At 41.9% G+C, this 144179-nt stretch overlaps 1 protein-coding gene and 1 pseudogene across 1 annotated transcript; one reads left to right on the forward strand and one right to left on the reverse strand.

Moving 5' to 3' along the window:
• Window positions 1-14770: 14770 nt before the first annotated feature.
• LOC124798905 lies at window positions 14771-85987 on the reverse strand. The gene is made up of 3 exons (XM_047262435.1): window positions 85898-85987; window positions 30296-30496; window positions 14771-15024 (listed from the first exon to the last, which is right to left on the reverse strand). The coding sequence occupies exons 1-3, from the start codon at window positions 85985-85987 to the stop codon at window positions 14830-14832; spliced, it is 486 nt and encodes a 161-aa protein (XP_047118391.1). The 3' UTR covers window positions 14771-14829.
• Window positions 74627-74744, forward strand: LOC124799626 (annotated as a pseudogene).
• Window positions 85988-144179: the final 58192 nt, after the last annotated feature.

Here is a 144179-nt window from a genome sequence, read left to right on the forward strand (position 1 = left end):
ATAAATCTATTCGATACTCCCACACAGGGGTGGCTATCAAAATATCAGCAACATATAAAAGGATTTTGTCTAGTAATTGAGGCCTTATAACAATATCAAACACTTTAATGAATATACCTGAAATCACATTTAACCCAAATAATAAAACACAAATTTGATAACTCCTTGCTCCAAAAATCAGTGCATCCAGTTCTTTGCATAGCCTTACCTGCCAGTATGAATATCTCAAATCGCAGCTGCTAAGGTACTTAACTCCATGGAAACTTCTCCAGCTGTTCATCTATCAGGTCTTACAGGAATAATGGTTCTGTTGATGGCTCTTGCATCTAAACCTATGCAAATGTTTCTATCAAGCTTTGCCACAGGTAGCAAAGGGCTACAATATGGTGACACTGAGCGCTGTATAACTCTGCACTGGGAGATTTGCCTTATTTCATTAGTGACCACTCCTCTCTTGGTCTATGTGACAGAGTATGTATTCTGACAGAACATGTCAGGGGACAAAACTTGCACTTGGTAATGGTGCATGTTAATTATACCACATTTGTTTCCAAATAAATGAACATACTTTAAAGACAGTCTTTTAATTCTGCCGGATGCAAGATTCCAATAGCGTAGATTATACACTCTTGCCTTTTGCTTAATTTTCAGTAATCTCAACCTCACTACCGTGTGAAAGTATGCTAACAGCGAATGTTGTCTTTGCTTTAAGAAACTTTACTTTACAGCCCAGGAGGTATTTATCATGTTCTATCTTCATTTTTACTACACCAGCCACAATACTGTTACCATAAATATTTAAATAGCATTTTCCTGATGAGAAGTCGAGCACTGCGTCCCTCTCTCTCAGGAAATCGATGCCAAAACTGCATTTTACAGTCAATGCACGTACTATTAGGAAAAGGCATTTTATAGCTCCCTCTCCTATTTCAGCTTCCACCTGCATTTTTAGATTTCGCATTTTAACGCCAATTGCTCCAATGAGCCTAGAATTTTGCAGAGGTACATATGGCTTGCGCTATCTCTTTACCCTAACCACAGAATCTGGAATAGTTGGCTGTTAATTATTCGCTAATGTCCGTGTCATTGTTGTAACGTAATAAGTTTACTGGATTACACACTTTGCCCCCAATCCACCTCAGGACCAACGTTTGAGGTGCCCATCAATCATTTTTGGAAGTACCATATTTATCGAAATTTCATGCAGGTTGTGATTGCTATACATGGTTGGTTGATTGCGATTCCCCATTTGGGGCTTTCACTGACATGTTGCTGTTGTTATAGTTCTGTCAGTGCACATTTACGTTCCCATAGTAAGGTGGATGATATGAGTTAATATTTTTGCACTTTTTAAGAAATTTTGGTGAACCGAGATCAACCTGCTGCCCATTACGCATTGGAGGCGACCTCGATTGACAATGTAATTTACCCGATTGTCATGTGTCCCGCCATGGTTTGTAAGCGTGTTGTCATATCGCTGGTTTAGTTGTGGAGTATCTTTACAGGCGGCCGCGTCTGTAGAGTCGAGCGCGGGACACGGTACTGTTATGTTGTGTAGTGTGTAGCTGTGCATGTGAGAGGCTTTTTTAGTATTCAGGTTGAAGTGTTGCTACAAGTGATGTTACAGTAAAGTGATGAAATATGGAAGTGATTCAGAGGAAAGTGCGTCAAGAAGTAATGAAAAAAATGAGCAGTGCCGTCGATAGCGTATTTATGTGTCCTCTCGTTGCGTGTCGCACAGCATCGATCATCCGCGCCGCGTTCGGTCTCCCAAAATGAACCAATGTGAATCAGTAAAAATTAGTTACCATAATAGAGTGCAGTCAAGTGCCAGTGTCTTGTAGCGAGCGTGAAGACATGCGTTAGATCATCGCGTTTCCGCATTATCAACAATCACCCGCGCCGCGACGGTTACGCGCACGCTCGTACAAGTGGGAACTGAAAACTGAAAAATTAACTTTACGAACAATGTTATATAATCAATAGTGACAAGGAGGACTATTACCAGATATCTGAATGTGTGACGAGCGTAAGAACTTTCGTTCGATTATTCGGCTTCCGCATCATCAACAATCACCCGCGTCGTGTCGGTTACGCATACGTTCGTCTGAATTATATTTTTGGACTGTTAATCATCAAGATTGTCGATTGGGATAAACATTTACGATTTGGAGTGTCAACAGTGAAACCTGTGATTTCCATATCGTCTCAGAATATAGATGTTCATGCCAGACATAGGCCAGTGTTGTGTTTTAACGTTGAGTGGCTCCCCTAAACCCGCTTTCATATTTCGATAGATAATTTCAGTCAAGCCAAAAAATGGCTCTGAGTACTATGCGACTTAATTGCTGAGGTCATCAGTCGCCGAAAACTTAGAACTAATTAAACCTAACTAACCTAAGGACATCACACACATCCATGCCCGAGGCAGGATTCGAACCTGCGACCGTAGCGGTCACGCGGTTCCAAACTGAAGCGCTAGAACCGCAAGGCCACACCGGCCGGCACAGTCAAGCCAACAGCAGTGTGGAGCAGAACAGTACGAGCGCCGCGGGATTACCAGGTACGTGGTGTGGACAGGGCGCACGGTCACGACCCAAAAAACAGTTTAAAAGGTAGTACCACCCCCATTCGTACTCCCGGGCGTGTTACAGGTTGTACGATTATGAGCGCGGTGAAGAGGACACTGCTCCACCGTTATTGTCGCTGTTATTCAAGTAATTTTAAAATTACTTGTGGAGGCTTCCTTGATTACTGTTAAAGGGCTCTTGATTAAAGTCTTCCTTACAGAGTCTTTCTTGGACGCAACTGGCCAGTGGTTTGAAAGGACTGCCCTTTCGGAATATTCGTAATTTTGACCAGACTTCTCCTTGATGTGATGATCTGGCCTTCTGTTCATGTCCTTGGCAAAGAAGTCCTTAAATGAAGATAACGGGATGAATACTTGTTTCGTGTGCGGTGAACATATGAAACTACTGGTGCTTCAACACGCTTTCATGGGTATTGCTCCCGTCCCACATGATACCTGCTTTATTTGTGACAGTGCTATATCTTCCTTCAGATGATATAGGACTAATATATTCAAGGACTGTCCTGTCAAGGGAAGGCGGTGACTTGTTTATTCTTTGTTCAACCATCGACAGCTCCTGTTAAACATTACTGATTTGTGTCACGGCACTATCTCGCCACTGCAGTAATTCTTTGTTTAGCACCGTTTTAATTTGGTACAAATCCATGTTAATTACTCCTGAAATACCCATGGTCCAACTCCATGTTAACTAGTCCTGAAATGCCCACCTGTGATAACACTTCAGTAACTGTCTGCTGAACAGCACACAGTGATTCTGCATTTAATCTTCCGGGTACGTTGGTTTCCTAACTGGAAGTCCAGTGGAAAAAAATCTTATGCCAAGACTTTCTCTTTGTGTATCAAATTGGAGTTCAATCTCGGCCTGGTGCTCTCAGTGAGTTTCTCTCTCTACGTTTAGCTCTACCTTTCTAACAGATAGTTTTGTTTATGTTTGTTCATCAGGCAACTTTTTATCGCTTTAGATATGTCCTGGTACGCATTTTTCAATGTGGTGGTTTCTGTAGTTGTAATGACAGGTTTGTCATGTCTGTCGCCGTACTAGTCAGTGCAGACGACACTCCATTTAAGGTTTCGACAGTCTTAATGGCGGTGTCAGCAACAGTGGATCCTATTTTGTCACTGGTTTCAGTTTACATTTTTGAGACTCATTCTTTTACCATTATATCATTTAAGATAACTGAAATCACGTGCATAAAATCACATATTTCATTTTAATATCAGGACGAAAACAGCAATATTGCTCAGCAAGACGTTTCTGGAAGGACGACATTATAGGGTCAAAACAATAAAGAACCCTTGCGCTGTTACGCACATTCGTGACACGAATTTAGCCATCTTGTACAAATTACAGTTTCACTATTGTTAAAGCTAATTACCATAAATTCTTTTAAGATTCTAAATATCCATCAAAATTTAGCCTTGAATGAGTGCAGAAATTCCGCAAATCTGCTCTACACAGGCAAAGGAAATTAACATTTTTGCCCTTATTTTTTGTGTTACGGTATCACATAGAGAGCCGTCCAATTGAATTTAATAAAATAAGTCTTTTTATAAACTTTTCTGTAAATATTACTGTTATCCAATTTCTTTTGGTTATTCTTATTACTGATGTGCTGATCATCTGTTGTTCAACACACAACAATTTTGTGGTTCATAAAACAATACAAGGAAAGTGACAACAGTGTGATGACATAAAATTTACATGCAATGTATATAACAAGTCAAAAGAGTCATGTCACAGTGTCGCCACTGTAATGTATCCGTCAAATAAAATAAAATGAATAAAGTCTAATTTTTTAGTATTAATTGTTCGGGTTGTGGGACACATCATACTGATGGAGGCAGGAATTTAATAATAGATTTCTTGTCTTAAAATTTAGATTAAAGTTTAGATTTCGTGTCTTAAAGTTTAACTGAAATTCTGCTGTGTAAAAAATGGTTTTCTGAAAGCTCAGTTACTTACAAAAATCATGTGCAGGAGTCATCATTGAAGAGTGGACGGCTTGGTGGTACAGGACTGTGATTATATTAAATTGCAGCGTAATTAATGATTCGGATGATACGAGCAATGGTAATTGGACTTCATAAAAAGAAAATATACAGCAGGTTCGACTTATTAAAACGTAAACGTATTACAGCCCGCTGGTGGAGCGTAGTTGTCGTGTGATCAAACCGTCCATTTCCAATGGTTTAACTAGCTGGAAATCTGAAAATATTTCTCAGTTAATAGAACAGGATCGTAATAAATACGAAGCGAATGAAAATAAATATTTCTAATTATTACGTATATTACAGAAAACTAAACACCTGACCTATTTCTCTGCAGGTTCATTCGAGAGAGTGAACAAGGAGCAAACGACATATGAAGATTGCACAGTAAAACGTAGATCAATTTTTGAAAACAATCGATACTTGAATCTTTTTACAAAGCTTATCATATACGGAACTGATTAATTCTCAGGAAAATTATTACATCCATGTCTTTAAATAACAAAGCGTTGCAACACCTACTTAAATAGCTGCTTGACTGCTGCTTCCCTTCACAATTTCAGAAATTCTGAAGGAGTGTTACATATGAGGGTTGTCCAGAAAGTAAGATCTGATCGGTCACGAAATGGAAACCACTGGGAAAATTCGGTACAGCTTTGCGCAGATGTGTTGGGCAGTGTCTGTTGTATGCCCGTCGATCGTGTCGCGTCGCTCTTTTCAGTTTTGAGTGAACAGTGAGCACGTAAAGATGCGTAGGGAATAACGTCTCCCTCCAAGTATGAGGACCTTTGTCATGCATCCCATATAACACAACTGTACGCCAATTCTCGGCCGCACACTGCAGGGGCAATGAAGACGCTCCTGGAGCGTTTCCGATGAGAAGCGTTTGATCACCCGCAATACAGACCGTAATTGGCTCCACTAGAGTCTCATCTCTGCTCACAAGAACCGCTGGCAATGAACACAAAATTTCCCCACAGACGACGAGCTGCAGGCCAGTGCAGATAACTGACCGAAAGCACAGACGGCTGCTTCCTATGACGAGGATACTGGAAAGTTGATATAACACTAAGACAAAACTCGAAGTTGGAGCGGCGACTATGTAGAGAAGTAGGTGGAAGGTGTACCTGTTGTTGTTGTTGTGGTCTTCAGTCCTGAGACTCGTTTGATGCAGCTATCCATGCTACTCTATCCTGTGCAAGCTTCTCCATTTCCGAGTACTTACTGCAACCTACATACTTCTGAATCTGTTTAGTGTATTCATCTCTTGGTCGCCCTCTACGATTTTTACCCTCCACGCTGCCCTCCAACGCTAAATTTGTGATCCGTTGATGCCTCAGAACATGTCCTACCAACCGGTCCCTTCTTCTTGTCAAGTTGTGCCACAAACTCCTCTTCTTCCCAATCCTATTCAATACCTCCTCATTAGTTATGTGATCTACCCATCTAATCTTCAGCATTCTTCTGTAGCACCACATTTCGAAACCTTCTATTCTCTTCTTGTCCAAACTATTTATCGTCCATGTTTCACTTCCATACTTGGCCACACTCCATACAAATACTCTCAGAAACGACTTACTGACATTTAAATCTATACTCGATGTTAACAAATTTCTCTTCTACAGAAACGCTTTCCTTGCCATTGCCAGTCTACATTTTATATCCTCTCTTCTTCGACCATCATCAGTTATTTTACTCCCCAAATAGCGAAACTCCTTTACTACTTTAAGTGTCTCATTTCCTAATCTAATTCCCTCATCATCACTCGACTTAATTTGACCACATTCCATTATCCTCGTTTTGCTTTTGTTGATGTTCATCTTACATCCTCCTTTCAAGACACTGTCCATTCCGTTCAACTGCTCTTCCAAGTCCTTTGCTGTCTCTGACAGAATTACAATGTCATCGGTGAACCTCAAAGTTTTTATTTCTTCTCCATGGATTTTAATACCTACTCCGAATTTTTATTTTGTTTCCTTTACTGCTAGCTCAATATACATATTGAATAACATCGGGGACAGGCTACAACCCTGTCTCACTCCCTTCCCAACCGCTGCTTCCCTTTCATGCCTCTCGACTCTTATAACTGCCATCTGGTTTCTGTACAAATTGTAAATAGCCTTTCGCTCCCTGTATTTTACCCCTGCCACCTTCAGAATTTGAAAGAGAGTATTCTAGTCAACATTGTCAAAAGCTGTCTCTAAGTCTACAAATGCTAGAAACGTATGTTTGCCTTTTCTTAATCTTGTAAGGTTAGTATTGCCTCACGTGTTCCAACATTTCTACGGAATCCAAACTGATCTTCCCCGAGATCCACTTATACCAGTTTTTCCATTCGTCTGTAAAGAATTCGCGTTAGTATTTTGCAGCTGTGACTTATTAAACTGATAGTTCGGTAATTTTCACATCTGTCAACACCTGCTTTCTTTGGGATTGGAATTATTATATTCTTCTTGAAATCTGAGGGTATTTCACCTGTGTCATTCATCTTGCTCACCAGATGATAGAGTTTTGTCAGGACTGTCTCTCCCAAGGCCGTCAGTAGTTCCAATGGAATGTTGTCTACTCCTGGGGCCTTGTTTCGACTCAGGTCTTTCAGTGCTCTGTCAAACTCTTCACGCAATATCGTATCTCACATTTCATCTTCATCTACATCCTCTTCCATTTTCATAATATTGTCCTCAAGTACATCGCCCTTGTATAGACCCTCTATATAATCCTTCCATCTTTCCGCTTTCCCTTCTTTGCTAAGAACTGGGTTTCCATCTGAACTCTTGATATTCATACAAGTGGCTCTCTTTTCTCCAAAGGTCTCTTTAATTTTCCTATAGGCAGTATCTATCTTGCCCCTAGTGAGATAAGCCTCTACATCCTTACAGTTGTCCTCTAGCCATCCCTGCTTAGCCATTTTGCACTTCCTATCGATCTCATTTTTTAAGACGTTTGTATTCCTTTTTGCCTGCTTCATTTACTGCATGTTTATATTTTCTCCTTTCATCAATTTAATTCAATATTTCTTCTGTTATCCAAGGATTTCTACTAGCCCTCGTCTTTTTACCTACTTGATCTTCTGCTGCCTTCACTACTTCATCCCTCAAAGCTACCCATTCGTCATCTACTGTATTTCTTTCCCCCATTCCTGTCAATTGTTCCCTTATGCTCTCCCTGAAACTCTGTACAACCTCTGGTTTAGTCAGTTTCTCCAGGTCCCATCTCCTTAAATTCCCACCTTTTTGCAGTTTCTTCAGTTTTAATAGATTGTGGTCAGAGCCCACATCTGCCCCTGGAAATGTCTTACAACTTAAAACCTGGTTCGTAAATCTCTGTCTTACCATTATATAATCTATCTGATATCTTCTAGTATCTCCAGGATTCTTCCATGTATACAACCTTCTTTTATGATTCTTGAACAAAGTGTTAGTTATGATTAAGTTATGCTCTGTGCAAAATTCTACCAGACGGCTTCCTCTTTCATTTCTCTCCCCCAGTCCATATTCACCCATTATGTTTCCCCGTCTCCCTTTTCATACGCTCGAATTCCAGTCACCCATGACTATTAAATTTTCGTCTCCCTTCACTACCTGAATAATTTCTTTTATCTCATCATACATTTCATCAATTTCTTCATCATCTGCAGAGCTAGTTGGCATATAAACTTGTACTACTGTGGTAGGCATGGGCTTCGTATCTACCTTGGCCACAATAATGCGTTCACTATGCTGTTTGTAGTAGCTTACCCGCACCCCTATTTTTTTATTCATTATTAAACCTACTCCTGCATTACCCCTATTTGATTTTGTATTTATAACCCTGTATTCACCTGATCAAAAGTCTTGTTCCTCCTGCCACCGAACGTCACAAATTCCCACTATATCTAGCTTTAACCTATCCATTTCCCTTTTTAATTTTTCTAACCTACCTGCCCGATTAAGGGATCTGACGTTCCACGCTCCGGTCCGTACAAGGCCAGTTTTCTTTTCTCCTGATAACGACGCCCTCTTGAGTAGTCCCCGCCAGGAGATCCGAATGGGGGACTATTTTACCTCCGGAATATTTTACCCAAGAGGACGCCATCATCATTTAACCATACAGTAAAGCTGCATGCCCTCGGCAAAAATTACGGTTGTAGTTTCCCCTTGCCTTCAGCCGTTCGCAGTACCAGCACAGCAAGGCCGTTGTGGTTAATGTTACAAGGCCAGATCAGTCAATCATCCAGACTGTTGCCCCTGCAACTACTGAAAAGGCTGCTGCCCCTCTTCAGGAACGACACGTTTGTCTGGCCTCTCAACAGATAGCCCTCCGTCGTGGTTGCACCTATGGTACGGCCATCTGTACATCTGTATCGCTGAGGCACGCAAGCCTCCCCACAAACGACAAGGTCCATGGTTCATGGGGGGGAGGGGGGGGGGGGGGAAGGTGTACCTAACTGTTGCAAATAAAATGTTTCTGGTTTTCACTGTGGTTTCGATTTAGCGACCGATCGGAACTTACTTTCTGGACAACCCTCGTATCTGTTATGATCTCAAGTCTTCCAAAGCTCTATTCAGCTCCATATCTAAATCTGGATCTCCTCAGTCTTACGTATCGACTCCCATTTCTTCCTCAATCATGTCATCAGACAAATTGCCCTCGTAGTGGTCTTCAGCGTACTCTTTTCCTCTGTCCGCTCTCTCCTAGCGCTTCAGAGTGAAATTCTCCCCACTTCACTCTCAATGTTGACGTCTCTGCTATTAAATTCAGGAAGGTTCTTTTAACTTTTCTGTATGCTGAATCAATTCTTTCAACACTCATTTGTTTATTGGATTTGGTTAGCTGTTTCCTGCAGCCTTCTCAAATGGTTCAAATGGCTCTGAGCACTATGGGACTTAACAGCTGTGGTCATCAGTCCCCTAGAACTTAGAACTACTTAAACCTAACTAACCTAAGGACATCACACACATCCATGCCCGAGGCAGGATTAGAACCTGCGACCGTAGCGGTCACGCGGTTCCAGACTATAGCGCCTTTAACCGCACGGCCACACCGGCCGGCTGCAGCCTTCTCGCTTTGGCTTCCCTGCATTTCCATTTCTCTGCACTTCCATTTCGTTCCCAAGTGACTTATTTTTTTTATTGTGTTCCAGAACATTCTTTACTTCATTCTTTCACCGATTTGTTGTCCGCGCCCGCTATCTGAGTGATCAGCGCGACAGAATGTCAATCGTAAAGACAGGGTTTCGATTCCCAGCTGGGTCGAGATTTTCTCCGCTCAGGTCCTGGGTGTTGTGTTGTCCTAATCATCATCATTTCATCCCCTTCGACGCACAAGTCGCCTAAGTGGCGTCAAATCGAAATACTTGCACCCGGCGAACGGTCTACCAGATGGGAGGCTCTAGTCACACGACGTTTACATTTTATCGATTTGTTGAAATATTTCGTCTCATACCAGAGTTTTTCGCAGTTAACTTCCTTACTATCGTAATTTCCATAGACTTAAAGAACTTGAAACGCACCTCATTACTTCACTATCCCACTTCATTTCCCAGTGATCCTTTGACGCAATCATCTTAAACTTCAGTTTGCTCTTCATGATAGTTAAATTGTGGTATGGATTTATTTTTGTGCCTTAGCACATCTTAAAATCCACTATCTGATTTCAGAATCTCTGTCTCACCAGGTTGTAATCCAGCTTCAATCATGTCGTATCTCCAGGCCTTCTCGAAGTATACCACTTTGTCTTGGAGTTCTGAACAGTTCATTCGCTGTTAGTAGCTGAAATTTGCCGAAGAACCCAGTTGGTCTTCCTCCTTTCTCATTTCTACTAACGTGTCCTTATTCTCCCGTGACTCTACCTTCGGATCAACCGTAATTTGCGATAGTAGACGTCTGTTTTAACAAGTGCCGTGTCTTCACTTCTTCGTGCACATGTTAATTTACATTTCTGTATAGTGCTATTTTCTATCGTATTTTCGTTGGTTACGGGAGAAATTATGCATTTTTAATCTTTGCTCAGCGTGAGAAACAAAATGCTGTCTGTATGGTTCGGAGAGACTAATACTATGTAGTCGATTTGTCAATCTTTTTTCCGGATTTTTTTTTTTTAATTCGAACTGTCTACTGCAGTCCCAACTTCATCTGAAGTGTTTTCTTACAGTACTCCGTCCGTTTACGCTACGCTAAATAGTTAAAGATCTTGTGTGATGAGCGTTTCGGTTTACTACCTATATTTACTAGTGATACGTGCATATACTACAGTCTCCACTAGCTACATAGGTGAAATATATTTTCAATACTAGCGACGATTTATTTACTTTAAAGATTTTTTTAAATTCGTTCTTTGTACTGCGCTTTCCAGTGCAGCTATAGAGCTATTTTACCACACACATTTCTTTTCCTTTCAAGTGATAGTTTACGTTCTTCCTCTGATGATGATTCGGCTTAATCACTGAAAGTACATATATTCGTAACTGCGTATCCCTGTCTCCTCGAGTTAGGGAACAAAACCGTATTATCCGATACTACTTTCCACTTCTTTATGACAAATATTTCTTTTCAGTTCGTACTGCGTTTGTTGATCCCTGTTACAGCTCTAGGGCTGTTTTTACGATACTAGAATCAGTTTTTTTTCGACATATAGTTAAAGTGAGACTATTCACCTAATGTTTCTATTTACTTCTGCAGAAGTACAAACAATCGTAAATGTGTATCGCTTTCTCCTCTTGATCTACTTAGCTGAAATGTATTTTTCGGCCGGCCGAGGTGGCCGAGCGGTTCTAGGCACTACAGTCGCAGGTTCGAATCCTGCCTCGGGCATGGATGTGTGTGATGTCCTTAGGTTAGTTAGCTTTAAGTAGTTCTAAGTTCTAGGGGACTGATGACCTCAGCAGTTAAGTCCCATAGTGCTCAGAGCCATTTGAACCATTTTTTTGTATTTTCCGATACTGGTTTTGATTTCTTTACAATACGTATAATTTTGAAGGTTGTATTGTAGGCCCTTTGTAGCTACGTCCATTACAGCTGTAGGGCTTGTTTCTACGATACCTATACTCGATTCATTTTATTTCTGATAGATAGTTAACGTCTTCTTGTCAAATTCTTTTCCATTTACTTCTGAAAAGCACACTTATTCCAAACTGTGTATCGCCATCTCCTCTTGAGATATATAGGTAAAGTGTATTTTCCCATATACCAATCGTTTTGATAAGTATATATATATATATAATATATATATATATATATATATATTATATATATATATAGATAACAGCATATAACTTCTATTTTAGTTCGCACTGCCTATTCTGACAACTACTGCAGATGTTTTTGTCCCCTCACCGGAATTTACGGGAAGCAGGTGACTTGCGTGTGCAAATGTGGTGCCTTCTCTCTCTCTTGCGACCTACCAAGACTCATTGCTTCCATGCCACTATGCGTCATCGCTGTTATCCGCGCAAAAGATGGACATACCGGCTATTAGGTAGGTGGTCATAATGTTGTGGCTGATCAGTGAACAGTCGCCATGTTGTTTACAACGTTTGTGGCATATTTACGGTGTGAATGGTCAAACCCGACGACTAGTATAGCAAAATTCCTTTGTATCCCTGTCTTCCATTCTCTCCGTACTACAGAGGTCCAACCACTCATCATTATTAGATTTCTGTCTCCACTTTCATACTGAGTTAGACGTTCAATATCTTCTTCTTATGCTTTCTCCAGCCTCTCATCTTCTGCTCTTGATATCGGTATGTATAACTGAAGCATTGTTATTGGCGTTTCTTTGCTGTCGATTCTGATGAGAATAATCATGTCACTGAACAGTTCGCGGTAGGTCAGTATCTGACTTACTTTCGTCTTGTAGTGACCTCTACTGTTGTCACCATGATGAAGTGTGGAGAGCAGCGGAGTCGGTCAGTCGGCGCGCTGGGCGCAACGCTTCACAGGCTTGGTCATGTAGCTCGTGTACTGCGATGTAAAGATTAATCACAAAGACTTGGAAGTCTGAGTATTCATTTCTACTGCTTTGAGGCAATGGCCGGCCGGGGTGTCCGAGCGGTTATAGGCGCTACAGTCTGGAACCGCGAGACCGCTACTGTCGCAGGTTCGAATCCTGCATTGGGCATGGATGTGTGTGATGTCCTTAGGTTAGTTAGGATTAGGTAGTTGTAAGTTCTAGGGGACTGATGACCTCAGAAGTTAAGTCCCGTAGTGCTCAGAGTCATTTGAACCATTTTTTTGAGGCAATGACGTGATGTCGGGCAGGGGTTTAGCGAATGTTCTCTACTTCTCCAAGCTCATCGGTAGTCTTCACCGCTCTCTGTTTCGCAAGAATAGCCTTCATGGCTCCAGCTTGTTGCTTTACGCCATATCAGCAGCCTGATAGTTTCCTTGTGAAATTTTTACTCTCAAACTAAATCAAGCTGAGTTGATGGCTATCACCTGAGTCATTTTGCTGTGTTTACATTTCAAGTTCCCCGCTCGCGCAAGGAGAGACAAGTTCTTCCGGGTTTGCTCCGTTTGCCACTATATTTAATAATTACTTTGTGCTTGTTTGTCTATTTGAATGCAGCACGAGGCGTTAGCCTGGCTTCGAGATGTCTGGAGAGCACATTGAGAAAATCTTACATTTGTCTATAACACATTTGTGTTGTGTAATACTGTTATGTAGACTTTCACAACGTCTTCATTTTTCATAATAAAACCGTTTAATAATACTGATAAATCTTCTATACAGTGATATAGAGGGACGAAATCAGAATGTTTTCCTAGTGTGTACTTTCTATCTGATTTAGTCTGTGTTCCAGACATAGTCTTAATCAGAACAGTATGCCTTTCGTGGGTAACAGTTTTAGTGATTAAATTATCCAAACGTGATTTATGACCTGTCCTAAGAGCTTTTTTTTGTCAGTACATCTCATCTTCCTCATTTGCTTGCCAAATTTCACGAATCTGCGAAATACCTTTCTGGAAGAAAACTCCTGGAAGAACAGATGACACAAAGAAATCGTTTGGCCGTAGCCTCGTGGTTGTTTACTGAATGAATCTGTCACTCTGTGACAGAGGGTGTACGGGTTTGAGCTTTGAGCTTCGTGGCAGATAGAAACTGTGCATTTTTTGAAGTGGAAGAGAGATTGGTAGGAGTTAAGCTTTGGCCGGGGTAGGGGGGGAGGGGGGGGGGGTAGGTGCGGAAAGAGTCTTTCCTGGATTGCTCAGGCAGTAAACGCACTACTCACAGTACATATGGCTCCGAGTTAAAGTTCCATTTATAAACACAGATCTAATCTGCCTGGATGTTATATTCGTCTTGTCCCAATCAATTTACCGAATTCGGGAGAACGATAGTTCAAATCCGCTTCCGGCCATCCTGATTTAGGTTTTCCGTAACGTCCCAAAATCGCTTCAGGTGAATACCAGGAAGGTTCCGTTGAAAGGTCATGAGCGATAGCCTTCATCATCATTCCCTAATCCAAGCTTGTGCTCCGTCTCTAATGACCTCGTTGTCGACGGGACGTTAAATAACAATTTTGTACTCCTCGTTCTCATTTCAGTCAATTAATACGCATCTTACTTTGCCTGAATTAGAATGTCCTGAAGCAAAACTGTAATGGTCAGTCATAAAACACAGTTTTCCACATCAAATCGTTGCAATGGATAGAAGATAACAATTTTTTTCTGTTTTCTCTTTTACTGTAGATCACGTCTTACAGTCGTAATCACTCATTTATGTCACAGACGTTAAGAATTTTCATCTTAGTGGGAACATCTTTGTCATCACAGAAATCATTCAGTGTACCTGTAAGAAGTGAGATTAACGGCTAGCATCCGATGATTTTGCATTAAATTTCTTATACATGAAGAATTTAATGTTCCATACAGATACGTACTTCAGTGGATTTAAGTTCGCATTTCAAGAAAACCCCCCTGAACGGATTACAGTGTAGTCACCTTATAGGGTGGCATTTCATTTATTTCAATGTCAACAATACCGTTTACTTCATTTTAGTGAAATAATTGCAATTGATCTTATATCTAATGTTTCTGAGAGGAATAATAATCTGGACTCCTATCATAACTGAAATGAACTGCATAAATTAATTAAATTTATTTAGATCCATATTCCAGAAATTTCTTTCGCAGAACATAAAAATTTTAATCGAATATCAAACGGATTAGTAATATGTTGGTAAGTATTGGCAAATTTTTTGGATTTTTTTTAAGGGAAGGCCGATAGAAGTGTCGACACTGTCCCTGAGGGTATCTGACGATGAGGTGCGGTCAGAGTTCTGCGCTGGGCGGCTTGGTTGCCTCGCAAGGCCGTCCTGGATCCGGCTCCAGGTTGATGCCGCGCCGTGACCTAAAGGTCTTGCACTCCTCGACGCGACCATACCTGCTGCAGCGTTCGTCCAGCAGAGGTCGGCATGGTCGGCCGTACTCTAGAGACGATATCGTCGGAACTGGCTTGTGCTCCTCCTGCAACAAAACAGACTTTGCTATTTGTGCTTGCCTTCCTCATTCCTCATTCTACACACATCAAAAAAGTTTTGCATCACCCCAATTCCCAGAACTCCTGATGATAGACGTTGACTGTGGATATTGTATCACAGACACAATTCCATTGACTGTTCAGAGATGTCACTAAACCCGCCTATTAGACGGAGGGGATCCGACAGCCGATCAGTTACAGACATTCCGCCAGGAAGGAGGTTCACGGTTCGTGTTGTCTGTAGTTCAACCATGACTAGACGGTCAATACCGCTGTTGATCTCGTCCGCATTGTTACTTTGTGCCAGGAAGGGCTCTCAACAAGGAAAATGTCCAGGCGTCACGTAGTGAACCAAAGCGATGTTGGTCGGACATGGAGGAGACACAGAGAGACAGGAACTGTCGATGATATGCCTCGCTCAGGCCGCCCAAGGGCTACTACTGCACTGGATGACCGCTACCTACGGATTATGGCACGGAGGAACCCTGAAAGCAACGCCACGATGTTGAATAATGCTTTTCATGCAGCCACAGGACGTCGAGTTACGACTCAAACTGTGCGCAATAGACTGCATGCTGTGCAACTTCACTCCCGACGCCAATGGTGAGGTACATCTTTGCAACCACACCATGCAGCGCGGTACATATAGGCCCAACAACATGCCGAATGGACTGCTATAGGACTGGCATCACGTTCTCTTCACTGAGGAGTATCGCATACACCTTCAACCAGACAATCGTCGGGAGACGTGTCTAGAGGCAACCCGGTCAGGCTGGACGCCTTAGACACATTGTCCAGCGAGTGCAGCAAGGTGGAGGTTCCCTGCTGTTTTGGGGCGGCATTAATGTGGGGCCAACGTAAGCCGCTTGTGGTCATGGGCGCTGTAACGGCTGTACGATACGTGAATGCCATCCTCCGACCGATAGTGCAACCATATAGGCAGTATACTGGTGAGGCATTCGTCTTCATGGACGACAATTCGCGCTGCCATCGTGCACGTCTTCTGAATGACTTCCTTCAAGATAACGACGGGTGGCCAGCATGTTCTTCAGACTTGAGCACTATCGAACATGTCTGGGATAGATTGAAAAGGGTTGTTTATGGACGACGTGACCGACCAAACACTCTGAGGGATCTACGCCGAATCGAGGGAGTGGGACAATCTGGACCAAAAGTGCCTTGATGAACTGGTGGATAGTATGCCACGACGAATATAGGCATGTATAGAGGACGTGCTACTGGGTATTAGAGGTGCCGGTGTGTACAGCAATCTGGACCACCACCTCTGAAGGTCTCGCTGTATGGTGGTGCAACATGCAATATGTGGTTTTCATGAGCAATAAAAAGGCGGAAATGATGTTTATATTGATCTCTATTCCAATTTTCTGTACAGGTTCCGGAGCTCTTGGAACCGTAGTGACGCAAAACTTTTTTTTTTGATGCGTGAATATAATCGATGCAAAGTTCCCCCCACCCCCCTCAGCATCACCAGCCAGCCTGCTGCGAAGGCGAACACATGGTATTGCACTTGAATCACATTCCTGCAGCTGACACACAAAATTATTTAATTTAATTAACTATATTTCAAGGAAATTCATTTTTAAATACGAAAATTTAACCACGTAAGCGCTCTATTTGTAATTAAGAAATGTAACTGATGTAAATTACGTTAGTCAATCAAGATGGCACTGTAAATGCTTTGTAGGATAAACGGCGTATCCGAAGTTGTTTGATAATGTAGTTAGCAAAATTACAACCAATTTTGTACTAATTTCTACGCAGCCGTCGGACGAACAGGGAAGAGTGTTGTAAATTGGAAATTTGTGGAAAGTTCTGTGGGAGCAAATTGCTGAGTTCATCGGTCCCTAGTCTTACACACTACTTAATCTAACTTAAACCAACTTACACTAAGGAGAACACACACACCCATGCCCAAGGGAGGAATCAAACCTCCGACGGGGGGAGCCGCGCGAACCGTGGCGAGGCGCCTGAGACCGCACGGCTACCACGTGCGGTAAGAGTGTTGTAGCTAGACGGTAGTTTTATGCTCGGTGCTTCAGTATAGCGACTGATTTTAAAATCACATGAAGTAACGCGCACTAGACACGACCACAAGCAGTTTCTGCCGTTTTGTACAGTTTTTGTTGTTTACAGACATGAACTTGTGTTTTGCGTAGCATTTTTAATATTTCTTGTTCTACACATTTAAGAGATGTATAATATATTAAAGCTAATTGGAATATGTTGTTGGTGATTCAGTTACAGAATTTTATAGCAAATAAAATTATACACATTTTTAAACCATTTGTGTAGTGCGTGTACGGTAAGGCCATGCGCCATCCGTCGTGTACCATCTTGTTCCTTGAAACATTTACTTTTTTACTACCAGAAACATGATAAATTTGCAAATTAAATGAGTTTCAATAGTACATTAACAATCGTATTTGTCTTGAACAGGAAATATTTTACTTAGTTTGCAATAACTTCAATTTCAAAATGTATTTAACTTGTAACTGGTTTACGATTATACTTCTGCTGAATTTCATTTCACTTTATGACAACTGGAGGGTAGTAGAGTAATGCATCCGTGGTCTAGGGTTGCCGGGACAGTAGCTCAGTGTGTTCGGTCAGAGGGTTCCTTCCCTTCTTATATAAAATACACTGAATGAAAGGATCAACTTCAACTTCAATGGGTGTCAAGCGACGTACGCCCCGAACAAAAGGAATGGACAATAACGAGCAAAAAGAGATAAAAAAAGGGGGTAGCGACTTTCATTAATAAGCAAAACGTCCTAGGTCCCGGGTTCGAATGAATCCTACAACCGTTTAAATTTTGAATCAAAATTATCAGCAATGGCGGTCGAAGATTTCCGCCATAAGAAGGCACCCTCAGTCATACGACCGTCTTGCCAAAGAGGGAGGACGAGCGGATAGAGGTTCAGGGTATTTCTCTTGCCCTTGTGGAGGGAAATTGTCCCTAAAGGCGGTAGAATCAGTAATGATCAATGACGTGAGGATGCAGAAGGCAGTGGAAACCACTGCATTAAAGACACAAGTTTATCCACAGGTCATATGGCCTGTAATTGAAAAAGTATCATGATGATCTCTCCATTGGATCTCCGGGAAGGGATTGCAAAGGGGGAGGTGACCGTGAGAAAATACTTATAACCAACAAAAGTGTAGCGCTCTAGGAGTCTCGGCTTGGAAAGTCAGAAGTTTGGATATGGTAGGGAAGCTAGAAAATCTGGAAAGGGAAATTCAAAGGCTCAACCTAGAAAAGGATTTCTGGTCAGATGATAACAGGGTAATATCAACTGCTGCAAAAAATGGTATAATGGGAGTAAATTTCGTTACGAATAGGAAGGTAGGGCAGAGAGTGAGTTAATGTGAACATTCAGTGATAGGGCTGTTCTCATCACAATCGGCAGGAAACCAACACCTACAACAGTACTTCAGGGGATGCATGCCGACGTTGCAAGCAGAGGATGAAGAGATAAAGTATGTAACTCAGTACGTAAAGGGAGAGGAAAATGTAATAGACATAATGGAATGGAATGCAGTTGTAGGGGAGGGAGTACGAGAAAGAGTTATAGGAGAATATGGGCTTTGTAGTAGGAACGATAGAGAAGAAAGATTAATTCAGTTCTGAAACAATGAAGAGATATGCTTGAAGTTCTTTGAGGCTATAGATACCGTGATAATGAATAACTCAGCAGGCGGTATAGTTGAAGAGGAATGGACATCTCTAAAGAGGACAATCACAGAAGTTGGACAGAAAACCGTCGGTACAAGGAATGCAACTGGGAAGAAACTATGGATAACAGATGAAATACTTCAGCGGCTTCAGAAAAATAAGGAATACAGAAATACAAGTCACTTATGAACGAAATAAATAGGGAGCTATGGCAGTGGCTGCATAAAAAATGCGCAGAATTAGAAAGAGAAACGATTTTTGGAAGGACGGGCTCAGCACACAGAAAAGTGAAATCAGCATTCGGTGAAATTAAAAGGAAAGACGGTGACATTAAGAGTCATAGAAGAGCGGATAGGTGGAAAGGAAAAATTGAGAGTCTCTGCGAGAGGGAGGACAGGTATATGATAGAAGAAGAGACAGGAGTCGATACGGAAGATAAAGGGGATTCAGTATTGCAATCAGAATTTAAAACAAAGTTCAAATAAGGCAGAGGGGATAGATATTATTCCATCTGAATCTCTAAAATGATTGGGGAACTGGCAACAAAACGACTATTCACGTTGGTTAGTAGAATATATGAGACTGGTGGTATACCATCGGACTTTCGGGAAAACATCATCCCACAATTCCTCAGACAGCAAGAGCCGATAAGTGCGACAATTATTGGACTTTCAGTTCAAGAACTCATTCATCCAAGTTATTGACAAGAACAATACACAAAAGAATTGATAAGAAAACTGAGGATCTGTTAGATGATCAGTTTGGCTTTAGGAAAGGTAAAGACACCAGAGAGGCAGTTCTGAAGTTGCTGTTGATAACGGAAGCGAAACTGAAGAAAAATCAAGACATGTTCATTCGATTTGTCGACCTGGAAAAAGCGTTCGACAATATCAAACAGTGCAAGATATTGGACATTCTGAGAAAGACAGTAAGCTATAGGGAAAGACGGCTAACATACATTATGTTCTAGAACCGAGAGGGAACGATAAGAGTGGAGACCAAGAAAGAAGTACCCGGATTAAAAAGGTTGTAAGACAAAGAAGAAGTCTTTCACCCGTATTGTTCTATTTATACATCGAAGAAATAATGAGGGAAACAAAAGAAAGGTTCCAGAGTGGGAGTGAAATTCAGGGTGAAAGGACTTCAATGATAAGATTCGCTAATGACTTTGCTATTCTCAATGAAAGTGAAGAAGGATTGCAGGATACGTTGAATATAATACAGAATATGGATTAAGAGTAAATAGAAGAAAGACGAAAGCAATGAGAAGTGCCAGAAATGAGAATAGTGAGAAACTTAACATTACGATTGGGGATCACTAAGTAGACGAAGTTAAGGAATTCTCCTACCTAGGCAGCAAAATGACGTATGACAGATGGAGCAAGGAGGATGTAAAAAGTATGCCAGCACTGTTGGAAAAGACTCTCGTGGCCCAGAGATGTCAGCTAGTACCAAACTTAGGTCTCCCCTTGAGGAAGAAACTTAGAATGCACGTTCGCAGCCCAGTATCGTATGGTAGTGGGAATCAGACTGTGGGAGAAACAGAACAGAACAGAATGGAAGGCTTTGAGATGGGGTGCTACAACAGAAAATTAGGTGGATTAATAATGTAAGAAATGTGGAGGTTCTCCGCAGAATCGACGAGGAAAGGAACATATGGAAAACACTGACAAGAAGAAGAGACAAAATGATAGTACACCCGTTAAGGCATCGGGTACTCCCATGGTACTAGAGGGATCTGTAGCAGGTAAAAGTTGTAGAGGAAGAAAAAGGTTGGAATACATCCGGCAAATAATTGATGATGTGGGATGCAATTGCTGCTCTGAGATGAAACGGTTGACACAAGAGAGGAAGACTGATTACACAAAAAGAAAAAAAGGGTGGACTAACAATGTAATAGAATCGTTTTCAAATATCAACAGAACATCAATTGTCCCTTGATATATGAGCATGTTGCACTTTTGAATACCTTAATTTTCTGGAGTAATTTTTGCAATTTCAGAGAAAGGCTGGAGCACATAAAAAGTGAATGCCATCATTTAAAAAAGGAATAGGAAAATATGTTACACCACTATTATGGACCTGGCTAGAGGTGAAAGACCTGAGAGTGTCCCAAGGTGCAACCGTCTGCCCTACAGTAGTCAGCTGAGAGGAACGACTGCAATGAGAGAGGCAGCGAGACAGTATTTTCCCTCACTCCTCCCCTTTGGGGCTTCCCATGATGTTTGTCGTAGCGTTGTCACTCTCAGTCTTGAGTTTTATTCTTCAAAGTTTAAAGTCTGCTAGTTCTTTTCAATTTTTATTCACGGTACAGAAAAAGAGGAAAATTCTAGTGAAACGCGCATACAGACATCATATATACATTACAAACAGGAAATACTAGAAATTGGAAAGGGACGAGGTAACCATAGTATTGAAGAAACGCTTATCTTGACACAAAAGCGCATGTAATTAGGTACAAGCATTAATAAATTATTATGACAGCATCTAACATTACCATGTACACAAACATGTAAAAATTTGACCGATATAATTTCGAAGGTATCAGTACACTGAGGAGTTGAGAAGATTGAACGTATGCTGATGGGATGGAAAATGTTACACCATGGATATCTTGACTAAAAAATGGTAATTCTATGCTACTTAAACATGTGGAATAAAATTTCATAGATTGAAGAGCCTATATTCAGTACAAGAAGAAAAGCCATTACGAAAATTAACAGTCGCATGCGTACATACTAGCTATCGGGTTTATCTGATGTTCTGATAGTTTCGTCAGGGGTGTGATAGGACCGCTGTTATTTTCCATATACACAAATGATCTGGCGGACAGGGTAAGCCGCAGCAGTCTGCTACTGGTTGCTGATGATACTGTAGTGGGTGGGAAAGTGTCGCCGCTGAGTGAGTGTAGAGGGATACGACATGACTTAGACAGAATTTTTGGTTTGTGTGGTGAATGTCAGCTAACTATAATTGTAGAAAAATATAAGTTAATTCTGATGAGTAGGAAAAACAAGCCCATAATGTTCCAACACAGAATTAGTAGTGTGTTGCTTGACACAGTCACGTCGACGAAATATCCAGGCGTAACCTTGCAGAGCAGTATGAAAGGTAGTGAGCATGTAAGGATTGTAGAAGAGAAGGCGAATGGTAGACTTCTCTTTATTGGGAGATTTTTTTGGAAAGTGTAGTTCATTGAACAAGAAAAGTGATATACAAAAAAGATGGAAAACATTCTTTTCACAACTTCTCAACTGCAATGACCCTCACTCTTACTCTAAATTGGAAAAACCTGACACAGTTGATACAGCTGATACAGTTACTACCCCATCAGTAATTGAAATACAGCAAGCAATAAAGAAATTAAAGAATAACAAGGATTGTTGCGAAGACCAGATATACGCTGAGTTATTAAAGAATGGAGACCCACAACTGGAATTAGAAATACAGGCGTTAATAGAAACAATTTGGAAGACAGAAACCATTCCTGCAGGTTGGAAAACTGCAATTGTGTGCTCCACATTTAAGAAGAATGATACGCTTGTCTGTGATAACTACAGAAAAATTGCCTTACTGGATGTCACCTACAAAATCTTATCGAGCTGCCTATTAAACAGGCTGATTCCAATAACAGAAGAACTGATTGGGGACTACCAATGCAGTTTCCGCAGAAACCGATTCATATTAGATCACCCTAAGACATGTAACTGAGAAGGCGTGGGAATTCAGTGTAGATGTCCATATATTATTCGTATATTTTAAAAGGCTTATGATAGCATACACCGACAGGCACTCCTAAATATAATGAAGGAATTTAAAATACCACCAAAATAAATCAAATTAATTAAAATGTGTGTAGACGAAACTTTGTGTCGCATAAAGACAACGGTAGGAGGAACTAAAGATTTTAAGGTGTACACTGGACTAAGACAAGGGGATACCATTTTACATATTTTATTTAACCTTGTCCTAGAGAAGATCGATAGAGAATTTTCTAAAATCAGTCCACAAGGGATCCAGCTACAGGATGTGAACATTCCAAGAATTGCCTATGCAGATTATGTAGCACTAATAAGTAGTTCCAAAAGAGAATTAATCAGAATGATGCAAAATTACTACAAAATTGCTGAGAAAACAGGATTACATGTTAATGAAGAAAAGACAGAACATCTGCCCATAAGTAAAAAAACCAGAAGAGATGCACCTCTGACCGTAGATGGATTCAATTTCAAGACTGTTGACCACTTCAAATACCTAGGAAGTCTTTTTAGTAATAACAACAGAACAGATATACAATTAGATGCACGTTTATCAACATCAAATAAGACACATTTTAGTTTCATCAAAATTCTAAGAAAAAGATCACTTAGCAGTAACTTCGCTTATATCAATCGACCATTATACCTGTTTTGTTATATGGATGTGAAACATTAATATTTACAAAGAAAGATGAAGAAAAACAGTTAATGTTCGAAAGAAAAATACCAAGGAAAAGTCTTGGACCTGTACACTACGAAAATAACATGGATTGGAGAATAAGAAGAAATGAAGAATTAAGAGGGCTGTACAAACACCGTAACATCGTCAAAGTGCTCAAGAGAAGAAGGTTGAATTGGGCAAGCCCTATAGCAGGAATGGCAGAGAACAGACTACCTACACTACTGGCCATTAAAATTGCTACACCAAGAAGAAATGCAGATGATAAACGGGTATTCATTGGACAAATATATTATACTGGAACTGACATATGATTATATTTTCACGCAATTTGGATGCATAGATCCTGAGAAATCAGTAACCAGAACAACCACCTCTGGCCGGAATAACGGCCTTGATACGCCTGAGCGTTGAGTGAAACAGAGCTTGGATGGAGTGTACAGGAACAGCTTCCCATGCAGCTTCAACACGATACCACAGTTCATCAAGAATATTGACTGGTGTATTGTGACGAGCCAGTTGCTCGGCCACCATTGACCAGACGTTTTCAATTGGTGAGAGATCTGGAGAATGTGCTGGCCAGGGCAGCAGTCGAACATTTTCGATATCCAGAAAGATCCCTACAGGACCTACAACATGCGGTCGTGCATTATCCTGCTGAAATGTAGGGTTTCGCAGGGATCGAATGAAGGGTAGAGCCACGGGTCGTAACACATCTGAAATGTAACGTCCACTGTTCAAAGTGCCGTCAATGCGAACAAGAGGTGACCGAGACGTGTAACCAATGGTCCCCATACCATGACGCCGGGTGACACGCCAGTGTGGCGATGACGAATACAGGCTTCAATGTGCGTTCACAGTGATGTCGCCAAACACGGGTGCGACCATCATGATTCTGTAAACAGAACCTGGATTCGTCCGAAAAAATGACGTTTTGCCATTCGTGCACCCAGGTTCGTCGATGAGTACACCATCGCAGGCGCTCCTGTCTGTGATGCAGCGTCAAGGGTAACCGCAGCCGTGATCTCCGAGCTGATAGTCCCTGCTGCTGCAAATGTCGTCGAACTGTTCGTGCAGACGGTTGTTGTCTTGCAGACGCCCCCATCTGTTGACTCAGGGATCGAGACGTGGCTGCACGATCCGTTACAGCGATGCGGATAAGATGCCTGTCATCTCGACTGCTAGCGATACGAGGCCGTTGGGATCCAGCATGGCGTTCCGTATTACCCTTCTGAACCCACCGATTCCATATTCTGCTAACAGTCATTGGATCTCGACCAACGCGAGTAGTAATGACGCGATACGATAAACCGCAATCGCGATAGGCTACAATCTGACCTTTATCAAAGTCGGAAACATGATGGTACGCATTTCTCCTCCTTACACGAGGCATCACAACAACGTTTCACCAGGCAACGCTGGTCAACTGCTGTTTGTGTATGAGAAATCGGTTGGAAACTTTCCTCACGTCAGCACGTTGTAGGTGTCGCCACTGGCGCCAGCCTTGTGTGAATGGTCTGAAAAGCTAATCATTTGCATATCACAGGATCTTCTTCCTGTCGGTTAAATTTCGCGTCTGTAGCACGTCATCTTCGTGGTATAGCAATTTTAATGGCCAGTAGGGTGGAATGGCATTCAGAAGAACAATACATAGAACGAGAGGAAGTGGGAGACCAAGAATCAGATGGCGGGGTAATATTCGGAAGGACACAACTAGGATGAACAGCAACAGCAACTGGACAAACATCGTATTGGACAGACAGAAGTGGAAGAGCCTCTCAGAGCAGGCATCTGGTAGATAAGGCCCTGGCCACATGTAAAGTAATGTAAAAGTAAGTAGTTCATCTGCAAAGGAGACTGCCTATAGGGCACTAATGCGACTCATTCTTGAGAACTGTTCGAGTGTTTGGGATCAAAATGGTTCAAATGGCTCTGAGCACTATGGGACTTAACATCTTAGGTCATCAGTCCCCTAGAACTTAGAACTACTTAAACCTAACTAACCTAAGGATATCACACACATCCATGCCCGAGGCAGGATTCGAACCTGTTTGGGATCCGCACGAGGTCTAATTAAAGGAGGACATCGAAGCAGTTCAGAGCCGGGCTGCTAGATTTGTTAGCAGTGGGTTCGAACAACACAAAAGTGTTATGGAAATGCTTCGGGAACCCAAACGGGGTCCCTGGAGGGAATCTTTTCGAGAAGCACTATCTATAAAATTTAGAGAACCAGCATTTGATACTGAGTGCAGAACGATTCTATTGCTCCCAAGGTACATTTCGGATAAGGACCATGCAGATAATATTAGAGATTGGGGTTCGTACGGAGGCATATAGATAGTCGTTTTTCCCTCGTTCTGTTTCCGAGTGGAACAGGAAAGGAAATGACTAGTGGTAACACAGGGAGCCCTCCACCAAGTACCATACGGTGGCTTGCGGTCTTTGAATGTAGATGTAAATGTCGGTGTTTTTAGAACTTTTCAGATTGGGATCACAACACTTCATCCGCAGAGGACGTGCACGTTCAACTTACTGCCATCTTTCGGACTTCGAAAGACATTGAATCATTGGCATTACATGGTAATACGATATCTACATACATCACAGGTAGTTTGCTGTGGTGCAATGATTGCAGAATGACTGGCCACGAGATGCTCTCCTAACGGCAGTGTGACCACGAGAGTCGGCACTTGCCCTTTCAGAAGAACGCAACCGGAAGAAGATCGTGGGATTTCTCTACTGGCCCTCACTACCGGATGGATGACAATAGTTGAAATACAGGCAGTGATTAGTGGCAGCATGTCACCACGAACCGGTGGAAACAGATTACTGGCAACACGGATTTACATGCTGTAGCGCCAGCGTCAACTGGAGCAATGAGTCGTATCTGTGGCATTCAGCGACAAGTCCTGTATCTGTTTGTTGCGCTAAAATTGATGCCATCTTGTCCGTATACGACCTGGTGGGAGGCCGCAGGAAGCAGTGATTCTTAAGATCTGTACCTCTCTTAATCGTAGAATCTTGGAACAGGGAGATATTGAACATGAAAATAAAAGTGATCCGGCAGTTGTTGAACGGTGGTCGAATGCTCACCAGTGTGTGAGAAGAAAAGTAAACCCTGTTGGCATACCCTTCATGATGGTAACAAATTGCGTTTGTTAGCAGCGTAGCGTAAAACCACACACAGCAGTCCACATCACAAATCCCTTGAACAACCTCTGGGTCTTTGGTTGGCCTGCCCAGTCACCTTATTCGTCACCCACTGGCTACGTCTACAGTGCGCTCGAAATATTTTTAATTTTATACCGGCCTCCAGTCAGCAACCTTCATTAAAAACACACCATGCGTTTTAGACATGGCAAGAAGTTCTTCAAGATGACTTTCGATGGCCGTACGCTTCATGCGTAATGGAACTAATCATCTCTCCTGTCTCTCTCTTCTTCTATCATAGTATATGATACTTACATTAAACTTATGACGCGATCCAGTGGAAATAATTTTTATTAAAATAGAAATTAATCTCATATTTTTCATAAATGTCGCTAATACGTGAAAATAACACATGATTTATTACGAGATTAATTTGAAATTGTAATTATAATTTAAATTTACTGTCATTATTTCTATTTGCATGAATTACTCTGAAAACATTTGGCCAGAAGTAATAAATGTTATTAAACTCTTTGGTTGTTAAAGACCGGTGTATTTAATAATCTCTGAACTGCGGCTTTATGCATCACTGTACTTGTTCATTTGCGTATAAAAGGCAATAGCAACTGAGTTACCGCGCAAGCAATTGGAAGACGTCTGTCATAGGTTAGAAGACTGAAATGCATGAAGTATCTGTCATGAAATTGTGATGTTACAGATTGGAAACCAAACTTTGGAACTATGTTGAAAAATTACTTGAAAAAATAAGAAGGGTGGATAAAAATTTATTACGCAGCAGATGCCTCATTTGTCAACAACAGAAACCATAATACCTACTAGACGAGAATGAATTATACATCGATTCATAATTTCGACTAACATCTATGAACGATAATGATCTAAGCAGAAGAAATGAATTAAAATTTCTGCTGTGAACGGGACTCGAACCCGGCTCTTCTTGCTTATTAGGCAGAAATGCTAACCATTACACCACCACAAGACATTTCTGCCTACTAAGCAAGAAGACACGGGTTCGAGTCCCGGCCGCAGCACAAATTTTAATTAATTTCTTCTGCTTCGATCATTATCGTAGATAAGGAAGAGACTTAAATGTCTCAGGGAAACATTTAATTATAAGATCTAGAACATCTATGAGAATCAAATAAATATATTTTTTAGTTTTTTTGAGTATCATTACGAACTTTCTTCTCGCTTAAAATGGATGCACACACTTACTAATACCATTTCTAAAAATAAACGTGCAACAGTACAGTTTGTCATTTTTAATAATAACAGAAAATAGGTTAGTGATACATGTCACAACAAATACCTGCCAAAACAAATGTGGAAGTTTATTCGTGCTGATATGGGTCGCACATACTAATGATGATAATGGACATGTTTCGAGTAAAATGACAGTTTAATCAACTAATTCCAGTTACATGATGGAAATATTAACAAATTTTGATATACATTGGAGAGGTGCTCTACGAAGTAACACTTTCCCTTTCCGTCAATGTATTTATGTCATTCAAATCACTTAAATTCAGTCACAGTCACATTGTTGTAAGGACATTCTGTGATGTATGTGAAATTTTGTTAATGTAAGAGGTATCGTGGATGATATGAGAAGAAAGGAACTTTTTTAAGTAGTAAATTTAAGACAGTGTATTGTGGTGTGGAACAGGAAGCGGCTTTCTGGACCAGAGCTACGTATGAGGTAAGATATTAACGTCCAGCTGAGAAAATGGTGTTGCTGTAACTGCTGGCGAGAACAAAAGCATCCCAGCGCAGATGGGCGGCACCAAGGTGAAAGTACCGAGCAGAGGCAACACCAGCCAGAACGTTCTACGACATTGTAGAAAACCCTCAGTCATTACGGACATCTTCGGAAGAGTGAAGAGAAAGCGACACTATGGGAGAAAATCGTCCAAGAGCCTTGAAAACTCAGTATACAGGATGGTCAGAAACAGTCTGAAAAGCTTGTGCGGCTGTTGCAGGATAACTTTTGCTGGGAAATAACTGTTTGAAAAAAAATCGATACGTGGTGCCGTTTCAGAGTTAACTAGCGCTAAAGTTAGCCAATCAGCCGGTTGCGGTCGAAAATTTAAGCTTCTCACCAGAGATAAAGTCAAATATTGAATTCTCTGCCTGTTAAGGGTGAGTAAGCACTACAGTGTTTGTCTCTGGTAACAGCGATTAGTATCTGATGTTTTCTTTATTTCGGTCTGGTTTTCTAAAACAGAAGAAGAGAGCGATACAAAATCTGGACAAGGGACGGTAGTATGGATCGAACCCGAGTCAAAAGGCTGAGCAGCCTCGTCCGCACTCGTAACACCTGGCACTAACTGTATCTAGCGGGCCACCTCAATTTTCACGCGCAACGGCCTGATTTTATAAATTCAATGATAATTAACTCGGAAACGCAACCACTTCATCGAATTTTTTTCTCAGCACAGCCCTGCAACACTATCACAAGCCTTTCAGACTGTTTCCGACCACCGTGTATGATCGGCTAGCACTCAGGGCCAAGTCAGTCAGTATCCTGAATTAGAAGCAGTCGTTACCAGGAAGCAGTCACAGTTAGTAGTCGTCAGGAGCAGCTATACTGCCCTGAAGTCGCTATAGAGTGACACTTGGATGTTGGGTCTGAGAAGACTTAAACATTCGAGAGAGGACAACTGCGTTTCCGGTAAGTGGCCAGCAACAGTTGTTATCTTGAGTTCTCTGTGTTAGAGAAGAGTAAGCACTACAATGTTTGTCTTGGTAACAACGATTAGTAATTGATATTTTCTGTTTATTAGGATATAAAGAGGAACAAGTGCAGTCTTGCACTTATCTTCTACTGTGAATAAAATATCTGATTGCGTATACTGTAACGAGTAATAGTTAACATGTTTTGTCTGTCAGAATATAAAGAAGAAGGAGTGCTGTTTCGCACTAGTCTTCAATTATGATTAAAATATTTGACTGGGTATTGTTGGAACGAACTGCAAAGAAAGCGCTTGTCTCTGATAGCAAAAGGTAGAATTCAAGACCAGGAGTTGCTGGAAACGGCCAACATACGGAACGTTACGCTGTACCCTGTACTCATTGAATTGTAAATGTGGGCAGCCACTGTAAGACATCTCCCCGAATAAGGTTAAGCTATTGGGGAAATATATGGTTTTTATATTGAATGCTCAACTGTTTGCTCCCTTATTCACTTCTTACGAATCACAACTTATCTGCCGGCCGTTGTGCCCGAGCGCTCCTAGGCGCTTCAGTCCGGACCGCGCTGCTGTTACAGCAGCAGGTTTGAGCCCTGCCTCGGGCATGGGTGCTTGTGATGTCCTTAGGTTAGTTAGGTTTAAGTAGTTCTAAGTTCCAGGGGACTGATGACGTCAGAAATTAAGTCCCATAGTGCTCAGAGCCATTTGAACCATTTTGCACAACTTCTCGTCCCCGTTCCAAATGGTTCAAATGGCTCTGAGCATTATGGGACTTAACTTTTGAGGTCATCAGTCCCCTAGAACTTAGAACTACTTACACCTAACTAACCTAAGGACATCACACACAGCCATGCCCGAGTCAGGATTCGAACCTGCGACCGTAGCGGTCGCGCGGTTCCAGACTGTAGCGCCTAGAACCGCTCGGCCACCCCGGCCGGCCGTCCCTGTTCCAGAATCACCGGTAACAAGTATCCTAGGATACTTCCTCACTCACATTCCGTCTAAGGTGAGTTAGTAGCCTTGAAACTACATTGTCATCATCAAAGTCTTGATTGCACTACACAAGCCACATCTTCGTCCAAACTTGTGATAGAACATGCACCGCAATGCGACGATTGATTAAAATATTTTTTAGAACAGCGTGTACTATTCTCCTTTAGAGCAAGTCACAACGCACACCCGATTCGTTACCGCATTCCTGAAGCGCACTTTCTTCCCAACTACAGACAGTGGATAGACTCGTGTGCGTAAGTGGTCGGTACGTACCTCTCTCCATATTTCGTCGCGAGCGAGTTGCTGGTTGCTGCGGTCGCAGCGCGGGGTCTTGGGGTCCCAGCCGGGCTTGGGTTTGCGCACCGAATCGTAGAAGGTAGAGGAGCCGCCCCTTCTGAGGATGGCCTCGTCGGGTGGTTTGTAGTTGTTGAAGTAGGATATGCGCTCTGGCAGGTCGGGCGGCAGCGGCGCGGCCTGTGGGCGCATAGCATACCGCGGCACTCATGTGTTACTTCAGATACAGTTTCCATATACGTCTGTGCCTCAAAAGGACTGGAAAACGTTTAACGGACAGGAAAATTGTGCTACTGTAAGATTTAAGTCAAAACAACGCACTTGGAGTAGACGGCATTCACTGAAAGTTAATGAGGTCCTTTGGAAAATGTAAAGTGAGGAAACTATTCTACCTAGTATACAAGATATATTAGGAGCAGTCAGATGAAAAGACAGACGGAAAAAATTACGCAAACTGGTTATTATTTCAAAATAACCCCCCAAACTGTTAATACATGTATCCCACTGTGAGACAAGGCGGTCGTTGCCTTCCTAGAGAAACGTTTCCGGTTGCCTGTGGAACAGTGATTGCACGCAGGTGTGCATCTCTTCCTCCAAAGCAAATCGAAGGCCACGAATGCCTTCCTTCAGGACTTCAGGACAGGAGGTCGGAACTGCATGGAGGATTTCTAATGGCTTAAAAGCGAAACAGCTACAGCGTATTCGAAAGAACCTTGACAACATGTGGGCAATTTCGATTTAGCAGTTATTTCCATCCCACTTCAGGTGAGAACCACGACGACGCCTTTAACAAGGACACGGTTCAAAATGCCTCTGAGCACTATGGGACTTAACTTCTGAGGTCATCAGTCCCCTAGAACTTAGAACTACTTAAACCTAACTAACCTAAGGACATCACACACAGCCATGCCCGAGGCAGGATTCGAACCTGCGACCGTAGCGGTCCCGCGGTTCCAGACTGTAGCACCTAGAACAGCTCGGCCACCCCGGCCGGCCAAGGACACGGTAGGCGATTCTTCTACTCTTGTGTATAGCCACATAATTCTAAGTGCCTTGATGTCGACAGCATTCTCCCTTTGTTTAAGAAGTTTGTAGTAGAACTCTACAACGATTTTGTTGATCGTAACATCGATGTGATTATCTTTTATCCAAAACACAAGATCATATATGTAATTAAAAAGTCCCAATTAAGATCTTTCCATTTGTTTGTTTTGTTTTACAGTCACTTACCCTGGGCTCGTACGATCATCACTACTTTGTGCGCTAAATGAAGATCTTAAAATAATTCGGTATTGGAATGTTGTCGACAGAAGCTGTATATCTCAATCTGTCGAAAGAGAAAACATTCTTAACGTGTGGCAAGGGCTCCCATACAATCGGGATATGAAGTATTTTTAACAATTTGGAAGATTTGAAAGCAACTCTACAAAAAGTTCTACCAGTTCAGGCCCAGCTAAAAACGTACTAGCACCGACTTCTAAAAAATTTCCATTAACGGAAAACAATCGACTTCGCTTTATTTTTTCCTTTCTGTAAGACCTGTGGGGGCGTCGGGGGGGAGGGGAATGGTCCTCTTTTGTCTTCGGTATCCCCGGGTATGTAGGTATTGGCGCCTTTGACGTGTTGGGGCACAGGACCTAATTCAACGACACAGAAAACGTGTTTAGCTTCTCAGTACCATGCTTTAAGAAGAAACGAACTTCATACCATAATTGTAAAAATTTGGCCTAGGTTCCCTATAGAATACGTGAGGAAAAAGAAATGTAAGCATTACGCCATAGCTAAGATTACTATAACGATATTTAAAGTGTGCAATTATGATCATACTAGCTGTCTGTTAACGTTTCGGTTGCTAAGCTCTCCCACCTTCAAGACGCTCCGTTCGATAGTAAGGGAGACATATAGTTCATCGAAAATCATTGTAGCAGAATATTACAGAGAAATTTGTTCTGAGTGGAGTTAAAACACCTAGGCTGTCATGCAGTATAGTAGCAGAGGAGGGCGTACTCAGAAAAAGTTCACAGACGTTCCTGAAACACGTACGTTTATTTGTGAAATTTTTCCTTTTATCTATCTACATTAAAGCTAACAACCTGTTTTCGATTACATTAATGGTGGTGAAGGATAAGAAAGCGAAAATGCTATAACCGACTTTCAATAATCTAAGGGTACGGCACTCTGTCGAAATTTGTTCGTGATGTAACACAAATGTATTTTTGAAAACAGATAACCTTAAATTACACATAACTATCGATCCACCACGGCTAGCACCACTTGTCTGGCGTAGAAGTAATAAATTCTATACTCCAACTTTTCCCGTGAATCAGTCTGTCTCTTAATGAAACACGTATCAAAACCCTACGGATGTTCCTGAGGCTAGCCTTCATACACTGACAGCAAAGCGCTGCTAATGACTTTATTTCATGGTAACCTAGTTAAACCAATTTGAAAGGAATTTTGGTAATTTCCAAGAATTATTGCCTATCGAAGTTGGAGGGCTCCAAACGATACATATCGAAGTTGCGATACTAAATCGATTATGCAAGTCTCGTGGCGCGCGTTACGAGTATGTTTCAAGTTGTCACTACAGCAACGCCAAAAGAGAAGCGTTAGAGAAGCACTTGTAAATTGAAAGGTGACGACTTGCCTTACTCGTCGTCGGTGTTATCGTCTTGTGACAGTCCGCGTTATGTATTAGCTGCAGGGACAATTCCTTTTTTCCCGTACCCAGGGTAAACTCTGCCAATATCGCGCAGGAATATCGGCAGAGTGTCGCATGCGTCGACTTTCCCCTGCAAACGCAAGTTGTGAGAGTTTAGGTACTGGAACAAATACAGTTCGTCCCTGTCCTTGACGCCTTTCTCTTTTTATGGTAGATTTGACAGACAATGGCGTCATCTGAAGAGACAAACTCCACAGAGTGGTTCAAGAATTCGTGCTCTAACCCTTCAGCTTTGAGAGTCTGGTACGACTGAAACCCATCAGTGATGACTTTTGTTCCAGGCAGTATGAAATTTTTTATGAGACCCACTAAAGTCACCTTGTCTAGGGACAATACCCTCACAATGAAACACTTGCGTGACTCCCTTTCTATCCCACCAAAAACCCAAATATGATCTACTTCACTTTTACAAGGTCGTCCTCTCTGATTCCTTCGTCTAGCAACATGAGACTCGTCTACTTCTACTACCTTTTCGGACTTCCAATTGGCACACAGTCATTTGCCACTATCACGTAGCACACTTGTCGGCAAAACCCGAAGTAGTCACACACGGTATTTGCCGATAACTCAGTTTCTGATGCTGTGGCTTCCAACGTGTAATCTCGAATCCAGCACGACACAAGAATTACGCTCGTCTGAATCGATAGTTTGGAGGACTCGAACCACCTAGTTTTCCTGACGCTGGTTCGCTTTCCGCAAAGGCCGCAATGAAATTGCAACGGAATCTCATTGTCCACACTCCTCTTACAGAGTTTCACAGACTTCGCAGCACCACAGTCAACACAGTCCCTCCTTTCCTCGTCCGGTAGAAGTCCATATTTCCGGCAAAAAGTCCAACATTTGTCTATGCCGGATATGCATGGAATTAGAGTTTTCCATGTGAGGCAATCCGCAGAAGAAACTTGAGAAGCAGCACACATTACACTCGCTATGAAGAGAAACCGTGTCGATGGAATCACTATTACGGCGGGGATGTAATGTACTCGAACTGAAGAAACAACGCAAAACTGGTAAAAATGACGATCACAAATAATTTATCATTACGCGCGCCACGAGACTTCCATGATCGATTTACTATCGCAACTTCGATATCTATCATTTGGAGCCCTCCAACTTCGATAGGCAATAATTCTTGGAAACTACCGGAATTTTCATATATAATTTATGCAAACCTTTCTCCTAAATCTGTCTGCTAGTTGAAATTAATCTTCACATACAGGCAGAAAAAACACGACAGTGACTTTAATTCATAACATGTATAGACACAACGTCTACAAATGCCACCTAGGAGAGATGAATGATAGAACCTGATATTAAATTAGCTACTTTAAAAGAAAATTGAATAATAATATTTGTTACTTCTATTTACTTACAATCTGGGCTCTCTCTAACTTCTCCCAAATTTGTTGGTAGTAGCGATAAACTAGATTTGGATGGTACCAGTATGCCATCTTGCCTTAAAAATATTTTCTGAAACTGTTGAAATCGTTTCTATAGAAACGCGTATCTCTGGTAAACAGTGACATTGCCTCCCTACACCGTAGGTCCACATGATGTTATATCTTATGTCGGTCTCTTTTGATGTGCAAGACCATTCACTGTTCACGATCAAATGAAAGCGTTATTTCTTACCGTTGTCGCAATTTCCTCCTTAAGTTATTTAAAGCATCTCCATCCGGTCCAATCGACACTTTTATCACATATTTTCATGCACATCTTGTATACAAATTTCCTCTTTTTTCCACACAGAGCTCGACAGCGCAGTACTAAAACACTGACTCCTATTGGGGAAACGACAGCTCAAATCCCCACCCCGTCAAACAGATTTAGATTCTTCTGTAGTTTCTCTAAACTGTTAAGTGCTGGGATTATTCCTTTGAAAGGGCACATCCGATTTCCTTCCCCATCCTTCCCAAATACGAGATTCTGTCCCACCCCTAATGACCATGTCGTCGACTGGAGGTTAAACAATAATATTTCTCTCTTTTCTTTGCATTACTCTTTTTTCTTCTTCTTATAACTTTCTTATCTGTTCATCTTGTGACTTATTGGCGTTTTTGTGCCCTTTGTATCTCCGACAACATCGTAAGGTAATTCGTGAGAAATGACAAATTGAAGGCTTCTATTACCTTATTAACTAAAATAATGCTTACTTAACAATACTTCCTTGTATGTACAACAATCACCGTTCCTATTCGGTTGCAAGTCTTCTTACATGTTGTTTCTTCATAGCCATTCATTATCTTCGCAACAACCCCATCGGGAAACATGACGTATGAGCGTTGTTGCATTATATAGTTTTTCCGAACTGTTTAGTATCAAAATTATGTAGATAGTAGGGCCTCAAAACTGAGTACTCTGAGATAGTAAGTTTTAGTCAGAAAAAATTTTAGGATCTTTATTGAGACTGAAAAGGGACTTTTGAATACAATTTCATAAGAGTTATCAATTCAGAATTTGAGGGCGTGTTCATATCACGCAAGTCACACCGTACGTGACCAGAACGACAACTGTATATCTGAGTTTCTGCCAACGTAACAGAATTTTTGCAGTCGAGTACGGCAGGAACCAGGTCAGAAACAGCAAATAGGTTTCTGCGAAAACGCCTGTAGGCAAAAATTGACAGTAACTAATGGATCAGTTCTCGTCTGCACATCCCTTTAGGAAGCGACCTGCGAAAATCGCTAACGGACTCACACTTGTTCCGGATGCGTGAGATTATGATTGGATCTTGAAGTCAGATATCGGCCTGAGTTAATCCAACGTACAGTTTGGGCTTGATCTGTTTCTTTCCCCAGTGTAATGTAATAGGTTTGCTATTTGAAACTTCCTGGCAGATTAAAACTGTGTGCCGGACCGAGACTCGAACTCGGGACCTTTGCCATCGCGGGCAAGTGCTCTACCAACTGAGCTACCCAAGCACGACTCACGCCCCGTCCTCACAGCCTTACTTCTGCAAGGTCCCGAGTTCGAGTCTCGGTCCGGCACACAGTTTTAATCTGCCAGGAAGTTTCATATCAACGCACACTCCGCTGTAGGGTGAAAATTTCATTCTGGGTTTGCTATTTCTTTAAATTAATATTATGTAAAGAGTGCTGCTTAGTATGAAGGGCTTTGTTCAGTCCAAAGTGCAACCACATGCATCCATAGTTTGTTGTTCTTAGTCTTCCACGAGCCGCTTAGTTGCTAATATATTCGCATATCAGCCCGCGATTTTAACTCAAATTATCGGTATTTTTAAGCTAGTAGCCGATGTCTTGGAACTTGGATCATTTGTTTGTTATAAGCGTGGGTACAGATAGCGCGCGAAAATATGTACTGTTTGTCCAACTGCGTGAGAGCAGGTTCAGCATTACCTCAGCAAACAGGTTGACAGCGCGCAAGTGTTTCGTTTACTGTTTTGAGCTGTTGGTAGCACTGTTATCATTAATCCCTTGCTCCGAGTGCCGTGCTGTGTATGCCAGTTCCTACTCCTCGTACATGACTAGTGCGTGAGAAATGGATTGTAACGTTCCTGTGGAGCACATGACAAGTGAAATAGGCCACAAGTTGATCCTTGTTGCAAGAAATTAATTTCTGAGAGATGGAGAAACACAAGGTGTAGTAGCATGGAGATGTACAGTAAAAACAGGTAAGTCCCTTATTTAGTTAAGGATACTCCAACCCAAATTCTGGTTAGTAATTAAGGCCAGGCTTTCATTCAAATGAGCAAAAAAATGTGACAGAGTTGAAATTTCTCTGAGACAAAGAAAAGACATACAACGGATCTGTTTGGAGATTATGACTGATAATACTTTGAGCTTTATTTTTAGATTTTCAATACAAAAAAATGGTGCCCATAATTATTATTATGATCCAGGACCTGCGAGTCTGAAGTACGCAGACTACATGCAGTGTAGTCGCTGAGGAGTTATCTGAAATGAAAAATGGATAAAGTCAGTCGACATTACAATAAATTTGTGGGAGCTTACTCCTAATTACAATCAAATAACCATAAATATAAGTATATGGTGCTAACTCGAACTGAGTTCAATTTTTGGAGGTTTGTTTCACTTTTATGAGTATACGCTTCCAAGATAAGTGTTATCTTTTCCGAGGTCAAAGGTAGAAATTAATAGATATAACTTTTTATTTCATGCTGCAAGGAGTTTTGAAAAAATCATTTCTCGATAAAAACCTGTTTAAAGTGTAGGGAAAACTTTTATGTGTATTATTACTTCTATTTGCATAAATAACTATACGTTATGTATATTTGACGTCGTTGAACACGAATCTGACGTTAGATTTTCAAAATTCAAAATGGCTAAGCCAATATGGCAGACCAAAAATTATGTTTTGACTAATTTTGACCAAAATCTGACCAAAAAAAGTGTTTTCGTTAATTACCTTTAGTCTGCAATTCCAGGACTCATCTAGGCGCTCAGTCCGGAACCGCGCGACTGCTACGGTCGCAGGTTCGAATCCTGCCTGGGGCATGGATGTTTGTGATGTCCTTAGGTTAGTTAGGTTTAAGTAGTTCTAAGTTCTAGGGGACTGATGACCACAGATGTTAAGTCCCATAGTGTTCAGAGCCATTTGAACCATCTTTTAACTCAAATTGTTCCTGGAGAGCAATTCCCTTGTCCTTCTGGGCGAGAAAAGCCGATTGGGCTGAGCTGAATATGCTGCGTCCGGCAGTTTTTTTCGGCGAATATGTTTTCAAGCATACTGCAATATAAATCACTGTATGTACGTTCGTCACGGCAGAACAAGTTTTGTACCTGAGCCGGGCGTCTCCAGCTGAGAGCCTCCCACAGTGGCCGAGACCCTGCTTCAAACAATGGGGTGTAGAAACTTTTATACCTCAACGAGTAAAAAACTTTTTGGTTCCAACATACTAGACGCATATACCTATAAAAAATGCAATGAAAATCAAATTTTCAACCGTTTTGAATGAGAACCTTTCCTGAAGTCGAGCACAACCACGAAGCTATTGATAACGTACACAAATAATTTCGAACATTGTAAAAGAAATGGCTATTACTGAATTATGTAAGAGACCTATAAAATTGCCGGCCAGGGTGGCCGAGCGGTTCTAGGCGCTACAGTCTGAAACCCCGCGACCGCCACGGTCGCAGGTTCTTATCCTGCCACGGGCATGGCTGTGTGTGATGTCCTTAGGTTAGTTGGGTTTAAGTAGTTCTAAGTTCTAGTGGACTGATGACCTTAGCAGTTAAGTCCCATAGTGCTCAGAGCCATTTGAACCATTTTGAACCTATAAAATTAATATGTAAAGAAATTGTTTCCAATAGACATGATTTTTCCAGCCAAGATGTCATTAACACTAAGAAACGTATTTATCAGGACAGTATGTCGATTTTTCCACCATTACCGAAAACGTTAAATGAAGTTCATAGTTTTTTGCAAGAAATGTCTTTTTGAAGAATAAAAAAAAAGAAAGTAAGCGTCTCATCGATGACTAACTTTAATGCCGTGTACTTTGATACTGGAACTATTTCACGACTGCCTTTTGATAGTTTACATGTGTTACTGATTATATGACATACCTTCGTGGACACAGAATGTGGATTTCCGCCCGAAATTTGGGCTTCCAGTACCGTGAGTTCTGAAAGAATAACCAGTGCTTGTGGGGCATTTCACACTCCATTCAGTCTTAATTTCGAGAGGGCACGTTCACATGTACGTCAATTTGTTGATATTGTCCAGACTCAGGCAGCCAGAAACACTAAAATGAATGATAGAGATAGAACACACCGATCTAACAATAAACTTGAAAACATGCAGGATGTACAGGAATTGAATTGAAAGTACTGATATGAAACTACGACACGACTGAATTTTTTAGAAAGTGTTTCTTATTATCATGGGAATGAAAATAGTTTTCTGTCCCTTTAAATAACTTGAGAAGTACCCATTATGGGCATGAGTATTTTATTACGCATTTTTAATCAAACTTACGACTAGTCTAGCTTAGCAGTTACAGTGAGTCCTTAGTCTATCAAAATGAGAAGTAAAATACAACAGTGTTAACTTACCTTGTGTTTTCCTCCATGCGCAGTTATTTGACTCAAAAACTGAGCAATCGCAGTTGACCTATTCCAAAAAGTGACCGCACGTGCAGTTGGGTCAGCGCGCTGTCTGCTTCACCCGCGTTAGATTACCACATGTTGATGTGGCCACGTTAAATTTATTCTGAACTGATGAAGTAAAGAGACTCGTGGAACGTGCTATTTGCGTCCAATAATACGATAGGAGGACACAGGGCTATAATTATCAAACCGTCACCGCTTGTGTTAAGCAATATTTATTAGCTTGCGCAATTTAAATACAATAGAACATGAATTTCACAACCTCACAGTGTAAGTAGGCTGTTTAGGTTCTTATATTGGTAACGCCGCCGCCACATAGCGCTCTGTATGAAAATCACTGGCTGTGCTGTGGCTGGTTGGCATTGTTGTAATACTCGCCATTGTAGCGTTGGGCAGTTGGCTGTTAACAGCGCGTAGCGTTGTGCAGTCGGAGGTGAGCCGCCAGCAGTGGTGGATGTGGGGGCGAGAGATGGCTGATTTTTGAGAGCGGATGATCTGGACGTGTGTCCATCAGAGACAGTAAATTTGTAAGACTGGATGCCATGAACTGCTATATATATTATGACTTTTGAACACTATTAAGGTAAATACATTGTTTGTTCTCTATCAAAATCTTTCATTTGCTGGCTATGCCTATCAGTAGTTAGTGTCTTCAGTAGTTAGAATCTTTTATTTAGCTGGCAGTAGTGGCGCTCGCTGTATTGCAGTAGTTCGAGTAACGAAGATTTTTGTGAGGTAAGTGATTTGTGAAAGGTATAGGTTAATGTTAGTCAGGGCCATTCTTTTGTAAGGATTATTGAAAGTCAGATTGCGTTGCGCTAAAAATATTGTGTGTCAGTTTAGTGTTGATCAGAATAAGTAAAGAGAGTAACGTCTGAGAACGTTCAGTTTTGCTCAGCTGTTTGAAAAGTAAATAACGTGAGAGGTTTATAAGCACAGTCATTTATAATTGTTCTAAGGGGACGTTTCATATGTCGACCCTTAGCCGAGGATACCTCACTGGAATCTTCTTATTTTTTCTTGTAATTTGTGTAATCAGTGCAGCTTTTGTTTATTGCTAGCGCATAATTGTAGAGAGAATCTCCTTTGTAGTTGCAGTCTTTCATTGTTGTACAGTAAAACAGTTGTGGCATGCATGTAGAATTGCACCAAGTATTTCACAGCTGCGCTTGCGATTAACTAGATATTATTTTCAGTGCTATGTTAATGTGTTTTCTTATTTTGCTCTTCAAATTGTGCTTTTCTGTGTTATCGTGTGAAATACGTGATAATTATGGCGTGTGAAAAACGTAACACTAGGCTACAAAGTAAACTGAGAAATAATAGTGACAATGAGCGTAGCTTATGAGCAACACTGTGTAATGAATTATAGACATTCAAAGTAGTAATTTGGTAATTGTGCATAGGGAAATGGAGCGGGCGGCAAATAATGGCGTAGACAGTGAAACAATTAGTGAACAGGGAAGTATTATCGTTCGATCGGTCGGCAACAGCTCGCCTCAGGAATCCGAAATGACAGGACTCAATTTTGCAAATACTGTAGATTCAGGTTTTCCATCCTCACCGTTTTCTCAAATAAGCCGAGACACATTTTCTGCTTTTCAAAATGCGAATATTGCCGGTTGAAATGCACTGCCGAATAGCACTGAGGAACATGTTTCAGACACCAGTGCATTGTTATTACAGTTGATGCAACAAATGGGACAAAGGCTACAAAAGTTAGACACAACACTTGAACAAAATCAGAAAAAAATTGGGACAAAATCTTCAAAAGTTAGACACACTGGAACAAAATCTTCAAAAGTTAGACACAATGGAACAAAATCATCACACCATGCTTGAACAAACACGTGAAGATTTAACTACTGAGTTACATAAAATCGAATCGAAATGTCAAAAAGTTTGTAATGACGTAAAAACACAAATTTGTGAGCATTTCCAACCTATTTTTTCGCGGCATGAAAATACATTACAGAATCACGAAGCAGCCATAAAAGAACTGTAAACTATTGTTCATGAAAATCATGAGACCTTGCAAGCTAAAATTCACTCAGTTGCATCTACCGATTCGGTTACGCAACTTGCAAAAACTCAGGAAAACTTAAAGGACACAGTAGATACGATTTAAACACAAATGGACACTCTGAAACTTGGTTCAGAAAAACACACTGAGGAAATAACTACACTATCGGAGAAAATAGCCGAACTTTCGGATCAGTTCACTAACTTATCTACAAAGGTAGATGATGATCTGAATGACACAAGACCTGTAGCCATCACTGACACAGAAGAGTATGAACAAATTAAGAAATTCAAACAAAATCAGAATCAAATTAATTCGCAACACAAAAGAGAAATCCGGGAAGTACAAGATCAGTTGGCACAAGTAATACAAAAATTATAAATTTCAGAGGACACTCGCGCTCCAACACGGGAAGAGTGACTTAGAAATACGGAAAAGCCGCTAAATAATAACACAGGGCATTTCGGAAGTTGTGAAATAAATTGGCAATGTGCACCGAATTTTGAGATGGAACCACCGACACGACGTAACAATGACCGATATGCGACTCGCCGACACGATAATTTTGACTATAAGCTGTTCTTTACTACACGTAAATTCAAATCTGGCAACGACATTCATCCACAAGCGTGGCGCCATCAATTCTCTCATTGTTTTCCTCCCAACTGGTCATCAGAGCACAGATTAGAATTTATGTGTGGCTACTTAGGGAATGAACCAGCTGTAACAATGCGATCGGTCATTCACGATTGCCACAGTGAAGGAGAATTTTATCATGCCTTCCTCTCAACATATTGGTCTCAAGTCACACAAGACCGAGTAAACATAGCATCATAATGATGAAACATTTCGAACAATCTGAATTTTACAGTCTTGTGAAATATTTTGAAGACATGTTGCACAAGAATCAGTACCTGTCAAACCCATACAGCCCCTCAGAACTCATCCACATTTGCTTAATGAAATTGCCTGAACATTTATGACATATTATTTTGGCAGGACGTTGAAAAGACGACATTGAAGCTTTTCGGGGACTGTTACAAGAATTGGAAATTGATACTGACAATCGCGGAATGCGAAAACAGGAGCACAACAATTACAGGTCACATCCGTCACAATTCCGCGATGACAGTTATGATAACTGGACACGACAAGGCTATTCTTACAACGTAAATCGTGACCAAAACAGACACCACCCGTATGACAACCACTGGCAGAGTAATAGTTACAGAGAAAGACCGCATTTCCGTAGTAATGAATATAACAGAGACAATCACAGAAACAGACAATATGGCAACCAGAACTATTATTATCACGGGAGACAGAATAACTTCAGACGCAACGGTCCACCGTGCAGTGATAATTCAGGGAAAAAATTCTCCACCACTTCACCGACAAGAAAGAAACTACAGGAACTACCGACATGACGACAGACGATATAATCGTAACGACAGACTTCAATTGCATCAGAACTGGCGAGATTGAAACAGAGCAGGGCACTCGCGACAGGGTGAATTTGTAGAAGTTAGGTCCCCTAATCCTAATAACGACGCGCGCCAACAAAGAGACAGACAATGACCCGCGCCGCAGGCAGCCACGTGCGCCGGCTGGCTCAGAGAAAAATAACATAGATGCTAACTTTGAGAAAAATTTTAGGATTTCTTACCGATGTATACAACATGATAATTGCTTTGAAGTTAACTCTGAGCACTAGGAAGAGTAAAGGTTTGCATCACATTTCACATGTAAAACCGTTTATTGAAAGATAATCTACAATGTTTGAAGTTAAATATCCAGTCAAGAACCAAGAGAACTCATTTAAACAGAAATTACGAATGCATTGTTATAGTGAACAGACGACACAGTGTTGTTGTTTGTTCATTCTTGCTTGTTAGTTGCATGATCACGTAATGACTATCAGGCTCACATACTTAGAACATATACTGGAACTTGTAATGAGATTTTCATGCAACATTTTGGTTTACTTGAAAAGACATTCTTTATTTGAAGTACTTTCTGTGGAATTAAAGATGACTTAGCATTTGGTTGCTTTGACAGCTACACAGTTATATCACGACGCTGCTAATGTGTGACACAATTTACATTGTTGCTTTTGTGCTGTATCTGCTTCATATCTGCACAGTTTTTCTGAATTCTTCTGTAAAGTAAAACATGTTTTAGTAGTAATTTTGTGGTATACCTACAATTATGACAGCCTTTTTTGTAGCACAACAATACGTTACAGTGTAGTACTTTCTTGATCACAGTACTGTACGTAATAACTACGGTATCTATACGCATAGCATTTCGCTTTTCTTTATTACGATGTAAATACATTGACTTCCACAGAACTTTGCTTATGGACGACGATAATTACGACACGTGGCACATTTTTTACCCTTAAATAATGACAGAGATTATGTTACAACAAGACGCACAATTTAGCGCTACAGGACAGGCATTTGAGTGATTAATTTTGTACTTAAGACATTTATTTTTAAAGATTTTTGAATTACAGAGAAAGTTTTCCGTGATACATTTCATTCCATTGCTTTAATCTGTAACACCTGAGGGTATAATTACATTACTCCTCAGGGGGGTACACGCTTACATTGTGTACTGTGTGTCTGGCAAGCACAAGGAGCCCTAGCTAATATAGTATTTGCTTATACAACTTTACACTTCGGTACCATGTTTCTCTAACACAGAATTACACAGTTATCTGATTATTTAACTGAGAGAGACAAATATTTATTTTACTACATCAGTGACAGATGTTTACATAATTACACCGTTGGATAACTTCACACTTATGAAATAGTATTTTGTCTGTACTTTGTGAACTGTTCATATTTTTTTGGAACCATTGTGATACTATGAGAGCTTTGAATGTCGTATTGGTATGGGATCATGATTTTTAAAGTACGTTTAAGGTAGATGACACTTTTGAAATGAGCAGAGAATTTTTTTTAGGTTTTAAAATATTCAGAAAGCTATGATGATTTTGAGATGTGACTGATCTGTTATGATGTTATTATTACGACGACGATGTGTATTATGCTGTTGAGGTATGTTTATGAGCAATGAGATGATGCTATATGAGGAATCTGATTATGCTATGTATTTATTGTGATGAAATATTGAAGACATGTAGATGAATATGTATATGTGTAATAAGGTAAGGAATAAGGAGTAGTGGTTACGGACTCTGACTTGTGAAAGATGGAAACCAAGAATCGTACTTTAAAGAGCTATGAAATGTGTGTAAATGCGTGAATGTATCACAATGCCGCCGAAAATTTTTTGGACACTATTATATTTAAAGGATTTTCTTTCTACACATTTGTAACGCAAATTCTCGACCTGTGAAATTTTATATGAGACTGTCACTGTAGTGCAAACTGGTGTTGTATATATTTCGGTAAGAAAGTTAAGTGACCACCTTCACGTAACGCGTCGTGGCACCCAGCTGCATGACAGTTGCCTGGAAAAAAACCATTAGTGGATGCCTTTCAGAGGCAAAGGTGGAGAATAAAGGAGGCCATTATCCTCGCTATTGACATTTCTTTGTAGAAAGCATCGCAAATACGACACGCTCAAACTTGAAAACATATGATTACACTGGTGAGCTTGTAATTTATGATATTTACTAAAATGCCTAATGAAATGATGAGAAACATTTTATATCTATTGTCTTTGTGGTTCAGAGATTGCTCATTTTGTTTAATATCTAGTATCTAGCTCCACTGCAGCATTGATTAAAATAAAATTTTATAGATGTACTAATATAAATATTTTATGCCTACAGATCCAGTAAATAATAACTTTATGACCTACTTAAAAAAAATGAAGGAGCACAAAAAGACATTTTCCTTCACAGGAATTGCATACGGAATTTTCTTTTCAACTACTTGGTAATTTTTTTTGGTAGAATAACTTCTTCTGGTGCACCACTTTAATAACATAGATATTAAGATGGGAACAGACATTTCCCTTATCTGAATTGTTGTCTTTAGTGTACTATTTTTCTGCTTGAGCTTTGTCATGTGTCTTTATTGTATGATGATATGACAGCAGAACAAACACTGGTAGCAGTTACTTCTGTAAAATATCTGGGAGTATGCGTGCGGAACGATTTCAAGTAGAATGATCATATAAAATTAATTGTTGGTAAGGCAGGTACCAGGTTGAGATTCATTTGGAGAGTCCTTAGAAAATGTAGTCCATCAACAAAGGAGGTGGCTTGCAAAACACTCGTTCGGCCTAACTTGAGTATTGCTCATCAGTGTGGGATCCATACCAGATCGGGTTGATGGAGGACATAGAGAAGATCCAAAGAAGAGCGACGCGTTTCGTCACAGGGTTATTTGGTAACCGTGATAGCGTCTCAGTCTCTGCAAGACAGGCGCTCTGCATCGCGGTGTAGCTTGCTCGCCAGGTTTCGAGAGGGTGCGTTTCTGGATGAGGTATCGAATATATTGCTTCCCCCTACTTATACCTCCCGAGGAGATCACGAATGAAAAATTAGAGAGATTCGAGCGCGCACAGAGGCTTTCAGACAGTCGTTCTTCCTGTGAACCATACGCGACTGGAACAGAAAAGGGAGGTAATGACAGTGGCACGTAAAGTGCCCTCCGCCACATATCGTTGGGTGGCTTGCGGAGTATTAATGTAGTTGTAGATGTAAATGTAGGTATAACTTATTTCATTTGCTGCTGCTGCCTGACAGGCATAGTGCTACTAAATTTCACTTTGTATTACTCTGTAAAGCCAGTTGTACTACTGATTTTTTATTTTTATTTATTTATTTTTTTTTGCTGCACATTGGCTCATATTAGTGATAATGTTGCATTTGCTCTTCAAATTTAGATTTAGTGCTGCTAGCTTTGCCACATTTGCATTTTTTTTGTCATTGCTGTTTGTGTTAATTGATTTGTACTGCTGCATTGCCTCGTCCCTTAGTTTAGCATCTGAGCTCAGTAGATTTAAGTTAGCTTAAGATGGGGTACGCTATATAAGAGAACGAGTTGTGATGAATTGGAAGACATGCACTGAGAAGCTATAAGAAAATGGTTTGGCCAAAAAAGTATTTTGAAAGAGGATATGAACAAAAGAAGTAGGGTTTAGGGACAACAGGTTTAGGTAGGGTTTTCTTGGAAATAAATGATGAGGTAAGATAATGGAAAATAAATAATGAGGTAAGAAATATGTGAACATATAAATACAGAAAGCATGCTTGGATAGGAAACAAATGTTGAAATAAGACGAAAGATCTATGGAATGAAGTTTTGGGTTGGACTGCAGTACCAAATGTTACACTGAAAACAAACACTGTCCTTTCCTCCTGTGTTATTCTGCTATTTGTTTGTGAACTCTTGTGTATCTGTGTTTTTCCTGTCTTTATGTGTTTAGCTAATAAGATTTATGTTGTAGAATTTTTCTAGTACTAAGCTACATTCGCTATGATGAGGAATACTGTTATCCTCAAATATAATTTGCATTTATAATATGTTATTTTCTTAGTAAAGATGGTTAGATATTATTTATTCTGTTCTGTTTCAGTGCTCATGTGTGAAATTAATGTTTCGAAAACTATTCTCATTATTTTATATATTTACTTACGTCATAATTCCTGTAACACTGATGTATATGTTTATTTCTATTCTTTTGTAAAGCCTGTGTTACTACAAATGTTATCTATATTGTTATGTTCTTTAATGATGTATTTTGTACCTTTGTTATTGTATTCTTATGTTATAAAATTGTAATTGACACCATTTCATCAAATTAAGTAACTTGTAAGTTACATTTCACTGCCCACGTTTCTGTTGGTCATAGTATATGGACAATATGTGAGAAGTAGGTACTGTTAGTGTTTGCATGTGTGATAATAATTCAGCATTGCTGGTTCTAATGACAATTCCAAAAACTTTGTGAGTGCACATGTTGTGGTTATGGACTTGCTATATTATCCGCAAGACTCTTCAATGGTGATTGTGCACCCGCACAGTCACAATAGATGGCTGCTGGCCATCTGTACAAGGACTACAGTGGGTCTGCACCTTTGATGACTCACCAGTACCATTATTTCTACAAGGATTGCGGTGGGTCTGCACCTCTGGTGGCCCACCAATAACATAATCTCTACCAGGACTACAGTGGGTCTGCTCTGTGGTGACCTACCTACCAATATTCGTCAAAACTTCGACTGACTCTGCTGTGGCTTTGCTCTGTTGTGGCCCATTACCTGCCTGCATGTCAAGAGTCAGCACTGTCTTTCTGTTGGAAGGACAACACTACTTCAAGACTGCATGGAAATCCACTACTTCCGTGTGCATTCTCTTTTACTGCTCAGACTTTGAGAAAAAAAACACAGCAATTTTACTGTGATGAATGATCAGGACTGTCTTTATGGACTGTGAGAAAATTTTAGCTTTTGACCAACATTGTATCAATAAGTGTGTGCATTTGATATCTTTGTTATTGTAATTATGAAAAATTTTATCAAATCATTATTGGCCACTGCCCAAAACAATTTGTAAAATTTTTTGTGGGGAACATTGGGGCTATGTAAGTAGGCTGTTTGGGTTCTTATATTGGTAACGCCGCCGCCACGTAACGCTCTGTATCAACATCACTGGTTGTGCTGTGTGCAGTCTGTGTCTGGTTGGCATTGTTGTAATACTCGCCATTGTAGCGTTGGGCAGTTGGCTGTTAACAGCGCGTAGCGTTGTGCAGTTGGAGGTGGGGGGAGAGATGGCGGATTTGTGAGAGCGGATGATCTGGACGTGTGTCCATCAGAGACAGTAAATTTGTAAGACTGGATGCCATGAACTGCTATATATATTATGACTTTTGAACACTATTAAGGTAAATTAATTGTTTGTTCTCTATCAAAATCTTTCATTTGCTGGCTATGCCTATCAGTAGTTAGTGTCTTCAGTAGTTAGAATCTTTTATTTAGCTGGCAGTAGTGGCGCTCGCTGTATTGCAGCAGTTCGAGTAACGAAGATTTTTGTGAGGTAAGTGATTGATGAAAGGTATAGGTTAATGTTAGTCAGGGCCATTCTTTTGTAAGGATTATTGAAAGTCAGATTGCGTTGCGCTAAAAATATTGTGTGTCAGTTTAGTGTTGATCAGAATAAGTAAAGAGAGTAATGTCTGAGAATGTTCAGTTTTGCTCAGCTGTTTGAAAAGCAAATAACGTAAGAGGTTTATAAGCACAGTCATTTATAATTGTTCTAAGGGGACATTTCAACAGAAGCACAATAAAAATTCTTAAAACCCTGTCGACATCTGCATAAGAAATGCATAAAACAATAAGAAAATTTCTGTTGGTGTAAATACTTAATACAATCAAGACTTGCCAAACTCTGGACCCACAAGACTATCTTGTACAAAGACTTGTCTTTTGCAATATAAATTCATACCAAGGTATAACATTAAGGCATAATACAGCATTAGGCACGCAAATAACAATGAAGCAACTTCTAAATTTTCAACACCTGACAATGAAGACACCAGGCACACAAATTTCAGACTACGGAATAATCCAGTTTATGCGAGTACAAATAGGCACTAATTAAATAACAAACAATTAATAAAATTCAGAACCTCGGCATCCAAACAATCCCTCAGAACACATACATATGAATCCCTCCTGAATAAAAAACTTCACAGTCAACGTACAAGGTACAAATATGATACAAATGGTTACTACGGGAATACAGAGTTAGTAAGGCAGAGCCTCCAACATCTGATCGTGCGCTAATTACAGAGTGACCCAGTTTTACAGCTTTAAATTCATATTTAGAGTGAAAGGTGCATCCGCCAAGGCGGCAGAGGAACGACCTACTAAGCTTAACGACCTGACAGAGCCAGAAACAAAGAGAACAGCAATACTCAACTGAAGGACGAGATCGAGACAGAAGGCCAGGAGCATGGAGCCCAATCTCACTAAACACAGTTCCACTGGCAACGGCCAAGTCGTCAAGCCCCGGTGCCACGTCCCAACGTACTGGACGCAATACACTGCGCTCCGCTGAAGTGAAACATAAATAAACTATAACAGCACACTTGAAATTGCACGTTCATATTAAATAAGAGGATAAAACACAACATTAAAACAGGAAAGCTCGCTTTTTTCCGACACTTAAGAATCCATTTAAACCCTGCAGTACGCACATAAATAAGATTGTTGCTTGAAACGTAATAGCAACAGCTGAGTATTACTTCATACGGTCAAGAGCCCACCAGAACTACACTTCCACGGATCTGATGTCGTTTTCCGAGACAACATAGTATTTCGTTACTCGTTAATTTAGGTACAAATTTTGGTACTTAATGACGAAGGTTACAACAATTTTAAATATACTATGGCTCAATAATGAGGAGCTCGCCGGATTTCGTTAGCTGCAGGTCCTTCCTCAAGTGGTAGGAAACTAAGATGGAAAACCCAAGCTCTGTTATCACGACACGTGTGACATAACTTTGACATATCAGATTCGTCCCTGAAAACAACATTAGTTAACCATTAACAAATATACATATAAGCACACAACTGTACCTGTTTAAATCAAACACACACCATATGCTCAGGCGAACGGTTAATGCCAGGCAACGCTATGGCAAGCTCTTCTTCTCAAAATACACTGCGTGGCGAGAAAAGCCAAATACCACGTCTCGTGTCGAAACCCAAAACCTGTCCGCCGTCTCCGGTCGCAACACTCCAGTAATACCACGCGCAATAGTCATGCGCACCAAGTAAGGACCAACCTGCAGAACCTGTTATAACCGCAACAACAGACCACACAGTCAGGGCCGCTGCCTCGATGTTGCAGACTTAAAGAGCCGAACCCACGATGAACAACTGACTCGCGCCCTGCCAACGCGAAATTTGTGGCAAAGATGACACTACAAGTAAGAGGTACTGACGCCAGACGAACAACGTATCAACTAGCACCTTCAGAGATCTATCTCATAGTCATTTCATTACCCTTTTTTTGCATTTTTCACAAAAGTTTCGGTATTTTTCTCAATGTAGGACTCATTCATCGTGGGGATTCCATGCCACGTGTCCCTTGTTTTATATCCGTTTGGAAATGCAATAATCCTTCTCATAATACGAGAAATCACGCATGGAAAGAATACCTACGTGCTTAATGAATTTCTTTTCGTTTTCGATTCATAGATTTTTCTTCGTGCTATGACTACCACTGTAATAGTTCTCTCCGTGCTTACTCTCCGATTGGCTTAAATGTGTTGGTTTTGAGACTTAACATCACCCGCTTGACTGTGTGGATATGTGAGAGTAATTCATGTGTTCATTTCACCAATCCCAGACCTGTCTCGGACATGAATGTAGCCATCTTGAAGATGACACCCTTGAGTCCATTATTTCTTGTTTTGTTGCAGATGATAAGGGAGCCTTTGTTGAATTAAATACTGTGAGAGAGTGATAAGAGTAAATCACTGTGTTTTGAGAATCGTGTTCATATGTCAGAAGCTCTATCACCCCTTCTTGTGAATATATATGTCAACTTCATACTTTTCATCCTTAAATAACTGCCATTTTGCGTAATTAAAAACCCCATCTTTCCTTGACGCCTAGTACGATTTCAAATTAGATCTGTTCAGCCAACTCCAATGATGTGGTTAGTATGTTTATGTTTTTGGAAAGGGGATGAAATATATTTATATAGTAATGAACTCCAGGCCAACGCATGCGTTGTCACTTCCCAGTCAGCATGTGTATTAATATGCCTGAGTTACCCGTTTATCTTGTAACCCGTATTAATACTTTTGTTGGGCATATTCAATCTTATAAGCTATGTAATCCTTATAATATCAGTAGATCATGAACACAACATAAGAATAACCGTAGAACCTTTTTTTTTCTTTCCTGTGCAAGGCATCCTTGCCTACGATTTATTTGATTAATATCCATCGCAAATTATTTTTAAACACCAACATAAGCAAAGCAGACCTCATGGCCATAACTTACACTCTTTACAATTTCCCAGCTGACTCCCATCTGGTACAATGTCACAGTATTTTTAACATGTCTTTCGTTTGTTGTACATCGAGATATGGTGCAAGGGTCCTATCACTTACTTCCTCCTTAGTTTCTACTGGGCTATCACAGACCACTAACTCCGTGTAACTCCAGAGGAAAAAATTTACTGTGGACATATATAAATGATTCTGTATTCTATATCTACATCTATATTTACATTCCGCAATCCACCTTCCGGTGTGTGACGGAGAGTACCTCTGGTGCCACTATCTGTCCCCCTTTTCCTGTTGCATTCTCGAATGGTAAGTGGGAAAAATGACTGTCGATAAAGCTTCGTATGACATTTAATTCTCTAAGTTTCTCACCAGGATCATTGTGCGAGAAGAACTTGTGACGAAGTGATATATTTCACAAATATTCTTGGAACGCAAGCTCTCGAAACTTCAACAGAAAACCTCTCCGTGATGTACAATATCTTTCTTGTAGTGTCTGCCACTGGACTTTGTTGAACATCTCGATAATGCCCTCCCGCCGAGTAGACAATCCTCTGACGAAACTTTCCGCTCTTCTTTCGATCCTCTCTATCTCTTTTATTATTCCTATTTGGTGAGCGTCGCAGACTCATAAATATCACAGTAGGATTTATGGGACGAATGTTTTGTAAGGTACTTCTTTCGTGAATGAATTACATTCACTTAAGACTCTCCAGACGAATCTCAATCAGTGAAGTGTACTGCTCTACGAAACAGTCACCAAGAGTTCCTGCCCACATATTGATACTATAGCAAAACTGCTGCCCTGATGCCTTGATTCCGTGATCGCCCATGTATTTGCATCTATCCACACGTAGTTGTTGTGATAATTTATTACCCCACTTTGTGTGATTAGACTTCATCCGTAAATAAAATAAATGCTGTGAACCGCTGATCTTCGGCGATCTGTCTTAGAATCATATGGATGAACTGTGTGTGGCATGGTGGGCTTTCGGCTGAGAATTGTCCCCCCCCCCCTCGATGTAAGAAAGATGAGTCAAATAACTGACCATGCAGACTTGGGCATAAAACAGTGTTCAATGCCTTCAGCAACTCCAGTTTTCCACACACGTTTCAGGATCATCTTGTTACTCACTCCTCCACATCCGTCGCTCAAACTGAGCAAGCTCTACCGCCATCCTTTGTCCTTGCTAATGAAGCACGTCTCAAAGACGTAGAAACAATTTTCTGAACGTTTTTTACGATGGAATGTGATTTCAAAGATGTTCAACATACATGACAAGCTTGTGTCTTTTAACGGTGGTGGCGAAACCATACTGAATACCACGTCTGATACTTTCCTCGAGGAATAGTACAACTCCATATTACAGCTTGCGTTGTTCACACTCCACGGTATAATTAATCTTGTTCTGATGCCAGTAAAACCGCATAATGAAACGTACATGGCGACTGATGTAGCAGACAGCTATTAAGTGCTACGACTAGCAACACCATTAGTATGGTTATGAGGGTTCCGGCTCACTTTGCACTGAAATGCGATATTGAACCTTGTAGTGCCTCTGTCTCAAAGTGCAAGGGATAGTGCGGTTTGTCTACATGCATGGACAATGATTGAGCTGGTTTGAAGCCCCGCCAACTTATCAATGCCATAATCACTATACATGTGGAAAACCACTCCTCTTCTCCCCTCTCTCCTCCATCCTCCCCCTCCACTTCCCCTTGCCCCCCTCTCACTTATCAACCTAATCTCACCATAGAATTATAATGAGGCAGCCAGTCATAGCATTGCATATGAATGTAGCTGTGAAGTTACGAAAGCTTCATCTGAACTGCGAAAAAATGGCGCCAAGTTCAAAGCTGTGCAGAATATGCAAAAACTACTTATGTTTCACATAAATTGGCATGTTATGTTCGGAGACATTTGCTTCTGAATTATGTACACACGCACACACACACACACACACACACACACACACAAACACACACACACACACACACACACTCATTTCGTTCCAACTCTGTATATATTTTACTGCCTTGACATTCTACATCTACATGCATACTCTGCAAATCACATTTAAGTACCTGGCAGAGGGTTCATCGAACCACCTTCACACTTCTCTATTATTCCAATCTCGTATAGAGCACAGAAAGAATGAACACATATATCTTTCCGTACGAGCTCTGATTTCCCTTAGTTTATCGTGGCGACCGGTCTTCCCTATGTAGGTCGGTGTCAACAAAATATTTTCGCATTCGGAGGAGAAAGTTGGTGACTGGAACTTCGTGAGAAGATTAAATTTTTCCCATCTGTCAAATCACTGTTTTCTAATTTATACACCACATTGAATTTCGTATCCCACTCTCTCTACATCAACTTCCTCATTAAATAACATCTCATATGTGTGCTCCATCAAGTTCAAAAATGTATAATACTGATCTTCGTCGTTAGTAGCACACACGTACACATCGGGGAAACATGTTGTAAGCGTTAATGCAGCAACTTGCTGCTGAGTGCCTAGTGTAAGAGAAAGAGATACACGATTTGTGACATAGTCGCAGTAGCGTTAACCAGTGATGCAAGAATTATTTATTACATATTCACCCAAGAATACTTTATTACAAATCTAGTTATGGACCACAAATGGTTATTAATCAGGTTATTCATTTTGGTCAACGATGATCATCTTAAGATCTAAAAATAAGTATATGGAGGAGGTTTGATGTACAATGTTTCCAAATTACACAAAATGAACATTGAGAAATTACTATAATTAAAAATAAGATACAGCTTCTAATTTCTCAGTGGTGAAGGTGGCTGAAAATTTCGCCAGCTGGCCTGTTTAGAGACATGACAGACATCAAATACCGTCTACTTCTCCTGTATAAAGCACAAAAAACATATTAGAGAGGGTACAGGAGCAAAAAAGGACCCAAACAAAAATTTCTCTGTACATACAAATTATTAACAATTTTACATTCAATGTTTGTACATATAATGTTTCTGCATTCAATGTTCTTACATTCCAGCATGGGCTATTACGTTCAGTCTAGCAACAACAAAGGGCAGTCAAAGTTTAAATTGTACAATTGTTTGAGCATTTTGTATTTTTGTATAATTACAAAGAAACCGAAAATCTGGCCAATAGATGGCGCTGTAAGTGTCAGAATATGCACACCAAGAAACGTTTGGCACATAACTGTTCCACAGCTTGCGTCTTAGACGCTCAAATGAAAGGCTCCATTGCTGGTAGTACTCTTGCATAAGAAGACGACTGTGCGCTAGTGGGTGTGAAGAAGTTTCGGACACTCAACGGTATGAAAAATGGTGTTGGTCAAATATCTGCCAAGGATTTGGAGAAAATCATTACAAAATTTGAAAAGACAGACGAACTGGGAGTGCTATGAGGCAGAGGAAGAAAAGCAGTTGGTCTGACGTCTGTCAATTCGATGTCTGTCTATGATGTGGCCACAGCTTTGAAGAGAGTCCAGCAGTTGTATGCAAACGTGGAGGGCATTGGGAATTGCCTGACGGTTGGACATGCCTACAAGAACGGTGCGTGAAATCCTACAAAACATACTGCATTGCTGTCTGTCCAAAATCAGCCATTTTCAGAAGCTGATTCCTGCTGACCTGCTAGCAAGACAGACATTCTCTCTGAAATTTCTTTCTCGCATGGAAGTGAACAATGAAAGGCCATGGAACTTCATGTGGTCAGACGAAGCCCGTTTTCGTCTCCAAGAACATGCCAGTACACAGAGTTTCAGAATATGGGCAACGAATAATCCGCGTGCACATCAGCCGGTATAACTTCATTCTGCGAAGGTGACGATGTGGTGCGAGTTGATGGCGTCGTTTATTGTAGCGCTGCATTTTTTGGAGGAGATGAGCCCTGCGGGTCCTGTTACTTGTACCATCAATGGTAAATGTATTTTGGGCACAAAGGTCAATCCAACAGTTCAACAGTGTGGATGTGAGTTTATTATCATTTTTATACAAGACGACGTTCCTCCATACGTTTTCTAGCCAGTGAAGCCTCAACTGCAGAGGGATTTCGGAAATGCTAGAAGTATCTGCCATCATTTCCCTACATCCTGGCCGTCCAGATCACCTGACCTTGTGTTGTTGTTGTGGTCTTCAGTCCCGAGACTGGTTTTATGCAGCTCTCCACGCTACTCTATTCTGTGCAAGCTTCTTCATCTCCCAGTACTTACTGCAACCTACATCCTTCTGAATCTGCTTAGTGTATTCATCTCTTGGTCTCCCTCTACGATTTTTACCCTCCACGCTGCCCTCCAATGCTAAATTTGTGATCCCTTGATGCCTCAGAACATGTCCTTCTTCTTGTCAAGTTGTGCCACAAACTCCTCTTCTCCCCAATTCTATTCAATACCTCCTCATTAGTTATGTAATCTACCCATCTAATCTTCAACATTCTTCTGTAGCACCACATTTCGAAAGCTTCTATTCTCTTCTTGTCCAAACTATTTATCGTCCATGTTTCACTTCCATGCATGGCTACACTCCATACAAATACTTTCAGAAACGGCTTCCTGACACTTAAATCTGTACTCGATGTTAACAAATTTCTCTTCTTCAGAAACGCTTTCCTTGCGATTGCCAGTCTACATTTTATGTCCTCTCTACTTCGACCATCATCAGTTATTTTGCTCCTCAAATAGCAAAACTCCTGTACTACTTTAAGTGTCTCATTTCCTAATCTAATTCCCTCAGCATCACCCGACTTAATTCGCCTACATTCCATTATCCTCGTTTTGCTTTTGTTGATGTTCATCTTATATCCTCCTTTCAAGACACTGTCCATTCCGTTCAGCTGTTCTTCCAAGTCCTTTGCTGTCTCTGACAGAATTACAATGTCATCGGCGAACCTCAAAGTTTTTATTTCTTCTCCATGCATTTTAATACCTACTCCGAATTTTTCTTTTGTTTCCTTCACTGCTTGCTCTATATTAAGATTGAATGACATCGGGGAGAGGCTACAACCCTGTCTCACTCCCTTTCTAACTACTTCTTCCCTTTCATGTTCCTCGACTCTTATAACTGCCATCTCGTTTCTGTACAAATTGTAAATAGCCTTTCGCTCCCTTAGCTCTAGGGGTAGCGTCTTAGATTCATAATCAAAACGTCTTCGGTCCCGGGTTCGATCCCCGCCACTGCCTAAATTTTGATAAATAAGCAGCATTGGCGGCCGAAGACTTCCGGCATAAGAAGTCAGCCCCATTCTGCCAACGGCCTTGTCGAAGAGGGCGGAGGAGCGGATAGACGTTCCGGGCACTCTCTTGTTCTAGGGGTGAGAAATTGCCCCTAAAGGCGGAAGAATCAGCAATGACCAACGACATGAGGATGCAGAAGGCAATGGAAACCACTGCATTAAAGACACGTAACGTGTATCCACAGGACATGTGGCCTGTAATTGAAGAAGTGTCATGATGATCTCTCCATTGGCAAAAGATTCCGGAATAGTCCCCCATTCGGATCTCCGGGAGGGGACTGCCAAGGGGGAGGTTACCATGAGAAAAAGATTGAATAAACAACGAAAGGATAACGTTCTACGAGTCGGGGCGTGGAATGTCAGAAGCTTGAACGTGGTAGGTAAACTAGAAAATCTGAAAAGGGAAATGCAAAGGCTCAATCTAGATATAGTAGGGGTCAGTGAAGTGAAGTGGAAGGAACACAAGGATTTCTGGTCAGATGAGTATCGGGTAATATCAACAGCAGCAGAAAATGGTATAACAGGTGTAGGATTCGTTATGAATAGGAAGATAGGGCAGAGGGTGTGTTACTGTGAACAGTTCAGTGACCGGGTTGTTCTAATCAGAATCGACAGCAGACCAACACCGACAACGATAGTTCAGGTATACATGCCGACGTCGCAATCTGAAGATGAACAGATAGAGAAAGTGTATGAATATATTGAAAGGGTAATGCAGTATGTAAAGGGGGACGAAAATCTAATAGTCATGGGCGACTGGAATGCAGTTGTAGGGGAAGGAGTAGAAGAAAAGGTTACAGGAGAATATGGGCTTATGACAAGGAATGAAAGAGGAAAAAGACTAATTGTGTTCTGTAACAAGTTTCAGCTAGTAATAGGGAATACCCTGTTCAAGAATCACAAGAGGAGAAGGTATACTTGGAAAAGGCCGGGAGATACGGGAAGATTTCAATTAGATTACATCATGGTCAGACAGAGATTCCGAAATCAGATACTGGATTGTAAGGCGTACCCAGGAGCAGATATAGACTCAGATCACAATATAGTAGTGATGAAGAGTAGGCTGAAGTGCAAGACATTAGTCAGGAAGAATCAATACGCAAAGAAGTGGGATACCGAAGTACTAAGGAATGACGAGATACGTTTGAAGTTCTCTAACGCTGTAGATACAGCAATAAGGAATAGCGCAGTAGGCAGTACAATTGAAGAAGAATGGACATCTCTAAAAAGGGCCATCACAGAAGTTGGGAAGGAAAACATAGGTACAAAAAAGGTAGCTGCGAAGAAACCATGGGTAACAGAAGAAATACTTCAGTTGATTGATGCAAGGAGGAAGTGCAAACATGTTCTGGGAAAATCAGGAATACAGAAATACAAGTCGCTGAGGAATGAAATAAATAGGAAGTGCAGGGAAGCTAAGATGAAATGGCTGCAGGAAAAAGGTGAAGACATCGAAAAAGATATGATTGTCGGAAGGACAGACTCAGCATACAGGAAAGTCAAAACAACCTTTGGTGACATTAAAAGCAACGGTGGTAACATTAAGAGTGCAACGGGAATTCCACTGTTAAATGCAGAGGAGAGAGCAGATAGGTGGAAGGAATACACTGAAAGCCTCTATGAGGAGTCGATTTAGAAGAGATAGGGGATCCAGTATTAGAATCGGAATCTAAAAGAGATTTGGAGGACTTACGGTCAAATAAGGCAGAAGGGATAGATAAAATTCGATCAGAATTTCTGAAATCATTGGGGGAAGTGGCAACAAAACGACAATTCACGTTGGTGTGTAGAATATGTGAGTCTAGCGATATATCATCTGACTTTCGGAAAAGCATCATCCACACAATTCCGAAGACGGCAAGAGGTGACAAGTGCGAGAATTATCGCACAATCAGTTTAACAGCTCATGCATCGAAGCTGCTTACAAGAATAATATACAGAAGAATGGAAAAGAAAATTGAGAATGGGCTAGGTGGCGATCAGTTTGGCTTGAGGAAAAGTAAAGGGACGAGAGAGGCAATTCTGACGTTACGGCTAATAATGGAAGCAAGGCTAAAGAAAAATCAAGACACTTTCATAGGATTTGTCTACCTGGAAAAAGCGTTCGACAATATAAAATAACTGTTCGAAATTCTGAAAAAGGTAGGGGTAAGCTATAGGGAGAGGCGGGTCATATACAATATGTACAACAACCAAGAGGGAATAATAAGAGTGGACGATCAAGAACGAAGTGCTCGTATTAAGAAGGGTGTAAGACGAGGCTGTAGCCTTTCGCCCCTACTCTTCGATCTGTACATCGAGGAAGCAATGATGGAAATAAAAGAAAGGTTCAGGAGTGGAATTAAAATACAAGGTGAAAGGATATCAATGATACGGTTCGCTGATGGCATTGCTATCCTGAGTGAAAGTGAAGAAGAATTAAATGATCCGCTGAACGGAACGAACAGTCTAATGAGTACACAGTATGGTTTGAGAGTAAATCGGAGAAAGACGAATGTAATGAGAAGTAGTAGAAATGAGAACAGCGAGAAACTTAACATCAGGATTGATGGTCACGAAGTCAATGAAGTTAAGGAATTCTGCTACCTAGGCAGTAAAATAACCAATGACGGACGGAGCAAGGAGGACATCAAAAGCAGACTCGCTATGGCAAAAAAGGCATTTCTGGCCAAGAGAAGTCTACTAATATCAAATACCGGCCTTAATTTGAGGAAGAAATTTCTGAGGATGTACGTCTGGAGTACAGCATTGTATGGTAGTGAAACATGGACTGTGGGAAAACCGGAACAGAAGAGAATCGAAGCATTTGAGATGTGATGCTATAGACGAATGTTGAAAATTAGGTGGACTGATAAGGTAAGGAATGAGGAGGTTCTACACACAATCGGAGAGGAAAGGAATATGTGGAAAACACTGATAAGGAGAAGGGACAGGATGATAGGACATCTGCTAAGACATGAGGGAATGACTTCCATGGTACTAGAGGGAGCTGTAGAGGGCAAAAACTGTAGAGGAAGACAGAGATTGGAATACGTCAAGCAAATTATTGAGGACGTAGGTTGCAAGTTCTACTCTGAGATGAAGAGGTTAGCACAGAAAAGGAATTCGTGGCGGGCCGCATCAAACCAGTCTGATAAAAAAAAAAAAAAAAAGAATTTTAACCCTGCCACCTTCAGAATTTGAAAGAGATTATTCCAGTCAACGTTGTCAAAAGCTTTCTCTAAGTCTACAAATGCTAGAAACGTAGGTTTGCCTTTCCTTAATCTAGCTTGTAAGATAAGTCGTAGGGTCAGTATTGCCTCACGTGTTCCGATATTTCTACGGAATCCAAACTGATCTTCCCCGAGGTCACCTTCTACCAGTTTTTCCATTCGTCTGTAAAGAATTCGCGTTAGTATTTTGGAGCCGTTACTTATTAAACTGATAGTTCGGTAATTTTCACATCTGGCAACACCTGCTTTCTTTGGGATTGGAATTATTATATTCTTCTTGAGATCTGAGGGAATTTCGCTAGTCTCATACATCTTGCTCACCAGATGGTAGAGTTTTGTCAGGACTGGCTCTCCCAAGGCTGTCAGTAGTTCTAATCGAATGTTGTCTTGTTTCGACTTAGGTCTTTTAGTGTTCTGTCAAACACTTCACGCTGTTATCATATCTCCCATTTCATCTTCATCTACATCCTCTTCCATTTCAATAATATTGTCCTCAAGTACATCGCCCTAGTATAGACCCTCTACATACTCCTTCCACTTTCCTCCCTTCCCTTCTTTGCTTAGAACTGTGTTTCCATCTAAGCTCTTGATATTCATACAAGCGGTTCTCTTTTCTCCAAAGGTTTCTTTAATTTTTCCGTAGGCAGTAACTACCTTACCCCTAGTGAGATAAGCCTCTACATCCTTACATTTTCCTCTAGCCATTCCTGCTTAGCCATTTTGCATTTCCTGTCGATCTCGTTATTGAGACGTTTGTATTCCTTTTTGCCTGCTTCACTTACTGCATTTTGATATTTTCTCCTTTCATCAGTTAAATTCAATATTTCTTCTGTTATCCAAGGATTTCTACTAGCCCTCGTCTTTTTACCTACTTGATCCTCTGCTGCCTTCATTACTTCATCCCTCAAAGCTACCCATTCTTCTTCTACTGTATTTCTTTCCCCCATTCCTGTCAATTGTTCCCTTATGCTCTCCCTGAAACTCTGTACAACCTCTGGTCCTTTGAGTTTATCCACGTCTCATCTCCTTAAATTCCCACCTTTGTGCAATTTCTTCAGTTTTAATCTACAGTTCATTACCAATAGATTGTGGTCGGAGTCCACATCTGCCACTGGAAATGCCTTACAATTTAAAACCTGGTTCCTAAATCTCTGTCTTACCATTATATAATCTATCTGAAACCTGGCAGTATCTCCAGGCTTCTTTCTGACCTTAACCCTTGTGAATTCTGGCTGTGGGGTTATCTGAAAAATGTTAACTGAAAGATGTATTCAGTGCTCCAATTAGGAACAAAACTGAATTGAAGGCACGCTTTGCATAATGTATTCTTAAAGTGACCCGCGTGACACTCCGGTTTGTTCTGGAAGATGCTGTTTTACGATTTCAACATGTGGCAGAAAACCGTGGCTACCATATTAAATATGCCTTGCGTGAGTCTCAAGGCAAACCGACGTCATTTTGCTTTTTATTCAGTTTTCGACCCCAGGATTATTAAAAACCGATGTATTTTGCTTTTAGTGCGGTTTTTGGCCTTAGAACAATTAAAAACCGATGTTATTTTGCTTTTTTATGCCTCAGGACAATTAAAAACACATTTTTCTCCTTCTGATGTGGTACAATCTTGCTGTGGTGTGTGGGCATACCTAACAACCAACGCCACAACTGTTGACAGTCGAATTCATGCAGTCATGCACATTGAAGAGTATGGATGGTTTAATGTGGAAGTCAGATCATAGCCATTGTATATAAACTGAAGGTGGAGGGGGGAATCAGTGGCGACGAGTGAAAAAGTATGTGGGATTGGGATTAGAACTTGTCATCTCCTGCTTACTAGACGGTTTATTCTTCGCCATACGGACACAGTGTTTATCGCAACTGTGTAGACTATCTCGGCACGCCTCACAGATCATCCACATTCCCAACTAGCGTCTCCAATCGGCAGTCCCCGTCCATGTCCGAAAGAACAGACACCATGCATTCATGCGACATATCATACATAGCCGTCGCATTGCAATTCATGTGTCATTAGTAGCCGACCCAATTTACATTAAGACGCATACAGTGCTTGAAATTTTCCTTACAGCTTTTTTTCCATGACGTTTCCACCTGCGTCAATAATGTGCTGTTAAAATTTGACGTCATTCTGAGCAGCGGTTCTCTTTCTACAGCGTTTTTAAATTTGAGTTTTAATTATGAATCCCTGTATAAAAAGTACTTGAAACCAGAAGAACGCAAGATAATGAGAACATAATGGAGTGTTTCTGTAAGAGTATGTGAATTCACATGAGTTACGTGGTTGGTAGTGTTCCCATGTTACAGTCTACAATTAGAGTTTCAATATAAAATTTACCTTTTTCACACATTCACAAAATCACATTTTTCAGCTATCTACATTATTTGTATTTCTTAAACACACATACAGATATTGCCCATTAGTTAAATGTTCCATGTATTTACATTAAAATCAATAATAGATCATCAATTTTGATGTGATAGTGATAACAAACCAATTTAATCACATAATCTAGGAGTATACTACATTTATCATCTGGCCAGATGAGCCTAGTTTGTGTTGTTTAGTAACAGAAACTACATGGGGCCTTGACTGAATTACATACTGCACAGTCGTTTTAACTTGTATCTTTGTTGTAAACCTATTAACAGAAGAAAGTTTTATACCCTTTTCTCTATGCATTACGACTCCATACTCCATCTCATGTGTACACAGTTTTGTTCATACGTCGACAAATTGTGTAGTAGGTTCACAGTCAAATTAGTCTTGGAGTAGCCCAACTACTATTTACTAGCAGAATATTGTTTCTGTTATCAGGAGGAGACCTGAAGTATCAAACCTTGTATGGACATCATGCCTAATATCTTCGTAGAGATTTGGAGTTGTAATGTGATAGATTAAGTCATCAGTGCTTCTGTAGCAAAGTTTTACATGATTTGCTGGAAATTTGTTTAACATGTATTACTTAAGGATAGATCCGAGCCAGACGCCCTCCAGCGTGCATTCCAGTGACACAGAGCCACTGCCAGTTGCGGATTCAGTGGTCACAAGACAGAGCTCACTGGAGGGTGGCTTGGAGATCTGTTGTGTTTTCTGATGAAAGCTGGTTCTGCATCGGTGTCAGAGACGGCCGTGTGTTGATTGGGAGGCTAGCTGAAGGCCTGCGAACAACCTGTCTGCGTGCTAGACACACTGGATCTACATCTGGAGTTATGGTCTGGCGTGGAATTTCTTGTGACAGCAGGATCAGTCTCGTAGTTATCCCACCTACACAGAGTGCAAATTTGTACGTCAGTTTTATGATTCGACTTGTTGTGCTGCCATTCATGAACAGTACTCCAGGGGATGTCTTCCAACAGGATAACGTTCGCCAAAATAACGTTGTTGTAACCCAATGTGCTCTACAGTGTCGACATGTTGGCTTGGTCTGCTCAGTCACCAGATCTGTCTCAAATCGAACACGTATGGGACATAATGGGACACAGCTCCTGCGTCATCCAAAATAGCATTAACCGTCCGTGTTTTGACTGACCAACTGCAACAGCCATGAAACTCCAGCCCACAAACGACATCCGGCACCGTGCAAGACAATGCACACACGATCATATACTTGAAATAAATACCCTGGAGTTAACACCCGGTTGTTATCGAACCAACAGTTCACATTTGCAATGGCTTATCCCGCGCTAACATTAACCTGTGATATTGCAATGTTAACGTTTTAAATATCTTAACTAGAAAATGTATTCCCGAAAAGTCATTACTCTCCATTAATTACTTTTTATGTTGCAATTTTTTTCGGTCAGTTTATTTAGCACACTGTTTACTTTCGTGTTTACAGGGTAAAACTGACCAGTTAAAACATGCAAAATCGTTTGACTAGGGGTTTGTTACTATGTGTTTGTTTGCCATCACTTTGGGCAGTTTCACCTATAGTCCAGCGCAAAACCCCTTTTTTCATTTACATTAACATGAAGTTGAGCTATTTCCTTCAACAGCTAACCATAATCTCCGTGCGAAAAGTCTCAAGTTTCTGTAACACATTGCCAGTTGCATTAGTCGAGTAGCAGTCATCACTAATTTCAGATGGCATTAAATTCGCATCCTTTGTATTGAGATACATTTGATTGTATTCATATGGTTTTGGCAAGAGAAACTGGCAGACAGTAAACTAAAGATTTTAAGAAATTGGTTAATTAGTCGAGTTCTGTTTCTGAAAACTTGGAAATAGTCATGCAAGAAATGTATACGCTCTGTAAACCGAACCCTGTTACCCATCACATCTTATCTATCCTCTTGGATCAGGGTGCTAGACCACAGCTGCTTGCAGATTCTCCACTACTTGATTGAGATACTACTTGCTTGAATGAAGCATGTCTGAGTTACAGCAAGTAGGTGAATTTGGTTGCATTATGAAAACCTGACATTGTCAGCTGGAGAGCAATCTTAAATTCAATGTAAAGAAAGATTCACATACGAAGTCTTTTATGCCTTGATGGCATGTAAGCACACTGGATAACTAGTCTCATGATGAAAAGAGAGTAAAACTTAAAAAAAGTATAACTGCGTTCTCCCGCAGAATAGATCATACAGGTGTGGTGTGCTGCATGTGTCTGGGATGAGTGCCGAGAACTGTGGAAAGGAATGCAACCCAGAAGCAGAAACATGTATAACAAATGCCTCAGATGCGTTGTAATAGATGGCATGAAATCAGTATAATTTACAACAGAGGGGCTCGACAAGAAAGTGTGCTCTCTACAGTATTCCTTAAAATAATCATGGACAATGTCATAAAGAAAGTTCTTCAAATCTTAACAGCAGATGATATGGAAATAATAGCATATGGAGATGATGTGATGATTTTGGAAGCAAACAAGCAGAAATTGGAATACCTAATTACTGGCAGAGAGCAGATGAAGAAGCAGGCACATAAGTAAGCTTTGCAAAAAATGGGGTAATGAAAAAGTGCATGAAAAATAAAAGAAATGAAGGCTGTAAGTTGTAATGTAATAATCACGGAAGAAGTAGTAGATGCTTTCAAATATTTAGGAAGTAAGTTAACAAACAAAGGAAACATCAAGTTTGAAATTTCGAAGCGAACAGAAAATTGTTAAAAATTTAATTATTGTGTACCGCACATAACTAGAAAATTGGAAAATAACTGCGAAAGCAAAGATCTAGATCTTCATGACTATCCTGCAATTCGCACTTAAGTGTCTGGCAGAGGATTCATCGAACCAGTTGCAAGCTATTTCTCTACCGTTCCTCTCTCGAACAGTATGCAGGAAAAACGAACTCGTAAATCTTTCCATGTGAACTCTCATTTCGCTTATTTTATTACAATGATCATATCTCCATATGTAGCTGGGCGCCAGCAAAATGTTTTCACATTTGGAGGAGAAAGCTAATGACTGAAATTTCATAAGAAAATACTGCTGCAACGGAAAAGTATTTTTTTTCTTAATGAGTGTCGCCTCGACTCGCGTATCATATCCGTGGCAATCTCTCCCTTTTTCGCGATAATACATACCTTGCTGCCGTTCTTTGAACTTTTTCGATGTCCTCCATCAGTCTATGTGATGCGGATTCCGCATCGTGCATTAACACTCCAGAAGTCGACGCACAAGCCTAGTGTAGACAATCTCTTTAGTAGACCTGTTACCTCTTCTGTAAGTTCTGCCAATGAATCTTTGGTTTGCTTTCCCCCACAACACTCTTCATGTGATCGTTCCAATTTAAATTATTCGTATTTGTAATCCCGAAGTATTTAGCTGAATTCGCAGATTCGTGTGATTTATCGTGTGACCGCAATTTAGCGGTGTGATTTATCGGGTGAACGAGATTTAGTGGATTGCTTTAAGTACTCATGTGGATCGCTTCACACTTTTCATTATTTTGAGTTTGCTGGCAATTTCTGCAGCAGATATCTCGTCTGAACTATTTTTCAATTAGTTTTGAGCATCTGATGAGTTTACGAGACAGTAAAATCATCTGCAAACAATATCAGGGCTGCTCAGGTTCTCTTCTGAATCTTTTATGTACATCAGGAACAGCAGAGGGTCTATAACACGTGCTCGGGGAACGTCGGATAACACTTCTGTTTTCCGTCAGTTGCTATGACTGTGACCTTTCTGGCAGACAAGACAACTGAGACGACAGCCCATGGACACGCAATTTGATTAGAAGTCGCTTGTGAGGAACCTTGTCACAAGACTTCTGGAAATCTAAATATATGGAATCAATTTGAGATCCCCTGCCGATAGCACATTACTTCGTGTGAATAGAAAACTGGTCGTGTTTGCAAGAAAGATATTTTCTGAACCAGTGTTGGATATTTGTCTGTAAATCCTTATCTTCGAGGTAATTCGTAATTTTCGAGTACAGTGTATGTTCCAAATTCCAAACCCAAATCCACGTTAGTGATATGGGTACTTAATTCAGCGGACTACTCGATATGATCTGCCAGTTTTGACCTGTGAATCAGAAGGTCGGACTTGGACAAATAAAGAGCTGAGCAGAGTACAGGGTACAGAGACGCTTTTTTTACGGGGCATCGTGGATAAGAGAGAAGGGAAAGCAAAAGAAGAAATGAGACAATGCGAAATAGCTTCAGCCCAGTTCCTTAAAAGGATTGTAGAGAGCGACAGGATTAAATAAGTTTCCTTTAATTTACGTCTATGGTCACAATCTTTTTTGTTTAACACATTACCGGTTTCGGTCTTTAATGACGATCATCAGATCTGCAGCAAAAATGAGAAAAATATAAATACACTGGCAAACTGTATACAGCTTAAGAACAATACATAGAGCATATTGAAAAGTAGTACTGACAAAATTTACATTTGTGCGCTTTAAGGATGAAGAGGCATACCTGTTTCATAAAAACAAAGTCCTAATGTACTGCAGCCATAGTGGCATCGTCAAATGCTAAATGCGGAATCAGCACCAGCATCGTCAAATACATATAAATCACATCACATGCACGAGTCATGTTGTCAGTAAAGCTACTGTTCAAAACAAGGTGCCGTGCAGTAGCCACAAGATGTTTGTTGTAAGTTGACCAGATGTCGCTTATGTCGACATACACTAGTTTTCAATAAGCAATTGAACCAGCGAAAATGAAAGGGGGATACATTAGTTAAAGTCTGCAATAAGCTTATGCACGCCTCTGTTATATATAGCGTGTTCGTAAGTTCACCTAGTATTGAGTGCATCACATATTTACTTCGTTTCCATACGTTTTACGCATGACTCTAGTAGGTTCTTGTTCCTTCTTTATTCATTACATAGACTGCATTAATCAGATAATGTAGATCATCCACTCTTACGGAATTTTCTCATTCTTTTCTGTCAACGGAGTACCGCAGGGTACGAGGGGCCCTCTGCCGGTCACGTTCCTCCAACTACTTCCTGCCTGTGCGGAATTCTGGCGTTAGCGCTAACAGAGGGCGCTGATTATGTGCAGAACTATATTTTCTTTCATTTGTGGCCCCTTTAGCGATTTGTTTTATGTTGTTTAATATTACCCGGTTCAACATCAACGGTGTTTAATATTTATGTCATTGTCTAGAATATTGGCACTAGAGCATATGTCAACCACTGTTTTTTAAGTTTTTGTCTTTTTAACAATATTATTTCTGTCGTTTTCTTCTTTTTAGTGCTTTTTATTACTGGACCACCTTTTATACTTTATAAGCTTATTGCAAACTTTAACTATTCCCCAACACCCAATGTGGCTTTCGACCTTCCTTCTCTGCTGATGACCAACTCCTCCACCTCACTCATCTCCACTCCCTCCTGCTTAACTTCCGTCGCTCCGCAATTTTTGTCTCCCTCGACCTCGAAAAGGCCTACGACCGTGTCTGGCATCCCAGTCTCCTGTTTAAGCTCCAAACCTACGCCCTTCTTGTCAACTACATCCGTCTGATGGCCTCCTTCCTCTCCCACCGCCCCTCCTATGTTACCATCCATAATACCATTTCCCACACCTTCTACCCCTCTGCAGGTGTACCCCAGGGCTCTGTCCTCTCCCTCTCCTCTACCTCCTGTACACGGCAGATATGCCCCAACCCCCCCCCCCCCTCCAGTACACCTCTTGCAATATGCTGATGACACCGCATTCCTCGCCCTCGCTCCTACCCTCCAACGGTCCCACCGCCTTCTCCAGAATCACTTTGACCTTTTTGCCACATGGTGTAACCAGTGGATTCTGAAAATCAATCCTTCCAAGACCCAGGCAATCATAATAGGTCGTACCACTCGCTCCTTCCGGCTCCTTGATTTCTCCCTTACTGTCTGCGCCCATCCTGTCTGCCTTACCCCCACCCTCACCTACCTTGGCCTCACCATTGACCGTCACCTCACCTGGATCCCTCATCTCCGCTGCATCCAATCCAAAGCCCACAACCGCCTCCGACTCCTCAAACTCCTCTCTGGCCGGACATGGGGGTTGCACCCCTCTACCATCCTCCACACCTACAAATCCTTAATCCGTCCCATCCTCTGTTATGCCAGTTTATTGACATCTCAGAGAGAGTAGGTTCCTTGAAATGGCAGTGGGCTCGCCACGTTGCAAGAAGGAAAGACAACAGATGGACGAGGCTAGTACTGGAGTGGAGTCCGAGAGAGCGCCAGAGACCTAGAGGAAGACCACCAGACAGATGGGACAAAGACATCAAGAAGATCGCTGGTAACACCTGGCAGAGAACTGCCCAAGACCGTCCCACTTGGAGAAGACTTCTGAAAGCCTACCTGAATCCACGACTCGAAGAGGCCACATCATCTAATGATTGAATTGGCTGATGATGATGATGATGATGATGATTTGACGATGCCACTATGGCTGCAATACATTAGGACTTTGTTTTTATGAAACAGGTATGCCTCTTCATCTTAAAAGCGCACAAATGTAAATTTTGTCAGTACTACTTTTCAATATGCTCTATGTATTGTTCTTAAGCTGTGTACAGTTTGCGAGTGTATTTATATTTTTCCCACTTTTGCTGCAGATCTGGTGATGGTCATTAAAGACCAAAACCGGTAATCTGTTAAACAAAAAAGATTGTGAGCATAGACGTAAATAAAAGGAAACTTATTACATATACAGGTCACTGTGTTTTTTCGCGACGATGTCGCAGCTTGTGAGGATTAAATAGCTTGGCCACATTAAAGAAGAGTCCCAGAATCTGGACGAAGACCAATTGGAAATCCACAAACCAGACGGAGAGACTAGATGAAAGATAATGTGACAAACTGTGGTAGGAAAGGAAAGCCTGGAGGAAGCTCTGTGAACGACCTGCATAAACAGAAACGTTTCAAGGAGGAAAAGAAAATGTATTACAAACAATGTGTTGCAAAATACTTTACAACAACATGAGCGAATCCAGCACGAGTTTTTCATCATCACGTTACACAGTCCTCCAAAGAAATTTGTGAATGAAATGCATTTTTTGAAACGTTTCGAAGCTCTGCGTCTTAATTTCCATGGTGCAATCTCTGGTAAAAACAGAGGTGCGAGATGTGTATTGTGTTGGTTGTACAGAAGCAGTACATGAAGAAGGGCTTGGTTGAGACAGAGCAGTGACTTCGAACTTGGTCTGGTCATTGGATGTCGTCTGAGTAGCATATGTAAAGTGGAAATATGAAGGAACAACAACAGTTGCAACGAAACCAGGACCAAACAGACCTCATGTAGTGACGGACGAGGATTGTCGAGCATTGCAGAGGGTAGTTGTTAATCATCGGATGAAGTCAGCAATAGCAATCACTCGTGAGTTCCAAAGTGCTACCGGCAGTCCAGTTTTTCACAAAGACTGTGTATAGGCAGTTAAAAAGTATGGAGTGTAATGATCCAGCAGCTCTACACATTTCTGCAGTCAGTGCTAAGCGACGCTTGAGATGGTGCAAGTAGCAATGTAGCAGTGCCACTGGGCAGTGGATGACTGGGAACGAGTGATTTGGGGTGTGAATGTTAACTGCAGCCAGTGAAGTATCGATGGTGTTACGACATGGGGGCGTTTTCGTGGGTAGGGAGTGGACCGATTATTGCACTTAAGAAAACGCTAAATGCAGAAGGATATGAAAACATTTGACAGCATTGTCTCCTGAGTACAGTAGAAATTGTGGAGAAATCGTAAAAAAAAATCAAGTTTGTTGACTTTGTCATCCAAGATATATACAATCTGTTGTAACATTTATTTCTATGTTAGGGGTTGAGAACCCATGACGACAAGATCGTATAAGAAACCTTCTAGTAATCGATTCAAATAAAAAAAAATTCGTTTGTGATTTTGACTTCATGGATTTTCTGTCTCTAGCATAAACGAAAAAGGAATGATTGTCTGAAGGGCTAACTCATCATACAGAAAAGTCAAACCAGTCTTTGCTGAAATCAGAAGCAAGGACGGTGACATTAAGAGTGCATTGGCAATTATACTGTCGAATGCAGAAGAGAGAGCGGAGAATTGGAAGGAGTAGATTCAAGGGATCTATGAGGTGAAGAACTTGACAGGTGACATGACAGAAGAACGAACAGCAACCAACAGGGAAGAGATAGGGGATCCAGTATTAGATGCACAATTTAAAAGTGTTTTGGACGATTTAAGATCAAGAAGACCTAGATAACAAAATGTTCAAATGTGTGTGAAATCTTATGGGACTTAACTGCTAAGGTTATCAGTCCCTAAGTTTACACACTACTTAACCTAAATTATCCTAACTACAAACACACACACCCATGCCCGAGGGAGGACTCGAACCTCCGCCGGGACCAGCCGCACAGTCCATGACTGCAGCGCCTAGATAACAAAAATGGCTCTGAGCACTATGGGACTTTACATCTGAGGTCATCAGTCTCCTAGAACTTAGAACGACTGAAACCTAGCTAACCTAAGGACATCACACACATCCATGCCTGAGGCAGGATTCGAACCAGCGACCGTAGCGGTCTCGCTGTTCCAGACTGAAGGGCCTAGAACCTCTCGGCCACATCGGCCGGCGACCTAGGTGACATTCCATCAAAATTTCTAAAAATCATTGTGGGTAGTTGCAGCGAAACGACTATTCACGTTGGCGTGTAGAATGTTTGAGACTTGCTATATACCATCATACTCTCGGAAAAATATCATCCAGACAGTTTCAAAGATAACAAGAGCCGGCAAGTGAGACTATTATCGCACAATCAGCTTAACATCTCATATATTCAGGTTGGTGAAAAGAATAATATACAGAAGAATGGAAAAGAAAATTGAAGATCTGGTCGATGACGAGCAGTTTGGCTTTAGGTAAGGTAAAGGTACCAAAGAGTCAATTACGACGCGGCGGTTGATAACTGAAGGAAGACTGAAGAGAACTCAAGACATATTCATAGGATTTGTCGATCTAAAACAGGCGTTCGACAGTGTTAAAGGTGCAAGGCGTTCGAAATTCTGAGAAAAGTTGGGGTAAGCTACAGGGTAAGACGGGTAATATTTATTTTGTACAAAACCAAGGGGAACGATAAGACTGGAAGACCAAGAACGAAACGCTCGGATTAAAAATGGTGTAAGAGAGGGATGTAGTCTTTCATCACAACTGTTGAATCTATATGTCGAAGAAGCAATGACGTCAATAAAAGAAAGTTTCAAGAGTGGGATTAAAATTCAGGGTGTGAGAATATCAATTATAAGATTCGCTGATGATAATGCTATCCTCAGCAAAAGTGAAGAACAATTACTGGATATGTTGAGTGGAATGAACACCTAATGAATATATATTATGGACTCAGAGCAAATCAAAGAAGGACGGAAGTAATTAGAAGTAGTAAAAATGAAAACAGAGAGAAACTTTGTATCAGAATTTGGGTTCACGGAGTAGACGAACTTAAGGAATATTGGTACCTGGGCAGCAAAAAACCCTTGACGTGAGTAGCAAGGTGGACATAAAAAGTTGTGAAAGCTGGACACATATCGTATTAATTTTACAATTTTAAAATTTTTGATAGGACAATCTTTTACTCGTTTTTTGCTGTAACATGGGAACAACAGTGACATATGAGGCAGTGTTTATCTGTAACTATGCGGAAATATAACGAAAATGCACTTAATGTTCGCGACTGAAATTATTTGTGCAGAAAGTCGCATGATAATGAAAGAAAATCTATCGAATGAAAGAAAATCTATCCGATTGCTGTATGAAGTTGAAGATGACTGTTGAAAGACTCAGTTGGAGTTGCGTAGAGAAAATTCCGTTAGGGAAGGTAAAGGCACCAGAGAGTCAGTTCTGACATTGCGGTCTCCTGCAAAATCTGTTAAGGAAATAGTTCAAGTAACTGCAGCACCTGGACGCATAACAGTTTAACGTGCAATGTAGCATCCCAGTTGGGTGCTGCCTTATCGCGGAGCAGGCTGGCGGCAGCTGATGAGTGTTTCGACTTCAAAGGTGCGCACACCTTGGATTGTTCGGCACGCCTTAAAGGGCGGTAGTTAAATAATTCTCTTTTACCGCAAAACTGTGGCTAACCACGGCGCATAGTTGCACAGTTCCTTGAATATTTATATCTGTTTCCTGTTGTAGAGATATAAAACACGTCCCAAGGTTGAGTTTCCGCATATCTCGGAGTTCGCATTCCTGCAAGACCATGTTCCTTGGGAATGTGAGAAACTAAAATATGATGGCATGCCAATAAGGTAGCACTTGGTTACTAATGTTGAATAAACTCATTTGTTGCCTATCCGAACTTTCTGACTCAGCATCGTCTTGCGTTATAAAAGTTAGAAGATTCACTGCAGTAGTTTTGTTGCTATACCATCAGAGATATCGTCATCATCAAAGCTCCTGACATCTTTCATCGCTTTCTTCCTTATGTATCCAAAATGTAAGTATGACATGCGCTACGTACCACCAATGGAATCATCGCATACGTTTGCTTACCAATTACTTGTAATACAAGGAAATACTTGCATATTACTGACCTTGAGGCACTTTGGGAGCGTAATACATAGTGAGGAACTATTGGCACTGGAAATAGGGCTGCACCATCCAACATTAAGTGTGAGATGTGTCTATAATTTTGGGAGTTGTGCTGGTTCACTTGAACAACTACAAAACATATTCCTATCACGATTCTCGACTATCAATGACGGTAGACTTCACTTTATGAACAACGGCGCCATGTGCACGATTTACTGCAAAAGAGTGAACAACATGGTCATCGCTGAATTCGAAAATAGTATGACATAATTTTTTCTCGCATATATCTTATAGAAACCCTCCGCGTGTAAAATAATATTTTCTCTTCAAAGAATATCGCGCAGTGGAATTTAAGAAACCTTAATACAGGATCTCAAAAAGTAGATTATTGTAGCCCCATGGTTCGTTTGCAAGAGTATCTAGTTTTCACATATAAAATAAGTGGTATTAGTTGTGACAGAAATGTTTTTTAGAAGTGATTATGGAAATAAAACATTCATTTAAGAGGAATTGTTTTAAAGATCCTGAACACTTTATTGCTTTAGGTATGAATGCATATATTAACATTTCTGAGAAAGAGATTGTCTGCACTACCCTTCTCCGTCGTATTCTCGAGTGCTGCTGCGCAATGTGTGGTCCACAAGAGATAAGACTGTTGGAGGACATCGAAAAAGTTCAGAGTACGGTAGACTGGTAAGTATTATCATCAAATTTCGCCTCAGAATGCGAAAATGTTTTGTTAATGCTCGCAGGAAGGAATTTAAGTATTCATTTTTCCACACGGTTTCAAGAGTGGAACGGGAGAGAAATATCTTGCATCTGGTTCGATGAACCCTCTGCCAGGCACTTAAGTGCGAATTACAGAATAGTCACGTAATGTAGGGCTTTGATTTGGAAGATATTTTCCAATTTATAATTGTATCTGATACACAGTATTAAAACTCTGAGCAATTTTCTATCCTCTCCGAAATCTCATCCGTGATATATCGTTTGCTGGTTAATTTACTACCTAGATATTTAAAAGCATCTACTACTTCTTGAATAATTTTTACATTACTACCTAACTCCTTCATATCGTTAATTTTTCCTGCTGATTTCCTTTACCTCACGTTTTGCTAAGCTTACTTCCATGCCTGCTTCTTCAATTACTCTCTGCGAGATACTTGATCGTTTTTCCAATTTCTGCTTCTCTGCATATGACATGATTTTCATATCATCTGCTGTTGGCATTTGAAGAACTTTCTTTATGATGTTGTCTATAACTATATTAAAGATTACTGGAGACAGCACACTTGCTTGTAGAACCCCTCTATTCTAAACCATTCCGGTTTTTTCCATCTATTACGACGCAAGTGAGGGATTTGTTATACAAATTTCTGATTCCCAGTTCCGTTCATTTTGACAGTTTCAGTCTGTTGAGAAATTGTCATATCTTTTCTCTTCCAAGAGTGTCATACGTCCTTTTTATATCAATGACCAGCTTAGTGTCCACTGCTTCGCTTGCTTTTGCATAGTAGTTACATCAGAACTAATTTCATAAACATAGATTAGGCCTACTGAAAAAGTAATGTGTTAATGAACCATTTCTTTTTCTGTGCAATTCTGACAAAGTTAGACTGTAGTATTAACTGTTAAATAGCTTTCCTTGATTTAGTTCACAAATTGTAACCTCTTCTAAACTTTTTACGTTAATTGAGGCTTCTAAAGCATGATCGTTTACGAATGTAGTTCTGACCAAAAAGCGACTCTGGCAGTTGGAGTCCAACGTTTTTGTTGATCTTGCCTTTTGCGTTCTTGTGGTGATATTTCCATAGAAACTTTCATCCTCTATCACATATTTCTTTGTATCCAACCAACAAGTCAAGTACCACTTTTCACGGATTTACCTTTTTCCTTAAAACCGGGAAACACATTCTTAAAAATTCTCATCCCGATTTCATCTTCTTGGGGGTTGAATTTTCAAAAACGTTGAAACACGAACTTTTTTTATTTGTAAGCGACAAGTCAAATGTCAGTCTTCATAGATATAGCTTTAAAAAAGCTTTAGTGATTCTTTCATAAGCCAATGGCCTTACCACAGTGGTAACACCGGTTCCCGTCAGCTCACTGAAGTTAAGCGTTGTCGGGCTGGGCTAGCACTTGAATGGGTGACCATCCGGTCTGCCGAGCGCTGTTGGCAAGCACTCACCCCTTGTGAGGCAAACTGAGGAGCTACTTGATTGGGAAGTAGCGGCTCCACTCTCAGAAACTGACCTACGGCCGCGAGAGCGGTGTGCTGACCACATGCCCCTCCATATCCGCATCCAGCAACGCCTGTGGACTGAGGATGTCAAGGCGGTCAGTTGGTACCTTTGGGCCTTTGGGGTTTCATGGCCTGTGCGGGAGGAGTTTAGTTTTAGTTTAATTCTTTGATAATGATTAATTTTCGAAAAAACTTTCAACCACTACTTCACCCCCTTATTGTTTGAATTTCCAAAAACACATTTCCTTTTGATATCTGACAGAAACCAAATATCAATTTTCGTAGTCGTAGCTTCAAAACTGTTAACAACAACATATTTTCAAAAAGACTTTCATCCCCTATTTCACCCCATTAAGTACTGAATTTCCAAGAACAATGAAATCCATACTTCTTTATTTCCAGCAAAGAAGCCAAATGCAAATTTTCATACATTTAACTTCAAACATGTTTGCGTGCAGAAAAATTTCCATAAAAACTTCCGTCCCCTATTTCACCCCCATAGATGTTGAATTTCCGAAAACAGTGCAACATGTATTTTTTTAACATTAATTTTTTATTTGTAAGTGAGAAGACGAATTCAAATTTTAATAGAAATAGCTTTAAAAATACTTTCATAATTATATATTTTCATAAAACATTTCATCCCTTATATCACGCCCTTAACGACTGAATTTCCAAAACCACTGAAACACGTATTTTTTTATTTCTAATCAAGAAGCCAAATACCAATATTCATAGACGTAGCATTAAAACACTTTAGCAGTTCATTAATAATGATTTAGTTCCCAAAAATCTTTCACAAACTATTCCACCGCCAGAGAAATAGGCTTTAAATGTGCAAGAATGTTTAAACAAATAGTTCTTTATTTCTAATCGAGAAACAAAATACCTATTTTCGTAGGTTGTCTTATAGTGATATATTGTCAAAATATGTTTCTTCTCTTATTTCAAAGAAACCCTCCTTAAACGACCCCTGCAGTTTAAGATCCACACCCTCTGCAAATTTCAAGTTTCTATTCTTAGTGGTTTGGGCTGATCGATGATGAGTCAATCAGTTGGGACGTTGCCTTTTATATGTAGAGATGGGTATTTATGAAACTGAAATGTTTCTATTTCAGTACGACAAACCGGTTAATTCTTATATTAAGAGTATAGTATTCATATTTTATACAGTTTACCGGAGCAGTGCTACGAGTCGATAGGGCACCTCTGGCTTGCGACTGGGCCAGAGGGCGAGCATGTACTTATGGTGAACTGGGGCCCTGCTGGGGTCTCTCGAAATTTGACTGGAAGGACGGTGGTGGTGGCAGCAGGAAGCAAGCGGCTCCAGGTGAGCTGAGTCTGACACGTGTTGCGGAGTCGTGTTGACCATTCTTGGATCCCTAGTTCACCACTGAGCTGGTCCATCAGGCATGCAGAGGACTGTTTGGCGGAAGACAGCAAGTTAAAGGATCAGTCCGGTACAACCGCACCGAAACAGGAGACGACAAATGGCAGCAGGCGGACTATTGCTGCTTTAGGGGCGCATTCCGCTGTGTGGCTCCAGTTCCAGGAACTATAGTGGTTGACATCTTCAAGCCGGAAGCACCCTTCTACGAGTCTCCAGGAAAGACACAGGGTGAGCAAGTTTAGGACCGATTCGCTAGAATTCATCTGTCATGTGGTGTCCTTCCTTGTGTAGCTTTCATGTCGTGCAGTCCGGCCTGGGCACCTCCGGATGTTTATTTCCCTAGAGCATAGTTGCCAACTTATCGCCTTTGCTGTATGAACTTTTCTGGCACCAAACTGTCACTATTGCGACAGTAACCTGTCGTCTCGTTTTGGCTATACCCAGTCTCCTACTCGGAAAGTCCTTCTGTATGTTTATTTGTTTTTTATTTGATACCTTCATCTTGATACTGTGAGCGTACAAGCTGTAGGGGGAGGTTAGAGCGGCAGTTTCCCGCCGCAGAGCACATGGCTGGTGCTTGCTACGGGGCCGTGGCGAGTGGGTTGGGTTGGGTTGGGTTGTTCGGGGGAGGAGACCAGACAGCGAGGTCATCGGGCTCATAGGATTAGGGAAGGACGAGGACGGAAGTCAGCCGTGCCCTTTTAAAGGAACCATCCCAGCATTTGCCTGGAGCGATTTAGGGAAATCACGGAAAACCTAAATCAGGATGGCCGGACGCGGGATTGGACCGTCTTCCTCCCGAATGCGAGTCCAGTGTGCTAGCCATTGCGCCACCTCGCTCGGTCCTTGGCTAGCGTTTACGCGGCCATGGAAAAAACCAGAGCGCTTGGCACGGGCGCATATGGTCGTTTTTTCGCCCTTAGAGGAATTTGTATTCCAGGGGAAAATTGATAAAAATAAAACTAACAGTGTCACGCAGGTGCGAGTTGGCACTCATGGACAGAAGAATGTATAGAGCTAAATTACCTAGACGCGCCACAAAAATATATAATAGTTTAAATGTTATTGCAGTCTTAAAAACTATAAATTCATGAAAGTTCAAAAGCTAATATTTCGGTAATGCTTTGGCCGAGTAATATGAAAAAAGTGTCTACGGATGCAGCTAGTAGAGCTGAATCGAGAAATCATAGCCGATTTAGGAGAATCTGTACCATTTCTCAATGAGAGGTCGGAATATGGGATTCGACAGAGATAAGCTGTGTTTTTGGTAATAACTAAATTTAAAGTGACGAAACCAGAGGTACCATTCTAAGGTTTAAAGAGGCAGATGAGTAATTAAGTATGTATTTTTATTTGCTTATTTATATTTAGTATAAAAAATCGTGGAAAAGCAAATTCGCGCCACAAGAACATTATTTCTGAGAAAAACGGTCACAAATACAAAAAATTGGACTCATTTCCCAGAAAAGTTCCATATTTTTTCAATGTATCATATATGTTTTATGTTTGGTTTTAGAATTTTCGTAACTTTTGGGAAACATTATTATCAGTTAGGGAATCGTTTCGAGGGTATACGTGTAGCGACTTTCGAAAACGATCAAGTTGAGCGCAGTATAGTGGATTAGGACAGCAGACAACAGTGTATTTTGTGAACTGTGAACAGACTGCCGAGTGTCGTGATCGCGACATGTGAATTTTATAGTGAACTGTTGTAGCCTCAGTTGTTAACGGCCACCCTCACGTAAAGGCCCCTCAGACTGCGTTTTATGTGTTTAGTGAATATTTTGAAAACTTCCGTGGAAAAATAGAAATAAACTACTTGTTAAAATTATAAATCAACGTGAGTGACTCAATACTTTTAATTTTCACCGCAATACCCGCCTGCATTGTTTCCTTACATTTTATTTCAGCTTAAAAATTGAGTTTAAGACAGGTGTGAGCTGGCACCCTATGACGAAAACCGAAGCCAAACATTGAGACCAGCCACATCTCTGGGCCGCTCAATTAGCTGAGTATTCGTGCCATGGCACGTGGGGGCTGGAACCTAACTATTTAACAACAGTAGGTGGTGACCAGTACCGTCGTAATATACATTGAAGCGCCAAAGAAACTGGTATAAGCATGCGTATTCAAATACAGAGGTATGTAAACAGACATATGACGGAACTGCGGGCAGCAACCCCTGTATAAGACAAAAAGTGTCTGGTGCAGTTGATAGATCGGTTACTGCTGCTAGTATGGCACGTTATCAAGATTTAAGAGAGTTTGAACATGTTGTTATAGTCGCCGCACAAGCAATGGGACACAGCATCTCCGAGGTAGCGATGAAGTGGGGATTTTCCCGTACGATCAGCCGGAAAAGTATCCTGCAAGAACAGGAATAACAACGCTGAGGAGAATTGTTCAACGTGACAGAAGTGCAGCCCTCCCTCATATTGCAGCAGATTTCAATGCTGGGCCATCAACAAGTGTCAGCGTGCGAACCATTCAATGAAACACAACCTATATGGTCTTTCGGGGCCGAAGGCCCACTCGTGTATCCGTGATGATTGCACAACACGAAGCTTTACGCCTCGCCTGGGCCCGTCAACAGCTCCATTGGACTGTTGATGACTGGAAATATGTTGCCTGGTCGGACGAGTTTCGTTTCAAGTTGTATTGAGTGGATGGACGTGTACGGGTATGCAGACAATCTCAAGAATCTCTGGACCCTGCATGTCAGCAGGGGACTGTTCAAGGTGGTGGATGTTCTGTAACGGTGTGGGGCGTGTGCAGTTGGAGTGATACGGGACCCCTGATGCATCTAGATACGACTGTGACAGGTGATGCGTACTTAAGCATCCTGTCGGATCACCTGCATCCATTCATGTACGTCATGCATTCCGAGGGAGTTCGGTAATTCGAGCAGGACAATGCGACACTTCACACTTCCAGAATTGCTGCAGAGTGGATCTAGGATCGCTTCTGCTGGCCACCAAACTCCCCAGACCTGAACATTATTGAACATATGTGGAATGCCTTGCAAAGTGCTGTTCAGAAGAGATCTCCACCCCGTCTTACTGTTATGAATTTATGGACAGCCGTGCAGGGTTCACGGTATCAGTTCCCACCAGCACTATTTCAGACATTAGTCGAACCCGTGCCACGTCGTGTTGCAGCACATCTGTGTGGTCGCGGGGCCCCTACACGATATTAGGCAGGTGTAGTCGTTTCTTTGGCTCTTCAGTGTAAGTATTATATTTGATGGTTTATAAATTTAAAGTGTATTACTGACGGCCTTCACACCTAGTATTTGAATTTCACAACTTACCTGTACTGCTAGTGAAGGAACTGTTTACTGCGTAATAATCTGTCGCAGTTACTTGCCTTGCATACAGAAAGTGTTCTACGTGTGAATGTACACATGCCAGTTCCCTTTTATCGTATTCACATCGGGAGGGATATATTCCTTTACCTAAACTGTCAGAAAAATGGTTCAAATGGCTCTGAGCACTATGGGACTTAACATCTGAGGTCATCAGTCCGCTAGAACTTAGAACTATTTAAACCCAACTAACATAAGGGCATCACACACATCCATGCCCGAGGCAGGATTGGAACCTGCGACCGTAGCAGTCTCGCGGTTCCTGACTGAAGCGCCTAGAATCGCTCGGCCACCGCGGACGGCCTAACATGTCAGAAAAAGAAGTTGACATATGGTGCTGCATGATCGAGGGCATGTCTTGCCTTAAAATCGAATTTTATGCGTGTCTTAGATGCAGCTAATCTCAGTTGCTCAGGCGGCCTATTGTGAGGTGTTCCGGTTCACAGCGACGTTACAGTCTATGTTGTTTAGGCTCGTCCACTTCTGGAATTGCCCTGGGAATTTAATGATAGATTTTACGAAATGTCATGATCTCGAGATTCGATGCCTTATTTAAAATATTCACTCTTTTCGAGATTTGATGCCTTCTTTAAAGTATTTACTGCCCTCGAGATTTGATGCTTTATTTAAAACTAGTTACTGTGCTCAAGATTTGATGCCTCTTCTCCAAATTTCCTTCCTCATTCAGAGTATTTGTTATTAATTCCTGTTTGATCTTTCCTAGATTAACTACTATATTTTTCAGAATTTGCTGCTCTTGATATTTACTTTTCAGTTTGAATTTAACCAGCTACTCCTGTAATGTTACAGTGTCTTAATTCAGGTAGTTGTTCTCTTTAGATAAAAAATTATTGTCTTGAAGCTTATATGTGCCTGTGTTTTAACTGAATCTGTATTTTTAAATAGATAGCATTTATTGCTGTTCTTGTAATGAATGCTGATTTTTTGTAGTGTGTGCCACAAATGTGAGATGAAATTTGATGATGAGGCAGACAAGGAGAGAAAGAGAGAGAGAGAGAGAGAGAGAGAGAGACAGAGAGACAGAGACAGAGAGAGGAAGAGAAAGAGAGACAGAGAGAAAGAAAAATGGGGGGGGGGGGGGGAGCGGAGAGGGATGGATGACGCAATTTAAGTAAATATTTTTGAACATACCGACAGTCCTTCTTTCCACGAACAATACGAGACTGGAATAGAAGGGAGAACCGACTATATGGACTATCAGACCAATTGTGTGATTGGATTGAGGAGTTCCTAGATAACAGGACGCAGCATGTTATTCTCAATGGAGAGAAGTCTTCCGAAGTAAGAGTGATTTCAGGTGTGCCGCAGGGGAGTGTCATAGGACCGTTGCTATTCACAATATACATAAATGACCTGGTGGATAACATCGGAAGTTCACTGAGGCTTTTTGCAGATGATGCTGTGGTGTACCGAGAGGTTGTAACAATGGAAAATTGTATTGAAATGCAGGAGGATCTGCAGCGAATTGACGCATGGTGCAGGGCATGGCAATTGAATCTCAATGTAGACAAGTGTAATGTGCTGCGAATATACAGAAAGATAGATCCTTTATCATTTAGCTACAAAATAGCAGGTCAGCAACTGGAAGCAGTTAATACCATAAATTATCTGGGAGTACGCATTAGGAGTGATTTAAAATGGAATGATCATATAATGTTGATCGTCGGTAAAGCAGATGCCAGACTGAGATTCATTGGAAGAATCCTAAGGAAATGCAATCCGAAAACAAAGGAAGTAGGTTACAGTACGCTTGTTCGCCCACTGCTTGAATACTGCTCAGCAGTGTGGGATCCGTACCAGATGGGGTTGATAGAAGAGATAGAGAAGATCCAACGGAGAGCAGCGCGCTTCGTTACAGGATCATTTAGTAATCGCGAAAGCGTTACGGAGATGATAGATAAACTCCAGTGGAAGACTCTGCAGGAGAGACGCTCAGTAGCTCGGTACGGGCTTTTATTGAAGTTTCGAGAACATACCTTCACCGAAGAGTCAAGCAGTATATTGCTCCCTCCTACGTATATCTCGCGAAGAGACCATGAGGATAAAACCAGAGAGATTAGAGCCCACACAGAGGCATACCGACAGTCCTTCTTTCCACGAACAATACGAGACTGGAATAGAAGGGAGAACCGATAGAGGTACTGAAGGTACCCTCCGCCACACACCGTCAGGTGGCTTGCGGAGTATGGACGTAGATGTAGATGTAGAAATCGTACGAACCGTACGTAATTTTTTCGGAAATACTGTGTATCTTGGCGCCATTTTTAATAATTTCTAAAGAAGATGACATGATTTTACAGGTACGTTCTCATTGGCTGCCTCCTTTTATTACAAACTAAAATAGTATGCAGAGGTCGTCTGTATATGGGAGGGAGGTGAAGAGGGAAGAGAGTGGGAGAGGAAGATAAAAGGTATGCTTCTCACATTATTATGATGACAGTGATGACGACGTCATTAATAAGTGGGTGGGGTTACTGCAATCCTGGATTGTGACGTCATTGTCCCTGCATCTAGGCAGCCAACACCAGCTCTTGCACTTGAAATCAATGGTATCACAAAAATCTATTCCGATATTTACGTGCAATATGAGCCAGAACCACTACTAGCAGCGTCACAGTCAAAGGACTAACTACAAAGACAAACAAAACGAACAGGAAATGAGCAGCGAACATTTGTAGGAAGTCAAGTTGCACCAGAGTGCTGGCCGCTCTCTCGTTCTCGACACAAAGCAAGGACAAGTGTTACGCACAGAAAATAGATAAAGCATATTGCCCAATGTTGTTTTTTAAATGCATGTATACTGGTCGCAATGATAATACAGGTTATAACGTACCTCCACTAGCAGTTAATTAGTTCAAAAATTATCACACCGCGCACTCAAAGTATAATCTTTTTATTGCGCAACTAAAAGGTCGTTAATGTGTCAGTATTGCTACATCAATTGATTACAGTCACTGAAGAATATTAACAATAACATCACTTATCTTGTATTTGCAATCCAACGACGATCTCGCTCTGGCTTTGGCTCGTAATTAAAAGCGTTGTCTAGGTAGCATGACTGTCGCTGTTGGTGTGAAAGGCACTAGGATGTTAATTACGCCGACTTGAAGAACTTACGAAGACAGTCTTTCGGGATTAATTTGATGAAGTGTGTTTTTCATTGCAATGTACTTCATACTTTTTTTAAACACTGGTCACTTGAAAATGCTTTTTGACACTCACTTTTCACAAGAATTCACATTTATTAAACTTTTTATACCTTCGCATGTTCAAAACATTACTTCATCATACAATTTCGCAGCCGTTACTGCTCTTAATAAAACTCACAACATTTTTCATTGTCCACAACTCAGACTCATCTGTACATTCCCAACACAAAGTCAAGCCTGTTCACATTCAACATAAAAACTTGTCTACTCTGTACGATTCCGCGCCAAAAGACACAAGTCAGCATCAAAGATAACAATAAGTACAAAGATATTCACACTAGACATTACATCGATTTCAACATCTCAAAATATCGACGTACATAGATATAAAAATGAAACAAAAATATGAGACGTTACGTAGAAAAATCTTCATTAATCTACGGTAACGAAAAATAGGGTTGGCGGGTGGTAATGGTTTCGCAAAAAAAGATCCATTACAAGGTGAACTACTACCTCTGCTGAAGGCAGAATGACCATTACATGAAACAGTGTAATGGTGGTTGCAAAGTACAGTTCGGCTGTAAACATGTCCAAACTGTTGTTGACAACTGTACTTAAAGAACGGATTAAGTCCCCTGATGCACACAACATCCGTGCGCCAAACATATGGTACCAGAAATCATGCAGGCGAAGATTCAGTCACAGGAATTCGATATTCATCAGAAAGTAATGAAATTGCTCCCTGAATGGGAATGTAATAAATTCAAGTGCCCTAATATTCGGATGGATAAATACGAACCCAATTCTGTACCTTGCTTCGAAGTACACGCATCTCACCAAGGCAAGAACTTATTGTCTCAACGTAGAAAGTGCTCACGTCCTGAAATACGGTAAATATCGCCACGACAAAATGAATCAGAAAATAGGCCTTATTTACGGTATACTGGCTAAAGTACGCAGACTTATTTCAGTTCTGCAAAAATCTTACTCTGCCTTAACACACCTGCATCTCTCGAGCACCAGCTACAGGGTAGCACTATCCGTCAAACGCAAAATTTCTTTACCAGCCACGTGGGACATTAGAATCTCGCTTGCCGGAACTGATCCCCTCAAAGAGTAACTATTGGCCAATTACTTGGCGTAGTCAAACACAATCATGCCTTCAAAGATCGACTGTTCGGTACAGAATAGAATGTCTTTGCAACGTATCACCGATTTAAGGAAACGCAAAAGTAAAACCAGCACAGAACGTTACTATCGTAAAAGATTGCTGAAAGCTGTGAATATGACAGACAACTTTCAATCAGTGATTGAACTCTGCACAGAAATCTGGCAACGTGGCCACATATCGGGAAAAGTACAGTTGAATACGAAAATGGAACAGGGAAAGGGATAGTGGATGGATATAGAAGGAAAATACTAGGGGAGTCCTGTTTTGGAGTGGGATAGGTGGGAAAGAGTTAACATTGGTACGACGGATAATATTTGGGCGAATCTCATTGTCTTGGAGACGGAGTTGGTTGAAATTGCGTTGGGATATGGAGTGTGTGCAGGTGGGGGCAATGGGGTTATTGGAATCTAGTTTGCGGATATCACTGGTGGAGAGCTGCCTAACTATCTTGGGGTATGTGTACACTAGACTTGGCCACTGTTTCTATGTTTCGATACAGTGTATCGATACGTGGAATTGTTTCAGTGTTTCGGAACGGCTGTGGTTCACTGTTTCGAAACAGTGGCGTTTCATTCCGCCGCTGTCTCAGATAACCACACCAGATTCGATCTCGAGCCAGACACAGAAACTGTATCGTTGCTTCAAAATAAGGCTGTTTCAGTCCTCCTGCGCTTGGAACGGACTAACTGTATCGAAACAGTGATGTTTCATTCCGCTCTGTGTACTGAAACACAACATAACACTTAATGAAACACTTTCAAGAGTGGCGAAATATTTTTGACAAGCAATAGACTGAAGCTTAAGATATCCGAAAATAAAGCTTCGTTTCTAGCTGACTGTCCTATTACGAAATGGCGTAACATCTGCTTTATAAACACTAACCAAACAATAAAACAACGCATACTATTCACATTCAAAATAATAAATATGTGAAAATCATTCGATTAAATTACACTTTTTTTTCATAACATACGCTTCTCTTTTCATGTACAGTAATCATATTAAGAAACGCAAGTAAGCCTACAACATTTTGAATAAAAGAAGGCGTAGAGTGACAGTTATTAGACATATACATAAATTTGATCTAGGTATAATTGCAAGAAATCTGTTTGACATATCACTGCTAGTGTAGTGGTGAACGGGAAGGGCTGGGAAACATGGTGACTTTATAGTAACGGTTCGAAACACCTTGAAAGACAAAAATTTTTTCTGTTATATTTTTTTATTTATTCGAATTATTTAGCGTTTTTTGTTAGTCTATAGTCACTGTGCCTATTATCCACAATGATTCCCTTTGTGTACATGGAAATTAGCAGGATGCGTATATTACCCATACTAACGGAATGTGGGAATCCCGGTAGCATATCCGTTGTTTCTGCAGTTTGCTCCTACCTCCAGTTCCGTTCGCGGTGGTTCTTCTGTCTTCAGCTATGGCTGTCCTCAGCCAATTGAAAAGTATTTAAGCCACACAACACAAAAGCAGCGCATTTACTGCAGGAAATACGAAACTGCCAAGACGCCCAAGTGATAGTTTCGTACTTTCTGCGAAACGATTAGCGCTCTCGCACCTCATTTGTGTTTATATGGACATACTTATACAGTAGGCATTCAAGATGATAAAATGTGTAGGTTTATTAGATTACAAAACACAAAGTGTTTCACTGTTTCGAAACAGCGTATCGAAACATTACAGTAAACTGTTTCATTTGTTTCGAAACAGTTAAGTGTTTCAGTTTGCCCATCTCTAGTGTACACTGACAATGATGCCTCTGTACTGCATGTTGAAGGTGTGGCGGTGACATTCAAAGTCCTGTGTTTTTTTCCAACAATGGGAGCAACATATAGGAACATATCTGGTTATTTACCAGCAGACATACCAGTTCTGAAAAAAAGCACATAACGTGCAAGCTTCAACTGTCAAAGACTATAAGTAGAAAAGAAACCATCTAGTGGCCTGTGAAGAGTATACTTGAAAACATCTGCAGGAGCACTTACCTCATATAGCGTATCGACAAATTCCCCCGCGGGACAGCGGCAGCTGGAAGAGAGCCGAAAATGTGCCGCGGTGGGCGCCTGCGATTTCATTAAGAGAAAGAGGAGCGGCTGTGATGCTATCTGCCGGCAGGCGATTCAATTACGGCGCTGAGCGATGTGCGCCTGTCGACGTCACGTCGCTCTCACGGCCATGCCCGGCCCGAGGAGGCTGGTCACGCGACCTCCAACCGACATTCTGGGCGCCCTTCTCGTGTTCCGCAGGCTAGGCTCGTCATGTTATTTACACTAACGGATACCCACATCCGATGTAATTTCACTCGCCTACAGTACACTATTTTACGGCATTTTGTAGATCTTTGTTCCACAGTACACCAGCGGAATGTTCAATAAACAGTATGGCTCCTTACGATCCTAAGGCAGGTTAATACAAAGCAGTGAGGCTTATTAATGAGAACACAAAAAAATGTTTCAAGAGCACGCCAGAAGATTAGATATATCTAGGAAGAGGTACTAAAGTCAAATTCAATGTATTCAATAGCAAATTTGTGTCAATATTTGAAAGTTGCAGAAAAGAGAGCAGCAAGAATAATGTGTAATGGTCACCCACAGTCATCATGTAGGTATTTCTTTAAGGAGGTAGACATTTTATTTGCGCCGTAACAATTCACACATTCCCTCGTGAAATTACATATAAATAGTCTATCACAATTTGAGAAGACGAGTGATGTACATACCTACAACACTAGAGGGAAAAATGACTTTGTTACAGGCTGTTAAAGCTGTCAGTGGCTCAGAAAGTTCAATATGCAACAACAAAAATTTTTGACTGTTTGCCCAATTACGTAAAATATCTACAAGGTAACGAAGCAAGTTTTAAATCCAATTTACAATCATTTCTCCCAGACAAGTCTTCCTATTTCATTGCTGATTTTTTTACTTAAAACCAGGTAGAAACAAAGAATACTGCATAGCTGTATGAGTAAGACTAAAAATAATAATGTGTTCAATAATATTAACTTTAATCATGTACATACATTCTATAAACTGATTCTTTCGTCATCATTCCGATCAAAGAACCACTGAAATAATTTATAGAACATGTTACTAACTAACAAGAGGAAATTCGTTTCACAAATGCAGCGAGATTGTACCTGACCAATGTCATTTGTTGTCGGCCATTGCAATCACGAATCAGGGGCAATTTGATTAAGTAGCAAATTATACATTCCTCCTTTGACTGTGTAATTAGAGTGGAAAATAATTGACGTTAACTGACTAATGTTATTTTTCATAATTACTGCTGTGCAGTTTTAATACAGGGCGTTTCAAAAAGAAAGAGCAGATTTCAAACATTTATTTCTCAAAAACTACAAATGATAGAAACACAATTCCAACGGTCCTTCACTCAATATGAGTACCAAATGTTACACAACAAATATCAAAACTGTACCTCAATATGAGCACCATTTGTTACACGACAAATATCAAACCGGTATCTCATTTCTTGCCACACACGACGCAACTGGTCTTTAGTTACCGAATTCACGGCCGCAACAATTCGATGTCGTACCTCTTGAAGAGTAGCGGGCATAGGTGGGACATAAACACAGTCCTTTATGTACCCCCACAAATAAAAATCGCAGGGAGTAAGGTCTGGTGACCTGGGAGGCCACAGACGATGACATTGATCTTGTGCTCCTGCTCTTCCAATCCACCGTCCTGGAATGGTGTTATTTAGGTACCGTCGTACAGGTTCAGAGAAGTGTGGTGGGGCGCCATCTTGCATGAAGATGAAGTGATTTGAATCTTCCTGAAGTTGAGGAAATAGCCAGTTTTCTAACATGTCCAGGTAAATGGTTCCTGTGATAGTTTTCTCCATGAAAAAGAAAGGTCCATAAACTTTGTTTACCGAAATTGCACAAAAGACGTTAACCTTTGGTGAGTCTCTTTCATGTTGAATAACGTCCCTCGGAGTTTCACTCGCCCAAATTCGTACGTTATGCCGATTAACTTTACCAGAAATGTGAAACGTTGATTCATCTGAAAAAATTAATCGTTCGGCAAAATTGTCCTCTTCCATGTCCTGTAGAATTGCAGTTGAAAATTCGAACCTTTTGTTGTGGTCGTCAGGACGCAATGCTTGCAATAACTGCAGTTTGTACGGCGTCATGTGCAGACGCTTACTCAGAACGCGCCATACCGTTGTTTTAGACATGTTTAGTTCGTGACTTGCCCGTGTCGTGGATTTTCTAGGGCTCCTTTCGTAAGCTGCACGGACACGCTCGACATTTTCATCCGATGTGCGTGGACGACCCGTGCTTTTTCGCTTGCAGATGCAACCATCTTCTACGAATCTGTGATGCCACTCATAAATTTGCTTATGACGAGGCGGCTGTTTGTTGAATTGACGGCGGAATGCACGTTGCACACCAACAATGGACTCTAACTTTGCAAATTGCAGCACACAAAATGATCGTTCCTGTGGTGTCGTCGCCATTTTCCTACAAACAAACGCCAGCGCCACTGCGGATTTGCATGGAACTTCTGCGCGGACCATTGAAAAACTTTGAACCTTTCTCTGACAAGAAACGTTTGAATTGTGTTTCTATCATTTGTAGTTTTTGAGAAATAAATGTTTGAAATCTGCTCTTTCTTTTTGAAACGCCCTGTATATACGAACAAAAATGTAACAGCAAGCTACACCAAAGTCAATACACAAACTATCTATTTTCAGAAACACTACTACCGTCAGAAATGCGGCCCCCACCTTGGACGACAGGTGGCGTACTTTCTATGTACTCATTGTAATTAAAGTCTCGACGGCAACGATCTCGGAATGTCTCGTAGTTTCACCGCTCTCTGAACATTTTCCTCTTTCGCTACCCCTTCTCTCGCTCTCTCTCTCTCTCTCTGTCGCACTCGCTAGCGCTCTCGTGAATGTAGAGCTGAAAGAATAACTCGTGAGTTTCTAAGTACTACCAATAAATCAGCTATCGCATTAACTGTGCATAGGGTGTTCAAAAGAATGGGTTACAATTGCCGAACAGCTCCCGACAAGCTAAGCTACACATAATTGCACGCAGTGCTAAGCGGCGCTTGAAATGGTGCACAGAGCAACGCCACTGTGCGGTGGATGACTGGAAACGAGTGATTTGAGGTGATAGATCGCGCTACACCCTGTTTAAATCCGATGGAAGGGTTTGTGTTCGGCGAATTCCAGTAGAACGTTACCTCCCATCATGTCTAGTGCCAACAGTGAAGTACGGAGGTGGTGTTACAGTATGGAGGTGTTTTTTTGGTTATGGTGTGGCCACTTATTGCACTTGAGAAAATGCTAAATACGGAATGATATGAACGCGTTTTACAACAATGTGTACTGTGCACAGTAGAGGAACAGTGCGGAGATGACGATTGTATCAGCACCCTGCCATAAACCAGCATCTGTGAAGTAATAACTTGAGGACAATAACATCCCTGAAATGGAATAATATGCCATACCTTTGGGAAGAGTTCGTCTTCGCCCCAGACCCCAGTGTTCAGCAGTTCAACCTTCTCTGGTTTCGGCTCTTGAGGAAAAATAGTATGCCATTCCCCACACACAAAGAAAGCCAAGCTCAACCTATCACAAAAGTCGCTTGGTGGTAGCCCATATATTAATGTCCACTGAAAGGTACCCGAATGCTTTTGGTCATATAATATATATCTCTAGGCTTCTAAAAAATTGCCGAGATACTCTTCTGCTAATACTTCTCACCATATTGTCGTGTTTCTTGCGGATGTGGCTCTGATTCGTTGTGGGTTGTGTTTCCGCGACCATGATGGAGACATTATTGATAACTACGTTTGGTGCTCACGTGCGTCTTCGATATTCGTTGGGACTTGTTGCTCGGTCGGTGGAGTTGTTCCATGTGACTTTAAAACGTGGGTGTCACAGAGGCCGCGATCTGCGTTGCTTGTTATGGGTTCTGATCCAATACGTCCTGATGAAGTCAGGTGAGCATAAATAGGGCACTGAGTTGAAACGTCCGGCGATGGATCGTTTTGCCGGAAGGGTTGGTTAACATCAGTAACTATCGAAGTGTAGGCGGACATCCTTGACGAAAATGTTACTGTTAGATCGTTTTGAGACAAATGAGTTTTCTGGGGAGATGAACTTGGGAAATTGTGTTGCGTATCGCACAGTGCATGGCTGATTGTCATATAACATTTCTCCACGAACCGTAAAATACGACCAAATGTGCCTTTTCAAGGCGCAGCATAAAATCCAATCTCTGTTATCTAGTGTAAAGCGTCGGTTTCTCACACACTTTTCCAACTGTACTTACAAAACTTTGATGTTCCGTAGTTGTCCAAAAACCATTCGGTATTTCGGAAGGCATATTGTAAACTATGGCGGCAGTGACCCTTGCTTTACTTACACTTCAAGTGTAAATTTGAAAATCTGCTGTAACGTTGAATCTGTTAACAATTCCATCACAGTGAACTTCCAATACGCAACGACTGTTGGAATACCATAATGCAAACTATGCCTTACACTTAGTGCAATAATACCATTTTTGATAAAGAATCATCTGTACTCGCATTGCTAAATTTTTCCTCTCTAGGATTAAAACAAGAAAAACTTTCATCTCAGGAGAAAGTAAAATAGTTTATTTGTGAGTCAATATATATTTTAACACCGTTCAGGTCTCTTTTACACTGAGGCGTTGTCCAGTTCTGGATGGCGAATGCAGTGGTAACTCGCCTTAGTTGGGTGTTCAGATTAGCCCATTTTTCCGACTGCTATGCTTATCCCCATAACTTCCGTATTTTGGTTTGTGTATTCTGCAAGTAATAATCTAGCGGATACTCCTACGTGTTGAGATTAATCTAAATCCTTTTACCTTATTCATCTTATTGGTTTTTATCTGTATTGGATTCTGGCAATGTTTCGTTTTCCATCCTACTTGTATGTCCGTCCCATTGTTTTCCGTACTAATATACTTCCAGTTCAAGTCACCAGCCCCATTTTTGGTTTTATCTTTTGTTACTAGTAGTTACAGAATTACTTTTGCCGATTCGTGGATCATTTTCGCAAGGATGGTAGAAATTTCATGATAATATACACTCCTGGAAATGGAAAAAAGAACACATTGACACCGGTGTGTCAGATCCACCATACTTGCTCCGGACACTGCGAGAGGGCTGTACAAGCAATGATCACACGCACGGCACAGCGGACACACCAGGAACCGCGGTGTTGGCCGTCGAATGGCGCTAGCTGCGCAGCATTTGTGCACCGCCGCCGTCAGTGTCAGCCAGTTTGCCGTGGCATACGGAGCTCCATCGCAGTCTTTAACACTGGTAGCAAGCCGCGACAGCGTGGACGTGAACCGTATGTGCAGTTGACGGACTTTGAGCGAGGGCGTATAGTGGGCATGCGGGAGGCCGGGTGGACGTACCGCCGAATTGCTCAACACGTGGGGCGTGAGGTCTCCACAGTACATCGATGTTGTCGCCAGTGGTCGGCGGAAGGTGCACGTGCACGTCGACCTGGGACCGGACCGCAGCGACGCACGGATGCACTCCAAGACCGTAGGATCCTACGCAGTGCCGTAGGGGACCGCACCGCCACTTCCCAGCAAATTAGGGACACTGTTGCTCCTGGGGTATCGGCGAGGACCATTCGCAGCCGTCTCCATGAAGCTGGGCTACGGTCCCGCACACCGTTAGGCCGTCTTCCGCTCACGCCCCAACATCGTGCAGCCCGCCTCCAGTGGTGTCGCGACAGGCGTGAATGGAGGGACGAATGGAGACGTGTCGTCTTCAGCGATGAGAGTCGCTTCTGCCTTGGTGCCAATGATAGTCGTAAGCGTGTTTGGCGCCGTGCAGGTGAGCGCCACAGTCAGGACTGCATACGACCGAGGCACACAGGGCCAACACCCGGCATTATGGTGTGGGGAGCGATCTCCTACACTGGCCGTACACCACTGGTGATCGTCGAGGGGACACTGAATAGTGCACGGTACATCCAAACCGTCATCGAACCCATCGTTCTACCATTCCTAGACCGGCAAGGGAACTTGCTGTTCCAACAGGACAATGCACGTCCGCATGTATCCCGAGCCACCTAACGTGCTCTAGAAAGTGTAAGTCAACTACCCTGGCCAGCAAGATCTCCGGATCTGTCCCCCATTGAGCATGTTTGGGACTGGATGAAGCGTCGTCTTACGCCGTCTGCACGTCCAGCACGAACGCTGGTCCAACTGAGACGCCAGGTGGAAATGGCATGGCAAGCCGTTCCATAGGACTACATCCAGCATCTCTACGATCGTCTCTATGGGAGAATAGCAGCCTGCATTGCTGCGAAAGGTGGATATACACTGTACTAGTGCCGACATTGTGCATGCTCTGTTGCCTGTGTCTATGTGCCTGTGGTTCTGTCAGTGTGATCATGTGATGTATCTGACCCCAGTAATGTGTCAATAAAGTTTCCCCCTCCTGGGACAATGAATTCACGGTGTTCTTATTTCAATTTCCAGGAGTGTAGTTTCAGAAGAAGAAGAAGAAGAAAAAGGATCAGGCTAAATGCAAACAGGCATTTACATCTTCATCTACTTCTTTACAGATATTCCGCAAGACACCGTACGGTGTGTAGCGGAGGGTACACTGTACCACTACCTACTGCCCTCTACCACTACTAGTCGTTTCCGTTCCTCTTCCGCTCACAAAGAGAGCGACTACCGTTTATACGCCTCCGTGCGAGCCCTAATTTCTTTTATCTTTTGTTCGTGAACGTTACGCGAAATGTACGTTAGCAGCAGTAGAATCGTTCTGCAGTCAGCTTGAAAAGCCTGTTCTCTAATGGTTTCAATAATATTCCTTGAAAAGAACGTCGCCTTCCTTCCAGGGGTCCCATCTGAGTTCCCGAAGCATCTTCTTAATACTTACGTGCCGTTCGAACCTACCGCTAACATTTCTGTCACCGCACCTCTGAATTGGTTGAATGTCTTTCTGTAATCCGACCGGCTACGGACCCCTAACATTCAAGCATTTCTCTAGAATGGGTCGCACTAGTGTCCTAATTCCGATCACCTTTAGAAATGAACCACACTTTCCTACAATTCCTGAAATACTCACAATAAATTGAAGTGGTCTATTCCCTTTCCATGATACATGGTTATTCCATTTCATGTGGCTTCGCAACGTTACCCCTACATATTTAATCGACGTGACTGTGTCAAACCGCATGACTACTAATGCTGTATTCGAACATTACGGTTTTCTGTTCCTCCTCATCCGAATTAACTTACATTTTTCTACTTTTAGAGTCAACTACCATTCATCACACCAGCTACAGATTTTGTCTAAGTCATCTTATATCTTCCTGCACTCGCTCAACGGCGACAAAAATCCGTGCACCACAGCATCATAACAAACAGCCACATCGATGCTCACCTTCTCCGCCAGAGCATTCATGTTTATAGAATATAACAACTTCATATCATACCTACCTGACTCCTGACAATACCCTTGTCTCCAATGAACAGATTCAGGCACAAAGAAGAGGCAAACAAATACGACCATCACTCACCGCGAGGACGAATACCGCCTGGTGACACTGCGGGCACATGACGCCGTAAGGTCCATATACGCACATCGAAAAACTCGGTTCCCAGAGTTCCGGAACCTGTACAGAAAATTGGAATAGAGATCAACATAAACATCATTTCCACCCTTTTTATTCCTCATGAAAACCACAAATAGTACGTTGTGCCACCGTAGAGCGAGACCTTCAGAATGATGGTCCAGGTTGCTGTACACACCAACACATCTAATAATCAGTAGCACGTCCTTTTGTGTTGATGCATGCCTGTAGTCGTCGTGGCATACTATCCGCAAGTTCTTCAAGGCAGTGTTGATCCTCAACGGCGATTCGGCGTAGACCCCTCAGAGTAGTTGGTGGGTCACGTCTTCTATAAACAGCCCTTTTCAATCCACCCCATACATGTTCAATAGGGATCATGTCTGGAGAACATGCTGGTCACTCTAGTGGAGCGATGTCTTTATGCTGAAGGAAGTAATTCACGAAATTTGCACGGTGGGAGCACGAATTATAGCCAATATATTGTCGATGTGGTTGCTCTATTGGTCGGAGGAAGGCACTGAGGTATCGTACAGCTGTTACGGCGCCTTCCATAACCACCAGCGGCGTACGCCGACCCCACATAATGCCACCCCAAAACAGCTGGGAACCTCATCCTTGCTGCACTTGCTGGACAATGTGTCTAAGGCGTTAGCCTGACAGGGTTGCCTCCAAACACATCTCCCGACAGTTGTTTGGTTGAAGACATATGCGACACTCATCGGTGAAGAGAACGTGATACCAATGCTGAGCGGTCCATTCTGCATGTCGTTGGACCTATGTGTACTGCGCTGCCTAGTATCGTGGTTACAAAGATGGACCTGGCCATGGACGTCGGGAGTGAAGTTGCGCATCATGCAGCCTATTGTGCACAGTTTGAGTCGTAACACGATGTCCTGTGGCTGCATGAAAAGCATCCGGCCGATGTGGCCGTGCGGTTCTAGGCGCTTCAGTCTGGAACCGCGTGACCGCTATGGTCGCAGGTTCGAATCCTGCCTCGGGCATGGATGTGTGTGATGTCCTTAGGTTAGTTAGGTTTAAGTAGTTCTAAGTTCTAGGGGACTGATGACCACAGAGGTTAAGTCCCATAGTGCTCAGAGCCATTTGAACCATTTTTTTGCACGAAAAGTGTTATTCAACACGGTGGCGTTGCTGTCATGCCTCCGAGGCATAATCCGTAGGTAGCGGTCATCCAGTGCAGTAGTAGTCCTTGGGCGGCCTGAGCGAGGCATGTCATCGACTGTTCCTGTCTCTCTGCATCTCCTCCACCTCCTCCATGTCCGAACAACATCGCTTTGGTTCACTCCGAGACGTCTGAACACAACCCTTGTTGAGAGCCCTTCCTGGCACGAAGTAACAATGCGGACGCGATCGAACCGCGGTATTGACCGTCTAAGCATGGTTGAACTACAGATAACATGAGCCGTATACCTCCTTCCTGGTGGAATGACTGGAACTGATCGGTTGTGGGCCTCCGTCTAAAAGGCGGTGCTCATGCATGGTTGTTTGCATGTTTCGGTGGGTTTATTGACATCTGTGAATAGTCAAAGGGACAGCATCTGTGATACAATATCCATAGTCAATGTCTGTCTTCAGGAGTTCTGGAAACCGGGGTGATGCAAAACTTTTTTGATGTGTGTATTATAAGACAAGCAGAGATCAATAAGTAATAATTATGGTGACGAAATGAGCCGCACATATTGAGAACACTGACAATAAGATGCAGCAGGATTATAGGAGATGCGTTAAGGCATCAGGGAATGATCTTCATGGAACTAAAGAGAACTGTAGAGGGAAAAGACTTCAGAGGAAGACAGGGATTGGAATACTTCTGACAGGTAACTGAGGACGTAGTGTGCAAGTGCCACTCTCAGATTAAGAACTGATGGGGGGTCTGCATGAAACCAGGCAGAAGATCGGTAATTCAAAAAATAAAGTCATTTTCATAAAAGACACATTGTTATGGTCCAACGCCTGCAAACAAGCGTGTAGTAAATGGTGAAGCTGGTCGGTTGTTAGCGTGCTACCGTCCTTAGCAACTGTGGAAAGTGGTTGAAGGACGGTGGCGCAACGGGATGACGACTAGGTGTTAAACGTTCACACCTCATCACAGAAAATGGAGGTCGGAGGTTGCCCTTTCTGGGAAGCAGGCTAGGCGACGATCTGTGACAGATCTGTCTACAGAGTACAATGCTGGTGGAGGCGAAAGTGTTTTGGAGCGCACCGTTCAGTTCACATAGTTCAACATGAGGCTGCGCAGGAGACGACTTACACACGTTCCAGTGTTGAACCAACGACATCGTCAGTTACGGTTCATCGAGATTGGACCATGGATTAATGGAATCATGTCGCCTGGCTGGTTCCGGCAATATAATGCAATATGGGAAATTCTCCCGGTTTTCATGCTCCTTTGGTAATAATCGTAGGCCCATGACAACTGTAGACTGTTAGTGTTGGAGTCTTCAATCCAAGTATCAACTGATCACTTCTTTTAGCTGTATTGTTCAATAAATTTATTTTTCCTCAATTAGATTCAATATCTAATTAATTATTCGACGTATCCATCTAATCTTCAGTTTATATTCTGTTCTTTTCTGAACTGTTTATCGTTCACACTTCACTTCCGTACAGGGCCACATTGTAACAGTTAAACAGTGTGGACAGAAAGTTGGAAAGTGTGCGTCTCACGGGAAGCGTGCCAGAGCTAAATAAATGTCGTGTGACTAGGACCTCCTGTCGGGTAAACAATTTTCCGGGTGCAAGTCTTTCGATTTGACGCCACTGCGGCGACTTGCGCGTCGATGAGGTTGAAATGATGATAATTATGACAACACAACACACAATCCCTGAGCGGAGAAAATCTCCTACCCAACCGGGAATCGAATCCGGGCACTGGTTGCTGTAGATTTCGATCATTCTTACGATCGAGTGGATCATGCGTATCTCGCGGCGGTGATGAACAGGATGGGTGTCTCGCCATTATTCACCACTGCAGTGATGCGGCTGTTGCACGGCGCCAGACCAGCGATGGTGATCAACGGAGGGAGAACTGAGTATATTAAGACCTTAAGATCAGTCAGACAGTGTTGCCTCTTATCGATCCTCCTATATGCGGTCACCTCAGAACCGTGCCTCGCAGACCTTCGCCGCCGTCTTACCGGTATCTCCCTGGGCATCCACCATTAAATCGCAGAGCATACGCGGATGAGATTGTTTTCCTCGTCCGGAATGATGGGGAGACTCAATCAGCACTGGATTGGCTACAGACTATGAGATGGCAGCTGGCAGCGATGTCAACTTCCGAAAATCACAATTCGTGCATGTGGGGCGTGGACTAGAACCAGGAACGGAAGGACCCTTACCTGTGGTGCAAATTCTCCGCTGTTTGGATATCACCTTTCATAAGGAGACGGAGGGAACGGCTGCGGACAACTACCGACGGCTGTTACTCAGAGTCCGCACGTCAGTCAGACTGAACGCCCTACAGTCTATGGATATGCTGCAGAGCGTGTTACTCGTCAACCTTTATCTCGCGCCCATGATGTGCCACCTGACACCTACCCTTTACGCGCACGATGGCTGTGAGGATTCAGGCAGCTTTTGGGTACTATGTAAGCCTGGGACAGCTCTTTAAGGTAGACTACAACACGCTTACCCTCCCAGAGCGAGAAGGGGGCATTGGTTTAGTGAACGTGCACGAGAAGGCGCGTGCCATGTATATTAATGCAAGGCTAAAACGGTGGTGCAACAGGAATCACTCGCTTACGGGGACGATATTCGAAGAACTAGTACCAACATTTCATCTTCCCCCCAGCCTGTGTTGGCCACATATCGCCCCCGTCAACGTGTGTGCGCACGTACATCGTTGAACACAGTTACGGTCGAGAGCGTTTACCGACATCCTGACAGTCGACGGCCGGCCGAAGTGGCCGTGCGGTTAAAGACGCTGCAGTCTGGAACCGCAAGACCGCTACGGTCGCAGGTTCGAATCCTGCCTCGGGCATGGATGTTTGTGATGTCCTTAGGTTCGTTAGGTTTAACTAGTTCTAAGTTCTAGGGGACTAATGACCTCAGCAGTTGAGTCCCATAGTGCTTAGTGCCATTTGAACCATTTGACAGTCGACATCGAAGGACGTGTACCATCTGCTTCTTCGACAGATCCCCCGAACAGGTGGAACGGAAACGCCCAGCCGTTAATTGGCACGTGGTGTGGTGGACGGTACACCACCCCCACCTACCTACAACAGACAGGTCAGCATGGTACATTGTAGTGAAGCGAAAATAACCTACGAATGATGAAAAGTACGCAATAGATTTGGCGGATTCTCCTATGTGTGAGCAATGCGGCGTGCTGGATACGGACGACCACCGGCTGGTCTGCGGCCAGGCAATGGCTGTCTGCACTCTAGCAAGGAAGATAATATCGTCCATGCCGCGCACTGTCTATACACCAATAGCTTCCGACATAGTATTTTTTCCAGAGGAAAAATATTTTCCGCGTCATAAGACGAACGCAGTGTCGTGGATCACAGGTATGACGGTCCATTACATACTTCTGAACGTACTTGATTACTGGCAATACTTGCAAGATGGACACACAAAACTGTTACGGATACGAAAGTACAAGGACTGGTATGCCAATTTCCTAGTAAAGGTTTTTGCAGACCTGCCATATACTTGCGGTGCGCCGGGTTCGCAAAGATGAGCGGCGGTGCTGTCGTTGTGAAACCGACCAAGTAAAGTGATCAGCTAAGGACAACTACCCGAGTATGCGACCTAGGAAGAACTAACACTTGCACAGTTATCAATGGAATGTTACTTCGAATTTGGTTTTAATATCTATAAATACTTTTTTAAGGGTACCGGATGTGGCCCCACTTTGACTTTGTTGTTATTTCATGCTGCATGGTAGGACGGCAGCGAGGTTCCTTCCAGGACAGTTATAAGTGTAAGGACGTACTATGGTTTTGTGAATAATAAAGATTTCTCCTTATCCTAACTTCCTTAAAAAAAAAGAAAGTACAAGCTGCTTTCGTTCGCCTTTTGGAAAAAAAGATGGTGGAGCAACTACCCGCAAAAAAAGAAAAAGAAGATGGCGCATACGACTGCAGTGAAAAACGTAATTAAAAAAAATCAATAATAAAAAATTTAAAAAAGTCGGATAGAGCGTCTTCCATGTAAACAGGAGGTCTCGGGTTCGAGTCTTGTTCGGGGCACACATTGTTCAACTGTCCCCGTTGATATTTATCATTCCTGTAACCAGATAAAGATCTGGATTGCATGATAATTTCATTCTTCGGGAGCTGCAAGATCACCAATGGTATCTGTACAGATACCAGCTTCATATAACAATGGTCTAATCCATGCCATGCAGAATCGCTTCCTTGTTGCATTTCAGAAGTGGATAATTAGCTACTAAGCACGTCTAGTTTAATAAGGCTCGCACAGGTTGTCAGCCATGGCCTTATAGCAGGAGTCATCTCAGCATCTGCCTTAAGTCATTTAGGAAAATCAAGGACAACGTAACTGAGGAATTGGAGATTCTCCATAATATAAGATCAGTCTGTTTAAAGCAGCGCAGCCTCATACAGTTTGACTGTAGTGTACAATAGTACCTCACTTAGAGAATTTTGCAAAGAAGTTATTTTACTACGTAAAGAGCTAATGCTACACTGTTCAATGATTTGACGATACCAATAACTCGTTGTTTATTGCCTTTTGTCTGTGTTTAACGCAGAATTGCGTGCTAAGAGTAATCTCCATCCTACGTATCAGTACTCCCTGACGCTGGTGGATCGATCTCTCCCAGCACGCAGTACCACTTCAGTAACGACCTACCGACCGACCATGGAGGGTGTGGCCTGCTGCGCAGTTTGGCGTGGTACTGCCTGTCTGTGACTGGGAACATCAAGCCGAGCCTGAGACACTGAGGAAGAACGCACCAGGGCCTGGTGTACATCTTTCATGTGGGACACGGGCCGTGCTGCGTGGGGCGCTGGCGCAGGCCGGACTATGTAATGCGTTCAGTTAGCTTTCTTTGTGAGGCGTCCGCGGGTTGTCTGCTTGCACCATACAGCACTGCCTAATCGTTCACCTTGACAAGTGCGAATCCAACCACCGAAGAACCGCGGGGTCACGACCACTTCCCCTCACGTAAAAAATAGGTGCGCTTAAATTTTCACTTAATACATTGATGTGACAGAAGTCATGGGATAAAAGGGCAGTGCATTGGCGGAACTGTTGAAACGTCCCCTTAAAAAATTTATAAATGACTGTGCTTAAACTGACACACAATATTTTTTTTAGCGCAACACAATCTGCCTTTCAAAAATCCGTACAAAAGAATGGCCCTGACTAACAATAACATATACCTTTCATGAATCACTTACCTCACAAAAATCTTCGTTACTCAAACTACTGCAATACAGTGTGCGCCAATACTGCGAGCTGAATAAAAGATTCTAACTACTGAAGGCGCTAACTACCGATAGGCATAGTTAGCAAATGAAAGATTTTGATAGAGAACAAACAATGTATTTACCTTAATAGTGTTCAAAAGTCATAATATACATAGCAGTTCATGGCATCCAGTCTTACAAATTTACTGTCTCTGATGGACACACGTCCAGATCATCCGCTCTCAAAACTCCACCATTTCTCTCCCCACATCCACCACTGCTGGCGGCTCACCTCCAACTGCGCAATGCTACGCGCTGTTCACATCCAGCTGCCCAACACTACAATAGCGAATGTTCCAACAATGCAAACCAGCCACAGACTGCACACAGCACAGTCAGTTATTTTCATATAGAGCGCTACATGGCGTTACCAACATAAAAACCTAAGCAGCCTACTTACATAGCCCCCATGCTCCCCACAAAAAAATTTACAAATTGTTTTGGGCTGTGGCCAATACAGATTTGAAAAAAAATTTTCATGATTACAATAACAAAGAAATCAAATGCACACACTTATTGAGTCAATGTTGGTCAAAAGCAAAAATTGTTCTCATAAAGACAGTTATGATCGTTTATCACAATAGTAATTACAGGGTTTTCTTTCACAAAGTCTGAGCAGTAAAAGAAAATGCACACGGAAGTAGTGGATTTCCATGCAGTCTTGAAGAAGTAGTGTAGTCCTTCCAACAAAAAGACAGTGCTAACTCTTGACATGCAGGTAATGGGCCACAACAGAGCAAACCCACAGCAGAGTCAGTCCAAGTTTTGAAGAATATTGGTAGGTAGGTCATCACAGAGTAGACCCACTGTAGTCCTGGTAGAGATTATGGTATTGGTGGGCCTCCAGAGGTGCAGACGCACTGCAGTCCTTGTAGAAATAAGAGTGTTGGTGGGCCATCAAAGATGCAGACCCACTGTAGTCCTTGAAGAGACGGCCATCAGCCATCTGTTGCGACTATGCAGGTGAACAATCACCATCGAAGAGTCTTGAGGACAATATAGCAAGTCCATAAACCACCACTTGTGCACTCACAAAGTTTTTGGAATTGTCCTTAGTGCCAGCAATGTTGTTAACCAGCCCCTTGCTGAATTATTAACACACGTGCAAACACTAACAATCCCAACTTCTCACATATTGTGCATATATTATGACCAACAGAAACGCGTGGAGTGAAATGAAACTTAATTTGAAGAAGTGGTGTCTATACAATTATAAATTTACAATGTAAGAATACAATTACAAAGGTACAAAATAAATCATTAAAGAACATAACAATACAGATAACATTTGTAGTAATACAGGCTTTACAAAAGACTCAAAATAACATATATATCAGTGTTACAGGAATTATGACATAAGTAAATACATAAAAGGTCAGAATAACTTTCGAAACATCAACTTCAAACGTGAGCATTAAGACAAAACAGAATAAATAATGTCTAAACATCTTTAGAAAGTAAATAACATATTATAAATGCAAATTATATTTGAGGATAACAGTGTTACTCAACATAGTGAATGTAGCTGACTATTAGAAAAATTCTATGACATAAGTCTTACCAGATTCTCCACTGTACACTACCTTTTTGGCCAAACCATTTTCTTATAGCTTCTCAATGCATTTCTTCCAATTCATCAGAACTCGTTCTCTTATATAGCCTACCCCATCTTAAGGTAACTTAAATCTACTGAGCTCAGACGCATAAACTAAGGTATGAGGCAATGCACAGCACAAAACAATTAACACAAAGAGCAATGACAAAAATGCAAATTGGCAAAGCAAGCAGCAATATATCTAAATTAGCAAAGCTAATGCAACATTAAAACCAATATGAGCCAATGTACAGCAACAAGAAAAATAAATCAGTAGTAAAACTGGCTTAGCAGAGTAATACAAAGTGAAATTTAGTAGCACTATGCCTGGCAAACAGCAGCAGCAAATGCAATAACTTATATCTAAACACGACAACCGCACAAGCAGAAAAAATAGTACACAAAGACAACAATGCAGATAAGGGAAACGTCTATTCACATCTTAGTGTCTATGTCATTAAAGTGGTGCACCACAACTTATTCTACAAAAAAAAAAAAAAATACCAAGTACTTGAAAAGAAAATTTTGTATGCAGTTACTGTTATTAGTCCCTTATTGTTCCTTCCCTTCCAAGTACTCCTTTTTCGAAGAATGTGGATCATAAAATTATTATTTAATAGATCTGTTGACAGAAAGTGTCCACATTAGCAAATGCATTTAATTTTATTTTATAAAACCAATGCTGCAACACAGCTGGAAACCAGATATCAAATGAAATAAGCAACTATGTAAAGCAAAGCATAAAAACATCATTTAATAGCCATGTGGCATGTCATAAGTCAGTAGAAATTCTCTCAACTCGCGTAGAAAGACACTCGTCATAATCAGGTGTGCAGATGTAAGAATATTTCCCATCAAGTCATAAGCATTTCAGTAAGTAGCACAAAGTACGAGTAATCATATGTTTTCAGGAAACGAGCGTGTCGTATTTGCGATGCTTTCTACAAAGGAATTTCAATAGCGAGGTTAATGGACTCTTTTTTTCTCCACCTAATGGCTGTTTCTCCAGGCGGCTGACACAGCTGGACGCCCAGAACGCATTATGTCAAGGTCACTTACCTTTCTTACCGAAATATTTACAACAGCAGATTGCGCTACAGTGACAGTCTCATATAAAAAAAATTTCACGGGTCGAGAATTTTCGTTACAAATGTGTAGAAACAAAATCCTGTAAATATAACAGTGTCCAAAAAATTTTCGCTGGCATTGTGATACATTCACATATATACATACATTTCACAACTCTTATAGTACGATTCTTGGTTTCCAACATCCTTTTTCACAAAACGGGGTCCCTAAACACTACTCATTATTCCTCGCCTTATTACACGTATACATATTCGTCGACACTTCTTCAATATTTCATCATAATAAATATGTCACACAATCAAATTCCTCATATAGCATCAGCTTATTGATCATAAACATACCTCGACAGCATAATACACATTGTCGTCGTAATAATAAGATCATAAAAACTCAGCCAAATCTGAAAAACGTCGTAGCTTTCTGCAATAATTTCAAAACCTAAAAAAATTCTCTGCTCATTTGAATAGTGTCATCTACCTCAATCGCACTTTAAAATCATGATCCCATACCAAACACATCATTCAAAACTCTCATACTATCACAATGGTTCCGAAAAAAATATGAACAGTTCACAAAGTACAGACAAAATACAATTTCACAAGTATGAAGTTACCCAAATGTGTGATTATGTAAACATCTGTCACTGTCATAGTAAAAAAAAAAATATTTGTCTCTCTCAGTTAATGATCAGATAGCTGTGTATTTTATGTGTTAGAGAATTATGGTACCGATGTGTAAAGTTGTATAAGCAAATACCATATTAGCTAGGGCTTCTTGTGCTTGCCAAACACATGGTACACAGGCGTGTACCCCCCTGAGGATTAATGTAATTATACCCTTAGGTGTTACAGATTACAGCAATGGAATGAAATGTATCACGGAAAACCTTTGTGTCATTGTAATTCAAAAATCTTTAAAAATAAATGTTTTAAGTACAAAATTAATCACTCAAATACGTGTACTGTAGCGCTAAACTGTGCGTCTTGTTGTAAGATAATCTCTGTCATTATTTAAGGGTAAAAAACGTGCCATGTGTCGTAATTATCGTCGTCTGTATGCAAAGTTCTGTGGAAGTCAATGTACTTACCTCGTAATAAACAAAAGCGAAATGCTATGCATATAGATATCGTAGTTATTAAGTACAGTACCGTGATTAAGAACGTACTACAGTGTAATGTATTGTTGTGCTACGAAAAAGGCTGTCTCATTGTAGCTATGCCACAAAAGCTACTACTAAAACATGTTTTACTCTCCAGAAGATTTCAGAAAAACTGTGCAGATATGAGACAGATACAGCACAAAAGCAACAATGTAAATTGTGTCACACATTAGTAGCGTCGTGATATAATCGTGTAGCTGTCAAAGAAACCAAATAGTAAGTTATCTTTAATCCCACAGAAAGTACTTCAAATAAAGAATGTCTTTTCAAGTAAACCAAAATGTTGCATTAAAATCTCATTAGCCGTATATGTTCTAGGTATGTAAGCCTTATAGTCGTTACGTAATCGTGCAACTAACAAACAAGAAAGTACACACAGTAACACTGTGTCCTCTGTTCACTATAACAATGCATTTGTAATTACTGTCTAAATATGTACCCTAGGTTCTAGACTGGATACTAAACCTCAAACATTGTTGCATGGTAACAGTTTCTAAGTCTGACAAAGCACACTAGTAACGTGAAGTGAAAAGTTTTATGGCAAAGACTTAAGTTAAAAAGCAGATTATCTTTCAATAGACGGTTTTACATGTGAAATGTGGTGTAAACCTTTACTCTTCCTAGTACGCAGAGTTTCAACTTCAAAGCAATTATCATGTTGTATACGTCGGTAAGGATTGCTAAATTTTTTCTCAAGGTTAGCGTCCATGTTATTTTTCTGTGAGCCAGCTGGCGCACGTGGCTGCCTGCTGTGCGAGTCATTGTCTGTCACTTTGTTGGCATGTGTCGTTATTAGGATTTGGAGATCTAACTTCTACAAATTCACCTTATCGAGAGGCCCCTGCCCTGTTTGAACCACGCCAATTTTGGTTAAATTCTAGTCTGTTGTTAAGATTATATCGTCTGTCGTCATGTCGGTAGTTTCTGTAATTTTTTTCTTGTGAGTCACGCGGTGGAGAATTTTTCCATGAGTCGTAACTGCACGGTGGACCGTTGCGTCTGAAGTTATTCTGTCTCCCTTGATAATAATTATTTTGGTTCCCATATTGTCTGTTTCTATGGTTATCTCTGTCATATTCATTACTACGGAAATGCGATCTTTCTCTGTAACTAGTATTACTCTGGCAGTGGTTGTCATACGGGTGGTGTCTGTTTTGGTCACGATTTACGTTGTAAGAATAACCTTGTCGTGTCCAGTTAATATTTCTGTCATCGCGAAATTGTGACGGATGTGACCTGTAATTGTTGTGCTCCTGTTTTCGCGTTCCGCGATTATCAGTGTCAATTTCCAATTCTTGTAACAGTCCCTGAAAAGCTTCAATGTCGTCTTTGAAACGTCCTGCCAAAATAATATGTCGTAAATGTTCAGGCAATTTGATTAAGCAAATGCGGATGAGTTCCGAGGGGCTGTATGGGTTTGAAAGATACTGATTCTTATGTAACATGTCTTCGAAATATTTGACAAGACTGGAAAATTCAGATTGTTCGAAATGTTTCGTCATTATGATACTATTTTTTACTCGGTCTTGTGTAGCTTGAGACCTATATGCTGAGAGGAAGGCATCATAAAATTCTCCTTCACTGTGACAATCGTGAATGACTGATCGTATTCTTACAGCTGGTTCATTCTCTAAGTAGCCACACATAAATTCTAACCTGTGCTCCAATGACTAGTTGGGAGGAAAACAATGAGAGAATTGATGGAGCCATGCTTGCGGATGAATGTCGTTGCCAGAATTCTTAAATGTTTTGAATTTACGTGTAGTAATGAACAGCTTATAGTAATAATTTCTGAAGTGCCCTGTGTTATTATTTTGTGGCTGTTCCGTATTTCTATGTCCCTCTTCCCGTACTGGAGCGCGAGTGTCCTCTGAAATATGTAATTTTTGTATTACCTGTGTCAACTGATCTTGTACTTCCGGATTTCTCTTTTGTACTGTGTATTGATTTGATTTTGATTTTGTTTGAATTTTCTAATTTGTTCATACTCTTCTGTGTCAGTGAAGGCTATGGGTCTTGTGTCATTCAGATCATCATCTACCTTTGTACATAAGTCAGTGAACTAATCCGAAAGCTCGGCTACTTTCTCCGATAGTGAACTGATTTCCTCAGTGTGTTTTTCTGAACCAAGTTTCAGAGTGTCCATTTGTGTTGAAATCGTATCTACTGTGTCCTTTAAGTTTTCCTGAGTTTTTGCAAGTTGCGTAACCGAATCGGTAGATGCAACTGAGTCAATTTTAGCTTGCAAGGTGTAGTGATTTTCATGAACAACAGTTTGCAGTTCTCTTATGGCTGCTTCGTGATTCCGTAATGCATTTTCATGACGCGAAAAGACATTTCGATTCGATTTTAAGTAACTCAGCAGTTAAACCTTCACGTGTTTGTTCAAGCGTTTGTTCCATTGAGTCTAACTTTTGAAACTGTTGCTGTGTTTGTCTCTGATTTTGTTCCATCGTGTCTAACTTTTGAAGATTTTGTTCCATTGTGTCTAACTTTTGCTGTGTTTGTCTCTGATTTTGTTCCATTGTGTCAAACTTTTGAAGCTTTTGTCCCATCTGTTGAATTAATTGTAATAACAATGCACTGGTGTCTGAAACATGGTCGTCAGTGCTATTCGGCAGTGCATTTGAACCGGCAATATTCGCATTTTGAAAAGCAGAAAATGTGTCTTGGCTTATTTGAGAAAACGGTGAGGACGCAAAACCTGAATCTACAGTATTTACAAGATTGAATCCTGTCATTTCGGATTCCTGAGGAGAACTGTTGCCGACCGATCGATCGATAATACTTCCCTGTTCACTAATTGCTTCACTGTTTACACCATTATTTCCCGCCCACTCCATTTCCCTATGCACAATTACCAAATTATTACTTTAAATGTCTGTTAATTCATTACACGGTGGCGCTGATAAGCTATGCTCATCGTCACTATCATTTCTCAATTTTCTTTGGAGCCTAGTGTTACGTTTTTCACACGCCATAATTATCACGTATTTCACACGATAACAAGCAAAGCACAATTTGAATTGCAAAAATAAGAAAACACATTAACATAGCACTGAAAATAATACCTAGTTAATTGCAAGCACAACTGCGAAATACTTGGTGCAAATCTACATGCATGCCACAACTGTTTTACTGAACAACAATGAAAAACTACAACTGCAAAGGAAATTCTCTCTATAATTACGCACTAGCAATAAACAATACCTACACTAAATAAACAAACTACAAGAAAAATCAGAAGATTCCAGTGGGGTATCCTCGGCTAAAGCTCGACATATGAAACGTCCCCTTAGAAAAATTATAAATGACTGTGCTTAAACTGACACACAATATTTTTTTTAGCGCAACGCAATCTGACTAAAAATTCCCTACAAAAGGATGGCCCTGACTAACAATAACCTGTACCTTTCATGAATCACTTACCTCACAAAAATCTTCGTTACTCAAACTACTGCAATACAGCGTGCGCCAGTTCTGCCAGCTGAATAAAAGATTGTAACTACTGAAGGCACTAGGTACTGATAGGCGTAGTTAGCAAATGAAAGACTTTGATAGAGAACAAACAATGTATTTACTTTAATAGTGTTCAAAAGTCATTATATATATATATATATATATATATATATATATATATATATATATATATATATATATATATATATATATAGAGCAGTTCATGACATCCACTCTGACAAATTTACTGTCTCTGATGGACGATGGACACACGTCCAGATCATCCGCTCTAAAAACTCCGCCATCTCTCTTCCCACATCCACCACTGCTGGCGGCTCAGCTCCGACTGCGCAACGCTACGCGCTGTTCACATCCAGCTGCCCAACACTACAATAGTGAATGTTCCAACAATGCAAACCAGCCACAGACTGCACACAGCACATTCAGTGATTTTCATATAGAGCGCTACATGCCGTTACCAACATAAAAACCTAAACAGCCTACTTACACTGTCATTTGTATTCAGGGGATTCATGTGAAGAGGTGTTGACGTGAATAAGGCCTCACGGAGGGATTTAACAGACTTTTGAACGCAAAATCGTAGTTGGAGCTAGACGAATGGAAAATTCCATTTCGAAAATCCATAGGGAATTCATTATTCCGAGATCTACAGAGTGAAGTGTGTGTCGAAAATATCAAATATCAGGCATTACCTATCATCATGTTTAACGCAGTAGTCGACGGCCTTCACTTAACGACCGAGAGCCGATGCGTTTGCTTTGAGTTGTCAGTGCTAACAGACAAGCAACACTGCGTGAAATAACCTCAAAAATCAATGTGACACGTACGATGAACGTATTCGTTAGGGTAGTGGGCCGAAATTTGACGTTAATGGATTAATGCAGCAGACAATGGACGCGAGTATCTCTGCTGATAGCACGACATCCCATGCAACCTCGGGACGTTATCGTTTGGAGCCCAGACGACTGGAAAATTGGTGGGCTGGTCAGATGAGTCCCAATTTCACTTGGTAAGAGCTGAGGGTAGGGTTCAAGAGTGGCGCACGCCCCACGAAGCCTTGGACCCAAGATGTCAACAAGGCAACGTGCAAGATGGTGGTTGCCTCATGATGGTAAGGCTTGCGTTTGCATGGAAACGATCATCCACTGTAAATGGAAACCACTTGCAGACATTCAGGACTTCATGTTCCCAAAAAACGACGTCGTGTCATCAGGCCACAGTTGTTCGCGACTGGTATGAAGAACATTCTGGACAATTCGAGCGATTACACTACTGGCCATTAAAATCTGTTACACCAAGAAGAAATGCAGACGATAAACGGGTATTCATTGGACAAATATATTATACTACAACTGACATGTGATTACATTTTCACGCAATTTGGGTGCATAGATCCTGAGAAATCATTAACCAGAACATCCGCCACTGGCCGTAATAACGGCCTTGATGCCCCTGGGCATTGAGTCAAACAGAGATTGGATGGCGTGTACAGGTACAGCTGCCCATGCAGCTTCAACACGATACCACAGTTCATCATGAGTAGTGGCTGGCGTATTGTAAAGAGGCAGTTGCTCGGCCACCATTGACCAGACGTTTTCAATTGGTGAGAGATCTGGAGAATATGCTGACCAAGGCAGCAGTCGCATCTTCTGTATCCAGAAAGGCCCGTACAGGACCTGCAACATGCGGTCGTGCGTTAGAAATGTAGGGTTTCGCAGGGATCGAATGGAGGGTGGAGACACGGGTCGTAACACATCCGAAATGTAACGTCCACTCTTCAAAGTTCCGTCAATGCGAACAAGAGATGACCGGGACGTGTAACCAATGGCACCCCATACCATCACGCCGGGTGATACGCCGTAAGGCGATGACGAATACACGCCTCCAATGTGCGTTCACCGCGATGTCGCCAAACACGGATGCGACCATCATGATGCTGTAAACAGAACCTGGATTCATCCGAAAAAATGACGTTTTGCCATTCGTGTACCCAGGTTCGTCGTTGAGTACACCATCACAGGGGCTCCTGTCTGTGATGCAGCGTCATGGGTAACCGCAGCCATGGTCTCCGAGCTGATAACCCATGCTGCTGCAAACGTTGTCGAACCGTTCGTGTAGATGGTTGTTGTCTTGCAAACGCCCCCATCTGTTGACTCAGGGATCGAGACGTGGCTGCACGATCCGTTACAGCCATGCGGATAAGATGCCTGTCATCTCGGCTGCTAGTGATATAAGGTCGTTGGGATCCAGCACGGCGTTCCGTATTACCATCCTGAACCTAGCGATTCCATATTCTGCTAACAGTCATTGGATCTCGACCAACGCGAGCAGCAATGTCGCGATACGATAAACCGCCATTGCAATAGGCTACAATCCGACCTTTATCAAAGTCGTAAACGTGATGGTACGCATTTATCCTACTTACACGAGGCATCACAACAACGTTTCACCAGGCAACAACGGTCAACTGCTGTTTGTGTATGAGAAATCGGTTGGAAACTTTCCTCATGTGAGCACGTTGTAGGTGTCGCCAGCGGCGCCAACCTTGTGTGAATGGTCTGAAAAGCTAATCATTTGCATATCACAGCATCTTCTTCCTGTCGGTTAAATTTCGTGTCTGTACCACGTCATCTTCGTGGTGCAGCAGTTTTTAAGGCCAGTAGTGTAATTTGCCACCCGTATCGCCCGACTTGAATCCCATCCAACATTTATGGGATATAACCTTGAGTTCAGTTCGTGCACATAATCTTGCATCGACAAAACGTTTTCAATTGTGGACGGCTTTAGAGGAAGCATTGGTCAATATTTCTGCAGCGACTTCCAGGTACTTGTTGAGTTTCTGCCATGTCGATTTGCTGCAGTACTCCAGGCAAAAGGAAGTCCGTCACGATATCAGGAGGCTGCCCATTTACATTACTTTTATCACCTCAGTATATACCAATTTCCAAATTTCGTAGATAACTTCCAGAGAAGGAAATAGCATAAAAGTTAAATTTCGAAAACTGGAAGGAATTCTAGAAACTGCCAGCTTCATTCAACACATAATACTTATCTGTCGTGTGAGGACCAGCTCACTTGGATGGACTTGCTGCCTGGGCATTAAAATTCCAGTCATCCATTCACAGACTAACCATACGCACTGTCGACAACAAAACCAACACGGCTCATGAATGTACAGACAGAACCGGCAAACAAAAGAAATTTTAGTAAGGAAAGAGAGAAAGTGAGAGAACCTCCACTAATTAAAAAAAAATATTGAAAACAGACTTCCCAAACGTAGACGGAAACGGGTGATAGAAAGAGTAACCGGCTCATTTACACGTTGTAATAGGCATAGCTTTGTGTCACGAATTTTGTGAAACATATTAGCACCTTTCCCATCTGCGCGAAGAAAGTGTTCAAAGTTTCAAACAGTTCCTCCCAGCTCAGTTCTGCCTGCCCACATATGTCACAATAACAGACACATCATACGTAAAACTGCTCAGTGCTGATTAATTCACAATAAAATGCGCTATATTACACGCCGAGATCACTTAGGACTGCCCACGTCTGAGCACAACACACTGACTGACTCTGTACAACTGCTTCTCCTTCGTTCTTTCTAATTCTTCATGTACGACCACGCCCTAGCTGCTCATTGGTCGAGCTACCGACTACAAAGACCACAAGTAAAAAGTAATTCCCATGTAGCAGAGGTAAATACGGAAATCGATCGATGTGCTGTCGGAAAGTAAGGGTAAAGAACTTTCCCATAGTCAATGCGAAAATACATTATCCAAATGAAGGGTGGTTGAATATACTGACACCATTCAAGTGTTATTTCAAGATGAGAGACTAATAAAAGAGGAAAAAGTGGTGATCTGAATCAAACAGGTCAAAAGATTGATGGGATAAAGAAAAGGAAAAAACTCCCATAACACAATCCTCACTGCATGATATATGAGCCACTGAAGGTGATGTCCATTTTCTATCCATCCTCTGCATAGTGTTAATTTTGTTATTCACCATCGTCAAGACATAATTCTCTAAACAATAATGCGTTATTAAATTACGCTTAAAATATAAATATGTAGTCGTAGACATTACTGGCTATGGTCACTATTTGTGAGGAACGAGATTAACCAAAACTAATTTGTGACCTGAGTTTCTCCTGGAGTATTCAACTTTCAAATAACTTCCGGGAATTCAGCCAGGTAACACTTTCAGCGACCGCCGATATTTCGGCGGGAGAACACCCCGCCATTTTCAAGGCAAACTGCAACGAACAGGCGGCGTACATGCAAATTTAAAACATCGGTTCTCGGACTAAAGCAGAAAAGATAACACACACACTGAACACTAGTGCCACCAAAGATGACCAAAGTCAGAGCTATCGATAGTGAGACTATGAATTCACAGGTGAGGTAGCATTGACTCTGTCCCTCTGTTTTTTGACAAGGGAGAGAGCCGGATTCCAAACAGAGTTTAAACAGAAACCTCCATCCCTGTTAACGAGATTACTCGCTATTTTAATCTCAACTGCCTCCCTAATAACACTGTCCCAATAGCTGGACGTGCATGCCAATATCTCGGTGTTATTATATAACATGGGGTGACCAATATCCAAGCATGTGAAATGTGGTTTCCGACCTCCATCTAAAATTAGAGCACTTTTGAGTTCCGTTAAGGATGATCTTGGACTGCGTAAGGCGGGTGTATATTGTATTCCTTGTAGCTGCGGCATGGCATATATTGGTCAAACTATCAGGACCGTGGAGGACCGTTGTACTGAGCATAAACGGCACCCACGATTACAGCAGCCAAATAGATCTGCTATTGCCGAACATCTTCGGATAGTAAATATAAAAAAAATCACAAACATAAATGATAACAGCATGAAAGAGTTTGGGTCGTTCGCACTTCTACTTATTTATTTTTAGCTTGCTTTAGTGGTAAGGAATACGTATTGGAGTTATATACTATATACCAGATTAAAACAACTTTCAGTTGTAATCTACATGTTCACGTTGCAATATATACAATGTGAAAATGGGCTGAATGGTCTGAAACCAGTCACATTTTTGTTATTCTGTGTCGGTAAACTATTTTGACCGACCGAAAGTTTATACTTTAATAGCCAACAGTTGAGATACTGTTTCCACCCCCCCCCCTTTCCCTTTGCGGAAAGCGCTGATTCCTTGATGGGGAGGTGCACGCGTCCCATATCGAATCCCAGTAGTGGATCAGCTCCGGCTGTCGGAGTGCGGGCCAGCTGGGCTACGGATTTTAGGCGGCTTCCCACATTTGCCTCTCTGAATACCGAGATAGGGTAATGTGCTGCGAATACGTAGAAAGGAAGATCCTTTATCATTTAGCTACAATATAGCAGGTCAGCAACTGGAAGCAGTTAATTCCATAAATTATCTGGGAGTAGGCATTTGGAGTGATTTAAAATGGAATGATCATATAAAGTAAAGCAGATGCCAGACTGAGATTCATTGGAAGAATCCTAAGGAAATGCAATCCGAAAACAAAGGAAGTAGGTTTCAGTACGCTTGTTCGCTCACTGCCTGAATTTTTCTCACCAGTGAGGGTTCCGTACCAGATAGGGTTGATAGAAGAGACAGGGAAGATCCAAAGGAGAGCAGCGCGCTTCGTACAGGATCATTTAGTAATGGCGAAAGCGTTACGGAAATGATAGATAAACTCCAGTGGAAGACTTTGCAGGAGAGACGCTCAGTAGCTCGGTACGGGCTTTTATTGAAGTTTCGAGAACATGCCTTCACCGAGGAGTCAAGCAGTATATTGCTCCCTCCTACGTATATCTCGCGAAGAGACCATGAGGATAAAATCAGAGACATTAGAGCCCACACAGTAGCATACCGACAATCCTTCTATCCACGAACAATACGAGACTGGAATAGAAGGGAGAACCGATAGAGATACTCAAAGTGCCCTCTGCCATACACCATCGGGTGGCTTGCGGAGTATGGATGTAGATGTAGATGTAGAGAGTACCCAAGCCACACTTCAGTTCTACTATTCTCAAACAATTTAGAGAACTTGAACACTTTCACAGGAATAACACATAACGGAGACGGTTGGACTACACAAATTCCGTCCCGTGGGGTAACGGGATAGCGACAAATGATTCAAATGGCTCTGAGCACTATGGGACTTAAAATCTGAGGTCATCAGTCCCCTAGAAACTACTTAAACGTAACTAACCTAAAGACATCACACACGTCCATGCCCGAGGCATAATTCGAACCTGCGACCGTAGCGGTCGCGTTGTTCCAGACTCAAGCGCCTAGAACCGCTCGGCCACAGCGGCCGGCGGATAGAGACAGAAAGGACATGCAGCCACTCCTTAAATTACCCATACAAATCCATTAATAACCATCGCAACACTGCACAGATGCGGGAGAACGGCACAGTAAAATGAAGGTGGAGTTCGGTTTCCGTGGTGAGCTTACTTAGGTAGGGTAGGATTTGAAACATCAACCAGTCAATCGTTCATGCAAACTGTGCAAAACAGTAAACAAATCGGAAATGGTCGCTTTGAACAGCTTCGAACCCACTTTCTTGAGGCACCTGACGTCTTCTGATTAATTAATCCTATCACCATTGTAGGAGAGACAGACGTCACTGCGAAAAGAATTGTACGTGGTAAACTGAATATATTGTTTTATGTTGCAGTCGTTGTGGCCACTATCATCAGGATTTTCTTTCCGGCACTACTCGTGTATTTTTAAAGTTTTTATTTGCTTTAGCCATTCAGTCCTACACGTGAACGAGGTGATCCACGTTTACGTACTCTTTCTATTATTAAGGAAGCTAAACTTGCTTTTAGAGTACTTTAACGTCTTCGGAGTTTGATGTAAAAAATACGGTGTATTCGATTTATGCTGGTTTTAGCCTGTGGTGGTACTGCCGTCGTCTGTCGACAGCTTCACTAATTTACACCTGGAGAAGACAGGTGGCAGGTTCAGTGCGAAAGACTCGCACAATTCAGTCTCCTTGTTTAGTCCAGGATCGCGAGCTCTCAAATCAATTTCGGGACGCGCAGGTTGTGCTCGCAAATTGAATTCCGCCGAGCCGCTTGTTCAGAGCGCTCTCAAAAAAAAAAAAAAACGGCCGCACCTGGCAGTCAAAGAGAGATTGCTGCACAATCAGAAGAGTGTCAACTCGTCGCAGTCGGGCCGTCTGAAACGTTAATGAGAGCGTAACCGTATCTCCGGCGGAGCAGGTACTGGAGGCTGGCAGCAGCGCCGCGCGCAACCAAGTTTTCCGTCCAGCAGGGGGGGGGGGGGGGGGGGGGAGAGGGGAGGGGGGCGGCCGAGGGAGGCAAAAAACGTAAACAACGGGAGACAGTATGAATTTCAAGAGGCTCTTAATTATTCCAAATCCAAACTCATTAAAGTACTTTTCATCTCCACCTTCCTCATTCGAATACATTCAATTATTTAAATATCGAATTAAATTCAGCTTAGGCAAAGGATTCGCAGTTATTCAAGGTGGGCGGAGGAAATTGCGAGGATTAACGAAGTTATTTAAGATTTCTCGTTGCCGGCGGCATTTCGGTGGGTCCCGGAGGTCCCCGGCACGGAAATAAGGGCACCGGTAAGCGCTGTACTCTGACTGGCCTGCGACCCCCCGTCTGCTCCGGAAGGCTGCCCTGCCCTGCCCTCACCTGATACCGCACTCCGCCGAGCTGTGCTCACCGTCGAGCTCGATAATGAAACATTCATTCTGAAGCTGCCCCTAATTACCAGGTTAATAAGAAAAGTTTTCTCAGTGTCTGTTTCTGGCAAAGCACAATGAAGTGAGTTAACTACTCAGGTCTGAAGGCAGAAGTAATCGCTCACGAGCAGTAACACAGACGTACCAACGTTGACAACAGTTGTGTTGGGAGTCTCTTTTCAGAACACATTGCTCTATGTACTTCAGCCACGTCGTTGCTTCCTCCTCCCTCTCTCTCCCCCTACCACCCCTTCACACATTGCTGTTATTATAATGTACCGCTCTGGGATCAGGAGAACGAGCAAACGCTTTACTACAGTTTGATAGCATTTTATCGTTTTCGTATACCTTTCGATTTATATGAGTATTTATCTATTTGATATGGTTCAATGCATTTTCAAATGTTCAAATGTGTGTGAAATCTTACGGGACTTAACTGCTAAGATCATCAGTCCCTAAGCTTACACACTACTTAACCTAAATTATCCTAACACACACACCCATGCCCGAGGGAGGACTCGAACCTCCGCCGGGACCAGCCCCACAGTCCATGACTGCAGCGCCTTAGACCGCTCGGCTAATCGCGCGCGGCAATGCATTGTCACTTCGTTGTTATTCAAGCACTGGTGAGTATATCTGAATCGTTTTATTTTATTCTGGCAGTAGTACAACATTACGAGGTGTACCTGCAACAGTACTAATGGGTGGGGGTGGGGGTATACTTTTAAACTGTTCGTCGTTTCGACCGTTGCTTGACCGTGCGCCCTGTCCACGCCAGTACGCGGTCGTACTGTTCTGCTCCACACTGCTGCTGGCTTGCCTGAAATTATCTACCGAAATATGCACGTGGGTTTAGGGGAGCCACTCAACGTCAAGCACAACACTGTCCTATGTCTGGTATGAACATCTATATTCTGAGACGATGCCGGCTGGGGTGGCCGAGCGGTTCTAGGCGCTACAGTCTGGAACCACCTGACCGCTACGGTCGCAGGTTCGAATCCTGCCTCGGGCATGGATGTGTGTGCTCTCCTTAGGTTAGTTAGGTTTAAGTAGTTCTAAGTTCTGGGGGACTGATGACCTTAGAAATTAAGTCCCATAGTGCTCAGAGCCATTTTTTTCTGAGACGATAAGGAATCACAGGTTGCACTGTTTACATTCTAAGTCGTAAATGTTTATCCCAATTAACAGTCTTGATGATTATGTGTCCACAATATCACTCAAGACGAGTGTACGCGTAACCGACACGACGCGGGAGATTGTTAATGATGGGGAAGCTGAATGATCGAACGAAAGTTCTTACGCTTGTCACTAGTAATCATATAACACTGTTCGTAAAGTTAATTTTTCAGTTTCTTAGTTCTCACTTGTACAAGCGCGCGCGTAACTGTTGAGGCGCGGCTAATTGTTGATAAATGCGGAACGCGATGACCGAACGCACGTCCTCACGCTCGCTACAAGACACTGGCACTTGATTGCACTCTTTTATGGTAACTAATTTTTACTGATTCACATTAGTTCATTCCGGAAGACCGAACACGGCGCGGATGTTCGATGCTGTGCGACACGCAACGAGAGGATACATAAATACGTTATTGACGGCACTGCTCATTTTTAATTACTTCTTGACGCACTTTCCTCTGAACCATTTCCATATCATCACTTTACTATAATAGCGCTTGTAGCAACACTTCAACTTCCATACTAACAATGCCTCTCACATGCAGAGCTACACACTACACAAAATATCAGTTCTGCGTCCCACACTCGACTGTCTAGACGCGGCTGCCCGCAAAGATATTCCACAACTAAACCAGCGATATGGCAGTACACTTACATACCTTACTTGACAACAAATAAAAGTTCTAATACTTTTTCTCTTTTTCCCGGTACTACGACTTACTTTTCATTACGAAGAATAAATGTCTTTCTGTGCTGCCGACTATGAAAGTGACATGGGACTCACCTAGTGAGCACCAGGTCGAATCATCTTTCCAGGCGTTGTCAAGAGAAGGAATTACTGTGTAATACGTATGTATCCCAAATGCACCTCAAATTTTACTATTTTGTCCATCCTCAGCAACTGTATTTCTGTTTGTTGTAACAGTCAGCAACCAGTTGCACGAAAGAAATTTTATTACTTTATCGGTATCAGGCTCCTCAAAAGATTATAATTTTTGTGCAGATATCATGCTAGTCAGTCCTGACATTATGTATGCGATTGTTGTTTGGTTTCATTATATCATATTTTTACAAGCACCACCATCCACATGACTACAGTAATTTGCTGCAAACACCTGATTATTTTTGACGTTCGCTAATAATGCGATAATTATAATATTCTGAAGAAGGATGCTAGGTAGAGGATTAAAATTTCTTTTGTGCAAGCTGTTGTTGATTATTTCAACAAAATACAATCTTTTGTCTATGAACAACCAAATAATGAAGGAAAACGATGTATGAAAACGTACATTGTTTGGTAGGACACATACCACCATTTTAATTTACAAGAAGGACGATTTTATATTTAGAAGAGAAACCTTAATTACTCATCAGCTGACTTCATCATCTTCCCAAGGTCATATAGAAAAACGGATGATTTATGCTCGTAGCGATGTTGTGAGGTATTTGTGAGCCAACTTAGAGTTTGAGGGCTGCTGATTCAAGTGCTCTCTCCTCAAAATCCTCCATAAAAAGCTTGGCCACCAAGGGAAACAAGGGGCTACCCTTGGTGACGCCTTCAATCTGTTCAAAATATTATTGGTTGAACATAAAATATGTTGAGGAGAGAACGTGGCGAAACAAAGCAGTGATTCCCACCTGAAACAGTGCCAATCAGTGCCAAGGAGCCTGCAAGAGGTACCTTTGTAAAAAGAGACCCCACGTCAAAACTAACTAAAAGATCAGAAATACTTAGGCGGAGAGCCCCCAGTCTGTTGATAAAATCGGCCGAGTTACGTATGTGATGTGGACATTTGCCCGCAAATGGCCTCAGCAAGGATGCAAGATGTTTGGCTAAATCGTAAGTGGGGGCCCCAATATTACTTACTATTGGCCGTAAGGGTAGTCCGTCTTTACGTACCTTCGGAAGGCCTTACAGTCTTGGAGGTACGCTGCCATGAGGTCTTAAGCGCTTGATCGTCTCTGGATGCAACGAGGTAGAATTCAGGAGTGTAGATGTCTTCCGTTGCACACGTTCTGTAGGACCGTTATCAATATTCCTGTAGGCAGAATCATTCAGGAGACCATACATCTTATCCACATACAAACTGCGAGGTAACAGTACAGTTAAATTGCCTTTATCAGCCTTCAGTACCACAACGTCCGGATCTTCTCGGAGATTTCGCAGCGCAGCCCTTTCTGCGGCGGTAATGTTACTGTGTTGAGGAGGAGACTTCAGATGAACACGGCAAGTTTCCCTCCTTACTTCCTTTGCAGTTTCCATAGGAAAGCGTCGTACGGCTTCTTCAACACCACTCACAAAACTTATCAAAGGTGGTGCTCTAGGTGTAGGTGAAAATTAAAACCCTTACTTAACACCGACAGCGTCGCGTCGTCCAAATTCTTGTCCGTGAGGTTAACAACGGAACGTCGAGCAGTAATCCCCTGTGGCGACGACTGTTGTAGCACCAGACGATCAAATTTTGACATCTGCTGAGAACTTGCATCCTTGTGTACCCACTCAGATTCGGCGGAGTTTACTCCATCAATCCAGTCCCATGATACAGTAGAAAGATGTGCTGCAATCTTCAGATGCAGATGGGACAATTCTTCTGAAATGGCTTCCAATCTTCGTCGTGTGTGGCAGATCCTCTGTTTAACAATAGCGTGACTGGCCTTTTCCGTTATCTTCCGTGCAGTGGCAGTCTTAATAAAATACGTCACTCTGGCAAATTTTGGTATTATGGCATGGTCCCGACATCTCAATAAAAAGGTCAAAGAACACAAAAGCTTAGCTCTCTTACCACGTAGTTTGTCAAAACTTCTTACATGTGAGGCCATCTCCTCCCCGTAAAGGCGTCTGATGTGAAATTTGAAGTTTTCCCGACGAACTGAATATTCAAAAAGATTTCGGGATTGCACCCGGTCGTCGTTAGCTTTCATCCACGATATTTCGACTGGACAACTGCCAGCCATCCTCAGGTGAGCCATCGATGACTGACGAAGACGCCCTTCGCTCCGTAATCTATAGCATGCAGCGAGTATTCCGCGCATACGTCAAAATCATATGGAGAGACGAACCACACCGCCCGCCAGCAGCGCCCTCGCTGGTGGAACTGCAGAACTCAGCTGTATTCGGCGTTGTCAATTGCCGCGGCCATCGGAGTACTCTGACGTCTTGGTCTGGAGCAGATCTTAGAGATGACGGGGTTCCACGCATTATCTAGCTGGTAGCCATTGTCACGGTTGATAAGATTGTCTGTCATGCGAATTTCCACTGATTCTTTTATGACGGAGTCCCAAAAGGAAGCTGCTGTGGCCAAAATTGTTTTCTCGTCATACTCCATTGAGTGTCCAGTGGAAATACAGTGCTCAGCAATTGCAGACTTGCTTGGTTGCAAAAGGCGAGTACAGCGCTGATGTTCAGTGCAACGTTCTTCTACTGTTCGCAATGTTTGTCCTGTATATGACATGCCACACTGACAAGGTATTTTATAAATTCCCGCCTTCCGCAATACCAGATCGTCTTTCACTGATCCCAGCAGGTCGGAAATCTTCGATGGTGGACGGAAAATTACTTTCACTTCGAAACCGTGGAGGATTCTTGCAATTTTGAAGGAAATGTTGCCAACAAAGGAAAGAGAAGCTAAAGATTTAGTAGACGTGCTCTCTTCTTTCTCCACTCCCTCTTTCTTTGGCTTAATTGCAAGTGCCTTGCTAATTTGTCGGGTAGAATATCCATTCTCTTTGAAAACCCTCTTCAGATGGGCAAGCTCTTCAGGTAAACTATCTGCATCTGACACTACATGAGCTTTGTGCACAAGTGTTTTAAGTACACTCATTGTTTGCGATGGGTGATGGCAGCTGGACGAATTTAAATACAAATCAGTATGTGTAGGCTTTCGATAAACCGAATGCCCCAGAGAGCCATCACTCTTCCGTCTAACTAGCATATCCAAGAAAGAGAGGCAACCATTTTTCTGTAATTCCATGGTAAACCGAATGTTCTCATGAATGGAGTTGAGGTGATCTAAAAAACTCCATTAATTTTTCTTCTCCATGAGGCCACACTACGAAAGTGTCATCCACGTACCTCCAAAAAACAGTTGGTTTGAGGGCTGCTGATTCGCTGCACGCTATATATTACGGAACGGAGGGCGTCTTCGTCAGTCTTCCATGGCTCATCTGAGGATGGCTGGCAGTTGTCCAGTCGAAATATCGTGGATGGAAGCTAACGACGTCCGGCTGCAAGCCCGAAATCTTTTTGAATAATATAAAAGTTGTTTAACATACCAAATGTCTTAGCAAGAGAGCAACCTGTCAGTTCACTGCCATACACCAAAATCATATTCTCGTGCTGTCGCTTTGTACTAAGATTATGAAAAGGAACGTGATTGTCGCAACGCTTGGAGCTATAAATAATGCCCTGTGTAAGTACCAACGGGTTTAGATAGAGGGCACACTTTTTAACTTAAAGGCTTTTCCACCAATCAGATTAATTTTAAAAATTTTAATATATAGTCAAAGCATGCTATTGTATTTTAAGCTTTGTGAACACACGGTTACAACCGACTTGCAGTGTATTGTGTTGTTTAATAGATCTGAAAATGATCGACATTTCCAGAAACCGGTAAACAGAAAAATAAGGCTATTTCGTACAAATAAGACTCGGGGATAACTCCGTTGTGGCGAATATGTCCAGTTTTCTTAACTGATTATGAGTGCACAAACACGTCATTAACATTCACGCCTGTTCAGCAGACGATCCAGTAAATGGTCAGAATTTTAATCTCAAGTTGAAAGATTATTTAGAATACTATAACAATTATTAATTTTAACGTATTTTGTTATTTCGTGCCGATTTTTGTCATGTTGATACAAATAGTTGTCATTTTATGAAGTGTGGCATTTTCAATCATTCTAAATTAATAAATTTGAAACTTCGTGGCAGAGTAACACCGTGTGCCTCACTGGGTCTCGAAAACGAGATGTTTGTCTTTCCCGGCCAAGTACTCGACCTACTAAACTACTAAGGCCCAATTCGTGACCAATTCTCACAGCCTTACTTCCGCCATTACCCATCCCATGCCTTTCAAACTTTTCAGAAGTTCTTCTGTGAGATTTGCTGCACTAGCAATTGTGGAAGAAAGGATATTGCGAGGGCATGGCTTAGCCACAGCCAGGAGGATGTTTCCAGCTGTAAGAAGTAATAAAGACCGAGGTTCAGACGCAATAGTTCTTTAGGGAAAAGATTCGCTACAGAACACAGATTTATTTATTACGTTTTGTCAGATTTGTCATATTATATATGATTCATTTTCAGAATTAGCTTCTTCCACTTTTCGAAAGTTAAGACATTTTGAGTTCGTCTTACAACTCCCACTCAGCCAGTGGGCGTCAACCTGTTTTGCAAAAGAGCCAACTCTGACGTTGTGTGGCGCCAGCTCGGGTCACTCATATACGTAAGTTACTATTAATAGGTAAACTACATAAATTAGTATATAATCTGCATCCAATAGAATAGCTATAGTAAGGGCACGGTAAGTTGGTCACTGCCCCCTAAGTACTGATCGTTAGAAGGTGCACTATTCGGAACACTTTGTGTCAACTGTTATCTGTTTGGCTGCTGCCACCCTCAGTAACCCTAAAGTTGTGACACAGTAATTCCGTGACGAAGTGTTGCTGTATTGTCTGTGTGAGTGGATTATTAGTTGATTAAAACAGTAATTGTGCTCTGATATCTTTTTCTTCTGCTCCTTGTACCGAATTACAACGGCCTTAATTTAATTTGGTTTTACTTGTTACAAATAAATGCTGATTTGTGTCCATGAATCGCTGTGTCAAAATTTATACCGTAGCATTTGATCGGCACCAGTCGCTCACCCATTTGATTTGTCGGTATTTGAAGACAAACAATAAAACATTCCTCCTCTCACATCCTGTAACCCTCAGTGTCCGCGCCACTTAAGAGTCCACTCAGGATAACGTTTTATTCCACTAACTACAGACTTTTTAGATGAAAGAATATAATTTTTAGGGGCTATCAGTAGCTGGTGAAACGAGAAATCCTGTGGGTTTTGGAACAAAGTAGGTGAAGGCATTCACGTTTACTTTTTTACCGAGGATGTATTTTTTCATAATCTATTGACTTTACTTTTCCTCAGTTCCTCACTTAATGAAATTAATGAACCACTCTTTCAAAATTCTCTCACAATTGCGTCTGCACAACATGTTAGTGAGCTGAGATTGTGTAAACGTCGTTATGTTTTATCAAAGAAGCAATTTTTAACATGACTACAAGAGAAATGTAGGTTACTCAAATTCTGCCACTCACGACGTTTCTCTGTAAGTTGCAAATGGCTGTCAAACCAGACGAAAATAAATCGCTATCTCTCTTGCATTATTCTGGCTGGGGTGGCCGAGCGGTTCTAGGCGCTACAGTCTGGAACTGCGTGACCACTACGGTCGCAGGTTCGAATCCCGCCTCGGACATGGCTGTGTGTGATGTCCTTAGGTTAGTTAGGTTTAAGTAGTTCTAAGTTCTAGGGGACTTATGACCTCCGAAGTTAAGTCCCATAGTACTTAGAGCCATTTGAAGCATTTTTTTCCCTTGCATTTTAAAGTGGAATTCTTTTAGACGCTAGCCAAAGCAGTGTATCTTTTTGAATGGTCGCCGTGCAAGTTTCGGCATGTAGGTGCTCCACTTAATATGTGCAAAAATGTGACCGTAGACTTCAGTTTACAACGCTATTTCCCCTATGGCGCCTGTCCACAATCCCCACCGCCACCGCTCTTCCCACGAGTGCCCTGCCGACTGCATACCTATTGGCCAGGTTATTGCACTCTACCACCCTGCCCCCGCGGTAAACGGTCAGTTTTATTTAGCTCACGGCCGAATTCACCAGAGTCAATTAAAACTAATGCTCCAATTGTTCTCTCTGTAAGTATTATTGTTAGTGTCAAGCAGGGCAACTAAACTCTTAGAGATATTTTGATGGTAACTGATTTTTTTTTTTGATTCGAGTGTTAGTTTCTATTCGCATGTTATAAAACAAGGCTGATAACAGCGAGCCACAGGAACACTCGATTCGGGCAACATACGACCAGCGGGCCGCAGTGTGATGACCACTGTACCAACCTTCCAATGTTAAATATGACAATAACTAAGGGATAAGGAAATCTAAAGATTACATCTCTACAACTAAATAGTGACATTCTTTCCTACGTGTTAATGTCATTTTATTTCATTTTTTCTCATTATCACTTGCACTTGTTTTCACGAATACTGCTAGTCCAAGCAGCTGCATTCCGAAGTCGAATTAGCACTGCTCTATTTCGCCATGTGCAGGTCTGTATTCTGGGTATAGAGACAATCTCGTAGTGGACAATAACTGATGACCAAGTATTCATTAAACTGATGGAAGATAATTAAATTTCTGCTTATTCAGAGTTCACTTTGTTCAGTTACAAAATCATCTGTACGTAGATCATTTAAGTTCTTTAAAAATATTCTCTAATAGAATTTAATTCCGTTTGGATGCCATGACACTATTTTATTCCTTGATTTCACAGATGATGGTTAATGTACGTCGTGTTGTATTCATAGACGTTGTTTGTGTCCTTCATTTCTATTTTCGCTTTCTGATTTTTCCCATCTAGGTTTAAATCGATAGAATTCTACTACCACGTTCTTATTTACTTACAGAATGTGTTCACGATCAAGCACATTAATGAAGATGCGACTCTGCCCAGAGCCCAAAGCGGTCAGCGTGATCACCGTATTGTTACCGGCAATTTTGTAGCTTCCTGGCAAAATGAAAGGTTCTGATATTGTGTCACGTCCAGTCCATTTTTTCAACCTCTGTAGTGAAAAATTTATTCCGTAATTAGAAGCTAATACTTTAGAGGACAGCCTACAGAACCTCCGAGGATGTGTGTTATAAGGGGTGATTAAAAATTTTCCGTTCGAATGCCTTAAACTCCACAATCGGTATGCGAATCAGGCACAATCGCCGTGACCATTTAGGCAGTCATACTACCGACGCACCAGATTGTAGATACCCGTCTGGTGAAACACCGTGCGCTACGGTCGCAGGTTCGAATACTGCCTCTGGCATGGATGTGTCTGATGTCTTAGGTTAGTTAGATTCAAGTAGTTCTGAGTTCTAGGGGACTGATGACCTCAGAAGTTAAGTCCCATAGTGCTCAGAGCCAAAACACCGTGTCCTGCTGCGTGCAGAAGTCCGTAATTGCGTTGCGGCACATCCTCGTGCGACAGGAATCGCCGACCCTTCAAGAGCCCAAAGGCGCGGTAATCGCATAGGGACAGATCCGGACTATAGGGCTAGAGATCGAATGTCAGTAATGTATGAGGCTCGCCTCTCACATCGACCGGCGTCTTGTATCGATTTGCGACCGGCACGGAAATTGGCGCACCATTCAACAACGGTGGTTTTCGACAGGTATGTTGTCCCATACACACTCTTCATTCTCTGATAGATTTTGTAACGTCTAGTAAGAAACAAAAGCAACATATTATGTAGTAACGAGAAAATTATATGTATCATATTGTGTTATTGTATAAAATTATGTATTTTTTTTAATTATTTATTTTTGAGAATATCTGCGTCGGCGAGTAATGAAACCGCCACAGACGATAAATGTCGAACAAAGATTAAAATAAGTAACTAGTATATAATACGTGACGAACATCAATTTCTTTGTCTTCTTCATCTGGGAGTCGAGCGAGTAAGATATCCTGTGTCGTAGTAGCGAACGCTAGTGTAGCATTCTTTTGTCGAGACTAAGAGATGTACGCCATTACGTGTGAATTCATAAAGGTGTGTAACAATTGAAATATTTAAATGTTTTAATAGAGTTATGTAAATGAAAACTTGCATTATTAATTGTTAAAGCTTGCTTGCCTATTATCCCATCCTGTTGAGACATTTTTCAGTTATATAAATATTATCTGTGGTGCTGAGCTGCGTGGCGAACGAAAGAGCCGCTGCCGCGGCGTATTCAAACGACTTCCAATATAGTCTATCATACCGCAAGGAAGCGGTAAAGTAAGAGTAAAATAATATTATTTCTTTTAGCTTCCAGACTTGCAGTGCAGATCAGCAGATTTTATGATGTGTTGCAGGTTGACGCGGGCTGCTGATAGTATATAACTCACAGTACAAATAAGTTAATGTACCGTCAAAATCTAATAGGAATCTTGCTGTGCTCCGTTCTGGTCTGGCAAACTTTATAGTGAAAACGTATTTTTTTAATAAGAGTCTCATGTTCTTGTGCTAGTCGTGGCATTGAATGGTGTTTACCGAGAAACAAAATCCACTGCAAAATTTTGTTGTTGAACGATCATACGAACTGTAACATCAGTGTTCATAACCAAGTAATTTCAATTTTCAATAACTATAAAGTAGTGAAGATATGTTGATTTTTAGAATGAGTTACAGTCATGAAAAAACGTTCCTTTAATTGTAGGCCAGATACAGAACAATAAGATCTCAATATATATATTTTGCTTTGTTAAAAGGTAATGAAGATAAAGAAATTCAAAGCACGGCATTACTAACAGATATTTCGCGGCACTTTTCGTATATGCGTTATTAAAAAACGCGAAAATTTCTACCGGTGTTTGTCCTTCGGTAGCCAAGAAAAGAATAACAGCATGTTAGTCGTGTTTGGACGTATTTGGCGATAATGTCCCTGTAGTTGCACATTTAACGCACGCACGTCGGAATGTTACGAATGCCATGCTAATTCCTTACCTACATATTGATGCTTACATACCCGCAGCGTATACGCAGCAGCAACGCCCTTAGATGGAAATTTCTTAATCGCCCCTTATAGGTAACCTGATGAGCGGAAATTTAATACATATACAGGGTGGTCAATTGATCGTGACCAAGCTAATTATCTCACGAAATAACCGTCAAACGAAAAAACTACACAGAACGAAACTTGTCTAGCTTGAATGAGGAAACCAGATGGCGCTATAGTTGGCCCGCTAGATGGCGCTGCCATAGGTCAAACGGATATCAACTGCGTTTTCTTAAATAGGAATCCCAATTTTTTATTACACATTCGTGTAGTACGTAAAGAAATATGAATGTTTTATTTAGACAACTTTTTTCGCTTAGTGATAGATGGCGCTGTAATAGCCACAAACGTATAAGTACGTGGTAAATATCACATTAATGCAATAAATGTTCAAAATGATTTCCGTCAACCTCAATGCATTTGGCAATACTTGTAACGAAATTCGTCTCAACAGCGAGTAGTTCTCCTTCCGTAATGTTCGCATATGCATTGACAATGCGCTGACGCATGTTGTCAGGCGTTGTCGGTGGATCACGATAGCAAATATTCTTCAACATTCCCCACAGAAAGAAATCTGGGGACGTCAGATCCGGTGAACGTGCGGGCCATGGTATGGAACTTCGACGACCAATCGACCTGTCATGAAATATGCTATTCAATACCGCTTCAACCGCACGCGAGCCATGTGCCGATCATCCATCATGGTGGACGTACATCGCCATTCTGTCATGGAGTGAAAGATCTTGTAGCAACATCAGTAGAACATTGCACCATTTAGATTCCCATCGATAATGCCGCACCATACATTAAAATGCCAAGGACGCTGATGTTCCATTTGTCGCAGCCATCGTGGAATTTCCGTTGCCCAATAGTGCATATTATGCCGGTGTACGTTACCGCTGTTGGTGAATGACGCTTCGTCGCTAAATAGAACGCGGGCAAAAAATCTTTTATCGTCCCGTAATTTCTCTTGTGCCCAGTGGCAGATCTGTACACGACGTTCAAAGGCGTCGCCATGCAATTCCTGGCGCATAGAAATATGGTACGGGTGAAATCGATGTTGATGTAGCATTCTCAACACCGACGTTTTTGAGAGTCGCGATTCTCGCGCAGTTTGTCTCCTATTGATGTGCGGATTAGCCGTGACAGCAGCTAAAACATCTACTTGGGCATCATCATTTGTTGCAGGTCGTGGTTGACGTTTCACATGTGGCTGATCACTTCCTGTTTCTTTAAATAAACGTAAGTATCCGGCGAACGGTCCGGTCACTTGGATGATGTCTTCTAGGATACCGAGCAGCATACACAGCACAGGCCCGTTGGGCATTTTGATCACAATAGCCATACATCAACACGATATCGACCTTTTCCGCAATTGATAAACGGTCCATTTTAATACGGGTAATGTATCACGAAGCAAATACCTTCCGCACTTGCGGAATGTTACATGATACCACGTACTTATGTAGTGTCACCGCCAGACACCACACTTGCTAGGTGGTAGCCTTTAAATCGGCCGCGGTCCGTTAGTATACGTCGGACCCGCGTGTCGCCACTATCAGTGATTGCAGACTGAGCGCCGCCACACGGCAGGTTTAGAGAGACTTCCTAGCACTCACCCCAGTTGTACAACCGACTTTGCTAGCGATGGTTCACTGACAAAATACGCTCTCATTTGCCGAGACGATAGTTAGCATAGCCTTCAGCTACGTCATTTGCTACGACCTAGCAAGGCGCCATTATCAGTTGCTATTGATATTGTGAAGAATGTGCAGACAAGAGCTACGTTCAACATTAATGTATTAAAGTTAAGTATTCCACCAGCTACATCCTTTTTTTCTAGTCTAAATTCCTTGTCCTGTTCCAGACCTCACGCCAGCCTGCGTGAGCTAAAACGCGTGCCTTTCGACTTCCTCCATACTCCGTGGGTTGGCTCCTGCCAATCCACAACAACTTATACGTTTGTGACTATTACAGCGCCATCTATCACAAAGCTAAAAAAGTTGTCCAACTAAAACATTCATATTTCTTTACGTTCTACACGAATATGTAATAAAAATGGAGTTTCCTGTTTAAGAAAACGCAGTTGAGATCCGTTTGACCTATGGCAGCGCCATCTAGCGGGCCAACCATAGCGCCATCTGGTTCCCCCTTCAAGCTAAAGGAGTTTTGTTCTTTGTAGTTTTTTTCGTTTGATATTTATTTCGTGGTATATTTAGCCCGGTCACTATCAGTGGACCACCCTGTATATATAAGAGTGCGAATCATTCCAGCGGCGATACGAGTGGAAAATAGGAATAATCCACCGAGATAAGCAACTTTGACAAAGAGAGACTGTTGCGGCCCAATTTCTGGGAAAGTTGCTCCTTTGTTATTCATGATACTAAATCTTTCATAATTTATATTGTGTACTAGAATAATAGTATGAGGATGTGTCCACGGAGTCTTTGGTGGTGGCATGCTTCAAAAAGTCTTCTCGGTGTAGAAGTTACGTCACTTCGAATAAAAAACTCGAACTTTTGACACCTGAGTCCGACATCGTCATCTGGAGTTTAAATCACTGACTGTCGGTGCTGAGTGATTTTCTGGTTTTATAGATGAAATGGCAGCGTCCTTAACCATCCAAAGAGGGCCGGAGTGCCGCAGGCGCGATACCGAGTGATGTCAAGATGACGCGAAGGACCGGCACCAAGTTTGAAACTGCCGCTGCCGTGTCCCTACAAGTGTCGAGACTCCGTCTTTGCTTTCACGCAATGTTCATAGCTCGCCCCCATGTCCCAATTAGTGTGTACCCCTGATTGCTGTTAAAATTGTTACTGTTTAAGCTCTGCTGGTTCTATTAAATCAGACTACCAGTGTGATGCCATTTGAGCCAAAACTCTCGTCTTTTCAAACTGTATTTTACGCCTGTTTTCTAGGCAATATTCAGCCACCGCCGACTTCCCAAGGTCTCTTTGTTTGGTACGTCATTAGTGCTTTGCACAAAGCTCAGCAAGAGTACAAATATTCTGACCTATGGAAATGCTATCACATACACAGCGGAAACCATATACGCCAGGAACTCTTCGACCTATATTTCCTTTAACGGGACGCAATATACAGATCTCTTACCTTGGAGGCGGGCTGGAACATTGGTCTTAGCCTGCGTTTCTTCAGTATGCTTCTTATTTCGCTGGTAGTTACTCCACAGTATGGAAGGGATGCGCCGGCCTCTGGTGGCCTAGCGGTTCTAGGCGCTTCAGTCTGGTGGTGGTGGTGGTTAGTGTTTAATGTCCCGTCGACAACGAGGTCATTAGAGACGGAGCGCAAGCTCGGGTTAGGGAAGGATTGGGAAGGAAATCGGCCGTGCCCTTTCAAAGGAACCATCCCGGCATTTGCCTGAAACGATTTAGGGAAATCACGGAAAACCTAAATCAGGATGGCTGGAGACGGGATTGAACCGTCGTCCTCCCGAATGCGAGTCCAGTGTGCTAACTTCAGTTTGGAACCGCGCAACCGCTACGGTCGCAGGTTCGAATCCTGCCTCGGGCATGGATGTGTGTGACGTCCTTAGGTTAGTTAGGTTTAAGTAGTTCTAAGTTCTAGGGGACTGATGACCTGAGATGTTAAGTCCCGTAGTCCTCAGAGCCATTTGAACCATTTTTTGGAAGGGATGCAGCCGGCTTCACCTCTTCCGGCGATTCACTAGGCGTCTTCCGTCAGTGACGCCTGACAGCTTTCGCAATTTTACCCTCGTTGTAAGTACCTCTCCGAAGACGTACTTCAATTGCTGACAGTCGTCGTCAGAAATAATCTTTGCCCTGCGTACTAACGTATCCAGGACCGCTTTCTTGTTTACAAGGTAGTGAAAACTATTGACATTCAAGTATCGGTAGGTGTGCGTAGATTTCCTGTACAATGAATGGCCAAGCTTGCCTCCTGCTTTCCGTTTAAGTAAAACATCCAAGAATGGAAGCTGGCCGTCCCTCTCCAACTCGACAGTAAATTTAATTTTGGGATGGACAACGTCCATGTGGTCGACAAACAGCTGTAGCGCATTATCGCCATACAGACATATCAAGACGGTGTCAGTGTACCGTAGGAAGCAGTGTGGACGCAATATTTCAGAGTTCAGAGCTTTTCCTTCAAAGTACTCATGAAAAAGTTCGCGACGGCCAGAGGCAGTGAGGATAGCATGGCTGTACCGTCCGTCATCTCATAATACTCGCTGCGGTACAGAAAGTACGCTGTGCTAATGCATGGTGGAACAATTTGATGACCTCACGTTTAAAATGTTGGACAAAAAATCCAACGTGTCTTGTACCGGCACCCTTGTAAAAAGTGACATAACGTCCAGACTAACCATTATGTTGTTTTGGCCTATCTTTGTTTTCCCGAGGGTATCAACGAATGATTGCGAGTTAACAAAAGTTATGTTCGCAGTGTCGCAGCAGAGTGCCTGTCACCCGACCAGATGTTTTGCAGATCTGTAGTTAGGCGAACTGATTACTTTCCTTGTAATTTTTCCGCAGTCCATAAAGCGTGGGATGTTTGGTTTCATGTGGTATTAATTTCTTCGTCACTTCTTCTGGCGCACCAGAGTCTTTTATTAACTTCCTTGTCTTCTTCACGATGGTCCGTGTGGAATAGCGACTAAGCTTCAGATATTTATCACCTTCTAATGAATGAAGCGTCTTCAGGTGGTTGTCTTTGGTGTACAGGACCGCAATGGCAGTTGCGTTATCGGCTAGAAAATATCGATGTCTTCATTCTCACGCAATACGCGTAAGCCACGTCGTTCCGTGAAATATCGGGTTTCGGTGGCTTAGATTTCGCTACGATGCAGGTAGTAGTTAGATAAGCGTTCTCAGCTGCGTCGATTGAGCGATGCCTAGTGCACTACTCTATTCTACTAACAATGTCCATTATTGGCAGATGTCGCCATGGAGGAGAAAAATTAAGGCTTTTACTCAGCGCTGCAACAGAGCCGTCATCCAGTTTTGTTTGAAAAGTTGGCACCTCCGTGAGTTAAGCGGTTAACTTGGAACATTGTGTAGACATCGTCTTGCACATACTCGAACGCTGTTGCGTTACTGTGGATACGTCTACCTACTTCCCAATCGAATGGTGACAAGGTTGACGACGGAAGTACGTGAAAATCAAGTAGTCTTCTGGCATAAACATCAATCTCATACTTTGTCCGCCGTGTTCGCTTTTTCAAAATAGTGTCCACTCCAACAGTACGCATGTAATGCTAGACTTGAATAAGGCGAGAAATTACCCAGTTTTCCCAGCAACGATGTAAAAATTCTAAATGTCTGCAGATGTGATTTCTTCTTCGGTCGCTTTTCTAACAGTCCAACTCTGCACTTTATTTCTCCAATACAGAGGAAAGACACGTGTCCTCGGAGTCTATGGTGGTGGTATTTTCAAATCAAATCTTCTCGGTTGATAAGCGGCACCAATTCGAATAAAACACTCGCATTTTCGATAGTTGTGTCCGCCATCGTCGTCAGGAGTTAAAATCATTGACTGCTAGGGTTGGCATATTACGTAGATGTAATGGCAGCGTCTGGAACCTTCCAGAGACGGCCGGAGCGACACACGCGCGATGCGTGACAGTGACACCTGTCGGGAAGCTTCTAACAGCTCTGTCCGCCGAGGGACAGAGTGACGTCAGCTGGAGCGAGGGGCCGCCGTCTCGTTTGAAGCCTCCGCCCCCGCATTCGTACAAGTGTCAAGCCTCCGTCCTTCTTTTCTTTAGCTATCCGACGCCCGCTCCCACGCCATACTGAGTGTGTACCCCTGGTCTTTGCTAAAATGTTTGCTGTTTTTTCTAATTTCGGCCGCTTTTTTTATAAGAAAATCCCAGTATGATGATGTTTGCGCCAGAAATTTCGTCTTCTCAAACAGTATTTTATGCCCAGTTTGTAGGTAATGTTAAGCAATCGTCGACGTTTCAAGTTCTTAATTGTTTAATTTGTCGTGAGCACTCCTCAGAATACTCACCAATAGCGCGAATAGATTAGCCTACGTAGATGCTACCACATTCACATTGGACATCCTACATGCCAGGAACTGGAAGATTTATGTTGTCTTTACCGGGGCGTAACATGTCTCTTATCTTGGAAGCGGGTCGAAATACTGGTCTCAGTCTGTGACTATTCAGCATACGTCCTAACTTGCTAGCAGTTGCTCTGCAGTATAGGCCAAAAAGACATAATCAGTCTGGACCTTGTGTCACTTTTTACGAGGGTGCCTGTAGAAGACATGCTGAACCTTTTGGTTCAACAGTTTGTACTTGACATCGTGAAGCTGCCAAATGGTTCAAATGGCTCTGAGCACTATGGGACTTAACTACTGAGGTCATCAGTCCCCTAGAACTTAGTACTACTTAAACCTAACTAACCTAAGGACATCACACACATCCATGCCCGAGGCAGGATTCGAACTTGCGACCGTAGAAGTCGCGCTGTTCCAGACTGTAGCACCTAGAACCGCTCGGCCACCCCAGCCGGCGTGAAGCTGTCGCGTCGTGCCTTAACAACGATTATTGTGAGATGAAGGATGACACAGCCATACGATCCCCACCGTCTCTGGCGCCGAGTTTTCATGGAGCACTTTGAGGAGCAAACTGTGAATCCTGCGAGATGGCGGTATATTGACGACATCTTTTTCATATGGTCTCGTTATGAAAAATCACTGCAGCTGTTCGAACACCACGTGAACGGTGTCCATCCCAACATTAAAATTACTTCAGTATTTTATCCACCTACAGCAATTGTAGATATATATATATATCGAAATAATCAGTAACCAGTTTCACAGAAGAAATTTAATTTCTTATCCGGTTTCAGGCACTTAGTGCCATTCTGCAGAAAGCTGTACAGGAAAATACACCACAAATAAGCAGAAGATATATAAGAATATTAAAATTGGGAGCGAACAGTTAAAAAAATTAACGATAGAAAATGGTACGTACATCTGTCGCATTATTTGTGAGTGTAAACAGTAAGATGCATATTGTTGTGGTTCTAAAAAATACAAGAGTAGTAATACAATAATGAATGCCTTAGTACATTACATTGGTTCGTAGTGCCTGTAGAAAAATGGTATAAAGGAGCGAAACAGAAAGTGCAAAGATCATGAACATTTGAGTAGTCTTATCTAACTTCTACTTATTTGTGGTTTACTTTTCTGTACAACCTTCTGAAGAAAGCCATTAAGTGTCTGATAATGTTTAAGAAATGAAATTTCCTTTATGCAACTGGTTGCTGATTATTTCGATGCATTGAATTTACCATCGATTATAGAGGGTTGGCAAACTTCCATTGTTGGCTGTCTTAGTGGAGCGGAAGGCAGGAGATCGACTTGGTCACTCAGTGTACAGGAAATTTACGCACACTGACCATTACTTGAACGCTAACAGCTTTCACCACCCCGTGCGCAAGAAAGCGATGTTAATACACAGGGCAAAGATCATTTCTGATGACAACCGTCTAAAGACTGAATTTTTAGCATTTTAAATATGTGTTTAGAGAAAATGTTTACAACGTGGGAAAACTGCGAAAGCTTTCAGGTGCCACCGACGAAGGATGCCTCGTGAATCGATGGAAGAGGTCAAGCCGGCTGCATTCCTTCCATACCGTGGAGCAGCTACTAGCAAGACAGGACGCGTGATGAATAGACATGGACCGAGACCAGTACCACGGCCCACCTGTAGCTTAGCGTGCAGTTGGCTGTCCTTTAAAGCATAGCTGCAGTTAAGGCACTAATATGTTTTATAGGCACGGAAGAAAACAAACGTCCTGAGGTTGAATTTGTCCATTGGTACCAAGTAGTATAAATCACAATGTCACACACATTTCAGGAGGAATAGTTTGCTCTAAAGGAGTATGATTTTCGTACGCAGACCAGGAATCGAGCAGAAGCAATTATTTTGACCAGATAATGGCCAAAAACAGTGCTCATACCATAGTTACAACTTTTCTACGCCCATTTTCCCAATCTTGCTTTGTGTGAGGTAAATATTTCCTGCTGCCCTTGCAAGATCACGCACGCGAGAAAGAATCGTATCGGGCAAAGCAAAATAACTTTCCAGTCAATTTACCATCCAGATTAACAGTAGGCATAATTGTATACGAATGCGTTAAGGCATTGATGATAATTGATCTTGACGCAACTCTCTTGGTACCACTAATTTCCAGGGTTCCTTTCACATTCATTTCCTCTTCAAATCCTGGTTGGTCAGAGTTGAAAACAAACTTCTTACTGAACGATGGGATAAGATTGTTTACCTCGTCAACAAATTTTCGGGCCGACTCCACAGTTTGCTGTGCATTGTCAACCTGACGCCTTGTTTGAAATTTTGTTATTTTACGCATTCCAGTTCCGCACATTTTGGAGTTATTCAACAATCCATTGCTTCCGTTGAAATCAATGTAATGTATGTCACGAGCAGTTTGATGTGGATAACGTACTAAATCACTATCAAGCACATACTGTAAATTGTATCGCGCTTCCCTGAAACGTGAAAGAAAAGAACAGTTTCTGCATCAAGTGCGCCTTTTCCTCCCTTGAATATCCGTAGTCATGTTGCTGCGGACTTATAAGAAGTTCATAAATGGGTGTTTTGCTATGCTATGGATGATCTTCCATATACGTAATTACGTTTAGTACGCGCTCCTTGAGCAACAGTTGTCCTTTACTTCGTTTCACTGGTGGCGTGATTTGTGGCTCCCGGTCTGACGAAGTTCATGAACTACATGGATTGAAACCGGTTTCAATACCACTGTCGCTTGTTAAGCACGAACCGTCGTCATTGCATTCCTGTACTCCTTACGTATGCTGTCCGCACAGTCGAGCGTGTACGCGACCACACATGTCACTGACTCATCTTGCAAAAACGCTAGTATTTCATCCACCAACTGTTCATCACTTTGCGAAATTCCTTCGGGTTCTTTCTGACAAAATGTCAACCTCGGCAACTGTTGGTGTAGATGAAATGTAATATTTTCTTTGTTTATTGTTGCCATTGCTCTGCTTTGCATCAACACCATTAGCACTGTAGCACTGTTGTGAATTACTCGTCGAATAAGCTGTTCAATTACGCTCCGTAGTCTCATACTGTGCTTACCATTGGATACGTCGAGTCCCGTACACTGTTGCCATTAGCTACCAATGTTGCATAACATCGTGCTGGGTCCAGCAGTCAGTAGTTTTAAGTCCTGATGCGATGGTGGGCTCAGGTATCGAAAGGTCGAGTGTTTTATTTAAAGTGATTTAGCTTTTAAAGCAAGAGCATTTTAGGCAAATGTGAAGATATGTGAGAGAACAGGAAAGCACTGGCTTCATTCGTGAGAACCGATGACTTCCTCTAACATTTTTACCCAAAGAATTAAATACAGACATCAGATCCTTTCTTATGAGTGACTCCTTCACTCACTTTCTCCAAACTGAGTGCTTGATGGGTGAATATGATGTTCATTGAAGGTGACACAATGATGCCTGCACGAACTGACGCGGCCATTTTGATGTGAAGAAAGGTGATAAGAGACGGCTTCCCAGCAGATATTATCATAGACGATACACATGGTTGGAGAGTTACGAGCAGGAAGCAAAAGGCAATCACAAAAATGACTGAGCATTTCTTCTCTTTGCCGTAACTTCATTCGTTTCTGGGACATTTATGCGGAAAATTTAGCATTCACGAGAGGAGTGAAATTATGTCTAGTGCTGTGTCGAAGAACCAAGACCCAGCAACACAGCACTGGCGGAGAAGTCGTCTGTTCGGAAACTTTTTTTCCTGCAAGACGATCATTTCCGCACAGAAGACATCGCTCTAATACCTTAAAGAACCGTGTCACGGCCCAAGAAATGTCGATATAGTTCGTTCAGGTGAGCAACTTCGAGTCACGAATCTCATTACATCAGGTTAAAGAAAGGTCCGTAGACATCACATGCGTTGTGGCACCTGTCACTTACACATGCAACCACACCAAAAAGCCATATTTTTTTAGGCAGTTTAAAAAGGTCTTTCTTTGCTTCACTGGTGACATCTCTGTTTGATGCAGAATGACCTAAAGTCGACTTTTACATTTTGTCAAAGTTTGGTTCGTTTTCATAGTTTCATTGTTGCCCATGAGCTGTGCAGCCTCCTTTCGATCTTGTTTCTCTACGGGAGTCATTATCTTCATCTGATTGCACTGGTGTACGAGAGGCCGCTCACGGATGGAAGAACGGGAAGTAAGAGGAAAGTTTTGGATCAGCCAGAGGGCGTCATGGAGTGATGTCTCGACCAGACACTAGAAACTGAGCAGCAATACCGACTGCAGGCACGACGAGCTGTGGACAGTTGTGGCATGGCCGTGGGAGTGGATTTTAGGCGGTTGGCTGCCCGGAATTATATACTGAGTCATCTGCCTGGTTATTATGAAGTACCGTGTGGCTCTGGTCGGTGTAACGCCTTGCTCTGCATTTCATGCAGTTTGATGTCAGCCTGCCTGTACGGGATATGTGCATGTATAAAACCCATCTGGTTATGTGTCAAGGCTACAATTCATTCAAGGCTACAGTTGATTTGGTGAGCGATTCTGTTGTTCGTATAATGTGGCACTTAAGTTTTAGGTTGACTGTGAAAACTGCAGTAGCAACTTGTTCGGTTGTCTTATAGGAAACACAGTAAATTTAAATAATAATTAATGAAGCTAGTGTTTGTGGTCTGGTGGATTTAACAGTTTGGTGAATGCAGCGCAAGGCATATGCATGATAGGCTTTGTGTATTTGATATTTCGCAACTAAGGTTCGAACGTTACTCAGGGCAAACCTGTTGAGTGAACTCAGTGTTTGTGGTCGGATTTCACTGTGCTTAAAAAGAGCAGCAAAAATCTATTCTCTTTTGACTTTAGGAGAGCAAAGCTGTTTCAATCCTTGTTATAGTTTATCTTAAGAATTATGTGGCTTCATCCTATTGGGCAAACGGGAGAGAAGACCTTGTTAACCTAGAAACGTGTCTGTGTTTGTTAAGCTGAAAATCTGCCGTGCATCAGATTTTGAGTCATTACAGCGCATTGTTCTGGTGGTTTAATACCTTTTCCATTAAGTAGCTTAATTTTCAAACGGCAGTTTGCCTCTGCAGGACTGTTAAATAGCAGTTGTCACTTAATTGGGTTTAGACAACCCAGTATGTAGTTTACTGCAAGGCTGGTCGTTGCCGTTCCTGAATTACTTAAACTCCAAAGAGGTATTCCTTTTTAAGTTAGTTTTTTTAATTATTTGTCAAACATTAGTTATGGTCAGTGTTGTGCAAAGTAAAGGCTTTCTGGAAGCATACTGAAATTTTCTTAAAGAGGTCAACTTAAAAAAAAAAAATTGGCAAAATTTGTCAGTATTTACTTTAAAACATTTTAGTTTTATAGTTAAAAAGAGGCGAGGAGGGGTGGGGGGGATATTTGTTGGGGCTCTGTTTATGTGGGAAATGTAATCCTCGTTCTTAGTATGTTGTAGTGATTTACTTGTAGCTGCCCTTCTAACCGTGCCTATGGGCCTTGTTCGCTGATCCTGTTCTGGCGGCTGGGCTCACCAGGTTGTGACTGTTTACGATGGCGCCCGTTTAAAAATATTTTTCTGTGTATTCTGTAGGAAAAAGTTTACAATTAAGATCTAAATAATTTAACTGTAAATTATATGTAAAGTAACCTTTTAAAATAAGTGTTTATTGAACTTTGTTATTTAATTCTGAATGGAGTTGAGATATTAGTTCCGTCTTCTTGTTGCGGCCTGGTCCCCCACACAACAGCTAATTATGCTGGCCCCAAATTGGCGTACCATTTCAGTCTATCGAAGCGAAAAAACGTTATTTTAGAAGAAGGAAGAAACTGTGCTTCGGTACGCAGAATTTAAATCCATTGTCATGATGCAATGCAGTTTCGTTGTTGTTGCTGTGGTCTTCAGTCCTGAGACTGGTTTGATGCAGCTCTCCATGCTACTCTATCCTGTGCAAGCTTCTTCATCTCCCAGTACCTACCGCAACCTACATCCTTCTGAAACTGCTTAGTGAATTCATCTCTTGGTCTCCCTCTACGGTTTTTACCCTCCGCGCTTCCCTCCAATACTAAATTGGTGATCCCTTGATGCCTCAGAACATGTCCTACCAACCGATTCCTTCTTCTAGTCAAGTTGTGCCACAAACTCCTCTTCTCGTCAATTCTATTCAATTCTATTCAATTCTGTTCAATACCTCCTCATTAGTTATGTGATCTACCCATCTAATCTTCAGCATTCTTCTGTAGCACCACATTTCGAAAGCTTCTATTCTCTTCTTATCCATACTATTTATCGTCCTTGTTTCACTTCCATGCATGGCTACAATCCATACAAATACTTTTAGAAACGACTTCCTGACACTTAAATCTATACTCGATGTTAGCAAATTTCTCTTCTTTAGAAACGCTTTCCTTGCCATTGCCAGTCTACGTTTTATATCGTCTCTACTTCGACCATCATCAGTTATTTTGCTCCCCAAATAGCAAAACTCCTTTAGCACTTTAAGTGTCTCATTTCCTAATCTAATTTCATCAGCATCACCCGACTTAATTCGACTACATTCCATTATCCTAGTTTTGCTTTTGTTGATGCAGTTCCGTTCTGTTTAGAGAAAAGTACCATCAAACGCCAAGAGGATAAAAGCGTGGCATAAGCAGCTTACGGACGCTGGCAGCATTCTGAAGCGGCATGCAGGGGGTCAGCGTATTTCTGCAGAAGAAACCGAGAGTGACCACCAGGCGTTCCAAAGAAGTCCAAGCAAATCAGTTCGTCAGGCCTCACGGGATCTTCGCAGGGCATGTGCGAATGGGGCAACGTGAAGGATAGGGTATTCACCACTGCAGTACGGAAGCTTCATGTGCTCTGTACTCGGACTGTGGAGGTCATCGGTACCATTCCTCCAGACATGTTGCAGCAGACCTTGACGGAAATTAAATACAGTCCACACTTTTTTTCGCGTCACCGCAGGAGCTTCGTGTGAAAGTGTTCGATTTGATGCTGTAATTTTTTTTTTCAAACTTATCTTGACATAAAACCTTTCTGCAAAGGAAATTAATGTATTTCATTTAATTTTGTTTTGGGAGAAAATTGAATACAAGATATTTTGGTGCAGATAACCTGCATATTTTTACATAGTCACTAAGACATATATTGACAGTCCACTGCACTGTTCGGCATATTGCCACATTAAAGGCGTATCATAACAGTTGTGTACTATACGTCAAGGAAACGTCGTTTAACCCACTGCTACGACATTCGTGACCCGTAGATGATCGCTTGATTGATACTGGTTCTCAATATGTAAGTAAATAGCTACTATAGCATTTGGTGATTCGTGATGCCATTCTTTAAGTTCATTGAAACTTGTAGCACAGTTTACAGAAAGTACTCTATAGTCCTGATAATGGCTTAAAATTCGTGAGAAAAAGAGATAGTAGCACACTCATCATGAAAAGATAGAACAAAGGTCAACAGCTGATCATTGGGAATATTGAAACTAGCATCCTGGTACGATAAATGAAATGCGTTCGATGTTGTGAATGTGGACAACCATCAGCTGTATGGTGGAATGACGACAACGAAAATCTGTGCTGAACAGGGACTCGAACACGTATTTCCCGCTCATCGCGAGCGGTCGCCTTACCATAAGGCAATCCGAACACGCTTCACGGCCAGACCCAAACCTCAATATGTCGTCAACCATACGTCTGCGATCGGCACTCATACATCCATTGTGTATGCATGCATGTATAAATATGTGCATGATGTCCGGAGGAACATTGCATCGCACTTCTGAACAACAGAGACACTGAAATTTCGTACTGATGCACCGACACCGGGCTAGCGACTTTCAATTAAAATGTCTTCCCTGTATAGAGATACACATAATGGACGTACGAGTACAGGTTGTAAACGCATGGTTCCGACGTGTGGAAGTTAGGGTTCAAATGGTTCAAATGGCTCTGAGCACTATGGGACTTAACATCTGAGATCACCAGTCCCCTAGAACTTAGAACTACTTAAACCTAACAAACCTAAGGACATCACACACATCCATGCCCGAGGCAGGATTCGAACCTGCGACAGTAGCGTTCTGGCTGTTCCAGGCTGAAGTGCCTAGAACCGCTCGGCCACACCGGCTGGAGGAAGTTAGGGTCTGGCCGTGAAGAGTGCACGGATAGCCTGTTGGGAAGGCGACCGCTCGTGATATTCGGGGTTCTAATCCTAGTTGGTTGATTGGTTGGTTGGTTTGGGGAAGGAGACCAGACAGCGTGGTCATCGGTCTCATCGGATTAGGGAAGGATGGGAAAGGAAGTCGGTCGTGCCCTTTCAGAGGAACCATCCCGGCATTTGCCTGGAGCGATTTAGGGAAATCACGGAAAACCTAAATCAGGATGGCCGGACGCGGGATTGAACCGTTGTCCTCCCGAATGCGAGTCCAGTGTCTAACCACTGCGCCACCCCGCTCGGTAAATCCTAGTTCGGCACAGATTTTCATTGTCATCATTTCTTTACATAGCTGACGGTTGTTCATATTCGAGGCTGTGAATAGATTTCATGTATTTCATAACGGCTATATTCGCCGCAATGCCTGTCCGTTCGGACATGCATGCATGTCCGAAGGAACAGTGCATCCAAATTGTGAAAAATACAGGCACTGCAATATCGTATCCTGGTTCGAGTTTACACTAACCCAAATCAGTGAGCCCAAGTCATGGTAGGAAAAATACCTCTAAAACGTCACGGAACCACCTCCGACCCTGGTCTATTTTTCTTTTTATTCCCATACTCCATTTGTACTACTAGCGCCTGCCCTTTAGTAAGCTCTGTTCAGGCCGTAGTGCTCAGTCCTCTTAGGCGATACCCACAATCGCTATCGCCCAGCTGAGGCTGCGGGCTCCATTGCACGTGGAACACCACATGGAGGTGCAGCTTTGTAGAGTTCTCTTGTTCTCTTTCTTTATGAATATAACGGCTCCGTAGTAAAACTATCGTACATAACATTCTAAGCAGGAAATTATAAAAGAAAAAAATGTTTTAAGGAGAGTGATAAAAGGAGAATGAGTAATACATATCTCTTCAATTGCAGTAGCCACGTAGAAAGTCTATGAATGTGAGCTGGAGCCCGACACCCCTGGGCAAGGCCTCCAAAGGCAATGGTCTGATCTAAGTTAAACTTTCCTCTATTCCAGTGTCTACGTGTGTTACGTCCGCTGTGTTGATGAGGTCCTTTGCACTGGAGTCGTCATCTGAACTGACTCTATGGTCTCCTTGACGTTTGGTGCGACGCCTGTATGGTCTCATTTATAGATCGCGTGTGATGTTTTGGCCATGTGGTCTGTTACTACATTTCGTTGACCCCACTGATTGAGTGCCCGGATAGCGTGTTGTAGTGTTTCTATACCCTTCAAACACTGCTGGTTAAACAACTCATTGGGATGTCAGTACTCTTGATGAACTGCAACACTTGAAAAGAGGCTGATCTGATGCTCTTCTGTCTACAATACACAATCCCAGCCAACTACTGTCTTGTTTATGTGTTGCTTGATTCAAAAATGGTTCAAATGACTCTGAGCGCTATGGAACGTAACTTCTAAGGTCATCAGTCCCCTAGAACTTAGAACTACTTAAACCTAACTAAGCTAAGGACATCACTCACATCCACGCCCGAGGCAGTATTCGAACTTGCGACCGTAGCGGTCGCGCGGTTCCAGACTGTAGCGCCTAGAACCGCTCGGCCACCCCGGCCGGCTATGTGTTGTTTGGCTCGTTTAATCCACACCTTTATATGCAAGTGTGAACAGTAGCCATTTGTGAGTTATCCAACTCCGGAAGTCCATTGCATGCAACATTATCTCGTAAACTGGTTGATATGGACCTGAATTCTTTAACTGCATCACTTTCTGTCAGGTTTTGATCCAGTTGTGAAGGCATGACTCCTGTGTCCGTTTCCTATCGCTTAGGATCTTTGTACGATTACTGTTATCACACTGTTGATGTCTCCGACTGGCACAGTATTCCTCGCAGACAAGCCTGCTTTAGTTCACCAACAAATCCAGCAAATCCATTCATAGTTTGTCCATTACCATTTCTAGAAGAGATATCTCCTTTCTGCCATTCTGTCACGTCCCTATGTCGACCCGCTTAACTGCGATAGTTCCTTACCACCGAGTGGCAGTTCACTGCCATGACTTGGGTCAGCGCTGGATGGTCACATCAGCGTCTGCTACCAATTCTACACCACTCCAAAGCGACCAGTGTGATCTCTTTAAGAAGTTCCTCCGGTGAGGTTGCATGAATTCTTGATCATATGGAATAAAAAATGTTACAGTAGAAAATGTACTGAAAGAAATATAATTAGGTCGACAAATAATTTACTCTTTGCTTTTCCAAAAGAACACAGGTTGTCCATAAATTCCCAGTACCATAAAAAATAGGGAATTCTGGGAAACTGTTACAGAGAGAGAATCATCATTTTAGCAGCTCTCAATTTTTTTTGTTTGTTTGTCCTTTGCTGCAAATTTAAATTCGAGTGCTTCAAATTACTGAGAAATAAGAAGAAGATACGGTGTGTCGTCTGGTTTGCAGACTCCAAATCTGTGGCAGTGTTACTGGAATTACCATAACCAGCGTGGGAGACCTCCACCAGGGAAAACAGGCGTAAGGAGGTGGTTGAGAAACTTTAAGAGACAGCAGTATCAAAGATCTTCCTCGAAGTGGACGTCACCCACCAACCACTTGCTCCCTCCCCACCCGGTATGTCAAGAACGTGTTTACAAAGTGCAAGCTCATCGCAACAAAGTCCCCAGAAGTCAGTTCGTAGGGAGCAGTATCACTGCACATAAAATGTTACATAAGCTGTTATCCTTTTTCGCGAGCCAAGTGCCGATGGTACAAGTATTGCAGCCAAAAGCCAAATGATCGTCTTCTGCAGTACGAATCTGTGTGTGTTTCGAATTGGCCCCAAAAAGAAAAAAAAAGAAAGAAAAAAACCTAAAATTTACCTATTATCAGCAATGTTCAACATTTCTGTATATGCAAATAACCACATTAGGATTTGGGTCTCAGAAAACCCAAACAACAAAGTCAACACATTCGTGATAGCCTAATGTTGGGCTTCCTAGTGCACGACAGGACAATAGGCATATTTTTCTTCGCAGAGAAAACCGTGAGGGGAAATGTTTACCTGGACGTGATCGAACAGTTCCTGCTACCTTAAGAGCTGCAGCCGTCCACCGTCTTCCAGGATGTTGCTGCAACCCCACACTGGAATTCGAACGTGCGAGATGTGTTGAATGGAACATTTCCTAAGAGGTGGATGAATCGTGATGGTCCCATCGCATGGTCCCTCGTTCTCCTGGCGTTGCACCATTACACATGTACTTGTGGAGTTAGGTCAAGAATGTTGTGTACCTACACAGCACCTATCGAATAAGTGTTACTCTTTGTGCTCAACGCAATGGCTCACTCAGCATAGGCAGAACTGGAATATCGTGTTGAAGTTTTACGACTTCACAAGTGACGACTTGGGCGAACACTGATATTCGGGCATAAGAGAAAGAGAATTTTGAAAGCTGCTAAACGTGTTACAAGAAATCACGCTGCTCTTTCTCCAGCAATTCCTAAATTACGAACTTTTGAAGTGATAGCAGCTTTTTATAGACACCGTGTACTTCAGAAAATTTTTTTGTTCTGTGGCATTTTAAAATTGCCCCGTGCCGCTAGCGGTATGGCTGGCACACTGTGCTAGACACGCAAGATTCGCCGCTGTGGCGGCAGTCGGCCGTGCCGCGCGTGGCCGCTGCCGAAGACAAGGCGGCGCCCCTTGGATACGACTAAGCCGTCCTCGGATTACGGCGCGGAGCTCTGCTCGCGCAGGCGTCGCTTCTTATTGGATTAGGCCGGACCGGCCGACTCGGAAGCCTCTGTGGACCTAAGATTGTCGAACTAATTATTGCTGTTGTAATTGAAATGGAGATTATGCCTGCTTCCGAAACAAGGCGTGCCGCGGCTTAAGACGTCTGGACAGAGCGCAACAGTTTATCTGGACGCCTGCGTGGGGGTAACTGGGAGAGCTCAGCAGTCGCCCGCCACTTCCCTGTTGTGTGCCTGTTACCAGGCAACAGCAGCTGTACAGCTGAGCACGT

The sequence above is a fragment of the Schistocerca piceifrons genome, chromosome 5, assembly GCF_021461385.2.
Source record: "Schistocerca piceifrons isolate TAMUIC-IGC-003096 chromosome 5, iqSchPice1.1, whole genome shotgun sequence".
Lineage (NCBI taxonomy): Eukaryota > Metazoa > Arthropoda > Insecta > Orthoptera > Acrididae > Schistocerca > Schistocerca piceifrons.

What these genes read in the sequence shown, in the direction of transcription:
- LOC124798905 (XM_047262435.1), bottom strand. Translation starts at nt 85,987, where the DNA reads ATGAAATCGCAGGCGCCCACCGCGGCACATTTTCGGCTCTCTTCCAGC. An exon ending in TTGTCGATACGCTATATGAG is followed by an intron (nt 30,497 to 85,897) that starts GTAAGTGCTCCT and finishes ATGCGCCCACAG; the next exon opens with GCCGCGCCGCTGCCGCCCGA. An exon ending in GCGACGAAATATGGAGAGAG is followed by an intron (nt 15,025 to 30,295) that starts GTACGTACCGAC and finishes GTTTTGTTGCAG; the next exon opens with GAGGAGCACAAGCCAGTTCC.